The following is a 144,179-nucleotide window of genomic DNA, read 5'->3' on the forward strand; positions in this document are numbered from 1 at the left end:
CAGTCATTAACAGGAAAGAAAAAACCGAGTGTTTAAGTAGCAGCAAGAGTGAAAAACAAAGCTTGTTTTAGCAGCAATTTCAATGCCTATCAACTTTGACATTATATTAAAGTTCTAAATCTGAAACACTAGAGGTTGATCAGGACACTTTCTGGAAGTAATTTTTTCCAAACTTTATGTATCATGACAGACTTGACTGCTTATGCAAGTTGAAAGTCTATGCCTGAGTTTTAGAATTACAGAAATGTGTTTAAAGTAACTAGGAGCAGTTTGCTAACACACTCAGAACAGTATCTGTCACAGAGTAAGCTCTCTGTTAAATTTGTTAAATACATATACAAATTTGGCTATTGGCATGTTCAAAGTCATGGATAAATAAAAAGAAATCTTGATTTTGTTTCTGATATGTATTTTTCTTTTGTAGGAGATACTGGGGATTGAACCCAAGACCTCATGTATGCAGCACACACTCAGTCACTGAGCTTCACCCACCCCACTTCTGACTGCTGTTTTAGGAGCTTAAAGTTTATGCTGTTCATGGTGGATTTTAAAAATCTATCTAATTTGACCCTATCATTGCATGAGAAGATGAAATACAAAGAGGCTTAGAATGACCTCTCAAATTTATCTGAACCTAAATCCAGGGTTTTCTCCACTATTCCCAGCAGAACTTTATCAGGTCTTTTATTACCCCTCTTCAGTCTCTTAGGGAAAAAGAATGATGTAATCACTTCAGTAAAGATTAAAAAATCTCCTGGCATAAGTGTATTGCTTTGGTCTTTTCCGAATACTTTTGGAACACCATGCTATTGCCATGTGCCTCCTCTGCCACGTGTTTTATACTTTTCTTGAACAGTAGGACTTTTGCTCTAGTTCCAATAGTTTTTCTTACACTGTTCTCTAATAAAAAAGGTCTGCAAAGTTTAAATAATCTCAAACCCCAACCAAAAGTGATTACAACTAAATTGAAAACAGATACACTATGAATTCAGGAACACTCTATTTATTAGGTCAATAATTCATTTTTAGCAATACAAGTACAGAATATATCACATTGCTGGTTACAAACATACTTAGTATGGTTTAATGGTTACAAATAATGGTGGGCACTACAAGTCGGTGAGAATGACAGGAAAGGTCATTCTGACATACCTTAGATATTTCTATAGAAAGTACTGTGGCACTATTAATGGGGATTTTCACATAAAGAGTTGTTAATGATTGGCTTTTAATTGTTCCATTAAGACATTTTTACTTTAAGCCTATTAAACTAAAATCCCCTGTTGCTTAATGAAGTATAAAAATAGTACTGACCTGGTAATATTTGATAAAATGTAGCATTCATTCACATCATAAAAGAACTAAACTGAAAAATTTTAGTTACCATGGCAACATATCTTCCCATAATAAGAACATACAGAAATGAATAATGTTACACAAATGGTACCTGCAACAGTTATTTAGTGATCCAACACTTAACTTGTGCACCACAGACCAAGTTTTCTAAATATCCATATATATAGTAAATATTTTAAATCTTAAATTTTACTTTCGAAAAAGAATGTGCACTTCAACAATCTAAGGCCACTCATGCTACAGATACCTAGGATTGCGATTTAAGAATAGTATTATTTAATATATCCTAAAGCACACTCCTTCAGATCACCATTAGGATAAAACCAGTTTTCTGCCTAAAACATTCCTGAGATTTTGGGACAAAAGCACTATTAGTGTTCAAGCTGGAGATTAATACAGATAAAGAATTTCCTGGCAAGAATGGAGGTCCTCCAAAGCCAAGAGTGAAATGTGAATTGACTTTTAAAGCAAAAATAAACATCTAAAAAAAAAATTTGTACTTATGTAAATAAGCACTTTTCCAGTAGTAACTCTGCCATCCAGAATAGTTTGGAAGCAGTAAGGCTATGAACCCTGTGAAAAACAAAAACAACAATTGGTAGGATATAAAACTTGCTGCTCTTTCAGTGTGTAGAGTATCTGCCATTCTTTCAATGTGTAGAGTATTTGCCAAAAGTGTCAATGATGTTTTAGGCATTTGTTTACTGTTCAGCATTGTTTGTATTATAAGTAGCAGCCAACTGGCACCTTCAGTATTTATAAGATTGCAGCCTCTGTACTTAATTTTAAAAAAATTATGAACTCTTCCTAACAGTCTAGGAGCAAAGGTTTTTGTCAAATCCTTTATTTTTACAAATGAAAGCATACCTGGGTAAGGATTACTTCAAAGCTGGAGTGAATTCATTTCTAACTGAGCAGAGACACAAGATTTGATGGTAAAAAGTCTTAATGCTGTGGGCAAAGTCAGCTTTAGGGACCCATAAAGACTAAGGTTTAAGAGACCCTAATCACTCCATTAAACTGAATGCTGGAGTGACTGACCACCTGTGTGGCAAGTGTTGAGTGTTGACAGAGCTCCCTGATGCACCCAATTTGAGTAGCACCAAACTTTAGGAAAAAGACTGACCAGGAGAGAAGAAATTAAAGTCAGGGAAGAATGGGACTCAAGTCTCTTTAGCTGAACTCCAGAAAAATCTTCAAGTTGGTCTGGAATTCCTTACCATACAATCCTACCCTCTGTCAAAAGTTTGTGCAAGCTATAGGTTATTGTTGAGGTAAATTTTGTTTTCTTTGAGGTTTTGTTTTTTTTTTAACCTATAAATCATGGCAGCATTCTTCTCTAACTTTCTAAAGTATCCCTACTAGAAGGATAAATCCATCAACTAAAATTAGGGTATTATTCTTTGTTCAAACCAGAATAACAGCATAGTAAATCATATCACTAACAAACTGGTGATCTTTTTTCTCAAACTGTGTTTGCATTTAAAAGTGTATGGACTTACATTAAAGCGATAGTTGATAAGGGGAAATTGATAATAATGATGTTAAAAATAAAACAAACAAAACTGACTGCCACTTGACATTGTGACCCCGTGTCCTAAGCTTCTAAATATTTTGTTGCTTTATCACTGAGTGTCAGCTAAGTCAAGTTCAGATCAAATTAGGGAGGATGAAGCCTTAAGTCACTTGGTTGATTTTATCCTAGGAAGTGCTGTATGTGCACAAAACAAAAAAAAGTTATATATTTAAAAAAACACCAAAAAAAACTTCATATGGAAACAGAAGTTTCAAAATATTTATTAACAATTCACCATGACATTCCTATACCACAAACATACCACAGGACTCTAAATAACCAATGAAAGCAAACAAAGCCTATTCTGAAAATATCTTTGGATATATTAAATATATAGGCCCATGAGGATAGAGCTCAGTAATTTAAAAATGTTAGTCCTGGTCATACAGACTATTTGGTAATTGATAAAGAGGTGCCTCTTGGCATTAGGTAACTGGGAGGAGGACCAACTTTAACCACAGGCATGCCAATTTATTCTTTTCAGATTTTAGAAAGAAAGTAATTCAATTTAAGGAATAAACCCAGGTTTCTAAATCACAAAGCTATTATCTTAGGGTGTGGGCTTGCCTTACTTCTTTAGGTACATCCCCTAATCAAGTCCTTCCTGCAGACTTACAAGCATAGGCTCATAACTAACAAGACTGCAAATAACAGCTTTAAACAAGATTATAGTAGGGGAGTTTAAAAAAATGTTAAAACTCAAATTTATTTGAAATCTCCAGTTAATTTTTCGGTATACAATGTGGCAGATAGTTTAGATTTTTCCCCCTCCCACTAAACATGCTGCATGTTAAAAGAAAATCAAAGTTCAACACACATCCACTCACCCACAGACTACTCCAAGCTTTAGCCAGGAGCATCATCTCTGACAGCCGACCGTGAACCCCTGTAAAATAGGGGGGAAAACCCAGATTCTTAACTATAGAGGCACCAAATGGGTCACTATAATAAGAATTGAGGTAACAGCAAAAGACCTTTTAATTTCTTGGATTGCTACATGTCACAACATCTCCAATTTGAATATACCTCAACATTAAATAACCTAACTGGCTTAAAGGAAAAAAAAAAAAAAAGAAAATCAAAACCCCAATAAACAATTTTGTGAAACAGACATATCATTAGGGGATCTTTCCATTTGATTCCTAGATTTCAAATAAAACTACTTAGCTGTACATTATTATTTACCATAAAAATGAAGGATTTCCAAGACTTACTGTATTTTTTGGGCATTTGTTTTTCCATTAATCTGCACAAACTATATAGTAACCCGAAATCCACATCCACATATATGCATTATTTCATGACTCTTAGCCAATATATTTGTTAATTGCATTATTAGGGTAATATTTAAAATGAGGGGAATGGCTGCAGCAGATATTCAGAGACCTGTTAATGGCACTGTCATCTGTATACCTCGACTAAAGATACGCCATTGAAAATTTCCCAAATTGCCTAGTTTGGTATCTATTACATGGATGTAAATTTTGCATCATCACTTTTCATTATACATCTAAATGAAATCACTCTATTGATAAAAGTATATGCAAGGGCTAAAATAATATAAAGCCTCTGGTCCAAATAACCACCTTCTACATCAGGCTGGTCCTTTTTAGATACTCCTGGTCCTGTTAGCAAATGCTATCAGAACATCTTGCATTGTTGTACCAAAAACAAAAAAGTTAAAACTGCTGGTCTATCAGATCTTCTATTACTTACAATCAACACTGGTCCAGTTCAGATGAATCTGAAAGTCCTTCCCTTGTAATACAGCTCTGGAGTGGCTGTGTCCACTTCTCTGGGTAAGGTACCCAAACCTAAGTCAGGATGTCCCTGTTTTATTAGTACTTGTGTTAACTTTTCTATACTGCATATAAAGACAATCCCCATAAAATTTCTTTACAATACAGTATTGAATACCTTCACATGGAAGAATTATATGTTAAAAAGTTGTTAAAATCATCCTTACATAATAAGAATGCAACTCTTTTAAACTCTTAAATAGTTTTATTTAGGGGTTCTTTTTTTCTCTCAGGCTTTCTGAAAAATGAGTTATTTTTTAAAAGGGAAAAAAAAAAAGATTTTCTCTTGTTTGTTCTACTAGGTTGCAAAATGTGGGCCAGACTACTTATTATACATGCGGTACATGCTGAATATAACTGAATATATGCTTATTCCTACGGACACTCTGCAAGATAGGGATCACCCAAATAGGGTCTTCAATGGACTGGACCAGTGTTTCAATGCAAATTCCAGCCCCCAAAACAACATGGTTTTGATTTCACAGTATGAATTCCCTGGAATCTGGGAAAAGGTAAATTAAATTGGTTAACTGAGGTCCTTCCTCAGCAGCTCGGTCCCTCAACATTCTGAGAAATCAGGAAGGACTGCACCACTTCTTCAGTGGACTGGGGGCTGGTGTTGACATCTTCAAGAGCATCAGTGACTGAATACTGCCGATCTCGCAAACGGTTCCAGTTAGACAGAACATTGTGATATTCAAACACTTTCTCGTAATTTCCAATGGAGTTATAAAGCTTAATGAGACCTCGGTAATCATACTCTAGTCCACTGTAGCCTTCACCAAAGAGTTTCTTCCCTGAAAATAACACAAACATTTTTTTGAAAAAGAAAAGCTCAAATAATGAAATAACAAGAAGTTTCTGTAAGATGAGATACAAGTTCAATTCTTTAAGTAGGGAAGCTTGATTTTATTCCTTTGAAAAGTGCTCCCCTCCACAACCCTGTCAATTTTTCTTATCTAAAGCTGTTGTCCTCACTAGGAATTCAGAGACTGGAAGACACCTAAAAGTAAAGAATGGCAGAACCTCCAACAACAGGAACTATACATGCCCAAAGTTATTCACTGCAGCACCTTTTGTAACTATAAAATATTAGAAGCAAATGAGCATCCACAGGAGAATGAGTCAATCAACTCTGGTATGTACACTCAACAAAGTACTATGCAGTTTGGAATTAATGAGGAAGCTCTCTAAGAACAGACATGGAGTGATTTCCAGGATACTTTGTTAAGTTAAAAAAAAGGGGGAGTGGATGTGGCTTGAGCAGTTGAGCTCCCAGGTTTGGTTCCCAATGCCTCCTGAGAAAACAAAAATGAACAAGCAAAACGAATGAAAAATCAACTCAAGGAAGCCGATGTGGCTCAGTGGTTGAGCACCGGCTCCCTACATATGAGGTTGAACGTTCAATCCCCAGCTTCCTGTAACTCAAAAAAAAAAAGTATTAAGTGTGCTACCATTTGTGAAAGAAAGAAGAAAATAAGAATATATTCACATATGTGTTTACTTGTGCAAAAATATATATAGAAAGGATAAACCAGAAACTAATGAGATTGGTTATGTACAGGGAGGGGTTGGGAACTGGATAGAAGAAATTAGGGGAAATCATACTTCTCAAAGCATACATTTTGTGGAGGTCTGACTTCCGTAACCATGTTAATATTTTACATATTCAAGAAATTAATGAACAAAGATGGGGGATATTATAATATAAACATAAACAACTGACTGCTTTTAACTTATTTTTAAATTCTGCATATAAATTTAAATAATTTTTTAGATCTTATAAACATATATCGAAGATGAAATAGGCCATTTTAACAATTTTTAAGTGTGCAATTCAGTGGCATTATTAGATTTACAATGTTGTGCTATCATCACCACCATCCATTACCAAAACTTTTCCAGCATCCCGAACAGAAACTCTGTACCTAATTAAAGCAGTAACTGCCATTTCCTCCTTCCCCTAACCCCCGTTAACCTCTTATCCATCTGTATCTGTGAATTTGCCAATCTAGATATTTCATACAAGTGAAATCATATAATATTTATCTTTTTGTTTCTGGCTTATTTCACTCGGCATAACGGTTTCAAGGTTTATCCATGTATGTTGTGGCATGTATCAGAACGTCATTCCTTTTTATGGTTGAATAATATTCCTCTGTGAGTCTGTGTGTCTGTGTATGTTTGTGTAAACTACATTTTGTCTACCCATTCATCTGTTGATGGATACCTGGGATGTTCCTACCTTTTGGTTATTGTGAATAATGCTGCTATAAACACTGGTATACAAGTATTGATTCTAAATTTTGAACATAGTATTCTGAGTACATACCTCACTCAGGGTAGAGACAAAGAGAACTGTGAATAAATACTGAACTCTAGTTAGTAGTTTTATTTTGCTGTGGTATGGACTAGCAATTCTGAACCTTATGTACATTTTAGAATTGAGCAAGATAAAGATATCACAAGAAAAACTAAGTACAGACCAATAGATGCAAAAATCCTCAACAACATACTAGAAACTAATCCAACAGCACATTAAACAAATTATACACCAAGATAAGGTGGGATTTATCCCAGGTATGCAAGGGTGGTTCAACATAAGAAAATCAATGTAATATACCACATTAACAGAATGAAGAGAAAAAGCCACATTATCACTACAATTGGTGCAGAAAAGGCATTTGACAAAACAGCACCCTTTCTTTAATGGTGAAAGACTGAAAACTTTCCCTCTAAGATCAGGAATAAGACAAGGATGCCCAATGCCACCATTATTATTCAACATTGTAGGAAGGCTTAGCCAGAGCAATTAGACAAGGGAAAACAATAAAAGGCATCCAAATTGGAAAGGAAAAGGCAGATGACATGATCCCATATCATCAGCAAACGTTTCTGAAAAATCCACAACAAAGCTCTTAAAGCTAATAAATGAATCCAGCAAAGTGGTGGGGTACAAGATCAACACACAAAAATCAGTAGTGGGAAGCAGACATGGCTCAACTGATAAGAGTGTCCATCTACCATATGGAGGATCCAGGCTTTGATCCCTAGGGCCTCCTGACCTGTGTGGTAAGATGGCCCACGTGCCATGCTGCTGTACACAAGGAGTGCCGTGTCAAGCAGGGGCATCCCTGTGTAGGGGTGCCCCATGTGCAAGGAGTACGCCCCGCAAGGAGAGCTGCCCCGCGTGAAAAAAGTGGAGCCCGCCCAGGAGAGGCACCGCACACATGGAGAGCTGATACAACAAAAAAGAGACGCAGTTTCCCAGTGCTTGGATAATGCAGGTGGATGCAGAAGAATATTCAACGAATGGACACAGAGAGCAGACACAGGGGGGAAGGGGAGAGAAATAAATAAAAAATAAATCTTAAAAACAAAACAGTAGTGTTTCTATACACTAATAATGAACAATCTTAAGAAGAAAATTAATAAAAACATTCCATTTACAATAGGAACTAAAAGAATCAAATACCTAGGAATAAATCTAACCAAGGATGTGTGGGACTTGTACACAGAAAACTACAAATCAACCCTCATATTTATGGTCAACTGATTTTCAACAAGGGGGCAAAGACCATTCAATTGGTAAAGTACAGTCTCTTAAACAAATGGTGCTGGGAAAACTGAATATCCATTTGCAATATGACCTCAAGTCATATTAAAAAATCAACTCAATATGGATCAATGACCTAAATATTTAAGAGCCAAAACTATAAAAGTCCTAGGAAAAAAATGAAGGGAGGCATCTTTAGGACCTTGTGTTAGGCAAAGATTTCTCTTAGACTTTACACCCAAAGCAAAAGAAACAAAAGAAAAAATGCAAGGGTGTCCCCCGCGTGCGGGAGCCCCACGCGCAAGGAGTGCGCCCGTGAGGAAAGCCACCCAGCGTGAAAAGAAAGTGCAGCCTGCCCAGGAATGGCGCCGCCCACACTTCCCGTGCCGCTGACGACAACAGAAGCGGACAAAGAAACAAGACGCAGCAAATAGACACCAAGAACAGACAACCAGGGGAGGGGGGAAATTAAATAAATAAATAAATCTTTAAAAAAAAAAAAAAAAAAAAGATAATTGGGATTTCATAAAAATTACCAACTTTTATGTGTCAAAGGACTTTATCATGAAAGTAAAACAACAACCTACACAATAGGAGAAGCTATTTGGAAATCTTATTCAGTAAGAGTTAATTCTCAGAATATGTTAAGGAATCCTTTAACCCAACAACAAAAAGATAACCCAATTTTAAAATGGTCAAAAGAATAGACGCTTCTCCAAAGATATACAAATGGCCAAACAGCACATGAAGAGATGCTCAACTTCATTATTCATTAGGGATATGCAAATCAAAACCATAATGAGATATTATTTCGTATCCACTAAAAGGGCTACTATTAAAAAAAATGGAAAATAAAAAGTGTTGGAGACAATGTGTAGAAATAGGAACACTAATTCACTGCTGGTGAGAATGTAAAACAGTGCTGCCACTGTGGAATATGGTGTGGCAGCTCGTTAGAAAGTATAGAAATACTATGACTCAGCAATCCCACTTCTAGGTATATACTCCCAAAAATTGAAAGCCAAGGACTTGAATAAGTATTTTCACAATGATATTCACAGCAGCCTTATTCACAACTGCCAAAAATATGGAAGAAACCCAAGTGTCCATCAACAGACAAATGGATAAACAAAATGTGGTTTATTCATGCAATGGAATATTATTCAGCTATAAAAAGGAATGAATTTCTGATAACATGTGACAACATGCATGAATCTTGAAAATCAGGTTGAGTGAAATAAACCAGACGCAAAAGGAAAAATATTCATGATCAAATAACTGATATGTAATAAGTGGAATATGGAAACTCAGAGTCAGAATCTAGAATATAGGTTACTAGAAGATGGGGTAGAAGTAGGAAATCGAGAGTTAGGTCTTTAAATGTATAGAGTTTCTATTTGGGACAATGGAAAATTTTTGGTAATGGATGGTGGTGATGTAGCACAATACTGTCAATGTAATTAACAACAATGAATTATACATTTGAATGTGGTTAAAAGGAAAAATTTTACATTGTATATTACTAGAATAAAATTTTTTAAAAAATCCATTAAACTGCACAACACAGTGAACCCTAAGTTAAATCATGGGCTATAATTAATAGTACAATTATAAAAATATGCTTTTATCAATTGTAACAAATGTACCACACAAATCCAAGGTGTTAATAGCAGGGTGTTATATAGGAATCCTGCATTTAAGGCATGGTTATTCTGTAAACCCACCACTTCAATAAATAAATAAATAGGACATTATCTGGGGGTGGGGATCATCTTTAGGAAAAGCTGACATGCTGACCCAAAATCAGTTAACTAAAAAAATAAAATAAAGGGAAGTGGATTTGGCTGAACTGAAAAAGAGTGTCCGCCTACCACATGGGAGGTCCAGGGTTCAAACTCAGGGCCTCCTGGCCCGTGTGGTGAGCTGGCCCACATGCAGTGCTGATGCATGCCATGAGTGCTGTGCCATGCAGGGGTGTCACCCATGTAGGGGAGTCTCACGCGTAAGGAGTGTGCCCCGTAAAGAGAACCATCCCGTGTGAAAAAAGTGCGGGCTGCCCAGGAATGGCGCCGCACACACGGAGAGCTGACACAGCAAGATGATGCAACAAAACGAGACAAGAATATAAGTGGACACAGAAGATTACACAGCAAATAGACAGAAAGCAGACAATGGGGGGCAGGGGAATAAATTTTTTAAAAATCTAAAAAAATAAAAATAAAATATAAAGGCAACATACCTATTGCTATAGATCGCAAATAAAGTTTCTCAGCATTTTCATATTGATTCATGTCATAATTATATAAAGAAGCCAGATGTCCCACTGAAAGGGCTACTTCATAATCTTCCTGACCAAGAAGTTGCTCTTTAATCTGAATTGCTTTGATGTGCATTTCTTCAGCTTCCTAGAAAACAATTAAGCCTTATCAATCATTACATTACACTTCTTATCCAATGAGCAAAATTCTTCTAAATGCAAAGATATCTTACGGATGCCATAAGGTAATTAGTAACATATTATGTTATTTCAAAGGTTGCCTATGGGAAATATCACTGATTTTTGGAAACTATGCACATAAGCTGATAGTTATATTGTCTCATTCTAAAAGTGACAAGAGAAAATTTCTTCTAATAACTATTACCCCAGGACATGTTAACATTAAAACATTCTAATATAAAAAGTATTCTTTGAGTTAACATTTTCAAAAAACCTAAACCAAGGCTAATTGAAAGGCAGGTTGATTTTCAGATAAAATGAATGTCTTAGACAGTGATTTTTTTTTTTTTTTTTAAAAGGAATCGGGGACCAGGGATTGAACCTAGGACTTTGTATGTGGGAAGCCAGTGCTCAACCACTGAGCCACATTGGCTCCCCTGATTGGTTTTTGTGTTTGCTTGTTTTTTAGCAGGCACTGGGAACTGAACCCAGGACCTGCCAGATTCAGTTGTGGGAAGCAGACACCCAACCACTTGAGCTACATCTGCTCCCTTAGACAATAATTCTTGATCCTTTCATCTTACTACAACTCCTAAAATTGCCATTACAAATTCATAACCCAAAAACTTTTAAAGGGAACTAAAGTAAGTGAATTTTTGTTGCTATAATGAATAATAGTAACTATATCTGACCTTTATTGCATGCCTATCATGTGCCGAGCATTCTGCAAAGTGCTGTACTTAACTTAGCTAAGAGCTATGTTTGAAATCTAATAATACCAACTGTATTAGCCTTTTTGGTTTGATATATTTGTGTCTTATTTTTCCATGGTCCTGATTTTCTAATTTTATTTATATTTTGACTGTTGTTTTATACTAGCTGCTTCTGCAATTCCTTTTTCAATAAGGTAAGAATATAACGAATGTGTACTTTATTAAATAGATAAAAATGTAGTAAAAATGTTTCTACCTTAAATTTTCTCATTGACTGATAAAGTCTTCCAAGGTTTCCATAGTGTTTTGCAGTCTGTACATTAAATTCTCCAAAAGCTTTTTTAGCTAGTTGAAGTGAAGACAGGTGTAAATCATGAGCTTCTTGAAGCAGCCTCTGTTCAGTTTCCTTATTATGACAATCAATTGCAATCTCTTCTAAAATAAGCGCTGAATGAAGAAAGCAATAAAATTAGCACACTTCAAAACCAGAACTATTTATGAAAGTGATTCAGAGCACATAACTTAAAATTAAATCCTATAAATATTTATTGAATACATGTACATATGATTATGGTGTAGAACTGGTCGAGATGAAAGCATTCCACTTAAATATACTTTTGGGGGTCATTTTATTTTCACAGTTTAATAATGAATTCATTTAAGAAAAAGTGATATACATCAAATTATTTTGCAGAACTGGTTTCTATTTCATTAGATTGTTATAGTTTTGCTGATCAGAATTTGCTTTTTAAAGTAAATGGAAAGAAGGAAAAGGCAAATTTTTTAGTTATAAAATTGTTGTAAGGATCCTAAGAAGTACTATGGAAATTTTTGAAACACACACTCTGTAAAATATAACCTTTAACTTAATACAACTAAAAACTGGTTTTCTGGGAAGTGGATGTGGCTCAAGTGATTGAGCTCCTGCCTACCACAGGGGAGGTCCCAGGTTTGGTTCCCCATGCCTCCTGGAGAAGACAAGCAAGACAGCGAGCTGATGTGACAGGCAGGCACAGTGAGCTGATGCAACGAGATGACTCAACAAGGAGACACAAAGAGGAAACACAATGAGAGACACAACAAAACAGGGAGAGGAGGTGCTCAAGTCATTGAGCACCTCTCTCCCACATGGGAGGTCCCAGGTTCAGTTACGGGTGCCTCCTACGAAGAAGATGAGCAGACAGAGAGAGCACACAGCAAATGGACACAGAGAGCAGACAGCGAGCACAAACAAGGATGGAGGGGAATAAATAAAATAGATCTTAAAACACACACACACACACACACAAAAAAACCCTTAAAAAATAAAAATTAAAAAAACTGGTTTCCTCCTACTTATTTGACCAACCAAATCAGGCAAGATAGTTCAATTTCGAAATCCCATTTAAGATTTTCAAATCCCACCTAACTCTGTCAAATACACACATTCTTTTACTAGGCAATTCAATTTCTAGGAAAACGTGGCATGTGCACAAAGATAAGTAAAAGAGATTTGGGTTTATTGCAGCATTTTCAAGAAGAACAAGAGGTTGAAGATAATATAAAGGTCCAACAATAGGGGTGAACTTAAATAAATATATTGAAATGGAAAAATGTTCAGGATATAGAAAGTAAAAAAAAAAAAAAAAGCAGATTATAAAACTAAAAAAAAATTCATTTCATTATTTGAAGAAAGAAAAGTCTAAAAGGACATTCACCAAAATTTATTCTTTATTGGTAGAATTTCAGATGACTTTACTTTTTCTCTTTTTTATCTAGCTTTTAGTTTTTGACATTAATCATGTATTACTTGTGTAACTTTAAAAATGCAAACCTAGAGGGAAAAAAAAGAGACGAGCTCCAGACACTGTAAAAAATTATCACACATGCATGAAATAATCTTAAGGGTGACCCATTCATGTTCATGTTTTCAATTAAAGTGCCCTGTCGGTACTCAGAAGAAAGCTAAAATAAGAAAGAAAGAAAGTGGTATTTGGAAGAGCCTTGCATCATTAAGGGTAACCTGATATGAAGGTCAGTGTAAGAATTCTGCACAAGAAAGCTGAACAACCTGCCTTCAGTGTGCTATCCATATTACTATGAAATAATTTGCATTGTTCATCCATATCCCCTTCAAAAGAAATGAATGCTAAAGGAAGAGAAAAGAACGTAATTCTTGATTATCAATAGCAATGATAATCTGAGAGAGGTGAACAACCTTTCATATGAACCACTGGAAAATTTAATTAGAGTTGCAGGCAAACACTTTAAATAAGTGAACTGACCATCTTAGTAATATATAGATACAGTTCAACCATATGTTACTATCCCCTGATGAAACAAATACCATTATTTTATACCATATATCATCAATTTAAAAATCTGAGACTAGATTACAAAGGGTACCTTTCACCCTCTTTGAAGAAGCCAAAAGAAGATGATCTTCAGGTAGGATGTGGGTAATGATACCAATAGCTCTTTCTGCATGAAATCTGCAATACAGATAGATATAGTCTGGTAATTTCTTTTTAGTTGCAAAAGATTTAAGCATTTTCAAAATCACAACCAATTATACTGATAGAAAGTGCTTCTAAAACTACCTAGGTGGTAAAGGACCAGTTTGCTTTTTAAACAATTTTCAATATGTTGTAGTGGACTGAACTTTAGGTAAGGGGGAGAGAGAGAGAAAGATTATGGCACTTTAACCCTAGAGGGAAGATAAAGAGCAGCTTTATTCTTTCTGTTGTTCAGGCCTCTCTACTTGAGGAATTCATTCAAACTATCAACAAATCTGATCAATGTTTCCTTCAAAATTTATCCAGATTATCAATTTCTCCTAGATCTCTCACCTGAATCATTGCAATAGCTACCAGCTGCCATTTTCTACCTACAGCCTACTATTATTAGGACAGAATTATCCTTTCAAAACCTAAACTAGATTCTGTCACTCTTCTGTTCAAAACCTCTAATAGCTACTCAACTCCCTTAGAATAAACTGAAGTACTTATCATGGCCTATAAAGCTCAACATGATCTTTCAGTCTCTAACCTCCTGACTTCTTATTAGTATCTTACCATTCTTAGACCAACCTTCCCTGACCTGTCTCCAACCACACAAGCTTAGTGGTTTCCTGAACCTGAAAAGCATATTTTCACCTCAGGACCACTGCACTTGTTTTACTTTTTTTGGGATGTTCTTCTCTGATTATACACATGGCTCACTCCTCATTGAATAGTCCTTTCCAGATAAGCCCACATAAAAAATCCCTAAAAAGTCCACCATTACTCTCTAAACTCTAACCCTACTACTTTATTCTTCTTCACAGCATACGTTCTTACTTGACATGCTTAGTTATTTCTTTATGGCCTATCTCCCCAAAAAGAAAAAAAAAATTGTCTATTTTACTTGTCAGTTCCTTTCAACCATCTCCAAGCCTCCTACCCACTTCTTCCAAATAATCACTGATCTTCTCAGATGTTTCTTCCAACTCATGAATAGTTCCATCTAATCTTGTTTAATTTGTCCACTAACTTTTTAATTTCAATGACTATTTTCCAATTCTTGTTATTCATGTTTCATTTTTTATACTAGCTTTATTAAGATATAATTCACATCGCATACAGTTCACCCATTTAAGTGGTTTTTAGTATATTCAGGGTTGTGAAACCATTACTGCAATTTTAGATTATTTTCATCACCCCAAAAAGAAAGCCCATACCCATTAGGAGTCACTACCCATTCCCTCTCAACCCCTCAGTCCTTAGCAATGATCAATTTACTTTCTGTCTCTATGGATTTGCCTATTCTGAACATTTCATATAAATGGAATCATACAATACTGGTCTTTTGTGACTGGTTTCTTTTACTTTAAGCATAATGTTTTCCCAAAGTTCATCAATGTTGTTGCATGCATCAGTTGTTTAATTTCCAAATAGGCCTTTTATCTTTTTTCCCCTCTAAAATATTAGATTCCTTCTTTTAAACCAGTGTCAGCAAACTTTTTTTGTAAAGGACCAGACAGTAAATATTCTAGGCTTTGTGGGCCATATAGTCACTGCCACAACTACTCAACTCTGCTGTTGGAGCAATAGAAGTCAAATCCACATAGTACATGAATGACTGAGTGTGGCTATGTTCCAATAAAACTTTATTTCACCCACAGGCTGTAGTTTGCTTAACCTGTTTTATACTCTAATTTAATAAAGTATCAACTCAAAAGTCCTGTTAACTAAAGTTCTCAGGATTCTAATGCTGTTCATTATATCTGATGACTCTGACTCTCACTCAAGGGGTAATGTATCCTTACTTGTTTTCCAATTTCTAATTGTTGAGTTCATCCAAGGTACAGCTATCTATGGTGATTCTGCGTGGTTTGGGTTGAGGATTATTTACTCCCAAGAGGTTTCCATTTTCTTTGCAAGGTATCCCAGGAGACCTAGCCAATGAGTTTTTTAATGTTTTTCTCAATTTGGGAGCTCCTATATGCATTATCTCCAAACTCAATAGTGGTATAGGTCTGTAGTAACAAATTACCCTATAAGGCTCCTTTTTTTGGGTTCAACTCTGAGCCCAAGCTGGAATGGACATGTTTTCTTGTCTTCCCTCTGCTATCCTTTATTTGAGAGTACACCTTTGATCTTGGCTTCACGTGAGGAATTCAGTTCTAATTCACAGCCACCTGTAGGCTAGAAGCTTTGTCTCTTAAAGCCAGGATTGTTGTTCGACCAAGGTTATAGCCTTCCCAGCACCCCAGAGCAGTTATACTCAAGTTCATGTGTACTCCTTATGTACTACTGTCCATTATTGGTCTCTGGAGTTTTCGACTATCTCCCTTGCAAGCTTAGCTATACATTTAAAAACATGTTGTTACACATTTTATTCAATATTTCTAAGAGTTTTGTGTAAGAGGTTTTCAAATTAGTAAATCTGCTATGTACCCAGAAGCTACTGTATTACTCTGAGAAAAATTACTAAAGGAAATATTCAAAAGGTAAGTTATAATCTAAGTGAAGATAGGTGTCTCAAATATTAAACCACATAAAGTCTAAATGAATGGCTTATGAATTGATATGATTTTAAATGGCTTTAAGAACATTCTAGATATTCCGTTTAAGCTCATGGAAAGACAAATTTAATATGTAAGTACTATTGTATTAGGAGAAAAAAGCCAGCATTTAATCCTTCACTGAAAGGGAACAGGGAACTTACAGTGCATTGTCAAATTTCCCAGAGCTATACTGGTGAACATAAGAAGAATAAGCCAAGTCTTCATGAGCTGTTGCTACATGGATATTTTTGCCACCAAACACTGACTGCCGAATGTCAAGGGCTGCCTGAAATAATCATGAAAATATTTGATAATACTGTAAATCCTTAGAAAACATCACTTAAACAACCTAATAATTTAAACATACATTCTATATACACAATTCTGTAAATTTGGAAGCAAAAGTTCTGCTGTATTTAATTCACAACAGAACCTGAAGGTTCTCTTTTTTTGACATGTCTCACTTTCAATTTATTTTTTTTTTATTTTTTGTCTTTTTTTTAAAAATTTTTTAAATTAATAGATCACAAGGAATGTTACATTAAACCTGAAGGTTCTCTATGAGGCCTAATTTTCTGAAGATCAAGTCTGACTTAAAAGGCAATGGCTTAATATAGTAACTTGAAATAGGGTAATAAATTGAAGCATAGATGTGATTAGGAGAACCTACTTTAATGAACTGGTAAGAATATTTGTAATGATCATATTACTTATAAATAGGTATTTCTAAAATATTTGTAAGTCTTAAAATAGTTCAAGTATTTTAAATATTTATTTGGTAGTTCTGTTATTAATACCATCAGACTTTTAGCTTGTGTTTAGGTTTTTGTTAACTTTTGAATTAATGTTTTGCTCTACATTTTCTGTGAGTTCACAGTGGCTAAGGTCTATTAAACTTAAAAAAAAAAAAAAAAAGCAATGGTTTAATAAAAACCATTCACACGTCCTGGGAATCACATATTTTTCTCTGTCTCCTTTTTCAGAACTGAATTATATAATCAGATACCTTGTCTAGAATGATAGCATAGTTCACCATTTACCTGAGAATGACTAAGGTAAAGCCTAAATTGACATCTATCAGTCCTCCTTGCTGTTACAAAGGCATTTACAATGATACTTGCTAAATCAACAAGAACAAGTCATTATTTGGACAAATGAAAAACAGAAAAGTGCTGCTAAATATGGGTCCATAACCCAACAACTTGCTTCCTGGAAGAGTATCTTTAATTCCTAAAACATTAACTTTTAAGCCTCCTAGGTATTACTCAGTAAAATAATGCTATGTCCTATATGAGGGGGGATTAGAGAGACTTATTTTTAGAGTGTGGTTTAAATAATGCAAACAAATAAAGGTCACCCTGTCAATTTAGGCTGAAATAAAAAAACATGTAACCTTTAACATACCTGATAAATTGCAACAGACTGACAGATATTATCTACATTTAGTAAGTAGAATCCATAATCTAGCAGTGTATCAGAATATTTTGGGTGTTTGGATCCAAAATGATCCCTATTAAAAAAATAGAAAACTATTAGGACATAAAGTAGAAAGAGACTTTGAAACAGTATTTTTAATAACAAACACCTACCGTGCCAAATACACTGCATGTTTAATTAACTGTTCTGCCTTCTTAAATTCACGTTTTACTACACAAGCCTAAAATTAAAGCGAAAAATTGTTAAACAAGTCTCAAAACAGTTAAATAGTATGCTAAAATAAGTATAGTTTATATATTCAGGCTATAATGGTCAATAAGAAAAACACTTCTTCAAACATTCTAAAAACTTGAAAAGTCTATTATAAACATCTGTATATAGCCTGGTACAAATCATAAGCTTAAAATTTTGTCATGCCCAGTACAATACTGTTACAAGAAAGTTACCTTACAAAACTGGTATACTCCCATCCTTCCAGAGAATTAATATAAGAGTGTGTGTGTGGATAAGGTTTGCCACGTTATTTTCTAAGGTACTTATATCCCAGTTCTGGAGTGGCATGCAACAGTTTTCAGCAGTTTTTATCTAATAAAATATAATAATCTCAAGTTTTTCTATTATTTCGTAAAATATCTTGATACAAGGATGGTCAGTTTTTTTCTTTAAATTAAAGCAGTTGTAGGCTCAGGTTTAAAACAGAAAGCTCCCAAGTCCGCCCGGCCGTCAATAAATCATTTTTTCCCTCTCAAAAAATAAATAAAGCAGTTGTAGGTTTACTGAAAAATCATGCACAAAGTACAGAATTTCCATATTACCCGCCCCCTACATTTTTCCCTATTATTAACCTTTGTCTTAGTGTGGTATCATTGTTACAAAAAAAAAAAATTATAATTATACTATTAACTATACTCCATAGTTTAGAGTTCTCTCTTTTGTATTGTTCACTCTTGCATTATAGTTTTTAAAACTCTAAATATCACTTGTATATAGAAATATAAAGCTTACAAATACACTACACTATATGTCTTTATATAACATATATTCAATGTTTTGAATTCATTAAAATCATACTAATATTCCTTTTCTTGCTCTGATGGAAACCTGAATATTTACACTGTATGCCTGCTCTAAAATGACTGATTTAATTAACTTCAAAGTAATCTCGGACTCTTCTAAACCAACAATTTTGGAATCTTCCTTCTAAGTGAAATTTCTATAACTAAAACCAACTAAACTGAATTATTAAAAATTGAGAAACCCATGGGTAGAAAGAATATATTTGAAAAATACAGTAACTGCTTTAAGGCCTCAAAGAGTTAGTGTATTAATTTACAGAATAAGATAAAACTAGAGGGAAAAAAATCAAATATGGATTGTCTAGTAAGTCAAGTACAGAAAGCTATCATGTTGTGAGACTGCCATACAAACACTAGAGTATTTTATAGTAGGCTGTCCTTTAGGAGAAAAGAAATTAATCTTTAGCATAAGGAGTTCAGGTCACTATAAATATTTACAAAAAATAGAATTAAAAATAAAAATAAAAGCTCCAAGATAAAAAATTTTTTTCCAGGAAGATAAAAAATTTTTTAAATTTCCACCTATAGGAGGCTAAAGGTTGTACCACATTGCCTCCTTTGGGCATTTCACTTTAGTGATTGTCCTCTTAGCTGATAAATCATGGTATATACAAAAAAAAAAAAAAAAAAGTAAAAATACATACAGAAAAACAAACAAACAAAAAAAAGCCCTCATGTTGTGTTCATATTCTTGAATTAGTTTCTTTAACGTAGACTGATAGCAGAACAGAAAGAATACAGATACTGAACTTGATAAACAGCAGAGTTAACATTTTTTTCACTAAATGGATATATTCCAGGCAAAAGCATCATGGTCCTTAACACTAAGACAAGTAGGGCTTTTTTTTTCTTTATCATTAGTTGTAATATTTTAGACAGCTACATTGGGGATAATGTCGAATACTATTTTGATCTACTCTTCAGCTGAATTATCAAAATGAATTATTTCAAAGTTTTGTGGGTATAGAAAAATTATCTAAATTTTCCATATGAGCTAGTTTTAAAAACCAGATTTCTAAAACGCAACATAGAAATTTAGAAAATAGATCTTGTTAACACCTAACGTGCTAAACAATAGGTTAATTTAAAAAAAATTTAAAGTCTGATAAATACTGTAATTAATTTAATAATTTTAATATTATATTCACCTTAGAAGCTTGTCTTAAAACATCTACCACGACTTTGACTGGCAAGCCAGCTGTGATTTCTTTCATTGCCTCAATGCACCACTTGTATGCCTAAAAAAACAAAGATTTATAGAAGAGACAGAACTGTGATAAATAAAAATAAAATATTTTAACAAAATCAATGTGAATTTTTCCTATGAGCTGTCAAACACTTGAATAAGAGCACACACACAATATTTACACTTAAAAATCTCCCTGAGGCTGTTTTTTTGAAAGTACATTATGGAAAGCGGATGGAGCTCAAGTGACTGGACTCCTGTCTACCATATGGGAGGTTTAGGGTTTGATTTCCCAGGTTTCTTGAAGGTGAGCTGGCCCACAGAGCAAGCTGGCCCAGGTGATGAGCTGGCCTGTACAGATGAAATGGCTCATGCAGGACTGCTGGCCAGCAAAGCAAGCTGGCCTGAGTAGAAAGCTGGCACAGCAAGATGACACAACGAGGAGAGACAATAAGAGACATAGCAGACCAGGGAGCTGAGATGATGCAAGAGAACGAATACCTCTCTCCCACTCCAGAAGGTCCTAAGATCACTTCCTGGAGCAGCCTAAAGAGAAGACATGTAGACGCAGAAGAATGCACGCTAGTGGACAAAGAGCAGACAATGGGGGTGGGTGGGAGGTGGAAATAAATAAATAAATTTAAAAAGTATGTTCCTTTTTTAAATTTTATTATTTTCACTCCTAATGTCTGTATCACCCATGGAAATAGCCATATAGTCAGGAAATTAGAGGTATGTTCTTTCTTGCTCGGAAACCTTTGTATGTACTGTTCCCTCTACCTTAGACAAATTCCTCATTCCTCCAACCCCTTAAAACTCATCTAACTTGTCTTTTGGGTTTCAGGTCTAGACCATGTTTTCGGTATTTTTCTATACTTTTCTTCCCTTACTATAGCACTTATTACTTTATATTTTAATTTCCTGTTTAATTGAGGGTTTAGATTGTGCCAGCCACTGTTCATATTAAACATTTAACTGACACAACAAATCTATGAGACACATACTATTATTATGGGAAAGAGGTGTAGAGAGGTTAAGTACCAGACAGTGTACCAGCAAGGAAGAAGAGAAAATATCCTTTCTCTCACAGTGGAAGAAAGAAAGAAAGAAAAAATTAAAATAAATAATTTGGATAGTGATAACTGCAACAAACAAAAAAAGATATGAAGGGACCACAAGGAAGGGGGGACAGCTCATTAGGAAAAGTGGTTTACTTCCTACAATACCAGAAGGAGAATAAAAACAAGTACAAAAGAATAATTTAAGATCATGAGATGCCCTTAATTTGACTTCGCAAAGACTGTGAATATTTGACTTCATAAAGCGTATTTGTGAATGTCTGACTTCACAAAGAGTGTTTGTGAATGCAGGAATGTTTGGTACAGCAGAATGAGCATGTACTGTCAGGTCAGACACTGCTACATTGGAATCACACTCTTCTACTTACTTAACTACTAAGTTAGGCAAGTCACTTAAACTCTGGGCCTAAATTTCATTTATATAAGAACTTAGGAAAATTGTAAGCTTTATTAATATGTATCATAAAATTGATGCTTTTTTAAAAAAACCTAGTACATAAAAAGGTGCTCAATAAACATTTGTTCTCTTCTGCAAGCTTCCTTCTCTCCCACTCCACGAAAAGTTATAGCTATTCAACTTCTGCAAATGCAACAGGTGCAAATACTTGGTGTGGCAGTCTGAGATTATTTATGAACCCCCCAAAAAATAAGGATTATGTTTGTAAACTGTTCCTCTGGGCGTGACCCCCTTTGTTTGTATTAGATTCAACTGATGTCTTTGATTAAATTATGTTAAGAGTAGGGCTTTGAGTCGACCATGTCATCAGTGTGTAACTCAGGATTGATTCCCCATCCCCTTGGTGGGCTATATAAATGGACACTCATTCAAGAAGATACATGGAAGAAGACACAGAAGAGGAGAGAACTTGGTCATTTTGGTCCTGCCATGTGACAGAAAAGAGAAGGCTCGAACAGCTAAAGCCCTGGGAAAAGAGAAAAGCCTATGCCAGACTGTAGCTGAGCAAGAGGAAGGCTGAACCCTCACAGAGCTCAGTAACCATCTTGCTTCAACACGTGGCAACTGACTTTAGTGAGGAAAGGAACCTTGCGCTGGACTCTTCAGGGCCCTATAACTATAAGCTTCTATCCCAAATATCCTTTATAAAAGCTAACAGATTTCTGGTACTTTGCACCAGTATCCCTTTGCCCAACTAATACATTTGGTTTTCCTATGATTTGCAATTTTTTTTTTTGTTTTTGTTTTTTAAAAGATTTATTTATTTATTTGATCCTCCCCCCCCTCCCCGGGTTGTCTGTTCTCCGTGTATATTTGCTGCGTCTTGTTTCTTCGTCCGCTTCTGTTGTCATCAGCGGCACGGGAAGTGTGGGCGGTGCCATTCCTGGACAGGCTGCACTTTCTTTCGTGCTGGGCGGCTCTCCTTACGGGGCGCACTCCTTGCGTGTGGGGCTCCCCTATGCGGGGGACACCCCTGCGTGGCACGGCACTCCTTGCGCACATCAGCACTGCACATGGGCCAGCTCCACATGGGTCAAGGAGGCCGGAGGTATGAACCGCGGACCTCCCATGTGGTAAACGGATGCCCTAACCACTGGGCCAAGTCCGTTTCCCTATGATTTGCAATTTAAATAGTTCAAAGTTTCATTTAAAAAGTAGGAAAAAAAAAAACCCAACTGTGATGGTAAAGTTCATGTATCAACTTGAGTAGGTTATGGTGACCAGTTGTTTGGTCAAGCAAGCACTAGTCTGACACTAGCCCAATTGTTACTGTGAGAGTATTTCATGGATTAAAATCATCAATAAGTCAACTGCATCTATGGCTAACTCCATGTACAATTAACTAAGAAGAATGCCCTAAACAATGAGAAATCTCATCTACTCAGCTGAAGGTCTGAAAGGGAGAAGTATGATTTCGGTTGTCAGAAGGAAAAATTTTCATTTCTACTTCAGCCAGCTAGCTTCTCCTCAGCCAGCTAGCTTCTCCTGGGGAATTCATAGAAAACTTTCACCGGAGTTCCAAGCTGTGGTCTGCCCTACAGAACACAGACTTGCCCACCCCCACAAAAGTGGAGATTATTGGCTTTTTAGAGAGTAAACTGTCAGGCAGTGGTTTTTTTTTTAATCCTTAAATTTAAAAACATTTTTTACAAACATTCTCCCTTCTTCTCCCCCTCCCATGGTAACCTCTAATTTACTTTCTACCTCTGATAATCTGCTATTTCTAGTCATCCCTTTTAAGTAATACACAATTTTTGTCCTTATGTGTGTTGCTTATTTCACTGAGAATAGTGTTTTCAGAGTTTTTTCATGTTAAAGGTTTCATAACTTCAGTTTTCCTTGTGGCCAAGTAATGTTTCACTGTTTGTATGTACATTTTGTCGGTCCATTCGTTTGTTGATGGACACTTGGGTTGTTTCCAGCTTCTGGCTATTGTGAATAATACTGCTGTAAATACTGGTGTACAACTAGAAAAGAAAAGATGTAGCTATTTAGAAGCAATTTTGATTCATTAATGAAAACAACTTACTCCAACTCAAATTTAGACCAAAAAATAAGCTTTGCGCTTGTAAGACACTAAATAAGCTGATTTTGTTCAAAAGTGACAAAGTAAAATCTTTAGAATCATGGTAGACTGTAATATTGTTTTAAAGTATATACTCAGTCCTTCCTTGGGGAAGGATATACTTCCCTCTACTTTAAAGACAAGAATGGCTATGTGTCTACTTTTGGCCAGTTAAATATGATCAGAAGTGAAACGTGCAATTTCTGGGAGAAAGGTCTAAAAGCCAACAGTAGCTCTCCATTTTAAAGAAAAAAAAAAAAGATGTTTTTATCTCTGCTCCCAGGGTGGCAATGTTCCAGAGAGAGACTGCTCTATTACTACAAGGCTTCATCAAAGTACACACATAATGTAAAACATAGCCACAGCCATGCCAAGCTGGGGATGAAGCATGAGGTTCATGGCTATTTTGGGACTGATGTTACTTTAGCATAATCTAGCCTATCTTAACGAAAGAAGATAATGATAATGCACCAAACTACATCCTCATGGTGTATACTTTTCTGTAATTATTAATGAGAAGTTTCTTTATTTTTAAAAGAATAAAACTATCAAAATTATCTAAGAATTCTATAGATTTAAACACTGCTACAAGGGACCAATGTGTTAAGAGTTGCAAAGATCATGAATGAGGCATAGTACAGCCCCCAGCCCTCCAAACCAAATGTAGAAAGAAAATAACCACAAATTAGAATTGTAACCGTTACCAAAAGAAAGAAAGTGGTAATTGTTAAGTAAAAGACTCTCTTAACTAGCTTGGTGGGTCTGGAAATAGGAAGATGGGCCTGGAAATGAACACAGGAATAAAGAATATCAAGATATGAATAGCTTTATGTAACAGAGAGAAGAGTATGGAGTTACAAAAGGCAATATGGCAAATAAGGGATGAAAAAAAAAACCAAACAAATGAAGAAAGAGGAACCAGAAATGGCTAATATAAGTTCTTATGCAGAGACAGAAAAAAATGATGGGGGCACTGGAAGAACTTTTAATAAGAAACATAATACTAACATTTTCTAAGATGTTTAACCTCACTATCATTTTCAACATTCTGTTATCCATGCAAAGGCCTTCAGTGAATGGGGCTGTTTATTTTTGGTATATGAAAAACACAGAAAGTGACAAAGTAGGGAGTGGCTGTAGCTCAACTGGTTGAGCAATTGTAGCTCAAGTGGTTTGATTCCTGGTATCGCCTACAAACAAAACAAATAAAACAAATGAAAATACCAACTCTCACTGGGGACAGATGTAGCTCAGTGGATGAGTACCTGCTTCCCACATACGAGGACCTGGGTTCAATCCCTGGTACCGCCCCCCTAAAAGAAGTCACAAAGTCCTATATCTTTCAGTAGATAAACAGCAAACAGTCATTACACACAGAAGCAGAAAAATAATCCATCAATAGAACGAATTCAGCAGACATAGGAACTGAACATCAAAAATAACCCCAGGAGGGGAGGAGGTATAGCTCAGTGGTTGATGCCTGCTTCCCATGTACAAGGTCTCATGTTCAATCCCTGGTACCTCCTTAAAAAAAAAATAACCACAGGAGATGCTCAACATCATTAGTCACTAGGACAATGCAAAAATTCAAAATCAATGAGATATCACTTAGTGCCCACCAGAAAGGCTATAATTTAAAAAACAGAAAATAAGTGTTGGTCCTCACCAACACTATGGAGAAATAGGAAGCCTTGTGCATTGTTGGTGGGAATGTACAATGGTGCAGCCACTGTGGAAAACAGTTCGGCAATTCCTCAGCAAGTGAAGTACAGAATTACCATACCACCCAACAATCCCACTTCTAGGTATACAGCAAAAAGAATTGAAAGCAGGGAGCTGAATAGATATTGTATACCAAAGCCCACAGCATTATTATTTACAATAGCCAAAAGGTAAAAGTCACATAAGTTATCTATCATCAGATGAATGAATAAAATGTGTACATCCATACAATGTAATATTAATCAGCCATATAAAGGAAGTTCTGATATATGCTATAACATTAATGAACCTTGAAGGCATCATGTTGATGAAAGAAGCCAGAAACCAAGGAACACATATTGTATGAGCTCACTTATATGAAATAACTAGAATATGCAAATTCATATTTAGAAAGTAGACTATAGGGTACCAGGAGTGTAGGTAGACATGGGGGAATGGGGAATTAATGTTTAACAAGTACAGAGTTTGTTTGGGGTAATAGAAAAGTTTTAGTAATGGGATGGTGGGGATAGTAATAAAACACTGTGAACTGCAGTTACCACCACTGAATTGTATACTTAAAGAAGTTAACATGGGAAATGGTATGTTGTACATAAGTGACCACAATAACAAAACAAAACACAAGAACATACACAAACTTCCTGAGAAACTACAGACAAATGACAAGGGTTTTAAATTTGTACATGTGAGTTAGGTAAATTCTTACATACATATTAAAAGCAGGATGACCCTAGCATCTAAGTTCCATAAATACCATCTTATAAATATTCTAGAATTTTCTGGTTTCACTTCTAATTGCTATTTTCCTTTAATATGGAATGTGTGTGTATATGCAGATAGATCAAAAATCAAGATAGGCATAATGTTAAAATATGAAAGCTAAATGACAGCTTTCTGATAGCATGGAATAATTATGCAATTCTTGCATAAATAAAAGCAATCCAAGCAAAGAAGTGAAGCATCCATAAATCACTTCTCAACTACGTTTTTAATAGCAATGAAGCATTAATTTAATAGTACAAAGTCAGAAATGAAGCTTTTTTTTCATAAGGCAGTGAAAGGAACAAAGCAATGCAACAAGGCATAAATAAAAATTTAGCTTCACACTGAAATGAATGCTTTCAAGTTATGAGATTTCACTCAGAGCTACCTGTCATAAAAAGCATCTATTAAAAGGTTCATTTAACACAGCACACCCATCAAAACAATAGGTAGAGACCCATTTGGTGACGTTAAACAACAAAAAAGGCCCTAAGTCTTATACGTGTATGTTCAAAACCAATCTCACATAATTTTTTTTTTGCCTAATTTTAAATATTCCATTACAAATGTGTACTGTTTTAAGTAAACCTAATGTGTGAAAATCTAACATCCATAAGACAAATAAGAGATGATTATTTGATTTGTTCTTTTTTAGAAGTACTTACTGGTCATAAGGAAAAGCACTTCAAAACACTCACCTCATCATAGTGACTTTTTGCAAACAGTAATGCACACAGTTCTCCATAGAGTGCAGCTTTGTTTGCTTGCTGGCCATGTTTTGACAGTTTATCCATATATGTCTGAGCTAACTTGAATGTTTCTTCACCCAAATGATATTTGCAGTTTCCATTTCGCACATGAAGCAACCTGCAAAAATACAAATAACATTCCTCTATTTTTGATATTTCCAACATGTGGACCTGATAACTTTTACAGATCACTATGCAGTACCCAAAAGAGTTAAGGTAACCAGATGCAAGAAATGAGGCATATTGGAATACAACTGTCTGGCCTAAACTGGTGTTATTAAATGACAAAGGACTATATGCTCTTCCTAGAGAGTTTCCCATAATTAATCTCATGTAACTTTGATTCTTTATCCTCTTCTAAATACAAAGAAAAAAAAAAAAAAACTAACATGACATCCTATTTTTCATTAATATATGTTCGGATTTATTCTGTTTGGAAAACATTGTGCTTCTTGGATATACATACTTATATCTTTCATAAGCACTGGGAAATTTTCAGTAATTATTTTCTCAAATATTCTTTCTTTGCCTTTTCCCTTCTCTTCTCTTTCTGTAAGACCCATGACACATATTTTCTCTCTGTTCTTCTGTCTTTTCAATTTCAGCTACTCTGTCTTCTACTCTTTTTTGCAATATATCTGTACAATGCGTGGTCAGTTACTATTCATTTCATTCTCCTTTTTTTGCCTCATTTTTGTTTATCTTTCCAGGGAGGTAAGTTCACTTAAAACAGAGGTAGTATCAGCTCTTACTTTTCTAACCTTTATCCTTTACAGTGGAAAATACACAGCACTCCACAAACTGTACAACCATGCGGACTATAACTAATGAAAGGCAATAGTAAAATGCTCTAGGTCAGATTGGATTCTAGATATTAACAGACTGTACATCCACCCAAGCTACAGAACAGGATTACAACTAGACATATATTTATGTATGTATTATAGTAACACTGGCTAGAACACTATGTTCATGTATCAGGTCAACAAGATGTTCTAAAGATGCTCAAACCTGAGGGGAAACAAAGGTATAAAAGTCACTTAAAAAAAAAAATTGAGGGAATGTGGCTCAACTGACAGAGTATCCGCCTACCACATGGGAGGTCTACGGTTCAAACCCACGGCCTCCTGACCCATGTGGTGAGCTGGTTCACTCGCATGCTGATGTGCACAAGGAGTGCTGTGCCATGCAGGGGTGTCCCCTGCATAGAGGAGCCCCATGCACAAGGAGTGCACCCCTCAAGGAGAGCTGCCCTGTGCAAAAAAAGCACAGCCTGCCCAGGAGTGGCACCGAACACATGGAGAGCTGAGACAGCAAGGTGACGCAACAAAAAAGGGACACAGATTCCCAGTGCTACTGACATGAATGCAAGCAGACAAAGAAGAACACACAGCAAATGGACACAGAGAGCAGACAACTGGGGGGGGAGGGGCGGGGAAAGGGGAGAGAAGTAAATAAAAAACAAATTTAAAAAAATCAAGTATGGAGAGTCTGGGGAGAACTTTTCAGAAGTACAAATACAACAGATATTTAAAATTTATTTTCTTCCATCTATATAAAAAATAAATAGATCAATAACCCAAAATGAGAAAAATTTAAAAATCTTCTAACCTCTATCATTCCTTTGTATAGGTATGGAAAATAGTGGAGAAACTCCAAATGAATCAGGATTATTTAATAAGGTGGTGAGGTGAATACTATACAACGCCAGTGTGTATCCTCCTAATACTCATCACATTTATACAACAAATATGCTTTTAGAAAACTTAAAACCCTCAAGCAAAATAATATACTGAGGTTAATTTAAAATTCTGAATAGAGTATCTTTCATAATACTAAATTTCAAATGTAAAGCAGAAATAAATGTAATAATTTCTCAGGTCATTTGGAAATGGTGACGGAAACTATTTTTAAGCAGAAAGAAAAATTTTTGAATTACATGTTTTAGAATATAGACAGCTTCTCATTAACGACAGAGAATAAAGACTGTCAGACTGCTGATCTAGAGACCAAGTAGTAGTTTGCAAGGAACTGTTTCCTCGAAATGGAAAATGAACCATAAAGAGGAAAACAGAACTGAAATCTAGGAAACAGAGTAAAAAGAACAGCAGTTCAGATAATAAACTTTTAAAGACTTTCATAATCAAATATTAACTAAGGACCTATTCTGTGCCAGTCATTTTTCTAGGTGAAAGGAATAAAGTAATGAACAAGACAGAGTTGGTGACCATAAGGAGCTTATATTTTAGTGGGGAGAAGAGTGTTTGGGCAGATAAACTCACAAATATACAAGAATTTCACTTAAAGGCAAAATCACGAAGATGATGGAAAAAAAAGTTATTAAGAGCTTCTAAGGGAAGGTGCGTTGGGTAGATAGAACTCCCTTGAGGAAGTAAAATTTGAGTTAACACCTAAATGGTGAGAAGGGGAGAGCATGTGAAGATCTGGGAGAACCATTTCTAAACAGAAGGAACGGCAAGTGTAAAAGCCCTATGGAGGGGGAAATGATCTGCCATAGCAAAAACAGAAAGAAGATTAATGTGCCTGTAATGTAGTGATTAAAAGATTTAAGAGTGAATAAGGGGAGGTGGATTTGGCTCAACGGATAGGGTGTCCACCTACCACATGGGAGGTCCAAGGTTCAAACCCAGGGCCTCTGGACCCCTGTGGTGAAGATGGCCCACGTGCAGTGCTGATGTGCACAAGGAGTGCCGTGCCACGCAGGGGTGTCGCCCACGTAGGGGAGCCCCGTGCACAAGGAGTGCACCCCGTAAGGAGAGCCGCCCTGCGTGAAAAAAGTGCAGCCTGCCCAGGAATGGTGTCGCACACAGAGAGCTGACGCAGCAAGATGACTCAACAAAAAGAGACACGGATTCTGGGTGCTGTTGACAAGAATGCAGGCAGACACAGAACACACAGAACACGCAGCGAATGGACAAAGAGTAGACAACTGGAGGGGGGTGGCAGGGAAGGAGAGAGAAATTTAAAAGAAAAAAAGTCAATAAGGGAAGCAGATGTGGCTCAAGCAATTGGGCTTCCATCCAACATATGGAAGGTCATGGGTTTGGTTTCTGGAGCCTTCTGGTAAAGGCGAGATGGCCTGTGCAGAGAGCTGGTGCAACAAGATGATGCAACCAAAAAAGAGTCACAGAGCAAAGACAATGAAAGACAAATAAACCAGGAGCTGAGATGGCTCAAGCAATTGAGTGCCTCTCTCCCGTGTCAGAAGGTCCTGGAATCAGTTCCCAGTGCCTCCTAAAAAGAAGATGAGAAGAGGAAACAAGCAGACACAGAAGAAACGCAATGAATGGACAAAGAGCAGACAGCGAGCACAAGCTGCGAGTGGGAATAAATAAATAAAATCTTAAAAGCGCTTCCAGAAGATGATGGATGAGAAAGACACAGGGTTCTCCCCTCTTCCAGAAAAATAGCTAAAGGACAGCAGAAATGGCCTAGAAAAAAAATATTCTAGAGTTTAGGATACCAGGGGGAAAGGTGGCCATGATCCAGATGAGAGGAGGGCAAAGACAAAGAATCTTTTTTTTAAAAGATTTGTCTCATTTATTTCTCCCCTCCCCCTCGTTGTTTGTATTTGTTGTGTCTATTTGTTGTATGCTGCTCTTCTCTTTCTAGGAGGCACAGGGAACTGAATCCAGAGACCTCGCATGTGGGAGGGAGGCACCCAATCACCAGAGCCAGGGAAAAGAATCTTGATGGCAAAACTGAGTTAAAGTTATAGCTGTTGGCACCCTTCCCCACCCTATAGACAATTTTAAATTTTCAACCCTCAGACCCATGGCTACAGACAAAGAAGGTCACAGGAATCCTCAACGTAAAGGGGAGAGAGAGGGACACAGCCTAAGACTGACTCAGCTTTTGACCCACAGATTTGGTTTGCTGTGTCCCAGAGCCCTTCCAGGCCAGGAGGGACTGCGCCACTATTTGTCCTGGTAGGGAACTAAAGAGAGCCAACATTCTCAATAACCCTCCCTACTCACCAGGACAAGGTTACTCACTGTCACCCACTGTTATTGAACACTGTGCTAGAAGTTCCGGCTAGAGCAATTAGACAAGGGGGAAAAAAGGCATTCATATAGGAAAAGAAGAAGTAAAATTCTATTTGCAGATGACATGAACCTGTATTTAGAAAATTCTGAAATGTCTATAACAAAGCTACTTGAGCTAATAAATGAGTTCAGCAAGATGGCAGGTTACAAGATAAAAATGCGAAAATCAATCAAGTTTCTGTACACTAGTAATGAACAATCTGAGGAGGAAATCAGGGGGGAAATTCCATTTACAATAGCAACAAAAAGACTCAAGTATATAGGAATCAATTTAACCGAAGAAGTACGGGACCTACATGCAAAAAATTACAAAACAATGCTAAAAGAAAGTAAGAAAGACTTAAATGAATAGACATTCTGTGTTCATGGATTGGAAGACCAAATATCATGAAGATGTCAATCCTACCCAAACTGATTTATAGATTCAATGAAATACCAATCAAAATTCCTACAGCCTATTTTACAGAAATAGAAAATGCAACACAAAATTATTTGGAAGGGTAAGTGCACCTGAACAGCCAAAAGCATTCTAAAAAAGAATAATGTGGGAGGAATTTCACTGCCTGACCTTGAAACACATTACAAAGCTACAGACCTTAAAACATCATGGTATTGGCATAAATGGAGACATCAATAAGTGGAATACAATTAAGAGTCCAGAAATAAACCCTCACCTCTACGGCCAACTAGCTTTTGACAAATCTACCAAGTTCATGTTACCAGGAAAAAACAGTCTCTTCAACAAGTGGTACTGGGAGAACTGGATATCCACAACCAAAAGAATGAAAGAGGACCCCTATCTCACTTCCTATACAAGAATCAACTCAAAATGGATCAAATATAAAAGCCAGGATCATAAAACTACTAGAAGAAAATGTATGGAAACCTCTTAAAGATCTTGTAGTAGGTGGTGGTTTCTTGGATCTTATACGCAAAGCACGAACAACAACAAAAAAATACAAATAAATGGGACCTTGTCAAAGGGGTGAAAAGGCAGTCAATTCAATGGGAGAGAATATTTGGAAATCACATATCTGATAATGGCTTAACATCCATGATATATAAAGGGATGCTACAACTCAACAATAAAAAGACAAACAGGGGGAAGTGGATATGGCTCAAGTGACTGAGCTCCCGTCTACCACATGGGAGGTCACAGGTTCAATTCCTGGTGTCTCCTGGAGAAGGTGAGCTGGTGGAAGGGCAGGCATGGCGAGCTGATGCAACAAGATGATGCAACAAAGAAGCACAAAGAGGAAAGACAATGAGAGACACAACAAACCAGGGAGTTTAGGAGGCTCAAGTGACTGAGCACCTCTCTCCCACATGGGAGGTCCCAGGTTTGGTTCTTGGTGCTTCCTAAGGAGAAGAGCAGACACAGAGAGTACACATTAAATGGACAGAGAGAACAGACAGCAACCACAAACAACCTGGGGGTAGGGGTGAATAAGTAAAATAAATCTTAAAAAAAAAAAAAAGACAAACAGGGGGAACAGATGTGGCTCAAGCAGTTGAGCTTCTGGCTCCCACGTGGGAGGTCCCGGGTGCCTTCTGAAATAAGTAAAACAAACAAGCAAAACAAACAAAAAAACTCAACTCAGCTGATGTGGCTCAGTGGTTGAGTGATGGCTTCCCACATACAAGGCCCTGGGTTCAATCCCTGGCATCCAGTACCTCAAAAAAAAAAAAAAAGATAAACAACCCGATTTAAAAATGGGCAAAAGAGGCGGTGGACTTGGCCCAGTGGTTAGGGCGTCCGTCTACCACGTAGGAGGTCCACGGTTCAAACCCTGGGCCTCCTTGACCCGTGTGGAGCTGGCCCATGCGCAGTGCTGATGTGCGCAAGGAGTGCCGTGCCACGCAGGGATGTCCACCGCGTAGAGGGAGCCCCACGCGCAAGGAGTGCGCCCCGTAAGGAGAGCCGCCTAGTGCAAAAGGAAGTGCAGCCTGCCCAGGAATGGCGCCGCACATACGGAGAGCTTACTCAGCAAGATGACGGCAACAAAAAGAAACACAGATTCCTGTGCTGCTGACAACAAAAGTGGACAAAGAAGACACAGCAAATAGATACAGAGAACAGACAACCGGGGTGGGGGGCAGGGAAGGGAGATAGATAAATAAATAAATAAATCTTTTAAAAAAATGGTCAAAAGAATTGAATAGACATTTTTCTAAAGAAGAACTAGAAATGGGAAAAAAACACATGAAAAAACATTCGACATCACTAGTAATTGGGGAAATGCGGTCAAAGCTACAATGAAATATCATTTCACACCTATTAGAATGGCCATTATTAAAAAAACAGAAAACTACAAGGTGTTGGAGATGATGTGGAGAGATAACAACACTTATTCACTGTTGGTGGGAATGCAGAATGTACAGTTACTGTGTAGGACTGTTTGTAGTTCCTAAAAAAGTTGAATATAGATTTGCCATGTGACCTGGCAATACCACTACTGGGTATAAAACCAAAAGAACTGACATCTGCACATTGATATTCATAGTGGCATTATTTATGATTGCCAAAGATGGAAATAACCTAGGTGTCCATCAACCAAAAGCTAAACAAACTATGGTGTATAACATGATGGAGTAGTATGCAACTGTAATAATAAATGAAGTCCTGATGCAGGTGACAATATGGATTAACCTGGAGGACATTATGTTGTATGAAGCAAGGCAGACAAAGAATGACAAATACAGTATGACTGCCCTATTATGAACTAAATAATTGCATAATCTCATAGAGTTAATAACTTGAATATGGGACACCAGAAAATAGACTGAGGGTAGAGAATGGAAAGCTGAGGATTAACTCATTTGGAATTGGTAAAACAGATGTGTGCTAATCTCTGGAAATGAATAGAAAAGGTGGAAGTACAACATAATGTTTGTTTGTTTGTTTTGTTTTTTTTTTAAAGATTTATTTATTTATTTAATCCCCCCCCCTCCCCTGGTTGTCTGTTCTTGGTGTCTATTTGCTGCGTCTTGTTTCTTTGTCCGCTTCTGTTGTCGTCAGCGGCACGGGAAGTGTGGGCAGCGCCATTCCTGGGCAGGCTGCTCTTTCTTTTCACGCTGGGCGGCTTTTCCTCACGGGGGCACTCCTTGCGCGTGGGGCTCCACCCTTGCGTGGCACGGCACTCCTTGCGCGCATCAGCGCTGCGCATGGCCAGCTCCACACGGGTCAAGGAGGCCCGGGGTTTGAACCGCGGACCTCCCATATGGTAGACGGACGCCCTAACCACTGGGCCAAAGTCCGTTTCCCACAACATAATGTTTGTAACAAGCAGTGCTATTATATGGATGTGACAGTAGGTCAAAGTCTAAGGTCATGTATATTATTAAAAGGAAGGCTAGAAAGTGTAACACAGGACTGTATAGCACAGTAAAACCTAACGTAAAAAATGAATATTGGTAATTTTGCATAGATAAGACTACTTTTCTTGGAAATGGAACAAATATGTTATTGTTAGAAGATATTAATATCACACCAATAAAAATCATTATGCTAAGTGAAAGAAACCAGTCATAAAATACTACATATTATATGATTCCATTTATATAAAATATAAGTATTAATTTATAAAGATGAAATTAGATTCGTGGTTATGTAGGGCTGGAGAACAATAGAGAGATTGAGAGGAGACTGCCAAGGGGTGTGGAGTTTTTCTTTTTGGAGTAATGAAATTGTTCTAAAATTCATCCTTTGAGGTGATGAATGCACAAAAGTGTACTAAAAGCCACTGATGATACCCTTTGGATAGATTGTATGGTATGTGAATATATCTCAATAAAACTGCTTTTTTAAAAAAAAGACCATGGTGTTTTAAAAAGATGGATAGATAAAAAATAATGCTTAAATTTTTTAAAAAGTAAATAAAAGATTATGTAAAGCAAGATTTCAGGGCCTTGCAAGTAATGGTAAGAGGTTGGGTTGCAAAAGGGAGCAAGGGGATCTGATTCATGCTCTAGAACAGGGGTTCTTAACAAGGGGTCCGTGAGCTTGAACTTAAATTTAAAAAAAAATTATTCTTGTGGGGATGTGTTGGTGGGAGTATATTTATTAAATAATATACAGTATAGTGTGGACTTAGTAAGGGGTCTGCGGATTTCGCTTGATAGGCAAAGGGGTCCAAGGAACAAAAAAGGTTAAGAACCCGTGCTCTAGAATAATGCTGTTCAACAGAACTTTCTGAGATGATAGAAAGGCTCTGTATCTATATTTGATAGTGACTAGCCATACATAGCCACTGAGTATTTGAAATGTGGCTAGTGTGACTGAAGACTAATTTTGAATTTTAATTAAATTTCTATTTTAATTGATTAAATTTAAATAGTCATATGGTGAATGGCTATTGTACTGTATAGGGAACTCCAGAAGGGTTGTTCTGGCTCAAGTGTGGAGAATGGACTATAACAAAGACAAGAGTGGAAGCATGCCCATCAGGATGAAAGATATTACAACAGTCTCCAGAAAAAGTATCCTTAAGGAAAAAAAGGACTGATAGGGCGGCAGACTTGGCCCAGTGGTTAGGGTGTCTGTCTACCACATGGGAGGTCCGCAGTTCAAATCCTGGGCCTCCTTGACCCGTGTGGAGTTGGCCCATGGGCAGTGCTGATGTGCGCAGGGAGTGCCGTGCCATGCAGGGGTGTCCCCCGTGTAGCGGAGTCCCACACGCAAGGAGTGCACCCCATAAGGAGAGCTGCTCAGTGCAAGAGAAAGTTCAGCCTGGCCAGGAATGGTGCCGCACAAACAGAGAGCTGACAAAAGATGACACAATAAAAGAAACACAGATTCCTGTGCCGCTGACAACAACAGAAGTGGACAAAGAAGACGCAGCAAAGAGACACAGAGAACAGACAACCAGGATGGGGGGGGGGGGAGAGAAATAAATAAATAAATAAAATCTTAAAAAAAAAAAAGGACTGATATTAGCAATACAGGTTTGACAGTCATTCATATGAAAGGGAGTCAAAAGGTTGAATGAGAAAAAGACAAACCCAAGTAGGGGGTCTAAATTTAGAAAATGGAAAGAATGGCACTTACTTCTCAGTTTCACAAAGCTAAGAATTGCAATTTCCAACTACGTACATTTTTTTAGTGACCTTCACTGTAGGTACTCCCCCTACAATTTCTGGAAATTATTATCTAATAATTAGCATATGATGGGGTAGCAACCTAAACATTTTATGCAAGAAAGGCACAGTCTGATATTTACTCCAGTCTCTGGTGGCTCAAACAAAAGAGTAAACTGAACATATGAGACTCCTCAGGGTCTGTGTGTCCATGTGCGCTGACACTAAGTTGGAGGTAAGATCCAAGGAACTTTTGGCTCAACTGAAGGTCTAATTTTGCCTCGACACTCTGTCTAATGAAAAGGCTCTATCATCAAAGAATATTTTATTTTTATGGCAATATAAAATATGCCTACCTGGTCACACTTTTTGTCAAAAGCAAGCATTACTTAATTAGGTAAACTCATTGTATGAAATGAGAAATATACAAATTTAAGTCTTAAGTTTCTAAAAATTATATTTACTCAAGATTGAGCAAGATCACTAGTTAGATTTTTTCTCATGAGACAAACATGACAAAAACAAAATATACTGAGAATAAACCTAGAGGAAGATAACATTTCCTCTGCTACAAGTGTCTTTTCCAAGTACTAGTTAAGAATTTGGAAATAAATGACAGTTTTTGAAAGGGGAGAGGTGGACATTTAAAATAAAGATGGTATGAAATTCATTTTAAATGGGGAGGAAAGCATTGTGAGGTATAGCAGAAACTGAGGGCCAACAGCCATTCTCACATTTTCATGCTTGTTGGCAAAGCCCTGATTTTGTCGGCTTTGACCCCTTTTACATTTGACTCAGGAGTAAATCATGATTTATTTTAAACCAATTAGTGTAGTAAACCCATTCCCCTTGCCAGTGACTGATTCAGAGGTTTCACAGTTTCACAGTTCTGGCTAATAAGATTCAAAGATAGATCTGCTGAGTGGCCACTGGAAAAGATTCCCTTGTCATTAGAGGGAAAAAAAAGCTACTTAGAAAGGGAACCTTTCTACAGTTAGACAATGTGGAATCTGCACCTGATGCCTTAAACCATGGCACCAATCTTTCCTCTTTTTAAAAAATCAATTTTATTGAAACATACTCATAAACCATACACTTCATCTAAAGTGTACAATCAGTGGTATCTGATATAATCACAGAGTTGTATATTTATCACTTCAATCAGTATGAGCATTTTCACTACTAAAACACACTAAAAAGCACACAAAAAACCTACCCTTTAGTAGTCTCCTCTCACTCTATCCTTCTTCTGCCATACATAATTGCTAATCTATTTCTGTCTCTATAATTTATTTGTATTTACCTTTTGTACAGATGGAGTCAAACAATATGCAGTACTTAGTATCTAGTTTCTTTCACTTAGCATACTATCTTTTTCTTATTTTTGAAATCACTAATTGAAAGTTATTAATATATCACTATTCACTACGGTCCACAGTTTGCTTTGGTTGTATTTTTGCCCAAATATCACCCCAGCATTAACATCTTGTAACATTAACATACATCTGTTCTGTTTCAGAGAAAAACATTTATATATGCTCTATTAAACATACTCATTTTTCACGAGGATTCACTATGCTATAGAGTTCAATGTTTTTTTTAATACTTTCCTTCTAACAATATACATAACCTTGGACTTTCCATTTCAACCATAATCGTATCCACATTTTAGCACTGCTGATTACAAACACTGTGATGTGCATTCACCATTTCTACTCATTTCCAAACATTCAGAAACAACCTTTTTACCAGTTCTGCACAGATTAACCCTTGGCCTTCTACTCTATCCTCATTCTATTTTCTGGTGACTTATAGTCTAACTATTACCTCCATGAGTTTGCACATTAAATTCAGTTCATAATAGCAAAGTCATACAATATTTGCCCTTTTGTGTCTCGCCTGCTTCACTTTATTTCTTTTTATAGCTGAATAATATTCCATGGATATATATGTACACAATATGTTCATCCATTTGTCAGCTGATGGACAACTGGGTTGTTTCCATCTTTTGGCAATTGTGAATAATGCTGCTATTAACATTGATGAGCAGATGTCTGTTTGTACCACTGTTCTCAGTTCTTCTGGGTATATACCTAGTGGTGGTATTGCCAGGTCACATTGAAGATCGATATCTAACTTGCTTAGGAACTTCCAAACATATTTCCACAGTAACTGTAACATTCTGCATACCCACAAACATTGAATAATTGTTCTATTTCTTCACATCTTCTCCAACACCTGTAGTTTTCTGTTTTTGTTTTTTAATAGTGGCTATTCTAGTAGGTATGAAATGATATCTCATTGTAGCTTTTATTTGCATTTCCATAATAGCTAGCAATGCTGAACCACGTTCCACCATTAGTATTTCTTCATTAGAAAAAATGTCTATTAAAGCTTTCTGCCCATTCTTAAAAATTTGTCTTTTTATAATTGGGTTATAGGATCTCTTTATATATCATTCATATTAGAAATTTTATTCTGATTAGGCTTTTCCATTCCTCCTATAGTAAGTAGGTACCCATGATGATATGGGTTGTTTTACTCTAGAGAAAGAGTTTGAAGAAGGGCTGGGCGTATGCTTTCAAGCTGTCATCTTAAAAAAATGTAACAATGTATGAATCGTGGTTATTCCTAAGAAGAAGAGTTATAGGTAGTAATTATTTTCTTCTTCATAGTTTTCTGTATTTTCTGAATTTGTTCGGCAAAAGACTTTTTAAGCAGAAAAAGAGCTATTAAATAGAATTAAGTGTAAAGGGAAACAAGCAGAATACCTCAAACACACAAGGACTGAGAAATGGCACTAAGTGTAACTACAGAAAGGCCAAAAAGGTTCTCTGACATTTTGATTTCTCTTTAGCTTAACAAAAAATTCTTTCAAGAAATGCCAAATCATACTGGGGGACAGAGAGAAAACTTACATAAAACAGCTTAAATTAAATGTTACATTTGTAGAAAAAATAAAGACAGTTAAAGCAAATAGTTAATAACTACAGTTAGAAAAAAAAATTCAAAGGTATACAGTGCACTGAAGAACTCAAAAAGAGGGAAACGGACTTGGCCCAGTGGTTAGGGCATCCGTCTACCACATGGGAGGTCCGTGGTTCAAACCCTGGGCCTCCTTGACCCGTGTGGAGCTGGCCCACACGCAGTGCTGATGTGCGCAAGGAGTGCCCTGCCACGCAGGGGTGTCCCTGCATAGGGGAGCTCCACGTGCAAGGAGTGTGCACCGTAAAGAGAGCAGCCCAGCGCAAAAGAAAGTTCTGCCTGTCCGGGAATGGTGCCGCGCACACGGAGAGCTGACACAAGATGACGCAACAAAAAGAGACACAGATTCCTGTGCCACTGACAAAAACAGAAGCAGACAAAGAAACAAGATGCAGCAAATAGACACAGAGAACAGACAACTGGGATGGGGGGGGGAGGGGAGAGAAATAAATAAATAAATCTTAAAAAAAAAACTCAAAAAGAAAAACACGACGAAATGTATCAAAACAGGAGAGACATATCAAAATATTCCAGGTTTACGTCTAGATCTACTTGCCTTTAAGTGCATCTGTAAAAAATCTATTTTTTTCAGGGAGCAGCTGTGGCTTAAGCAATTGAGCACCTGCCTCCCACATGGGAGGTCCCAGGCTCAGTGCCCAGTGCCTAAGAAAAAAAGCAATGAGCAGATGAGAAAAACAAACAAACATGCAGACAATGAGGAAAAACAAACAAGCAGGGAAGAGATGTGGCTCAAGCAGTTGAGCACCCACCTCCCACATGGAGGTCCTAGGTTCAGTTCCTGGTGCCTCCTAAAGAAAAAACAGATAACGAGCAAAAAAACAATGAGCATAAACAATGAGCAAAAAAACAAACAAAAAACAAACAACAACAAGCAGACAAGGGAGCCATCTCAGAGAACGTAAAATACATATATATATTTTTCAAGGAGAACAGTATTTGTAAATAAAATAGTAATCTTGTGTACAATTCCAAGAATGCAAACAAACTACGGGTAAAACTAAAACCTAAGACAAAACTAGACTTCTTGAGTTTCCTTGCTTCTAATGCCTACCATAATTTCTGATACATAGTAAATAATAAATATTTGTTGAATAAATGAATAAACAAGCTCTATGACAAAGCTAAAGATATATAAGATACAGTCTGATGCAAAATACTAAAGTCCAAGTAAAGATATCAATACCACATTAACCATATTTTGGAGATAGGAGACAGGAGGCCAGATTAGTGAAACTGTGACATAAATGTCACCTTAGATGGTAATTTGAATGTTGGAGTACATGTAGAAGAATCAAAACTATAAAAATCATTAAGTACTATTAAAACTTATCAATCGGATCTGTCCCAACTTACCTCACACAACATTCTACTGCACGAAACCAGTGAAGCATCTCATCATGTAGAGTACACAACTGAAGGCAGGACAGAAAAACTTTCTCAGCATCACTGTACCAGCCTGCATCTGAAAGAAAGCCACCTAAATGGACAAGAAAAATAAGTAACTTTAGGTATTTAATAAGTCACTTGAAAAGGAAAATGACATGCTTACAGTGAATATTATCTAAGTTAGAAAAACGTAATTTAAAGCCCTCGTTTAGCCCAAAACCAAGATACTAATTGTGACATTAAAATTTTAAAAGTCCCAAACTAGGGAAATTAGAATCAATGTTGAGTAAGAATACTCTATGGCCTAAGAGTTGACATTTTGCAGCTAATTATGTACTATATTCTAATGATTCTCCTAATATTTTCATCTTGAAAGGTACATATAACTTTTCCCTCTACAAGGGAAAGATAGAATACCCAAACCCAAAGCGGATAAAGAAATTTAAATAAACAATCTTTTTTTTTTATTCTTTCCCTCTCCTTCCCCCACCCTGTTGTTTTTGCTGTGTCTATTTGGTATGTGATCTTCTGTATCTATTTCTCTTTTTGTCTTCTTTCCTTGTCTTTCTCCTCTAGGGTTTACCCGGATTCGATCCTGCGGACCTCAGATACGGAGAGAGGTTCCATGTCAACTGTGCCACCTTGGTTCTAGTCTCTGCTGTGCTTTGCCTTGACTCTCCCCTTTGTCTTTCGTTATGTCATCATCTTGCTGCGTGACTCACTTGCATGGGTAATGGCTCACAAGTGGGCACCTGGCTTGCTGTGTGGGCACTCAGTTCACCACATGGGCACTGGCTCACTGCGCAGGCACTCACATGGGTACTCGGCTCACCACGCGGACACTCACGTGGGTACTCGGCCCCTCATGCAGACACTTGTGTGGACACTCGGCTTGCCACACAGGCACTGGCTTGCTACACAGGCACACTTTCTCTTCTTTTTCACCAGAAGGTCCCAGGGATCAAAACCCAGGGATCCTCTCATATGGTAGGTAGAGGCCTTATCACTTGAGCCACATCTGCTTCCCTAAACTTAATCTTCTTAGTATAGCAGCATATTAGAGGATATATTTGCTCATCTCATTGCTGTCCTCCAGTATTCAAAAAGCATTGGGCATAATTTCCTCAGGTTATTGTCTATCTTTTTTGAAGATCATGACAACTAATGGTTAACATTTAATACACTTTTACTACATTGTGTAAACCACTTTGTGCTGTGGTAACTGCTTTATACAAATTATCTCATTTAGTTTTCACAACATACCTTCAACATAAATACTATTATTTGTCTTATTCAATAGATAAAAATGCTGAGACACAGAGAAACCAAAGTTTACAAGCTAGTTAAGTGGAAAGAATGGAATCCATACAATCTGACTTCAGGGCCTAAACCTAAAATTACTCTATTACTTTAGCTATTAGAAGAAATACTTTGATAATGTTCTTCAGCATTGGTTACAATAACCAGAAAACAGAAGTAAAATAGCATATTTATTCAATCTTAAAATACACATTTTTTTTTACCTTTTAAAATCTCAAATTTGAGTATCTTTAAAATATTATCATCTTACAATCAGGGTCAACAAAATATTGTATTCTGCTCAGATCCATGTTTCTGTTTAATTAACACTATATGTAGTCCAACAAATATTTTATCATTTGACAAAAACTGTACTTTAGAACATACTGGATCCCTCACTAAGGGACTAGAATAATGAAGTTATTATTATATTAATTCACCAGTATCCTTCTAGTCATCCCATCATATTGTGTGCTGTGCTGGTAATTAGGCAACTGCCTCTCAACTTCAAACCCACCCATCCAAAACTGTTTTACGATGTGGGGCTAGGGCACTACAAACCATATTTCCCCCTTGCCAGCTGGCTCCCAGGAAGGCTTTACCACTAGGTGGCACTAAAAGCAGTCTGTAAGCCTGGAGGAGCAATAAGACAACATTCCTTCTTTGCTTTCTATTTCTGTCAGCAAAGTCCTGCTGACAGAAACTCCTAAGGGTAAAAAGCTTCTCTAACCTGCCAGTAGTGGTTCATTCCAGTAAGCAATAGCCAATTCCAGTTGCAATTTTTCTAACACTGGGAAACAGTTCTAGAGCACCCACTCGAGACACCAGTGCCAACCAGGCGCTCCTCTCCAAGTGGTCTAGGTCCTAGACTCATGGGCCCCCTTCTCAGAACTCTGGAGGCACCAGTATCAACCTAGCGGCATCCCAGCTCCTTAAAGGATGTCCTGCAGCTTATAGATTTTAATAATTCCTTTAGTTCCCCAACCCTAGATGTGGTAGCTGCTGCTTAGAGCTGCTATGTCCATGATACCCTAATGTTCCCTTCTAGTCTTTTTAGTTCTCATTATAGACTAGTTGAAAGTTCTTTATATTAAATTCTATCTCTACAACATGGATGAACCCTTATGCTAAGGGAAAGAGACCAGTCACAAAGGCCATGTATCATATTATTCCATTTATATGAAATGTCCAGAATAAGCAAATCTAGAGAGACAGAAAGTAGACTGGTGGTTGCAATTGGGGTAAAATGGCAAGTGATGGCTAATGGACACAAGGAGTGACGATTAAGTTCTAAAATTGATGATTGCACAAGTCTGAATATATGAAAAACTATTGAATTACATACTTTTAAATGATGAATTATACAGTATGTAAATTAATAAAGCTGTGATGAGAAAAAATTATCTCTATTTGCCACATTCTTCTGGTATAACATTTTTACTATTTTCATCATTTTGGGATTAAGACTGATAAAATGAGTTTGTTAAGACTTAGTTCTATCTTCTTGCTTATTATAATGGCATTAATGAGTCATTTAATGGCTCATTAAATGGCCAACTTAAACTTGGTGTAATTTTTTTTTTTTTTAAGATTTTATTTCTTTACCCACCCCACCACTGTTTGCACTCACTGTCTGCTTTCTGTGTCCATTCACTGTACGCTCCCTGTGTCTGGTTGTCTTCTTTTTAGGAGGCACCGGGAACCGAACCTGGGACTTCTCATGTGGAACGGAGGCGTTCGATCACTTGAGCTACCTCAGCTCTCTGCTTTGTCATCTCTCTCATTGTGTTTCCTCTTTATGCTTCTTGTTGTGTTAGCTTGCTGCGCTAGCCCATTGCATCAGCTCGCTGTGTCTTGCTCATCTTCTCCAGGAGGCAATGGGAACTGAACCCAGGACCTCCCTGTGGTAGGCAGGAGCTCAACTGCTTGAGCCATATCCACTTTCCTGGTATAAGTTTTTGTGAAGATGGCAGAGGACCTTAGTGACTAGCCTTCTTGCCTGTCACCTTCCTTGATACTAAATTTCTCCTCCAGATTTTTACACAACCATCCAGTACTAAGGGGAGGTCATCATTAGCATTCATCAAGATCACACTCTATTGTTAAAGACATGCTTTGTTACAATTTATATTCCTTTTAGGGATAGCAAAGGATAAATGCTGAAGGTTTTTCTCAGAAAAGAATGTTCAGATGTTCCTCCTGCAAACTGCCTATGACTATTACAGTTAGTCTAAGATTGAAGAAAATCATGAAAAATTATGTGACAGAGAAAACACACACATATACATTAATGTGACAAGTTAAAGATGAAAGGTAGTCTGTGGTGACGGAACCGTCCTGTACCCTGATGGTGATAGTGATTTTAAGAATCTTTACAAGGAATGAACTGGGCAGCGGACTTGGCCCAGTGGTTAGGGCATCCGTCTACCACATGGGAGGTCCACGGTTCAAACCCTGGGCCTCCTTGACTTGTGTGGAGCTGGCCCATGCGCAGTGCTGATGCGCGCAAGGAGTGCGGTGCCACGCAGCAGTGTCCCCCGTGTAGGGGAGCCCCACGCGCAAGGAGTGCACCCTGTAAGGAGAGCCGCCCAGCGCCAAAGAAAGTGCAGCCTGTCCAGGAATGGTGCCATGCACATGGAGAGCTGACACAACAAGATGATGCAACAAAAAAGAAACACAGATTCCTGTGCCACTGCCAACAGCACAAGTGGACAAAGAAGACACAGCAAACAGACACAGAGAACAGACAACTGGGGTGGGGGAGAAGGGGAGAGAAATAAATAAAAAAATAAATCTTAAAAAAAAAAAAGGAATGAACTGCACAGAACCGCGCACACGCGTGCGCACATACACACACACAACTTAAATGAGTGCATGAAAAACTGTTGAAAACTAAATAAGGCCAGTAGTCTAGTTAATAATATTGTCCCAATGTCAATCTCCTGGTTTTGACATTGTCCTATAGTTACATAAGATTTCACCATTGGGGGAAGCTGAAGGAATGGTTCAAGGGGCTCTGTAATATTGTAACTTGCTATGAATTTATAATCTTTTCAAAAGAAAAAGTTTGAAAAAAATAGGTAATTGCTCAAAATATACTTTATATTTATGAAAATCATGTAAAATGTTAAACATTAAACCATTTTTTATGTATATAGCATATAAAACTTTTTCAGAATGCTTTTATATTTATATATACACATTATCATTATCTTCATAATATCACCAATGAAAAAAATTTAGATTTACCCTCCCATCTAAGAGATGGGAAAACTGAGGCTCCAAAAGGATTAAGTCCCATGTCAGAGCAGACAGTAAAGCTGGTGAGGGATAGACAGCAGCATGACATGGCAGAAAGACATGTGCTTTGGAATCACACAGACATAGGATTCTAAATTTGACTCCACTACTAGATATATGACTTGAGCAAGTTACTTAACTTTCTTGTATCTGTTTTCTCATCTGTAAAATATTATTAATAACATCACTTCACTGGAATGTCACAAGAATTTACAAGGAAAACATTCAAATGCATAACATATGTCTTGGGACAGAGTTAATGTTCAATATATCACAACTAGTAGTAGTATACCTAGCTTTCCTGATGTTTTTCTCATGACCTTCTTATATAGAGTTTGGGAAAGTCCTAGGAAAATCCATAATTGTTAGCAGGTTTAATTCTGAATTATGTCACAGGACAAAACACTCCTCTATTTTGCCATTACTTACCTAAAACAAAGCCAACTTGAATGGCTTTTTCTTTTACTGCAGCATCTGATTCTGCTATATAAGAGCACCGTCTACTGAATGAATAGGCCAACACTGAAGCAACTTTTACACCATGATCCATCAAAGCCTGGAAACAATGATGAAGCAAATGTCTAAAAGGAAAGAAAAAAGTTATTTTACAAGCAAAACATATTTGTTCTTTTTTAATTGTCTAGCTTGCCTTTTTAAAGAAAAATAATATTTACTCAATGGATCACTGAGTGATCATGTAATATTCATATTGGTGGCAATAGAGTAGTCTGATGGTGATAGAGCAAAGGAAATAGGGAGGGAAGATGAAGCTAACATTTAAAATCAACTTTAAAAATGAAGCTGTCTTAAAGACTCAACATAAAAAAGGTAAATAATCCAAAGTGAAACAGCCCAATTCAAAATGGGAAAAGGACTTGGAAGATAGATAAATGGCCAATAAGCACATGAAAAGATGTTCAATATGATTAGTCACTAGGGAAATGCAAATTAGTCACAATGAGATACAACTCACACCCATTAGATGCCTATCATTTTTTAGAAAAGAAAAATAAGTATTGACGAGATTGTAGAGAAACTGGAACTCCTGTGCATTGCTGGTGGGAATTTATAATAGTGCAGCCGCTCTGTAAAAGAATTTTGCATTTCCTCAAAAAGTTAAACACAGAATTACCATGTGACACGGCAATTTACTCCTAGATATATACCCAAATGAAATGAAAACAGGGACTTAGATACTTGTATAACAATGTTCACAGCAGCAGCATTCACAGTAGTGAAAAGAAGGAAGCAACCCAAGTATCCACTGACAGAATGGATAACAAAATATGGTATACAAGGAAATATTATTCAGCCATAAAAAGGAATGATGTTCTGATACATGCCACAACATGGATGAACCTGAAAACATTACACTAAGTGAATTAATTAAGCTAAACATAAAAGGACAAATATTTCCTGATTCCATGTATATTAAATATCTACAAAAAGCAAATTCATAGAGACAAAGTATTTTAGAGGTTGCTAGGGTCTGGGGGATGGGAAATGCAGAGTTGTTATTTAATGAAGTGTTGCTGTTTTGAGTGATGAAAACATTTTGGTAATAGACAGTGGAGATAGCTGTACATTTTAAATAGAATTAATGCCACTGAATCATATACTTAAAAATAGTTAAAATGGCAATTTTTATGATATATATATATATAGCCACACACACAAATAATCCAATTAAAAAATGGGCAATGGATATGAACAATTTTCCACAGAAAACATACAGTCAAAAAACATTTAAAAAGATGTTGAACATTATTAGTCATTAGGAAAACGTTTATCAGAACTACAATGAGATACCATTTTCTACCTACTAGGATAGCTATAATAAAAGAAAAAAGGAAAATAACAAGTTTTGGGGAGGTGTAGAAAAACTGGACCCCTGATAGTTTGCTGGTGGGTACGTGAAAGGGTGCAGCTGCCGTATAAACAATTCGGCAGGTACTCAAAAAGTTGAACATGGGGTTGCACTATGACTCAGCAATTCCACCCCTAGGTATATAACTGAAAAGACTGAAAACGTATGTCCACACAAAAACTCGTCCATGAATGTTCATAGCAGTATTGTGCATAATAGCCAAAGAGTAGAAGCAAGCCAAGATCCATCACCTGATGAGTGAATAAACAAAATGCAGCATATCCATATGACAAAAAATTATTCAGTCACAAAAAGGGAATGAACCTCAGATGCATGCCGAAAGAGGGGATGAACCTCGAAGATATTACAGTGAGTGAAATAAGCCAGATACAAAAGGACAAATAGTATGATCTCACTGATATGAAATAACAAGAACAAGCAAATTCATAGACTGAGAAACCAGAACACAGGTTACCAGGAGTCAAGGTGGAGATAGGGAATGGGGAGTTACTTCTTAAATTGTAGAGTTTTTACTTGTGGGTGATGGAAAAGTTTTAATAATGGATGGTGAAGATGGGAGCAAAACACCGTGAAAATAGTAGCACTGAAATATATATTTGAATGTAGTTAAAAGGGGAAATTTTAGGTATTGTTATATGTTACTAGAAAAAAAACCAAAACAAAACAGGACTGTATGACACAAACAGGGAACCCTAATATAAACAATTGACTATAGTTAATAGTATAATTATAATCTTTCATCACTTGTAACACATGTACCAAACTAATGCAAGATGTTAATAACAGGGGGGTATATGGGAACACTGTATTTTCTCCATGATTTTTCTATAAACCTGCAACTTTTCTAATAAAAAAGAATTTACCTTTTATCCAAAGCTCGCAATACTTTAGCAAAAACTTCTAATTCACAAAATTCACTGCCCAGTTGACATAAGCGTCCCTGTTGGTAAAGCTGAAATAAAAAAAGAAAAAGATTTTTAATTTTTAAAAATTTAATTTCTTCTTTATTATACCATAACATAATACTATTCGAAATCAGTATGATTACACAATTAAGTAGTATCAGGAAAGATGCTTATACTATCTAAGAGAAAAGTAACACTAAATTTAAAAATTTCAGTAATGCATATAAAAACTATGAATTAGGGAAGCGGACTTGGCCTAATGGATAGAGTGTTCGCCTACCACATGGGAGGCCCACGGTTCAAACCCTGGGCCTCCTTGACCCGTGTGGAGCTGGCTCATGTGCAGTGCTGATACGCGCAAGGAGTGCCATGCCACACAGGGGTGTCCCCCACGTAGGGGAGCCCCAAGCACAAGGAGTGTGCCCCATAAGGAGAGCCACCCAGCACAAAAAAAAAGTGCAGCCTGCCCAAGAATGGCGCCGCACACACGGAGAGCTGACACAAGATGACACAAAAAGAAACACAGATTCCCGGTGCTGCTGCTAAAGATAGAAGCGGTCACAGAAGAACACACAGCAAATGGACAAAGAGAGTAGACAACTGGGGGAGGGCGGGGGCAAGTTGGGGGGAGGGAAGAGAAATAAATAAAAACAAAAAACAAAAAACTATGAATTAGTATACATGCATTTTTATTCATAAAAATGAATTCCTGGGAGCCGATGTGGCTCAGTGGTTGAGTGCCGGCTTCCCAAACACGAGGTCCCAGGGTCAAAAAAAAAAAAAAAAAAAAAAGATTTCCTATAATTTGTTTTAATAGTTACATATAATTGTTAAGACTATTTATAAAATACTTAAAACAGTGCCTGGTGAGTGGTAGTGACAAACTGATATAATTATTTTTATAAGATTTATTATTTATTTATTTCTCTCCCTCCCCCCCAAGTTGTCTGCTCTCTAGTCTCTGTGTATTCTTCTGTGTCTACTTGTATTCTTGTCTGTGGCACTGCGAATCTGTGTCGTCTCTTTTTGTTGTATCATCTTGCTTCATCAGCTCTCCATGTGTGTGGTACCATTCCTGGGCAGGTTGCACTTTTTTTCACGCAGGGCAGCTCTCCTTACGGGGCGCACTCCTTGCACATGGGGCTCCCCTACGCAGGGGATAGCCCTGTGAGGCACGGCACTCCTTGAGCACATCAGCACTGTGAGTGGGTCAGCTCACCACACAGGTCAGGAGGTCCTGGGTTTGATGCTCTATCCGTTGAGCCAAATCCGCTTCCCTGATATATTTATTAAATAAAGCTATATTTTTAAAAAGTTTTCAAAATTGCTAAGTTTATTTCTTAAATAAAACTAGGTAGTAAATGTAAAATTATCAAAATAATAGCAAAGCTAACATTCAAAGGCCATGTGGCAGTTTGAAATTATTTTATGAATCCCAAAAAGAAAAATAGTATGTTTGTAAACTACTCTATTCCTCTGGGTGTGATACTTTATTTACTTATCTATTTATTTATTTCTCCCCACCCCCTCATTGTTTGCACTTGCTATGTCTTTAGTAGGCACCAGGAACTAAACCTGGGACCTCCAATGTGGGAGGGAGGCGCCTAATTGCTTGAGCCATCTCCCTTCCCTGCTTTGTTGTCTCTCCTGTTTTTCTTCTTGTGTCTCTTATTGTATCAGCTTGCTGTGCCTGCCTGTCACGTCAGCTCGCTGTCTTGCTTGTTTTCTTTAGGAGGCACCAGGAACCTCTGCTCCCTGTTTGAGTCTCTCATTATGTTTTACTTCTTGTGTCTCTTGTTGCATCATCTTGTTTTGTCAGTGTGTGGCACCTGCCCGTCACACCAGTTCACTGTCTTCTTTAGGAGGCACAGGGATCCAAACTATGGACCTCCCATGTGGAAGGCAAGAGCTCAGGCACCTGAGCCACATCCGCTTCCCTGTGATACTTCTTTAATTGCATTAAATTCAGCTGAGAGGCCTTTGATCAGATTAGGTGATAAGATCCCTTTGGAGCTTGAGATTGGGCTATCTCAGTGAGGCATGACTCAGTTTGAATGTCCACCCCCTTGCTGGGTCTGATATAAATGCAAACACAGAGAAATCACTCAGAGGAAAAGGAAGCCAGTATGTTTGATCCTGCCATGTAAGAGAGAGCACTACAGCATGAAGCCCCAAGGGGTTGTGCTCACAGAGGAGCTCCGGAGATCTTGGTGAGCCTGGGAGGGGAAGGCTAAGATCTCTGCAGAGTTCGGCAGCCATCTACTTCACCACATGGCAAAAAAAACAGGATTGATAGTTGCTGACTGGTGAGAAAGCATCCTTGCTGATGCCTCGCTTTGGACTTTTCATGGCCTTGGGACTTTTGAGTTTCCACGCCAAATAAATCACCTTTATAAAAGCCACCTCAGGGAAGTGGATGTGGCTCAAACAACTGAGCTCCTGCCTACCACATGGGAGGTCCTGGGTTCAGTTCCCAGTGCCTCCTAAAGAAGACAAGCAAGTCAGCAAGGTGACCCAACAAGATGATGCAACAAAAGACATGAGAAGGAAAATATAATGAGAAATACAACAAAGCAGGGAGAGGAGGTAGCTTAAGCAATTAGGTGCCTCCCTCCCACATGGGAGGTCCCAGGTTCGGGTTCTGGTACCTCCTAAAAAGAAAACCAGCACACAACAGACATAGCAAAATGCACACAATGAGGGGGTGGGAGAAATAAATAAAATCTTAAAAAAAAAAAAAAAAGCCACTCCATTTCTTGTACTTTGCATCAGCACCCCTTCTGCTTAGACTGGCAATCTAAAACAGACCAGAACTGGTCAACATGTGGCACTAAGGACTTTTCATATCACCACAAGGATCTCAGTTCAGTTCTGGGCACATCACTTCACAAGTTGACTAACAGTAGAACCTATCTACAGTCATCCAGGATGGCAGAATTTCTAATCATATCACAATCGTGTATTTATTTTGCCCAGTTTTTTATAACTGCTATTCTACTGTATTTTAAAAGTAAATATGTTAAATGTTTATCCTAACTAACACATGCACATGGTTAAAAACAAATACTATTGTCCTTTGCCTTCCTGCCGTAATTTCACCAAAAGCTTTTACATTTATGTATGCTATATAAATAATTCCTTACAAGGAAGGAATTTTGTTATATTAATTCCTTTTATATGATAGGGACTTAATACTTAGCTAGGCTGATGAGAACAAGGGCTTCAGAAAGAGAACAAGGGCTAATTAGAGTTTGTTCTCTAAATGGGTCAGTTAGTTTTACTTTGCACAAGGAAAACATAGTACAAATTCAGTCAGCACACTCTTGGGCTTAAATCACTGGTCACAACGGAGGCCAGGTAAAATTAGGCATATTAATGCAAGGCTATAATGACAGACCATATACTCAAAAAGGTCAGGCAGAAATGTTTATCTTCATATAATGGTTAATATTCATATTAACTTTAAAACCTTCATAAAGAGTGCCTTTCTGTAATGAATAAAGATTTGCCTCTATTAGAGATGATTCCATGTTTTCTGCTGTAGGAAAACAAGTGTTCCTGGGTAAATAAAACAAACCACTATTATCACTGTCAAATTTATTTTGACTAATAAAAACTAATTCATGAAATTAAAGAAAGAATTTATGATTAAACTGTGGGCTTAACAATGTGATAAATTTCTGATTTGGGGCAAAAGAGCAAAGAGAGTTATCAAAAGAAATGTATACACAAATACTCCAAAGAAACACTATAACATAAAAATCTTAGTTTCTTACCACAATGACTCACCATCAACAACTTAGGGTTAGAATTTTTTTTGTAAGACAGAAGACAAAAGGTTGTACAATTACTCTGTACTCACTAGTCAAATAAAGACAAATTCAATATTATGTATCCTACAACTTATAATATCTCTTAATGGTTGAAAATTGATACATACTACTAAACGGTGTTTGAAAACAGAATTTAGAAAAGTTACTGTTTTAGTTAGTTTTAAACTTACTAAAAATAAGCCGTAGGTAATAAAACCCTACATTTGTCTTTATTTAGCTGTTTAATATTTCTAATAAAAAATGTGTTCACATCTAAACTCATAAAGGAGTGAAATGATTTAATGGTTTCAATTCAATCTTACTATGTTTAACCAAAAAATGAAAATTAAATTATTTTATGAACTAATGGGATTATGGATACCAATTTGAAATAAAATACAATCTAATCCTTACAGAGATCTTTTATGTGCCAGGCTCTGCTCTAAAAGATTTTCATTAAGTAACTTATTCTATCCTTTATACATGAGGAACCTGACCCCAGTCTGTCCTTACATTCATATTCTTAACCACTTTACCACACTGCCTCTTTTAAAAATTTTTATTTTTAATTTTTTAAAAATTTCTCTCCCCATCCCCGCCACCCCCCCAGTTGTCTGCTCTCTGTGTCCATTTGCTGCGTGTTCTTCAGTGTCCGCCTGTATTCTTGTCAGCGGCACCCGGAATCCATGTCTCTTTTTGTTGCGTCATCTTGCTGCATCAGCTCTCCGTGTGTGCCGTGCCACTCTGGGCAGGCTGCACTTTATTTGCACTGGGCAGCTCTCCTTATGGGATGCACTCCTTCCGCATGGGGCTCCCCTATGCGGGGGGACACCCTTGCATGGCATGGTACTCCTTGCATTCATCAGCACTGTGCGTGGGCCAGCTCCTTACATGGGTCAGGAAGCCCTGGGTTTGAACCTTGGACTTCCCATGTGGTAGGCAGACGCCCTATTTGTTGGGCCAAATCCACTTCCCTAATATGTTTTTTATTTTTAAAGGGCACATAGATCAAACAAAATGTTACATCAAAAAAACATACTGTCTCTTGAAGATAAACTATTAGGAAATAAGAAAGAGTGAAAAATACAGTTATTTTTAATAGAAATAATAGTTAATATATGTCCACATAGTTAATAGTTAAACTATAATCCCTTCATAGATTCATACATGTTATGAAGTTGAACTCAGAACAAAGGAAACTGAGATTTTAGGTTCATTGGTAATGATTCTCCTATCAGACTTTTTTTTCTTTTTAGGAGGTATTGAGGATTGAACCCAGGACCTCATACATGGGAAGCATGTGCTCAACCACTTGAGCTACATCGGCTATCTCACATCAAACTTTTAAAATCTGACTTATTTTTAGTTTATTATCTCCATCTGTAGAGTAACAAGTCTATTAAAGAGCTATGTAGGGAAGCAGATGCGGCTCAAACAGCTAGGCACCTGCCTACTACATGGGAGGACCCAGGTTTGTTTCCTGATGCCTCTTAAAGACGACAAGCAAGAGCTGATGCAATGGGTTGGCCAGGAGCTGAGGCAACTAGATGACACAATTAGATGACACAACAAGACACACAACAATACACACAACAATCAGGGAATGGATATGGCTCAAGTGATTGGGTTCCTCCCTTCCACACAGGAGGTCCTGGGTTTGGTTTCCGGTGCCTCCAAAAAGAAGAGAAGCAGACAGAGAACACAAACAATGAGGAGGGAAAATAAATAAAAATAAACTTAAAAAAAAAAAAAAGAGCTATGTAGACAACTTTTGGCTGTTGTTACCTTAAGGAAAATAAGGAAAAGCAAGTTTATTTTTACAAGTACATAAATTACCTCTCACCAGATACAACAAAAACACATATAGGGAGCAGTTGTGGCTCAATCAGATGAGCTCCCGTCTACCATATGGGAGGCCCTCGGTTCATGTCCTGGGGCCTCCTTGTGAACGCAGGCTTGCCTGCACACTGCGAAGTGCCACCCAGCCAGCAGATGCTGCAGAGAGCTGACTCAGCAAAGGTGATGCAACGAAAGAAGGAAGGCAAGCAAGAAACACTGAAGAGCCCATAGCGACTGGACACAGAGAACAGACAGTAAGCAAGCCGAAAGGGGGAAGGGGAAAGAAATACAGACAGAGGAGAACATACAGCAAAAATGGACAGAGAGAGCAGACAGCATGCAATCTGTTGCAAGGCGGGGGATAAAAAAAACTATTAAAAAAAAAACCACATACAATATAATAAAAACACATAAAATAAAAACACAATTAAAATATATTTTACAGGTAGAAAGACAGACTAGACTAGATGTGGCTCAAGCATTTGAGCACCTGTTTCCCAAATGGGAAGTCCTAGGTTCAGTTCCCAGTGCCTCCTAAAACAAATAAACAAACAAAAAACAAACAGGGACATGGATTTGGCCCAATGGATAGGGTGTCTGCCCACCACATGGGAGGTCCAAGGTTCAAATGCAGGGCCTCCTGACCCGTGTAATGAGCCGGCCCAATGCAGCGCTGATATGCGCAAGGAGTATCATGCCATGCAGGGGTCTCCCCCGCATAGGGGAGCTCCACGCCAAGGAATGCACCCTGTAAGGAGAGTCGCCCAGCGCAAAAAAAACAGCCTGCCCAGGAATGGCACCACGTACACGGAAAGCTGACGCAGCAAGATGACACAACAAAAAAGAGACAGGTTCCAGGTGCCGCTGACAAAAATACAAGTGGACACAGAAGAACACACAGCAAATGGACAGAGAGAGCAGACAACTGGGGGCGGGAGAGAAATAAAAAATAAATCTTAAAAAAAAAGTAAAATAAACAAAACAAAACAAAAACAACTCAGGAGATGATGTAGCTCAGTGGACTTCTCACATACGAGGTCCTGGGTTCAACCCCGACCCCTGGTACCTCAAAAAAAAAAAAGTACACACCAATCAAAAAAAGGAGAACTCAGTATTTTCAAAGTTAACATATGATAAAGGTAATGTTAAGGAAAGAAAAGGAAAAAAGGGAAAAAAATCAAAGTACATTAAAACTGGGAAGGGGGTGGGGGGTATAAGGGGACCTCATACTTTTTCACTGTAATAATAAAAAAATGAATAAAGACAAAAAAAAAAAAGGGAAAAAAATCTGGGAAACAAGATGCCTACCTGATGAAAGATAACAAAAATAAATTCTAGAATTATCAGAATTTTAAAGGTTAAAAATGAAATCATAGCTGTAATAAAAGCTATTTAATATACTGCCTTTCTAAGCATTATATCACAGGCCAAAATTCATAAAGGAAACAATAAGCGATTATATAAAAACCTAGAATATACATGAACATAAAGTACTAAAAACAAAAATAAAAGGAATTCAATAAAACTGGATAAAATATTAGTAACATAAGTGTGGAAACAGTTAATAATCTAATACACAAAGAAGTCTTCTACATCAAAAATAAAGAGATGAACATCCTGGTAATGTTTGGAAACAAGGGCTTCTAAAACAAATAAACAAAAAACAACTAAAGTAAAAAAATTATAAGTAAAGTGAACACTACTGCCAGAATACTGCATGAAAGTCCCAAACCCAGAGAATTCTTTGGGGAAGAAAAATAGAAATGAAAGCCTTCCGTTACTCTCAGGGATTATGAATTGGCGTGACTGTTTTCCAAGCCAATTCAAAATTACTACAGGCTAAGAGTGAATAGCTTAGTCTTAACATCAAATTAGTATACAAAATAAACTAGTCTAATTTCCAACAACAAAAATTTAGGAAGATTTCAAAAATGAAAGAAAAGGAGTAAAAACTATAACCAAAAATAAATATGAAAACTAAAACATCAACTCATCCATCTGATACTTAGAATTGTTACCTGCTCTGTACAAATAAATCATCAGGCAGAAAGAAAAAAACCCTTCAGAAATGAAAAGGGATTACTGTCAAGGAAAAATGACCACATGAAGTGAACAAATTTCCAAAAAGTTTCGGTAATATGGCTTCACTTTTGTTTTTAAAGTATATACTTATATCATATGTGCTTAAAAATACATTTTAAAAATCTGGAATAGTAATGAATAAAATGCTTACATTTATGGATTTAAGATTTATTTTTTTGCTCTGACCTTTAATTTCAAATTTTTAAAGATCATGCATACCATACAAGATGGATATAGGATTCATATCTCAAATCTTTCAACTCCACTGCCATTATTTTCACCTGGTTTACTACAAAGGTCTAGTAGAACTGATTTCTCCATTGCTACTCTCATCCCCTCAATGCCTTTCCCAGTGGTGCACACAGCAGCCAGAATGGTCCTTTTTTTTTTTTTTTTTCATATAATAAGCTTTACTTTTAAAGAAGTCTTATATTACAGAAAAGTTACATTGAAAATATAAGGGAGGGAAGCAGATGTAGCTCAGTGCCTGAGCGCCTGCTTTCCATATATGAGGTCCTTGGTTCAATCCACAGTACCTCCTAAAATATATATGTAGAGAGAGATGGGATTTCCATATACCCTAGTGCCACCTCATATTTCCCCTACTCATTGACACTTTACATTAGTGTAAAATGCTACATTGATGACAAACATAGAAGCACTGCTACAAACCAAGGCCTGTAGTTTAAATTATGGTTTACACTATGCATTGTCCAGTGTTACAGATTTTGACAACATGTACAATGCCCTGTATATATCATTGCAATATTATGCAGAACAATTGCAATGCCCTAAAAATGCCTTATGTTCTAAACTATTTTTTCCTCCCATTCCCCTTAGTACCTGTGGTAACCACTATCGTTATATCAATGTTACAAGCTCTTCCATTACTATAATAATAAGTCTACTTGGGTCCCTAGTGGCATTCCCCGCTTACGTTTGTCCATTCCTCAATCTTGAGATTTTGGGATGGTAATGCCCACTCTGCTTTAGACTGAAAAAGGGGCTTAGATTTAATAAGTCAGATGGAAGGAACTGTTTTGCTTGCAGCTGTAGATACTGTTTTTTGGGGATAGGGGACAGTTCTCTATCATCATTTTGTTCATTGTCCTGAATGAGTGTGATGAACTAGAGAGTAGGTGTTGGTCACAACTCTGCTGAGATTCAGGGTTCAACCATTAAATGGACAGACTGATGATATAAGTCTCTGGGATGTATATTTAATGGGTATAATGCTATTTATAGTTTCAAATAAAGAGTGGAAGAACCATATGGTAGGGAAATTATACATGCGTCTAACTTTGTTACATTGGGGAAATAGATTTTATATTCCAAGGTAAGGCCCACTGATGCGGTGCTAATTTCATGGGGTTGTGTGCCTTCCCTATAGTGTCCAGATATCTCTAGAGCCCTCAGAAGCACCTGTTTGAGGCTTTGTTTACTGTGGCAATCAGTGAGACTGACCTGATGTGTAGAAGCCTAACCTCTGAAATGACCTTCCAACTCACTTTGAAATCTCTTAGCTGTAAAAATTCTTTTGTATTTAATGTTTCTCCCCCTTTTTGTCAAGGTCTTTTTCCAAATGCATTGCTGGTTAGAACTTAATATTAATCCCTCAGTGCCAGGGAGGCTCAACCCAGGGAATCAAGTCCCACAGTTGAGTGGGGGGAGCAAGGGGGAAGGTACTAAGTTTATTTGCTGACTTTGGCTTAGAGAGCGGCCACAAAGCTCAGTGGTAGAGCATTTGACTGCAGAATGATTTTTTTTTTTTTTTGAGGTACCAGGGCTGGAGACTGAACCCAGGACCTTGTATGTGGGAAGTTGGTGCTCAACCACTGAGTCACACTGGCTCCCAAGTTGTTTTTTTTTGTTGTTGTTTGCTTGTTATTTGTTTTTAGGAGGCACTGGGGATCGAACCTGGGACCTCCCATGTGAGAAGCAGGCACTCAACCATTTGAGCCACACTGGCTCCCCTTGGCTGATTAATTTGTAACTCAACTTAAAAGGCTCAATAAAGTCACTTCCTCATAGAGACCTGACTCCCCAATTTAAATTCTGTTCTTTGTTATACTTTCTTATGACACTCCATTTTTCCTCCACAGTAGCATCAAGACATGCATGCATACATTCCGCTAAATGATCATTTCGTAAATACATATCTCTCAATTACATTTTATACAGAGGCAACCATAATCACGACTACATCTCCAATACCTAGTATAGTGTCTAGCACTTGATAATACATTATTTTCTGCAGTAATAATACCAATTGGTAGTTAGTTATCTTGGATGGAATTATGAACCTTAAACAAAAGATTCAAGACACAGATCTACTTGGTAGCTGATAATTACAGAATCAAGTATCACTGTTATTTTATCATTATTTATTGAAACTTTCCAAATTTATCTGTTCAGTGATTTTAACACAGAAACACCAATTTCACAGTTCCTTACTGTCTCCCCAACTAGATCGCAAATGCCTACAGAGAAACATTTAGTAGGCAGTTGTATGTCCTTTCCTTGTATTACTCCGTATAGAATAGGCTCAAGCAATAAATTTTGACAACAAATTTGAATGTAAACTTTTAATGAGCTAGAATCATGAAGAGCAAAAAGTACCAGTACTACTGAACAGCTACCTTAAATGTTTACCTATAAGCATATAACAAAAAATGGAAAAAAATCAAGCACAAATTCTGAATACTTGCTGCTTGAATTTGTAGGCAAATATAGTGGTAGTAATCAGATCACGTTTTTTCATAATCTGTAATTACTGTTCCACAACAATGTAAGGTGTTGGTGAAGGGACGATATAACATACGGGAATTCTGCATATTATGCATGATTGTTTTGTAAACTCACAACTTCTCTAATAAAAAATAACTTTAATTAAAAAAATTAAAGGGCGGAGGACTTGGCCCAGTGGTTAGGGCATCCATCTACCACATGGGAGGTCCGCGGTTCAAACCCCGGGCCTCCTTGACCCGTGTGCAGCTGGCCCATGTGCAGCGCTGATGTGCGCAGAGTGTGCCCTGCAACACAGGGGTGTCCCCCACATAGGGGAGCCCCACGCACAAGGAGTGTGCCCCGTAAGGAGAGCAGCCCAGCGCGAAAGGAAGTGCAGCCTGCCCAGGAGTGGTGCCGCACACACGGAGAGCTGACACAAGATGACAAAAATCAGAAACACAGATTCCCGTGCCACTGACAACAACAGAAGCGGACAAAGAAACAAGACGCAGCAAGTGGACACAGAGAGCAGACAACGGGGGTGGGGGGGAAGGGGAGAGAAATAAATAAATCTTAAAAAAAAAAGTGAAAATTAAAAAAAAAAATTAAAAAAAATATACAGGTAAAATTAGGTGCTTCCCATTTTAATATCTGATTTTTTTTTTAAAGATTTATTTATTTATTTAATTTCCCCCCCTCCCCGGGTTGTCTGTTCTTGGTGTCTATTTGCTGCGTCTTGTTTCTTTGTCCGCTTCTGTTGTTGTCAGCGGCACGGGAAGTGTGGGCGGCGCCATTCCTAGGCAGGCTGCTCTTTCTTTTCACGCTGGGTGGCTTTCCTCACGGGTGCACTCCTTGCGCGTGGGGCTCCCCCACGCGGGGGACACCCTTGCGTGGCACGGCACTCCTTGCGCGCATCAGCACTGCGCATGGCCAGCTCCACACGGGTCAAGGAGGCCCGGGGTTTGAACCGCGGACCTCCCATATGGTAGACGGACGCCCTAACCACTGGGCCAAAGTCCGTTTCCCAATAGCTGATTTTTTTAACCAAACACCCTCAGTTACATGAAACTCTTAGCAAGTCTTAGCTTACTGAACTTGTTACGTCTTTGTGACTTTCATATCAAAGGCAAGAATATTATAACTAGGGACATTCTAATTATTTGTTTTTATTAACAATAAATATTTCCCAGGAATATTTATATGAAGCACTGTGCTAAGTATAGGAATACAAGTCAGTAAGAACTGTTCCCTGATCTCAAAAAATTTAGAATCTAACAGGACATAAAAACAAATGTTTACAGATGACATGATTGAGATAGGTAGAGTGCCTCAAGAAAACAAAATACCCACTCCAAGGAAGAACTTCAGTTGAGTTTGAAAAGGAATGGGGATCTTAAAGCTTCCAAAACACAGCATGCAGTGGTGACACAGATGAAAACCTATTAGCCTTTTCCAAACACAGGGAAATGTTGAAAAAATATCACAAAATAATTTTTGGATACATAGCCAAGTTTGAAATTAAGAACAGAAGTTCTACAGTTGCCAAAATTAAGAAGACACAAACTTAGAAACAGCTGGGAAGGAAGAAAAACAGAACTGTTTATATTCAATGGTTGGTTTCAGTAGCAAAGTAGGAGTCCAGCGAGTAGATTCTCATTGAGGGGAAGGTACCTGGAGTTCACTAAATAAGGTATTGACTCATTAACATTGAACTTAAAACCAATAGTTGTGTATCTAGAGCACATATTTTCTCTGTAAGGCACATCACCATCTTCTCGAACTTAGGAACACTAGACAGCACTTTGGCACTACACTTGGGGACCATTTTGAACAGCAAAAAGCACAAAAATGTGAAAACTTGGGACTAAGTACTTGTGAAAAGGATACTTATGAGAGCTGAAACAAGAACAGACCATTGCCTTGTTTGACCTTAGCTAGGAACATGTGCGAGGGTGACTCAAATTTTTCATTGCTCTGTGCGTGTCCTTTATTGACCACAAATGCTGGGAATGATCATTCCGGGGTTACAAATAAATTCAAGCAAGTAGGCAAAACTGTAAATACAGAATCCATGAATAATGAGGATCAATTGTGTATGTGTATATATATATATATTTATAAAAGACCATCAAAAATTTGAACGATGATGGATATTTAATAATATTATAGAATGACCTAATTTTTTTAGGTGTAATGATAGTATGGTAGCTACTAAAATATTTATGGATGAAATTTTATGTTGTCTAGATGTGCTCCAAATACTATGGAAAACGAAAAGTGGGTGGACAATAGATTCAGCAGCAAAACTCGCCAAGAATTGATAAATGTTGAAGCTGGATAATGGCCTATTCATCAACTCTGTCAACTTTTATATGTGTTTAATTTTTCCATAATAAAATGGTTTTCTAAAAAAAAGTTTTGCAAATGTATCCTTCACTTCTAAAATAAAAGTAGTAATGTTTTGTTTTAATACACATTTTCTTGTCTTCACTTACAAGATACATTTATTCTTGTCCTTTAACCCCAAAATTCATCTTAAATGTGGTGCTAAAAGAATTTATACTTAATTATAACTGGGTATTCCTTTATTTTGATTTCAGAATTGCATATTTATCTTCAGAAAATTTAGCAAAGAATTAAAAAAAAAAGACAAAGTCAATGTCACCATCTAGAGAAAATCACTGTCAGCATAAAGGCACATTTCTTTTCAGTCCTCTTTTTGTGGGAGTACTGAATTGAATATGTTTTATAAGCATTAATCCTTCATTATATAAGCTAAAAACTTTTTATCATTATAAATTTTTAAGCTTTTAAGCTTGATTCCCCAAAAAAACACATTTTTTGGGGGGAGAGATTTTGATTTAGAGTTAAGATTTAGGGTGAACTGGTATCTTTAAAATCCTGAATATTCCGATTAAGAGCAAATTATGTATGTCTCTTCTACATTTATTGAAGATTTTTCCAATTCCTTTAATGTCTGTTTTTGGATTTACTTTTTGGCATTGTTTTCTGTTACTACATTGAATAAGATGTATTTTTTCCTATACTGCATGTAGAAAAACTTTAATTTTAATTATTAAGCTACAGTTTTTCAGGTGATTTTCCTGGGCTTTTTATGTATTTATAATTATACCATCTGTTAAAAATATAATTCTTCATCCTTTCTAAAATTCACTATTACTTCTTTATTCTAATTGCATTGGTTAGCACTTCAAGAATGTCAAATACCTAGTGTGCAGTTCCAGAGATCAAAAATTTTTACTGGGAGCAGATGTAGCTCAAGTGTTTGAACACCTCCTTCCCATGTATGAGGTCCTGGGTTCATTTCCCAGTACCTCCTTAGTTTAAAAAAAAAAAAAGTTCTTAACTAAAAAAAATGAATTATACCGAGAAAAATAGCATTTCCTCTCTAAACATTTTTATTTGGATATGTAGATTATCTTTTGAGTAGATACAGGCATACATTTATCTGAATATTTATTAGAGAATGGAAGAGATGTTTGATTTATTACATTTCTGTTACCTATACAGATCATTAGTTGATAGGTTTCCCTGCCCTATTAATATGGTGAATTATATTAACAGACTTGATTTGGATTTGCTATAATTTTGTTTAGAATTTTTGCTTCAAAGACTCAAAAATAAGATTTAGTATTCTAAGGTCTTTTGTTACTACCTTAGGTTCTGATATCTGATATAGTTAGCCTCTTTATTTTTTTACCTGTAACAATTTATCAAAAGTGTCAAATGTTCTTTGAATTCACCTAAGAGTGTACCTGATATTGATGGAAGTTGTTTTATTTTGTTTCATTGCAGTGGGTGGAGCAGGGGTAGAGAGAGGGGCAAGTATAATTTCTCAGTTTATCTCGGTTTCTCATCTAGTAACCTCCCTCTTTGGTAATCTGTATTTTCTAGACACATAATTTCATATTTTTTCAGACTGATTAGCATAATTATACAACTTATTCTACATCTTAAAAAGCTATTTCACAATATAAAAAGCTAATTTTCTTCCTTTTCATTCCTTTTCTCAATTATACAACTTATTCTACATCTTAAAAAGCTATTTCACAATATAAAAAGCTAATTTTCTTCCTTTTCATTCCTTTTCTCAATCTTAATTTTGAGAATCTGAACTTTCTCCCATGTTTCTTGATTTGGCTAGTGAATTAACTAATTAGTTGAACTGTTTTTCTTTTAAAACAAACTCTTAGACTTATTTCTCAATCATACTGACAATGTTTCAGAGTATCTCTATTTAGGCTACTCTTCTCTTAGTTCAACTTTGTGTCCCAGATATCGTTTTCTTAAAAACTCAACTCTACTTTCTTAAAATATATATATTACTTCTGCTTATGAAAGTAATAGATGGTAATAAAAATCCAAATATTAAAGAAATACACAGGGTACAGAGTAAAAACTACTTTGAATGCAACCAGTGAGAAATCAGAGATAAGAGAGGGAAATCTCCAGGTGAAGGGACAGAGATACATCTCCAAGCCAAGGAACTTCAAAGACTGCCAGCAAGCCAGCACAAGAATATCTACAAACTCTGGGAGAAAGCCTGTCGATACCTTGATGGTGGGACTTCTTGCCTTCAACCTGTAAGCCAATCAAGTCCTGTTGTTTAAGCAAAACAACCTCATTCTGTGTTATATGTAATACTCTGTGTTATGTGCCAGTTGCCCTGGCAAACTAAAGCAGCAGTATTACAAGTAAAAGGGAATGTATCATTTAAAATTTTTTTAAACAAATCAATTTTATTGATACATATTAAGAAAGTATACAATTCATCCAAAGTGTACAATCAATGGTATTTGGTATAATCACAGTTGTGCATTCATCACATCAATCATTATTAGATGATGTAAATTTTTAAACTTTAATAATCTAATAGGTGAAGAATGATGTTATTCTTTAAAAGTTTTTATTGAAATATTCTATTATATACATACAGAAGACTGAACAACTCATAAACGCAAATAAAACTCAATATAGGTTCATAAAATGAACAAACATATGTAACTAGCATCCAGATCATGAAATGTAATATTTTCAGAATCCCAAAGCCTCATGCCCCTGCTCAGTCAACATCTTTCAAAGAGTACCACTCTTTACTTCCAACACACTAAATTTATTCTGCCTCTTTTTGACCTTTATATACTTGGAATCTTACAATATATATACTTGCAGTTTCTAAACTGCACTGAGGCACCATAGAGCAATAAAGGATATTTTAAACTTGCATTGGTGTGGTACATTTGTTACGATTAATAAAACACATTTTTATAAATGTACTATTAACTACAGTCCATGGGTTTGCTGTGTAATGCCCTAGGTTCTACGGACTTTTAAATTCAAATACCATATATACAACCTCCAACATTTCCCATTTTAACCACATTCAAATGTATAATTCAGTGCTGTTAACTACATTCACAATGTTATAATACCATCACTACCATCCACTACCAAAGAGGTTCCATCATCCCAAATAGAAACTTTCTACATTTGAAGACTTGGCTTCCAATTTCCTACCTCCACCCCATCCTGATCTATATTCTAGATTCTGTGTTTACTTATTTTAATTATTTCATATCAATGAGATCATACAATATTAGTCCTTTTATAACTGATTTATCTCACCCAACATGCTTACTTCAAGGTTCATCCATGTTGCCATCTGTACCAGAACTTTATTTCTTTTTATGGCTAATATTCCATTGCATGTTTATACATTTTGTTTATCCATTTATGGATTGATGGGCACTTGGGTTGGTATACACTCTTGTAAACTGGTTTCTCTCACTCAGTAGCATTTGTGAGATTCATCCACATTGTTTCGTGCAGTTGCAGTTTATTCATTCTTGTTGTATAATATTATACTGTGAGACCATTCCATAATTTATTAATTATCCTATTGATGGATATTCAGAGAGTTTCTACTTTTGGCTGTTATGAATAGTGTTGCTACGAACATTCTTAAGTGTATTCTTGGAGTCGAACTGCTATGTTATAAATATGTATCTCTGGCTTCAGTACATGTTAGTTTTCCAAAAAGGTATATCTATTTATACTCACACTTACAGCATATGAGAGTCTGGTTACTCTATATCCTTGTCAACACTTTTTTCCCCCTTCTTCCTTTAAGTCATTCTAATGTATGGGACAGCATTTTTTTTTAAAGACAAATGAGATTGGGTCCCTTTCCAAATGTTGATTGGTCCTTTGGATGCCTGCTCTTGGATATCTATTCAGGGTCCTTCCTCATTAAAAAAAAAAAACCAGGTTATTTTTCCTTTTCTTATTAATTTGTAGTTCTTTAGATGTAGGATATGAATCCCTTTGTAAGATTTAGGTACACGTCTTGCCTTTTCACTCTCTTATACTCCAATTTATCAAATTTTCTTTATATTTAGCTCATTTTGTATTCTATTTAATAAATTTCTGCTGACATAATGAAGACTTTTCCTAAAAGTGCATATGGATATCTAAGTGACCAGCATCATTTATTTGACTTTCCTTTTCCCACTGTCCTGTGTCACTTTAATAATAAACCAGGGGGGGAAACGGACTTTGGCCCAGTGGTTAGGGCGTCCGTCTACCACATGGGAGGTCCGCGGTTCAAACCCCGGGCCTCCTTGACCCGTGTGGAGCTGGCCCATGCGCAGTGCTGATGCGCGCAAGGAGTGCCGCGCCACGCAGGGGTGACCCCCGCGTAGGGGAGCCCCACGCGCAAGGAGTGCACCCATAAGGAGAGCCGCCCAGCGCGAAAGAAAGTGCAGCCTGCCCAGGAATGGCGCCGCCCACACTTCCCGTGACGCTGATGACAACAGAAGCGGACAAAGAAACAAGACGCAGCAAAAAGACACAGAAAACAGACAACCGGGGGAGGGGAATTAAATAAATAAAAATAAATCTTTAAAAAAAATAATAATAATAATAAACCAGGGGACAGTGTAGGTGTTAGTCTGTTTCTGAGCTCTTATTTTATTCCTTTGGTCTATTTATCTGTGTACCAAATACCACAGTATTGTAAATGTTACAACTTGATATTTTATGGAATAAATCCTCCAGATTTTCTTTCTTCCTCATGATTGCCTTGGCAAGATATCATATTTTTAAATGTAAATTTCAATTGAGCATCCTTTGATGTTTATTGGTCACTCACAATTTCTCTTCTCTGAGCTGGCTGTTTATAACCTCTGGACATGAGCTGGTTTTGCCTTTTTCATGACTGGTGCTAGACGTTTCTGTATTAAAGAACTTAGCCCTTTACCTGTCAAATGTTCTCAGTTGTACAGTCTTTTAAAAAATGTGCTTATTATCCCTATCCCACCTCCCACCCCCAATTGTGAAGTACTCCCTGGGTTTTGGCTTCATGCTTAGAAAAACTTTCTCTGTGCCAAGATGGCAATGCAATGTTGGCAAGAAAAGTGGCAGAGGATTTTATCTTTTACATCTATTTATTTTTATAACATTCGACACTTTTATAATTTGTAAATTACCTTTAAAAAAGACTTTCTTTACAGAAGAAATTTTATTTATTCTGATACTATCATGATTTGCCATATTTAAATCTTTACTCACCTGGAATTCATTCTGGTATATGGTATGAAGTAGAGGTCTAACTTTTTTTCCCCAAAGAGCCAGATAAATGTATGGCAGGTTACATATGTTCTTTTATGCCCCCTGCACCCCATAAAGTCTGAGCTCTCAACTTATTGATCATTAGAGGTCTTCATATGAAAAGAATATTAATTCTTTCAAATATATGGCAAAAACTTTTCCCAATTTGTTACCAGAAAATTTTAAAAGATTTTCAGAATATTGGATAAGGCTGTAGATAAATATACAACAGAAATATACAGAGAAAAAAGAAAAATTAACCCTAATCAGGCATTAATTTGTATGTTCTTTAGCATAAGACTTATAATAAGAAAAAAATACAATAATTTAAGTTTAAGACTATGAAAATAATAAATAGAATACATTACTGATGTATCACCTAGTTAAAACTTAACCCTATGGCAAACTTTTATCTCTGGAAAAGGACGCAAAATAGATCTAGCAGTTAAAATAAAAACAAAAGATCCTAAACTTCATTCTTTAAAAGAAACCAGATCATCAGTCTATTTACTTTCACTAAGTATACAATTTTACAATTACTCCAACCCTAGATAAGCCCCCAAATATACCTTATTCACTTCTATACCAAAGTGATTTTGTACCCTTAGGGAAAAAATATTAAGAAGCCATTATTTCGTAGGGTATAAAATTTTTATTGAACCATCTATACCTCTTGTCAATTCTTTTACATATTTTTAGTCAATTTCCCATCCCATATAACTTAGCAGCCATTTCAAACTTGTTTAGCCCTCCTACATCATATCTGAATATCATATATTGATAGTAATACATGCCTCAACTCTTTCCTTCTTGTACTAGAGGAAGTTGTATTCTTTTCCCAACTTCAATTTAAGACTAACACTTTAAGTAAAAGGAAAGGCCAAAAGGGGGCAAGACTTATTAATGCTCCTGCTCAGGGACTCTGCTCCATAATTATTTTCTGTCTCACTTGTATATTCAACCTCTCATTCTCTAGATTTCTGACATTCAGCCTATGAATATATTTTAATATATTCCATTCTATAATAACAATTTTTAAAACTTCACATTTTATTCTTTCTACATACTGATCCCTCTCTCATTTCCCTTCTTAGGGAGCAGTTAGATACCTATTCATCTACCATTCATCCCATAACCCCTTCTAATGCTTTATGATTATGCCTTTACTTGAAACTACCAAGACAAATTAACATAGTCTCATTGGACTATACCAATTAGGAAGAACAGGGGAGGTTTTGTTTCCACAAATACTCTAATTTTGTCTATGACTATACCTACTGATGGAAGTTGGGACTACTGGAGAGATCTGATTATGAGTTCATCCTTGGCTCTGAAGTGGAAAAAAATGCCCCTCAAAATTTTCACAAGTTACGCTAGGGATGAGTATCTTATATTTATATGTGTATTTATACAACTGTTGATTCTGTGTTTAAAAGGAAGAAAAACTTCCTTTGTATCTCTCCAATTAAAAACTGGCTTCCAGGGCTTGATTTTCACTCTCAGAGGCCTCTAATTATATAAGACTAATCAAAACTTAGTGCTATAATGTCTTATTGTAAAAATCTACTACTGGGGAGTAGGTTGAGCACCTCCTAAAAAACAAAATCTACTATGTCAAGATGCACAATCTTTCTAAGCAAAGAAGCAAGGTATGACAGAAAAGAATCAGATTGGCATTTGATTTGTAGCTTGGGAATTAAATACTAGGAATGAGACCTTGGCTAAATTATTTAACATTCTCACTTATAAACCAGGGTTATATATAGTTTAACTGTGAGGATTAATCACAGTATATGTAAAAATATTTAACACAGTTCCAGGTACATATCAAATACATTCCTTCACCTTATCACAGAGCATACTCCCAACAGACATACAATTATTAAGAAGTAAAAATACACCAAAAAGAAGTAATATAATTTCTTTGTGAACTATGTGAAACAGAAAATGTGACAAAAGCACCTTCTATTCATACTCACTAATAATTTTTAAATGAAAAGCTTCAATTAGACATGAAAATTACAGAAGGTATCCAAGTATTGTGAGAGAATCCAACTACTGAATATACTTTGATAGATTAAATTTCCAATAATTTAAGAGTGTAAAAGATTACAAACGATTCCAAAAAAATAATAAACAGAGCATACACAAAGCTGTACTTTCCCAGGCTGAGAAATATTTAATTTGGTCCTTCCTTAGGAGGAATAATACATCTTAAATATAAACATTTCCTTAGATATACACAAAAGTAAATTGACATATCTAGGAATTTGGAATATGGGGGGGTCGTTTTCTAAATAAAATAATATACAGGATCAAAATTAATCTCCAAATTTTTAGGGAAAAACATTTCAATTGTCATAATTGGTGCAAAGCAGCTGGATTTACCCATCAGCTGTTAATTCTGAAAAAATATTCTGGGGGTGGAGAAAGTGGGCAATCTTCCCAAAAACACAACTGCCAGAAAACACCAGCCATATAGAAGACTGTACACATCTGTTAAATATCAGTTTACACTGTTCCAGGCAACGTACAAATCAAGAAGATTCAAACATACAAAAGAAATCACACTCTACACCGCTCAAATTTTGCATGGCTCCTGAAGAACAGTTCTCCAGGCCGATTCAAGGCAAAGAGGACTGAATAATAAAACCAGTGTCCACATTCAAATGTGAGGAGAGGAAAAGGGAGGCTCCGAGTCCATAAAGCTCTCTTCCTCTTCAAAACACTGCAAAAACTGTCCACGTTTAAATACACTCACCCTTGAAACTCCTCGGAGAGTGACTTTGAGACTTTGTTCAGATATTTGAGGGGGAGAGATTTAGGAATGCTGCAAAATGGCAACTTTGAAACACACGTACATAATTTAAATTCTAAAGTTTGTTTTTTTTTCCCCCTAGGAAAGAGTCTTCCCTTCCTTTCAAACAATTGACCACCACTCCCATATTAATAAAATCCTCAATTCAACCCCCAATATAAACAAATCAAAGCGTTAAATAATCTTCAAAACAAAGTACACAACTTCCAATAATCCCTCAACTCCCTCTAGATTGGGAAGAGAAGGGAGGAACTAAGAAACATTAAGCAGAAAAAAACTTGGGGAAGGAGGGCAGGGAGAGGTGAAAGTAAGAAGGGGAGAAAAAGAATAGAGCAAAAAGTCCAGCTGATGCTGACACTTAATTGAGCAGAGAGCAGAAAATATCCCGAGGACATAAACTGGAAGGAAAGGACTGAGTGGGACTGGGGCGCAATACAGGAAGTCCATGCAAAAGACCTACCCACCGAGGGCCACGGAGGAGGGAAGATCAAAAGGGGCAAGCCTCATTAATGAGATACCATGGCCCAAGAGCTTGAGAGACAGAGAATGTAGAGGGGTGTTTTTTGTATTGGCAACCCGGACACCGCGCCACACATCTCCGGAGGCGATCCCAGCCACGAGGGGTGAGGGGTTAACTACTGGGGTTCGCAGACGTGGAAGGGGGTGCGGCCCCAGGGGTTGTGGCAGAAGAGCAGAGAACAGGCCCACGGTCCGTACCTTGTAGTAAACATCGAACTGGATGTTCTCGGGTAAGGAGCGGATATCTCGGCGGGAGCGGGTGTAGTTGTCCACGACAGCGGAGATGGCGGTGTTATACAGAGTCTCTGGGATCCACTCTAGTTCTACCGCCGCCATCTTCCTTCCCTCCTCCTCCGCCTCCTCCGCCTCCTCCTCCCGAAGGCCCCCACCTCCCTCCGTAGCGAACTCCTCCGCGGCCCTGAAGGATTCGGAGAGGCGGCGGCAGCCACGCCGGCACACGACAGAAGGGCACGGGCGCCCTGGCTACTCCAGGAGCGAGCAGGGGTAGCGGTAGCGGACACAGACTGGATTAAAGAGTGGGTCAGAGGGCAAGAGAGGACAGTCCAGGCCTCACATTCCGGGTTTGGGAGAAACCCAGGCTCCGTCCCTGCGCCGATCTCTGCAGGGGCGGGACTGCGTGTGTGGCGTCATGACGTCAAAGCACGCCGACACGCTGGAAGGAAAGGAATGCGGCAGGCGAGGATCTTCGAGCGAAAAGAGCAGCGGTCCCTCCCACCGAGAACGCGGTTTCTAACCCGGCGCCGACGTGGGAGATAGGGTTAGAGTTTTTACACAGACAAGTTAGCAAAGGTTTTTTTACTTGCCCGTCCTAACTCACTTAAGCAAATCAGTTCCTTCCGCAAATCCTACTTTTGCGAGTTCTTGACGGAGACCCTTTTGAGGCTCAGGTATGAATTTGGACCGTTTCCGCACCAAAAATGTACAGTTATCCGTTCATTGAAAAATATGTATGCAGAAAATTCGCGGTACTCCAGAAATCCTTCCTCAGAGTCCTGTCCCTAACCCAAGTAAAGAACCCCCGGTTAAAGAACTAGGTAGGTGTCAGGGTGGAAGGGAAACCTACTTTTCGTTGTATAACCATTTGCACTGTTTGAACTTTTACCACTTCTTTTTTCGAAATAAAATTTCAAAAAGTAGATGAAAAGCCCTGCTCTGGAAAAATTTGGTAGGAAGGTTAGCCTAATTATGGAATTCCAAACAGTAGTGAGAGGAAAAGTGCTTCATAATGGCTGTGATAGGACTTAATGGTAAGATGGAATTGAAGGTTTCCGTTTTCTGCCGTAGTTCTATTCCTGGCCTTAGGGGACCGTTGCATGATTGGGACTAATTGCTTCAACTCACTTCCTTCCTCAGTCTGAACATCTGCTATTTATGTAATGTAATTTTCTAAATCTACTATTTAAAGAATTTTGGTATAACATCTTTGTGTTCTAGGAATTTAACAAGGAAATTACTGGTCATAATTGTCGGTGGCACTGTCAGTATCATAGTCACTCTGTAACAGTGTAAGATCTGAAGATGACAGTAACGTCCTGATATTTAGAGCTAAAGGAATTGGAAGTGATTCTTTTAGTTCACCCTTCATCCTGGATAAATTTATGGTATTTCATCGATCAGTGATTAACTCAGTAAATACACACACACACACACAAACTTAGTCCTCTTCTCAGTCAATACCAACTCTTACTCTGTAATTCATGAACTTAGGAAAGCTGTGGTTGACCTCAAAGTGAATTTGAATTTCAGATAAACAGCAAATAATTTTTTTAATATGTGCATCCCATGCAATAGTTTTATCCTCTGATTCTGCGTCACTCAAGCACAGCAGTTCTTTCAGCAAATTTTGCATCCCCTTTTGTGGCCCATGTAAAAGTTTGGATCCTCTCCCTTCAAAAATGGCATAATTAGCCATGTATTACCTATACAAATATTCTATGAGATGTACTTATATGAACAAATTATTTGTTGTTTATCTGAAATTCACATTTAACTGAGCAACTGTATTTTATCTGGCATCACTACCTTAAGGGATCCATGAATTCTGAAATTTAATGCAGGTGTTCTAGGAAATCTTGGCTGAATTAGACCCTGTACACAAAATTTGTATCACACGTACTTATCTATTACTGTATGGACCTTATATGCAGAGTTAGACATCCAAAAATGCGTAAGACACAGGGTGGTCTCTCAGGAGGAAAGGGTCACTGATCCTTTACCTCTGCTTTGATTTTAAAAGTTACTGAAATACATGTGATGGGCTGGGAAGCCCCTACCAAGAACAAACACATTGCCCAAAAGGACAATACCCTTGAGAAACAGTTCACCATGAAGGCTGGAGGAGTCAAGACCCACAGTGGGCTGGCATAGTTACAAAGGGCTAAGGGTCAAAGGGGAGCATTGATTCTAAAACTAGAAGCCAGCTACAGGCTTGGGTCCCTAAGAATTGGTTGACTAGAGAAGCCAGTGGAAACTTGGGCCATTTTTGTTGTGGACTGCCCTCAACTGAGGAAGAGAATCCCTTTCTTGTACTCCAGAAAATCACTGAGGCCTGGCAGATCTGGGATTTTTTTTTTTTTAAAGATTTATTTATTTATTTATTTCTCTCCCCTCCCCCCCAACCCCACCCCACTGCTCCCCAGTTGTCTGCTCTCTGTGTCCATTCGCTGTGTGTTCTTCTGTGACTGCTTCTATCCTTATCAGTGGCACCGGGAATCTGTGTTTCTTTTTGTTGCATCATCTTGTGTCAGCTCTCTGTGTGTGCAGTGCCATTCTTGGGCAGGCTGCACTTTCTTTCGTGCTGGGCGGCTCTCCTTACAGGGTGCGCTCCTTGCGCGTGGGGCTCCCCTACGCGGGGTCACCCCTGCATGGCAGGGCACTCCTTGCGTGCATCAGCACTGCGCATGGGCCAGCTTCACAAGGGTCAAGGAGACCTGGGGTTTGAACTGCGGACCTCCCATGTGGTAGGCGGAAGCCCTATCCATTGAACCAAATCCGCTTCCCAGATCTGGGATTTTAACTCAGTAATCATACTATACTGTCTTTCATATTTTGCACTATAGCATAGAGTCTGAGTTTCCAGGGGTCAGAGCCTGATTATTAAGAATCTTATATGCGATGCTAAAGCATTGGACTTTATCTGGGTGATAATATAGATTCTTTAAAGGATTGCAAGCAGGGAAGTGAAGATCTGAGAAGTTTTGGATTTGTGTTGCCAATGCTGGCCCAATGTATGGAATAAAAAATCTAAGGATTGTTCTTGGAAAGAAGGCATGTAATCAATAATAGCTATACAGTGTGTGAAATACAGTGATAGTGTTTGCATAGGATATTATGGGAGAGCTGAAGAAAAGAAAATTAGGCAGTTTTGTTATTATAATGCTATAACAGCAGTATTGTAGGCCAATTCCATTATAGGCCAATTCTCAAAGTATTTTAGGTGCAGTGAAGTCATAGGAAAATAACTCTAGAACAGCTTCACTAGAACAATTATAACTGGGTACCACCTTGACACCACACTTCCAATTTCTGTGAAATTTTCTAATTATCAGAATGACAAAAAAAAAAAAATACATGAAAAATTATGAAACAAATTTATGGTTCTTTAGTTTTGATTATGAAAAATTATGAGTATTTCAATGTAATAGAAAATGTGAACAAGATAAATTACAGGCTATGTGATACAATTCTTGAACCATCTGATAGAGATACCATTGTCCTGTCTGTGACCCCATCCACATCGTAATCCCAACCCAACATTTTAGTTTAAGTATACAAATAGCACACTTTTAAAAAAAGTTTATTGTTATAACTTATTGTATTCGTTAGCCAAAGGGATGCTGATAAAAAGTACCAAAAATCTGTGGCTTTTATAAAGGATAGTTATTTGTGGTAGAAGCTTATCGTCACAAGGCCATAAAATATAAGTTACTTCCCTCACCAAAGTCAATTGCCATGTGTTGAAGCAAGATGGCTGCCAGTCTCTGCGAGGGTTCAGCCTTCCTCTTCCTCCTAAATGTCTCTCTCCCTGGGGCTCATTTCTTTCTGGGCTCAGCTGCTGCTCTGGTCTCTCCACAAGGTCAGCTGTAGACTCTCAGGCAATCTCTCTTCCTGGGGCCTCTGGTGTGTCTGTGGAGCCATCTGTATTCCTCTGTGTTCTGTGTGTTTACTTTCCAGGTTTCAGCATCCAAAACTACAAATTTCTTCCCTGCCGTGTTGTTTTCTCTGTGAGTCCCTGCCCACCAAGGGGACAGGAACTCAAAGTCCTACTGATGTGGCCAAGTCAAAGCCTTAAAATCATAACTTAATAAAGTAAAAGTGAAACCTCTGAATTTAATACTGTCTAATATGCCCAGAGAAATAGACCAGACTGCAAACACAATCCAATATCTATTTTTGGAATTCATAAACATTGGCAAAGCACTACACCTATACATAGCAAAACTTACTTTTTTTTTTTTTTTAACATTTTTAAGTATACAATTAAGTGATACTAATTAGATTCCCAATATTATTCTACCCTCAACACCATGTATTACCAAAACCCTTTCATCATGCTAAATAGAAACTCTGTACCCATTAAACGTTAACTCCCTCTTACACACACACACACACACACACACACACACACACCAGTCCCTGGTAAACTCTAATCTACTTTCTGCCTGTATGAATATGCTTACTCTAGGTATATAAATAGAATCACACATTATTTGTCCTTTTGTGTCTGGCTAATTTCACTCAGCATAATGTTTTCTGTGTTCATGTTGTAGCATATATCAGAATTTTTATTTCTTTTTACATCTGAATAATATTACATCTGAATAAAATTCCATTGCTTGTGTATGCTACATTTTATTATCCAGTCAACTGTTGATGGACATTTGGGTTGTTTCTACCTTTTTGCTGTTGTGAATAATGCTGCTTATGAACCTTGGTGTACAAGTACCTGTTTGAGTCCCTGTTTTCAATTTTTGGGGGTATATACCTGGACTGGTATTACCAGGTCATCTGGTAATTCTATGTTTAACTTTTTGAGGAAATGCTAAACTGTTTCTACAGTGGCACCATTTTACATGCCCATAACAATGTATAAGTATTCCAATTTCTGTGCATTCCCACCAATACTTATTTTCCTTTTTTTTGTTAGATAATAGGCATTCTAGTGGGTATGAAGTGACATAGGTATTAACTTACAAGTCAGGGTCTATGGTGAGGCCATTTACTGAGTTTAACATACTAAGGAGTTTGGGTTCGGTTTTGGATTTTTTAAGGAAGTTGGATCTATAAGATAGTATACAGGCTTGGGAAAGGATTTGAACCTGGAAGAAAAAATACTTTATAATTGTTGATGGTAGTTGAAAAAAGAGAGTATGTTAAAAGACAGGAAGTGTGTATTAATCAGAGAAAAAAAGCTGAGATCACATCATAAACTAACCTGTGACATCTACTATTGACAAAGTTTTAAAAATAATTTTTACTTCCACAGACTACTCTTTTTTATTGAAAGGAAACTAGACACAAATCTAGGGAATGTATAATATAGTAATTTTGGTGGTCGATGAAGATTGTGTTTAATACTATAAATATAAGAATGTTCTTCTTTTACAAAGTGCTAAGAATATGGTAATATATGGGAAAATTACAAGCAATGTAACTTATGGACGATAGTTAAAAGTAATATTGTAATATTTTGCAATAATGGCAAGAAGATATTTTTTCCAATACTAAACAGCAACAATAGGGGGTTATAGGAAGATATGGGATTTTTCCTTTTGGAGTAATGAAAGCGTTCTAAAATTGACTTGAGGTGATGACAGCACAACTCTGTGATAAAAATGAGCCACTGAGTGCCCACTCTGAATGGACTGTACAAAGCATGGAACTGTATAACATAGTGAATCCAGTGGTGAATGATGGACTGTGGATAACAAGACAAATATGAGAATATTTTCTTCTGAACAATAAAAATATGTAATCTTAATATAGGGTGTTAATAATTGGGTGAGTAGGGGGAAAATACACAAAATATAAGATATGGACTATAGTTAGTAATATTTTGAAGATGCTCTTTCATAGTTTGTAGCAAATGTTTCACAACAATGCAAGGTATTGGTGGTGGGGAGATATAGAGTTCCCTATTACCCTCCCTCCATTATTAACACTTTACATTAGTGTAATATTTTTGTTAAAAATGGTGAAAAAATATTATATTTATACTTATATATAATGATTATACTTATAACACTTTTGTGTTGTACAATCCTATGATTTTTTTTTTACTTTTATATGCATTTTATTTTATTTTTTTTAAATAATTATTTATTATTATTATTTTTTAATTACATTAAAAAAAATATATGAGGTCCCATTCAACCCCACCACCCCCGCCCCCCACTCCCCCCACAGCAACACTCTCTCCCATCATCGTGATACATCCATTGCACCTGGTAAGTTCATCTCTGAGCATCACTGCACCCCATAGTCAATGGTCCACATCATAGCCCAGACTCTCTCACGTTCCATCCAGTGGGCCCTGGGGGGATCTACAGTGTCCCGTAATTGTCCATGAAGCACTATCCAGGACAACTCCACGTCCCGAAAACGCCTCCACATCTCATCTCTTCCTCCCGTTCCCCACACCCAGCAGCCCCCATGGCTACCGTTCCCACACCCATTTCACATTGCCTCTGTGGACATTGGATTGGTTGTGTCCATTGCACACCTATGTCAAGTGAGGGCTTAGATTCCACATGGGTACTGGATGCACTCTTCCCGCTTCTAGTTGTAGACACTCTAGGCTCCATGTTGTGGTGGTTGACCTTCTTCAACTCTATGTTAGCTGAGTGGAGTAAGTCCAATAAGTCAAAGTGTAGGAGCTGAAGTCTGTTGAGGCTCTGGGCCTCTGTCATATTATCAGTCCAGAGATTCAAATCCCCTACATATATCTTAAACCCAGCACCAACTACAATTCCAATAAAGTAGCATGCAAGTCTTGTGAAAAGAGATCCCCTCTGAGTCCATTTCCATCACGCAGAAACACCAGCTCCAAAGAAGGGCCATCAGTCATGGCAGTGAACCCCTTCTGCCATGACCATAGAACCCGTGGGTCTCTTTATCCCTCAAAAGAACCAATACCTGGGGTTGTATCTACCTTATCTGTCTCTTAGACTCTGTTCAGTTGTACATAGGGGTATTCCTTCTGACAACCTCCAGACTCTTTTTTAGAGACTCACAGCCTTATAATCTCATTTCTCCTTTCCATTTCCCCCTTACATTAGGTCAAACCGCTTCCCGAAGTCATGTTATTATATGTAGACAGGTATATTCTGCTGTTCCGCATTGAATCTTTAATTCAAGGTCATTTTCTAGTTGCTTCTTCAGCTGGTATGTGGTAGTGATCCCTCGGTGCCAGGGAGGCTCATCCCCGGGTGTCGTGTCCCACGCTGGGGGGAATGCATCACATCTACACGCTGAGTTTGGCTGTGAGAGTGGCCACATTTGAGTAACATGAAGGCTGTCAGGAGGAAACCCCCAGGCACAATGCTACTCTAGGCCTTGTTCTTATTGCAGGTGCATAGGCTCAAAAGTGTAGCCATTAGTATCAAGAGCCCACTGTTGGGCCCTCCTTCCTTCCTGGTTCTTGCCGTTGCACCTGGAGGATTGCCGCTGCTCTCCCAGGGCCCACAACAGTGACCCCCCGGCCAGGAGCCCAGTACCCCCCCAGCTGTTGTTTTTAATTGTTTCCACTATGAGTATATATAGACATTACCATATACCCTGGGCATATGCCCTGTATAACTCCCTGTCAACCATATATATCCTGTCAATAACATCCCATATCAGTATTCCTCCGCTGCCATTGTTGAACCACTCTGTGATCCAAAACTTCCCGTAAAGTGAATCCCAACATAATGTCAGCTTCAGAAGAGTCTTAGATCACCAAAATTCATGTATACAATATACAGTATTTCCCCAGATCCACCATAAAACCTTTTCCCTTCCACAGCAATAATCTTTTAACTTATTCATATCATATTTCCTGAAACTGATGTACAGATTCCGAAACTATAGTTTTCAAACAAGGTAACATTTGTGCTTACTATGTGGTCCATACTTTAGGTTGTACAGTTTTCTAAATTTTTTAGTTATCCTATGTTTTGTCTTATGGTTTTCATTATTAGTCTGTCGTCCCCTATATGTTTTTGGTGTAATATTAGCTGTTTTATATTCATCCTCGTGTACTCTCACATAACTCCTCTTTTGCCCCCTTATTTACCTTTGTTCTATCCATTGCACGTCCATTTTCCCCTCCCCTTAGGGCCCACAACGCCTGCCAATCTAATGCCCTGGGAGCCGTCCTTTCTCACGAGAGATACAGTTCTCTCTATTCGACGGCATTAGTCTTCCCCAGGATATGGGTCCACCCCACCCAATGGTAGAACCCACCTTGGCAAAATGAGCCTTCAGCTATTCCCTCCGGAGTCCGTCCCGCATCAGACCATACCCCCTGAGCGTCCTAACCAGGTGATACGTTTATACTTTGATACGTTTTACTCAACATTTAGTTCTCAACGAACTTCTGGCACTCTCCCATGTTTGTATGTTGCCCCTCCCTCCCACCTATTTCTTGGACCATATTACCCCTCTTCCCATCCCCAGCCCCCCTCAAACCCAGAAAACCCCACCCGAAGGTAACCCCTTGCCCCCATTTTGTCCCTTCTTTGTGCTCATACTTACCCCCAGCTCATCACAGATTCCACCCCTACAGACGTTAACTCACATCCTTCCTCCACCCCCCGATTTCCAGTAAGCCACTTTTCCAGACTCTAGCTCTCTGAGGCAGTTAACTTATTTCATATCATTGAGGTCATATAGTATTTGTCCTTCAATGCCTGGGTTGCTTCACTTAACATAAGATTCTCAAGGTTCATCCATGTTGTCACGTGCGATTGTAGTGTATTGGTTCTTACAGCTGAGTAGTATTCCATTGTGTGTATATACCACATTTTATTGATCCACTCATCTGTTGATGGACTTTTGGATTGATTCCAACTTTTGGCGATGGTGAACAATGCTGCTATGAACATTGGTGTACATATATCGGTTTGTGTCCTTGTTTTCAGATCTGATGGGTATATACCCAGCAGTGGTATTGCTGGGTCATATGGCAAATCTATGGATAATTTTTTGAGAAACTGCCAAACTGTCCTCCAGAATGGTTGGATCCTTCTGCATTCCCACCAGCAATGGATGAGTGTTCCCCTTTCTTCACATCCTCTCCAGCATTTGTATTCTACTGTTTTTTTCATGGCTGCCAATCTTATGGGAGTAAGATGGTATCTCATTGTCGTTTTGATTTGCATTTCCCTGATAGCTAGGGATTTGGAGCATTTTTTCATGTGCTTTTTAGCCATTTGTATTTCTTCTTTGGAGAAGTGTCTGTTTAAATCTTTTTCCCATTTTTTAAATGGGTTGTTTATCTTTTTGTTTTCGAGATATATGAGTTCTTTATATATGCAAGTTATAAGTCTCTTATCAGATATATGGTTGCCAAATATTTTCTCCCATTGTGTGGGTTCCCTTTTTACTTTCTTGATAAACTCCTTTGAGGTGTAGAAGGCTTTAATTTTGAGGTAGTCCCATTTATCTATTTGTTCTTTTGCTGCTCGTGCTTTTGGTGTGATATTCATGAAGCCATTTCCTATTACAAGGTCCTGTAGATGTTTCCCTACACTGCTTTCTAAGGTCTTTATGGTCTTGGCTCTTATATTTAGGTCTTTGATCCATCTAGAGTTGATCTTTGTATAAGGTGTGAGATGGTAATCCTCTTTCATTCTTCTACATATGGCTATCCAGTTCTCCAGGCACCATTTGTTGAATAGGCCATTCTCTCCCAGTTGAGAGGGTTTGGTGGCTTTATCGAATATTATATGGCTATATACATGAGGTTCTATATCTGAACTTTCAATTCGATTCCATTGGTCTGTGTGTCTCTCCTTATGCCAGTACCATGCTGTTTTCACTACTGTAGCTTTGTAGTATGTTTTGAAGTCAGGAAGTGTGATTCCTCCTATTTCGTTTTTCTTTTTCAATATGTCTTTGGCTATTCGGGGCCTCTTTTTATTCCAAATAAATTTCATAGTTAGTTTTTCTAGTTCCTTAAAGAAGGCTGTGTTGATTTTTACTGGGATTGCATTGAATGTGTAGATCAGTTTTGGTAGGATAGACATCTTAATAATATTCAGTCTTCCTATCCATGAACAGGGAATATTCTTCCATTTATTTAGGTCTTCTTTGATTTCCTTGAACAATCTTGTATAGTTCTCGATGTATAAGTTTTTTACCTCTTTAGTTAAATTTATTCCTAAGTATTTGATTTTTTTATTTACTATTGTGAATGGTATTTGTTTCTTGATTTCCTCCTGATCTTGCTCATTATTGGTGTATAGAAATGCTACTGATTTTTGCGCATTGATCTTATAACCTGCGACTTTGCTAAACTCATTTATGAGTTCTAGGAGCTTTGTTGAAGATCTCTCAGGGTTTTCTATATATAGGATCATGTCATCTGCAAATAATGAAATTTTGACTTCTTCCCTTCCAATTTGAATGCCTTTTATATCTGGTTCTTGTCTCAGTGCTCGAGCCAGTACTTCCAAGACAATGTTAAATAGGAGCGGAGACAATGGGCATCCTTGTCTTGTTCCTGATTTTAGAGGGAAGGATTTCAGGACTTCGCCATTGTAAACAATGTTGGCTTTAGGTTTTTCATATATACTCTTTATCATGTTCAAAAAGTTTCCTTGAGGCTAAAGAGACCCATGAGAGTTATGGCCATGGCCGATGGGGTTAACTACCAGGGCAGATGGCCCCTCTTTGGAAATGGTGTTTATGTGTGATGAATCTGGACTCAGATGGGATCTCCCTTCATAAGACTTTCATGCTAATGTGCTGGAGGTGCAGTTAACGTTGGGATTTAAGATATATTTAGGGGATTTGAATCTCTGGACTGACAATGTGATAGCCAGGTCCTGAGCCTCAACAGACTCCAGCACCTACAATCTGATTTATTGGGCTTACCACACTCAGCTAAGATGGAGTTGAAGAAGGACAATCACCACACCATGGAGCCTAGAGTGATTACAACTAAAAATGGGAGGACTGCATCCAGCATCCATGTGGAATTTGAGCCTCCTCTTGACATAGAGGTGCAATGGACACAACCAATCCAATGTCTACATAGAAGAGGTGGTATTGGATTGAGAAAAGTGGACATGGTGGACGATGGGTATGGGGAAAGGCAGGAAGAGATGAGAGGTGGAGGTGTCTTTGGGACATGGAGCTGCCCTGGATGGTGCTTCAGAGGCAATCACCGGACATTGTAAATCCTCACAGGGCCCACTGGATGGAATGGAGGAGAGTATGGGCCATGATGTGGACCATTGACTATGAGGTGCAGAGGTGCCCAAAGATGTACTTACCAAATCCAATGGATGTGTCATGATGATGGGAACGAGTGTTGTTGGGGGGGGAAAGGGGGGGGGGGTGGGGGAGCGGGGTTGAATGGGACCTCACATATATATTTTTGATGTAATATTATTACAAAGTCAATAAAAAATAAATAAAAAAGTTTCCTTGTATTCCGATCTTTTGGAGTGTTTTTATCAGGAAGGGGTGCTGTATTTTGTCAAATGCCTTTTCTGCATCTATAGATATAATCATGTGGTTTTTTTCTCTCAATCTGTTTATATGGTGTATTACATTGATTGATTTTCTTATGTTGAACCATCCTTGCATACCTGGGATAAATCCCACTTGGTCATGGTGTATAATTCGTTTAATGTGTTGTTGAATACGATTAGCAAGTATTTTGTTAAGTATTTTTGCGTCTAGGTTCATTAGAGAAATTGGTGTGTAATTTTCCTTTCTTGTGGTGTCTTTGTTTGGCTTTGGTACTAGGGTAATGTTGGCATCATAGAAGGAATTAGGCAGTGTTCCTTCTGTTTCGATTTTTTGGAATAGTTTCAACAGGATTGGTGTTAGTTCTTTCCGGAATGTTTTGTAGAATTCACCTGTGAAGCCGTCTGGCCCTGGGCTCTTCTTAGTTGGGAGATTTTTAATGACTGATTCTATCTCTTTGCTTGTGATTGGTTTGTTAAGATCATCAATTTCTTCTTTCGTCAGTATGGGCTGCTTATGTATTTCTAGGAATTTGTCCATTTCCTCTAAATTGTCATTTTTGTTGGAATATAGTTTTTCAAAGTATCCTCTTATGATAGTCTTTATTTCTGTGGGGTCAGTGGTGATATCACCTTTCTCATTTCTTATTTTGTGTATTTGCATCTTTTCTCTTTTTTTCTTTGTTAGTCTTGCTAAAGGTTTGTCAATTTTGTTGATCTTCTCAAAAAACCAGCTCTTGGTCTTGTTTATTTTTTCAAGTGCTTTCTTATTTTCTATTTCATTTAGTTCTGCTCTTATCTTTGTTATTTCCTTCCTTCTTCTTCCTGTTGGGTTACTTTGTTGTTGTTTTTCTAATTCCTTCAAATGTGCAGTTAATTCTTCAATTTCTGCTCTTTCTTCTTTTTTGATATATGAATTTATGGCTATAAATTTCCCTCTCAGTACCGCTTTTGCTGCATCCCATAAATTTTGGTATGTTGTGTTATCATTATCATTTGTTTCAAGGTAGTCATTGATTTCTTTTGAGATTTCCTCTTTGACCCACTGTTTTTCTAAGAGTGTGCTGTTTAATTTCCAAATTGTCGTGTGAAGTCTGGGTCTCTGTCCCTTGCAAATTTCCAGCTTGACTCCACTGTGGTCAGAGATATTGTTTTGCATGATTTCGATCTTTCTGAATTCATTAAGCCTTTCTTTGTGGCCTAGCATATGATCAATCTTGGAGAATGTTCCATGTGCGCTTGAGAAAAATGAATATCCTGCTGTGTTTGGGTGTAATGATCTATATATGTCTATTAGATCCAGCTCTTCTAATATACTGTTCAAATGTTTTGTTTCTTTAGTGATTCTCTTTTGAGATGTTCTGTCCAGAGTTGATAGTGGTGTATTAAAATCCCCCACTATAATTGTAGATGCATCTATTCTTTCACTTAGTTTTTCCAGCGTTTGCCTCACATATTTAGAGGCGCCCTTGTTAGGAGCATAAATATTTATGATTGTTCAATCTTCTTAACAAATTTTCCCTTTCACTAAAATATAGTATCCTTCTTTGTCTCTCACAATTGTTTCGCATTTAAAGTCTATTTTGTCTGATATTAATATAGCTACTCCTGCCTTTTTTTGGTTGTTGTTTGCTTGTATGATTGTTTTCCAGCCATTCACTTTCAACCTCCATGAGTCTCTGGGTCTAAGATGTGTCTCTTGTAGGCAGCATATAGATGGGTCGTATTTCCTTATCCAGTGTCCCAGTCTGAATCTTTTGATAGGTGAGTTTAATCCATTGACATTCAGTGTTATTACGTTTAGAGAGTTATTTATGGTAGCCATATTTTGGTTGGATTTGTGTTTGTTATATTTTGTTTGTATTATTTTATTTTCCCCTTCTATTTTTGTCTTTCTTGTTGCTTTTACACTCTCCTCCATCTCTGACTGTCCTGTTTTTTCCTTTCTTCCTGCAGAATTCCCTTAAGAATTTCTTGAAGGGGAGGTTTCTTGTTGATATACTCTTTCAGTTTCTGTTTATCTGTGAATATTTTGAACTCTCCATCATTTTTGAATGCTAGTTTAGCTGGATAGAGTATTCTTGGTTGGAGATTTTTTTCCTTTAGTACCTTGACTATATCATACCACTGCCTTCTTGCCTCCATCGTTTCAGATGAGAAATCAGCACTTAATCTTATGGAGTTTCCCTTGTATGTGATGGTTTTCTTTTCTCTTGCTGCTTTTAGAATTTTTTCTTTGTCTTGAGCATTGGATAATTTGACAAGTATATGTCTTGGGGTGGGCCTGTTGGGGTTTATGACCAGTGGAGTGCGCTGTGCTTCTTGGATATGTACATCTGTCTCTTTCAGTAGATTTGGGAAGTTTTCATTCATTATTTCCTGCAACACTCCTTCTGACCCCTTTCCCTTCTCTTCTCCTTCTGGAATGCCTATAATACGTATGTTTGAGCGTTTTGCGTTATCATTCAGGTCCCTAAGTCCTATCTGGATTTTTTCTACCTTTTTATTGACCACTTCTACTATCTGTTTGATTTCCAATGCACTGTCTTCCACATCACTAATTCTCTGCTCTGCCTCTTCTAGTCTGCTGATATTTGCTGCAAGTGTATTTTTGATTTCTTGAATTGTGGTGTTCATTTCCATCATATCTGTTATTTTTTTACGCATGTCTGCAATTTCCCCTCCAAGTGTTGTCTTCACGCTGTTAACCTCTTTCATTACTTCATCAAATTTGTCGGTGATAAATGTTCTGAGATCTTTCATTGCTTGTGCGAAGTCCTGCCCCCCTTCCTGATTTTCAGTTTGTTGATTGGATTCAGCCATGTTTTCCTGATTGCTGGTTTGGTTTGTAGATTTTTGTTGCTGTCTTGTCAACATTTTTTCTTCACGGGTTTAATCAGTTCCTTAGCTTCTTTGTCTAGTCTTGGAGATTAATTAGCTGTTGTTTTTGCGTAAGTGTTATATCTTCCCTTTGTCACTTTGTTCTTCTTATTCCAATTTCTTATTGCTAGTTAAGCTCACTTTAAAGGAAAGTATTAGTGCTGGGGAAAGTCAATTGTGTAAGGAAGGAAAAAGTGTGAAGTAGTATTGGTGATATATGTTTACAAAGCAACAATATGAGTTCTGGGAGGATGGAGGTTAGATCATGTAAATTGTGTAGAGTTATAGTAGTAGGAAAGTACCTATAATGAGGTAGACGACTGAATATGGGAGGAATGTGGTACGTACTAAGAGGCTATTGTTTTCGTGAGAGAGGGAAAGAGAAAAGAAAGGTAATAGTTTCAGGGACGAATACCAGATGGAAAACTAAACAAAGGTATTAGAAATTAAGAGTTAGACACTTTGTGGATCAAAGAAAGGGAGATGGAATATAGGAGAGATAGCAGATGGTGGAGGATATCAAGTTGTAGGGGAAAGGGGATAGTGTAGATAGGCTAAATCTATTCACAGAGAAATGAGGCAGTGGAGGGTGAGGAAACCCAGCAAATGTGAGGTATTTCCTGTAGGGCCTATTGTATTGTTAAGGTAAAATAGTATAAGAAGAATATTGGGGACAAGAAAGAGAGGATTGAAAAAAAAAAAAGAACAACAAGAACAACAACAACAACAAAAAATAAAAAATAAAAAATAAAAATAAAAAAAATAAAAAAACAAAGAACAGAAACCCCGCCGCGGCTCGGCTGGGCTCAGCTGGGCTCGGCTTTCCCGCCCGCCGCCCGGCGCGGCGTGGCTGGGCTCGGCCCCCCCGCCCGCCACGGCTCAGCCTGGCTGGGCCGGACTCGGCTTCCCCGCCCACCGCCCGCCGCCGCTGCGCAGCACGGCTCGGCTCTCCCGCCCGCCGCCCGCCGCGGCACGGCTAGGCTCGGCTGGGCTTGTCTCCTTCGCCCGCCGCCTGCCGCGGCACAGCGCGGCTCGGCTCTCCCGCCCGCCACCCGCCGCGGTGCTAGCTGCCTCGGCTCCGCCTACCCAAGGAGGGAGTCCTCCACACATAGCTGGGATCTCCGTGTATATTTCACAGATGGATCCTCTCTGTTACCTTCCCTCCAAATTGATGTCCAGACACCTCCGGACCAGGAAAAATCCCGAAACAGCCGGTCCCAAAGAGTCTCCGACGCCTCCCAGCCGATTCCCCCCAGGAGCTAGTAACCAGGAAGTTCACTCAGCCGCCATCTTGCCTCCCCCTCCTGAAAAGTCCCAAATTATATCTTATAGACCAGTCCTTTCCGTTACCTTCCCACCAAATCGATGTCCAGACACTTCCTGCCCTGAAAAAATCCTGAAAAAGCCTGGTCCCGGAGAACCTCCAGCGGTGCCCAGCTGCCTCTTCCCAGGAGAGACGGCAAGGCAAGCTCACTCAGCCACCATCTTGCCGGAAGTCCTCCTATGATTTTTTAAACAAATTTTATTCTAACATACATACAATATCAAATTTTACCCCCAAACCACATTCAAATATATAATTCAGTGGTATTCATTACATTCACATTGTTGTGCTAGCATAACCACCATCCATTACTGAAACTTTTTGATCACCACAAACAGAAATTCTTTACCAGTTAAGAATTGGTAATTCTTAATTAGGTAATGGGAGTTCCCATTACCTAACCCAACCCCAGTCCCTGGTAACCTGTATTCTACTTTCTGCCTTTATGAATTTATTCTAATTATTTCATGTCAGTGAGATCATACAATATTTGTCCTTTTTTGTCTGTTTTGTTTTACATAACATAATGTCTTCAGGGTTCATCCATGTTGCAGCATATATCAAAACTTCAGGGAAACGGACTTTGGCCCAGTGGTTAGGGCGTCCGTCTACCATATGGGAGGTCCGCGGTTCAAACCCCGGGCCTCCTTGACCCGTGTGGAGCTGGCCATGCGCAGCGCTGATGCGCGCAAGGAGTGCCGTGCCACGCAAGGGTGTCCCCCGCATGCGGGAGCCCCACGCGCAAGGAGTGCGCCGGTGAGGAAAGCCGCCCAGCATGAAAAGAAAGTGCAGCCTGCCCAGGAATGGCGCCGCCCACACTTCCCGTGCCACTGACGACAACAGAAGCGGACAAAGAAACAAGACGCAGCAAATAGACACCAAGAACAGACAACCAGGGGAGGGGGGAAATTAAATAAATAAATAAATCTTAAAAAAAAAAAAAAACTTCATTCTTTTTCACAGCTAAATAATATTGTATTGTATGCATATACTACATTTTATTTATCCATTCTTCTATTCATGGACACTTGGGCTGCTTCCATCTTTTGGCTATTGTGAATAATAATGCTGTGGACTTTGGTATACAAATATCTGTTCAACTCCCTGCTTTCAATTATTTTGGATATATACCTAAGAGCAAGAGTACTGGTCATATGGTAATTCTATATTTAAATTTCTGAGAAACTGCCAAAATGTCGTCCACAAAGTTTGCATCATTTTACATTTCCACCAACAAGGAATGATCGTTCCTATTTCTGCATATCCTCTCTACACTTTCTTAAATTTACTCTTTTTAGTTGTAACCATTCCAGTGTGTGTGAAATGGTTTTGATTCTTATTTCCACAATAACCAATAATGTTGAGCATCTAGTCATGTGCTATTTGGCCACTTGTATATCTTCTTTGGAGAAATGTCTTTTCAAGTCTTTCGCCCATTTTTTAATCAGGTTGTCTATTGTTAAATTGAAGGATTTATTTATATATTCTAAATAAAAAACCATATTTGTGGTTTCCAAATATTTTCTTCCTTTGTGTGGGTTATCTTTTTTTTTTTTTTTAAGATTTATTTTGGGAAATGGACTTGGCTCAATGGAGAGGGCATCCGCCTACCACATGGAAGGTCCATGGTTCAAACCCAGGGCCTCCTTGACCTGTGTGGAGCTGGCCCATGTGCAGTGCTGATGTGCGCAAGGAGTACCCTGCCATGCAGGGGTGTCCCCGGCGTAGGGTAGCCCCACACCCAAGGAGGGTACCCCGTAAGGAGAGCCGCCCCACGCGAAAGAAAGTTCAGCCTGCCGAGGAGTGGTGCAGCACATATGGAGAGCTGACGCAGCAAGATAATGCAACAAAAAAGAGACACAGATTCCTGGTGCCACTGACAAGAATAGAAGTGGACACAGAAGAACACGCAGCAAATGGACACAGAGAACAGACAACTGGGATGGGGGGAAGGGGAGAGAAATAAAAATACATCTTAAAAAAAAAAAGATTTATTTTATTTATTTCTCTCCCCTTCCCCCCATTGTCTGCTCTCTGTGTCCATTCATTGCATGCTCTATGTCTCTTGCATTCTTATCAGGCGGCACCAAGAATCTCTCTTTTTTTGTTGTTGCGTCATCTTGCTGCATCAGCTGTCTGTGTATGCAGCACCACTCCTGGGCAGGCTGTGGTTTTTTGGAGCTGGGTGGCTCTCCTTGTGGGCTGTACTTCTTGTGTGTGGGGCACCCCTGTGAGGCATGGCACTCCTTGTACACGGCAGCACTGTGCATGTGCCAGCTCACCACATGGGCCAGGAGGCCCTGAGTATCAAACCCTGGGCCTTCCATATGGTAGGCGGACACTCTTTCAGTTGAGCCACATCCACTTCCCTGGGTTGACTTTTTATTTTCATGATGAAATCCTTTGAGTAACAAAAATTTTTAGTTTTGATGAACTCCACTTTATGTTTTTTCTTTTGTTGCTTATACTTTTGGTGTATAAGAAACCATTGCCTAACACAAGTTCCTGAAGATGCTTCCCTATGTTTCTTTAAAAAAAAAAAAAAAAGATTTATTTATCCTTCATTCCCACCTCCATTGTCTGCTCTCTGTGTCCATTTGCTGTGCATTCTTCTGTGTCTGCTTGTCTTCTCTTTAGGTGGCACTGGGAACCAATCCTAGGATCTTCTGTAGTGGGAGAGAGGTATTCAATCTCTTGTGCCACCTCAGCTCCCTGGTGTGCTGCATCTCTTATTGTCTCTCCTCTGTGTATCTTTTTGTGGTATCATCTTGCCACACCAGCATTCCTCTCTGCCCAGCTTGCCTTCACCAGGAGGCTGCAGGAATTGTAACCTGGACCTCCCGTATGGTAGGCAGAAGCCCAATAGCTTGAGCCACATCCGCTTCTCCCTGTGTTTTCTTATAGGAGTTTACATTTCTGGTTCTTATATTTAGGTCTGTCATCCATTTTGAGTTGTTGGTTTTTTTAATGTCATGTGAGATATCCTCTTTCATTCTTCTGCCTGTGGATATCCAGTTTTCCCAGAACTCTTTTTTGAAGAGCCTATTCTTACTGAATTGAATGAGCTTGACATCCTTGTCAAAAATAAATTGGGAGAAAAAATAAATTGGGGGGAATGATGAGGGGGATCAGAATATATAAGTAAATTAATAAGTCTTTAAAAATAATAATAATAAATTGTCCATAGATGTGAAGGTCTATTTCTGAACTCTTGGTGCAGTTACATTGGTCTACATGTCTGTTCTTGTGCCAGGATCATGCTGTTTGGATTACTATAGCTTTGTAATAAATTTTAAAATCAGGAAGTGGGGATCTCCAACTTGTTTTTCTTTTTCAAGATGTTTTGTAACCCTTCCATGCAAATTTGATGATCAGCTTTTCCATTTCTGCAAAGAAGGCTGTTTAAAATTCTGTTTGGAATTATTTGAATCTATAAATTGCTTTGCATAGAATTGACATCCTAACTGTATCTAGACTCCCAATCGATGAACATGAAATGTTCTTACATTTATTTTCTTTTACTTCTTTCAGCAGTGTTTTGTAATTTTTCATGTATATGTCCATTATATCTTTACTTGGATTGATTCCTAGATATTTGATTCTTTGGTTGCTATTGTAAATGGAATTTTTTTTCTTGACTTCTTTTTATTTAAAGTTTTTAAAAAATTTATTTCTCCCCACCCCCTCATTGTTTGCATTTGCTGTGTCTGTTTGTTGTGTGCTGGTCTTCTTTTTTTAGGAGGCACTGTGAACCAAACCTGGGGCCTCCCATGTGGAAGGGAGGTGCCTAATCATTTGAGCCACCTCTGCTCCCTGCTTTGTTGTATCTCTCATTATGTTTTCCATCATGTGTCTCTTGTTGCATCACCTTGTTGCATTAGCTCGCCACACCAGCCCATCACATCAGCTTGCTGTCTTGCTGTCTTGCTTGTCTTCTCTATGAGGCATCCGGAACCGAACCCAGACCTCCCATGTGGTAAGTGAGAGCTCAACTGCTTAAGCCATGTCTGCTTCCCTTGATTTCTTCTTCACATTGTTCATTACTGGTGTACAGAAACACTACTGATTTTTGCATGTTGATCTGGTACCCTGCCACCTTGCTGAATTCATTTATTAGCTCTACTAGCTTGGCTGTGCATTTGTCAGGATTTTCTGTATATGAGATCATGTCATCTGCAAATATAGGAAGTTTTATTTCTTCCTTTCCAATCTGGATGCCTTTTATGTCTTTCCCTTTCCTAATTGCTCTGGCTAGAACATCCAGAACAATGTTGAATAATAGTGGTAACAGTGGGCATCCTTGTCTTGTTCCTATTCTTAGAGGGGAGAGTTTCACCATTGAGTATGATGTTAGCTGTGGGTTTTTCACATATGTCCTTTATCATGTTGAGATTGTTTCCTTCATTCCTCATTTTCTAGGTATTTTTTTTAATCCGAAAGGGGTGTTAGCTGCATTTTCTGCACCAATTCAGATAACCATGTGGCTTTTCCCCTTTATTTATGTAGTATAGTACATTGACTTCCTCATGTTGGATCACCTTGCACTTGATAAATCCCACTTGATCATGGTGTATAATTCTTATAATGTTCTGTTGAATTCAGTTTACTAGTATTTTGTTGAGAAATTTTGTGTCTATTCATAAAGGATATTGGTCTGTAATTTTTTTTCTTGTGGTATCTTTATCTGGCTTTGCTATTGGGGTGAAATTTGCTTCATAGAATGAGGTCATGAGTGTTCCCTCCTTTTCAATTGTTTGGAAGAGTTTCAACAGGATACATATTAATTATTCTTGGAATGTTTGGCAAAATTCCCCCATAAAGCCATCTGGTCCTGGGCTTTTCTTTTTTGGGAGGTGTAGCAGTTTGATATAGTTCATGAATTCCAAAAATGGATATTGGATTATGTTTATAAACTGGTCTGTTCCTGGGCATGATTAAATTATGATTAGGGCTTTGATTAGGATACGTCAGTAGGGTGTTGAGTCTCTGCCCCTTTGTAGGTGGGGACTCACAGATAAAAGACATGGCAAAGGATAGAGTTAGAGTTTGATGCTGGAATCTTGAGCTGGAGTCCCAGGAAGTAAGTACACAGAGAAGCTTGGTCTCAAGGAAAGAGAGAAGGCCCCAGGAAAAGAAACAAGCCTTTTGCCTAATAGGTTACAGCTGGCCTTGTAGCAATACCAGAACAACTGAGCTTGGAGAGAGGCAAGCCCTGGGAAGAGAGGAACTCAGGAAGCCGAACCCTTACAGATGGCAAGAGCCATCTTGCTCCAACACATGGCAATAAACTTTGGTGAGGGAGGTACTTGTGCTTTATGGCCTGGTAACTGTAAGCTTCTACCCCAAATAAATTTCCTTTATAAAACCAACCAATTTCTGGTATTTTGCATCACCACCCCCTTGGCTGACTAATATAGGAGGGTTGTTTTTTTGCTTTGTTTTGTTTTTAATTTATTTTGTTTTTATTTTTTATGTCTTTATTAGAGAAGTTGTAGGTTTACAGAATAATTGTGCGTAAAATATAGGATTCCCATATACCACCCCAATACCAACCTGCACTGATGTGGAATGTTTGTTATGATAGCACATTTTTATAATTATACTATTAATTAAAACCCATGGTTTAATTAGGGTTCACTGTTTTGTGTAGTTCCATGGATTTTTTTAAAAAAAATTTTCTGTTACCATATATATAACCTAATATTTCCCCTTTTAATCATATTCAGATATGTATTTCAGTGCTGTTAATTATACTCACAATGTTGTCCTAACATCAGCACCACCCATTACCAAACATTTCCATCATTCCAAACAGGGACCCTGTATATATATCTATATACATACACACACACACACATGTATATATATATTATAGTTAGGCCAGTAAAAAGAATTTACTTGGAAATGGGGGAAATACACACCAAGATTTGGTGCAGGTTCCTCTAAGCAGAGAGAGTCCTTGTATATTTTAAACCTTAATTTCCCATTCCCTATCCCTACCCCATCCCCTAGTAATCTTGTCTAGATTCTGACTCTGAATTTGCTTATTGTAATTGTTTCAAGTCAATGAGATCATACAATATTTGTCCTTTTGCATCTGGATTATATCACTCAGCGTGTCTTCAGGCTCCATCCATGTTGTCACATGTATCATGACTTCATTCCTTTTTACAGGTGAATAATATTCTGTTGTATGTATACACCACATTTTATTTATCCATTCATCATTTGATGGACACTTGGGTTGCTTCCATTTTTTAACAATTGCAAATAATGCTGCTATGAACATCTTGTGCAAATATCTGAGTCCCTGCTTTCAAATCTTTTAGGTATGTACACAGTAGTGGGATTGCCAGGTCATATGGTAGTTTTATACTTAGCTTTCTGAGGAACCACCAAACTGTTTTCCACATTGACTGTACAATTTTACATTGCCACCAGCTAAGAACTAGTGTTCCTATTTTTCTCATTCCTCTCCAACACTTGTTATTTTCCATTTTTTAAAACAGCAGCTGGGAGAAGCGGATTTGGCTCAATGGATAGATCATCTGCCTACCACATGGGAGGTCCAGGGTTCAAATCCTGGACCTCCTTGACCCAGGTGGAGCTGGCGCATGTGCACTGCTGATGTGTGCAAGGAGTGCCGAACCACGCAGGGGTATCCGCCACTTAGGGGAGCCTCACGCACAAGGAGTGTGCCCCATAAGGAGAGTCACCCTGCGTGAAAAAAGTGCAGCCTGCCCAGGAGTGGCGCTGCATAAATGAGAGCTGACACAACAAGATGACACAACAAAAAGACACAGATTCCTGGTGCTGCTGACACAAATACAAGCGGACACAGAAGAACACACAGCGAATGGACACAGAGAGCAGACAATTGGGGGGGGGCGGGGAAGGGGAGAGAAATTTTTAAAAAACAAAAAAAAACAGCAGCTGGGGAAACAATGTGGCTCATGCTCCTACCTACCACATAGGAGGTCCTGGGTTCAGTTACCAGTGCCTCCTGGAGAAGACGAGCAAGACAATGAGCTGGCATGATGGACAGGTACAGCGAGCCGATGCAACAAGATGATGCAGCAAGGATACACATAGAGGAAAGATGATGAGAGAGGAAACAAAGCAGGGAGATCAGGTGGCTCAAGCGATTGAGTGCCTTTCTCCCACATGGAAGGTCCCAGGATCAGTTCCCAGTCCCTCCTAAAGAGAAGATGAACAGACACCGAGAGCACACAGCGAATGGACAGAGAGAGCAGACAGCAAGTGCGAACAATGGGGGGCAGGTAAATAAATAAAATAAATCTTAAAAAAAAAACAGCTGCCATCTAATGGGTGTGAAATGGTATCTCATTATGGTTTTGATCTGCATTTCTGTGATGGCTAATGATGTTGAACATTGTTGAACATATTTTCATATGCTTTCTGGCCATTTGTATATTTTCTTTGGAAGAATTTCTGTTAAAGTCTTTTGTCCATTTTTTATTTGGGTTGTTTATCTTTTTGTTGTTAAGTTGAAGTATTTCTTTATATATACATGATATTAATCCTTTATTGGATTTGTGGTTTCCAAATATTTTCTCCCATTTGGGTAGGTTGTCATTTTACTTTAATGATAAAGTCCTTCAAGAAATAAAAGTGTTTCATTTTGATGAGGTCCGTTTATCAGTTTGTTCTTTTGTTGCTTGTGCTGTGCGTATAAATTCTAAGAAACCATTGCTTAACACAAAGTCCTGAAGATGCTTCCCTATACTTTCTTATGGGAGTTTGATACTTCTAGCTCATTTATTAAGGTCTTTGATCCATTTTGAGTTGATTTTTGAGTGTGATGTGAGATAGAGCTCCTCCTATTTTTTTGCAAATGGAGATCCAGTTTTCCCAGCACCATTTATTGAAGAGATTATTCTTTCCCTGGTCTTTGCCACCTTGTCAAAAATCAGTTGGCCATATATTCGAAGGTTGATTTCTGAGCTTCCAATTTCATTCCATTGATCTATTATATGCCTGTTCTTGTGCCAGTACCATGCTACTTTGATTACTGTGGTTTTGTAGTAAGTTTTAAAATTGGGAAAGGTGAGTCCTCCAAATTCATTCTTCTTTCTCAATATGGCTTTAGTTATTCAGAGCCCCTTACCCTTCCATACAAATTTCATGATTGGGATTTCCATTTCTGCAAAGAAGGTTGTTGGAATTTTGATTGGATTGCATTGAATCTGTATATTGCTTTGGGTAGTATTGATATTGTTAAGATTTATTCTTCCAATCATGAACACAGAATATTCTTCCATTTATTTAGGACTTCTTTAATTTCTTTCAGCAATGTTTTTTGGTTTTCTATGTACAAGTCCTTACATCATTGGTTATATTTATTCCTAGATTCTTTTAGTTGCTATTATGAATGGATTTTTTTTCTTAATTTCTTCTTCCAACTAATTTTTGGGTGATGATCTTGAATCCCACCACTTTGCTGAGTTCATTTATTAGCTCTAGGAGCTTTATTGTGGATTTTTCAGGATTTTATGTATATAGGATCATATCATCTGCTAATAGGGAAAACTATAGACCAATATATCTTATGAATATAGATGGCACATATCCTCAAGAAACTACTAGCAAGCTAAATCAAACGGCATATTAAAAAAATTATACACCATGATCAAGTGGGATATATCCCTGGTATGCATGGTTGGTTCAACATAAGAAAATCAATTAATGTAAAACACCACATTAACAGAATGAAGGAAGAAGCCATGTTATTATCTCAATTGATGCAGAAAAGGCATTTGACAAAATACAGCACCATTTCTTGATAAAAACACATAGAATTCCAGGAATAGAAGGAAACTTCCTCAAAGTCATAAAGGACAGGAGTCAGACTTGGCTCAGTGGTAAGGGCATCCGTCTGCCACATGGGAGGTCCACGGTTCCAACCCGGGCCTCCTTGACCGTGTGGAGGTGGCTCATGTGCAGTACTGATGCACACAGGGAGTGCTGTGCCACGCAGGGGTGTCCCCCGCGTAGTGGAGCCCCACGCGCAAGGAGTGAGCCCCGTAAGGAGACCACCCAGCACGAAAGAAAGTGCAGCCTGCCCGGGGGTGGCACCACACACAAGGAGAGCTGACATCAACAGGGTGGCACACAAAGGGAAACACAGATTCCTGTGCTGCTGACAACAACAGAAGCGGATAAAGAAGACGCAGCATATAGACACAGAGAACAGACAACTGGGGCAGGGGTGGGGAGGAAGGGGAGAGAAATAAATAAATAAATCTTAAAAAAAAAAAGGTCTTAAAGGGCATATATGAAAAGCCCACAGCTAACATACTACTTAATGATGAAAGATGCAAATCTTTACCTCTAAGACAAGGATGCCCATTGTCACCACTGGTATTAAACATTGTATGGGAAGTGCTTGCCAGTGCAATTAGGCAAGGAAAATAAATAATAGGCATCTAAATTGGGAAGGAAGAAGTAAAACTTTCTCTATTAGTAAATATATCCTGTTTTGGTTCGTTGGAGTCTCTTTTTTTCGTTTAAAGATTTATTTATTTTCTGCTGTTCCCCTCCTCCTGCCCTGCTGTTTTTGCTGTCTGTGTTGTCTTCTCTTTTCATTTTCTTGCCTCTAGGATTCACTGGGATTCGATCCTGGAGACCTCTGATGGGGAGAGAGGTTCCCTGTCAATTATGCCACTTCAGTTCCTGGTTTCTGCTGCAATTCACCTTGACTCTCCCCTTGTCTCTCTTGTTGCATCATCATCTTGCTGCATGACTCACTTGAACAGGGCACAGGCTCACCACACGGGCACTCACTTGGGTACTTGTGCAGACACTGGCTCACTATGTGGGCACTGGCTTGCCACACAGGCACGCTTTCTCGTCTTCTTTTTTACCTGGAAGCCGTAGGGATCAAATCCAGGTCTTCCATATGGTAGGCGGAAGCTCTGTCAGTTGCGCCACATCCGCTCCCCCATGGATTCTTGACTGTCCATATTCATGTCATTTGTTAAATGTGGGATTTTTTTTTTTAGGAGGTATGGAGAATGAACCCAGGACCTCATACATGGGAAGTAGGTGGTCAACCACTGAGCTCCATCCACTTCCCAATGCAAGTTGTTTTTTTGTTTGTTTTGTTTTTAGGAGGTACTGGGGATTGAACCTGGGACCTTGTACATGGGAAGCAGGCTGTCAACCACTTGAGATGCATCCAATCCCCAAATTTGGCAAGTTTTCTCCCATATTTCTTTGACTATTCGTTATGTCCTTTATTCTCTTTCTGGGACTCCTATAATGTATAGGTTGGCATGCTTGGTAGTCTCCCAGAGGTCCGTCAAGTTCAATTAAAAATTTTTTTTTTCTTTCTGCTTCTCAGCCTCAATCATTTTAATTGTCTTATCTTCGAGTTCACTGATTCTTTCCTTTGCCAGGTCCAATCTGCTGTTCTTCATTGATGTCCTGTTCCTTTGGATGGGCTTTTATTTTCTGCTTCTTTTTTTGTCTTGTAAACTTTTGTTTCACACTGTAAATTTTAATATTTTAAAGCCCTATCTGGGATTTAGTTCTTGAGTTGTCTGTTCCTTAAATTTGTATCCAGCCGATAATATGACAGAAATCTCCTTGTGTGCTGGGAGCTAGTAAAAACATACAAACCAAACTATAAAACAAATTTTACTGTTTTTGAAAATATTGCATTGGTTGCTGTTCTCATTCAGGGTTTAGCCTTTCTGTCAAGAAGATCAGCCCAAGGCAAATGTGAAGTACAGGGTCCTCTCTGTTTTTTCTTGATCCTGTGTCTTGGACTTGTGGCTGCTTATGGCCTTAGTAATTTCTCCATTAACAGGAATTTGAATATCCCCTCTATTCCATATAAAATAGGCTTTCTTGACAACCAGCAAGATGATGATGGAATAAGGAGCTCCTAGAGTCAGCTCGTGCTACAGGGCAATTAGCAAACACCCAGAGCTATCTGGAGCTAGCTGAAGCACCTGTTTGGGGGCTCCAGGAGACCAGAAGAGCATCCAGCAACATCCTTGAAGGAATGGAAGGAGGAGACTGCAGAGAAGATTCTTAAGTAGAGTGCTCCCCGCCAGAGACTGGTACCCATCCTCCACTGGAGGCACAGGCCACCTCAGGAGCTATTCCATGGCTGGAATTGAAAGCTCCAGTTCCCAAAAATGGGGGAGGAAGAGACAGATGGGCACCAGCTTCAGCTACTGATGTATAAATTCAGAGGGCTAAAGTATAATCCTAAGAACAGCTAAAGTTTGAGCCTCTAAGTCAGAAAAAGGCTGGTAGCTGCCATCTTAACTTGCACCTGGTATGAGGGGGAAGCGGGATGGACTGAAAATCCCAGTGCTGATAGGGACCAGCATCTTTCCATACAGATCAGATTGCAGCTCCAGCCTAAGCCTCAACCGCGCCTCCAGCAGGGCAGACGGTGGGGGACCTGTGTCAGCCTTTCCGGGAAATTATTCTACTTTGGCAGTACAAGCTGCCCCAGGAGCTATTCTGTGGCTGGAATTGAAAGCTCCATTTCCCAAAAACAGAGGAGGAGGAGACAGTTGGCCACTGATTTCAGCTATTGATTAGTAGACTCGGTTGCCTAGGGTTATACCAGTGAGGAACAGTGAGGGTGTGAATCTGTCCAAGTTGGAAAGAGGCTGGTGGCCAACGTTTTGACTTTACACCCAGCATGAGGGGCTGTCTGACTGACTGAAAATCACAGTGACAGTAGGAACCAATCTCTTTCACCCAGATTGGACTGCAGCCCTAGCATAGACTTCAAGCCAACCTCTGTCAGGGAGGAGGCTTGCGGATCCTGCACCAGCCTATCCAGGTATATTAGTCAGTTAAAGGGGTGCTGATGCAAAATACCAGAAATTGGTTGGTTTTTATAAAGGGTATTTATTTAGGGTAGGAGCTTACAGATAACCAGGCCATACAGCATAAGTTACTTCCCTTACCAAAGTCTATTTTCACATGTTGGAGCAAGATGGCCGCCGACAGCTGTGAGGATTCAGGATTCCTGGGTTCCTCTTTTCCAGGGTCTTCCTGGGGCTGTCTTCTATTTCCTCTGTGAGCTTATTACTCCCCAGGGCTCCAGCTTAAAGCTTTAGTATCAAACTCCAACATCAAAATCCCCTCAACTCTGTCCTTTGCCATGCCTTTTATCCGTGAGTCTCTACCCACCAAGGGGTGGGAACTCAACGCCCTAATGACGTGGCCCCATCAAAAACCCTAATCATAACTTAATCATGTCCAGGTACAGACCAGATTACAAGCATAATCCAATATCTGTTTTTGGAATTCATAACCATATCAAACTGCTACACCCCTCAAATCTTTCTTCTTTGCTGATCACTTCATTATCTCACAGGCTCTTGCCATGAGGCAGTTTTCAGGAGCCCCAGGCTAACATAATATTTACGCTGAGCAATTCCAGTCAAGAAAGAGAGTTTCTCTATTCCAATAGTTTCAACCTAAGTCCCAGAATTAGCTTTGCCTGGGTTATGTGTCCAGTCTCTGACCAAACCAGGGTCATGTGCTTGTCTCTGGACTAAGGGGTGGAGTCAGTCCCATCTTAAACACATGACCTGAAAATGGGGGAGAGATAGTTCCCCAAAAGGAAATCAGGGTGTTGTTACCAGAAGAAGGGGAAATATATACTTCACAGGCAAAAATAAAAGTCAACTATAGTGTCTCTATTATTTGAAATGTTTACAAAAATTGTGCATAAATTTTATTAAAAATTTTTTATTTAATTACACAAGAAGTTTAAAAATAATAATAGTGGTATCTTTGCATGGTGGAATTAAAGGTAAGTTTTTTCCTAGTTTTCTATTTATTCTAAATTTTCTTTCATGTTTATGCATTACTTTTATAATCAGAAAATAACAGTAACTATTATTTTATAAAATGTAAAATTCACCACTGTAAGAATGGACATAGGATGCAGTACTTATAAAATAATAGTTCTTTAAAAATCTGTCTAGCCAAAGTCAGGGATGGGGGGAAAAAAAGAATATATAAGAACAGAAAATGTAAAATATGATGACTGGAGCAAAATTAGGTATATCAGTTATTCCACTGTGAAAGGAATCAATTTTTATTAAAAGGCAAAGACTATCAGATTTAGCATTTTTTAAAAAGGCAAATTCCAGCTACATACTATACTAATCACAAAAATAGCATGAATTGTTGAGAATAAAGAAATAGAAATCATATCTGTACAATACTGTGTTCAAAACCTCTTCTATATCCCCCTAAAATTTTATAGTTTTTCTCCCTTATGTCCTTCATATTTCTTGAGTTTATTTTTCAGTGTTTTATGTTTGTATTGCTATTATAAGTAGGATCTTTCCTTCTATTATATTTTCTTATTATCAGTAGTATACAAGAAAATTACTGCTATACTGTCAGGAATGTAAAGTACAACATACTCAGAAATAAATTTTGTTTAGAAAAAAATAGGTTGTATCTTTCCAGATACTCAAAGCTACAGGAAGGAATGTAAGCACCAGGAGTGTAAATAATCAGGTAAATATAAAAGACTGTTTTCTTTCTTCTTGTAATTTACTTAAAAGACAACAACTGTTTAAAGCAAAAATAATACTACAAGGAGGGGCTTATAATAAATGAAGAAAAAAGAATGACAACAGTCATATAAAGTACAAGAGGGCACGAAAATAAAATTATACTGTTGTAAAGTTATTTCACTTGTAAAGCAGCAAGTGTGAGATAAGTGGCAAGTAGGGCTAAGGGTTAAAGTACAAAGTGGGAAGTGTTAGTTCTTAAGTAAAAAGTGTGAGAAGGTACCCTAGGGACTCTAAAAAGACTCTGATTTGTTGAAGGATGCATATCATTAGCCCTAGAACAACCACTGAAAAAATAATAAAAAGAGGTACAGGTAAGAGGCTAATGGAATAAAATTGAATACTAAAAAATATTAGATTACTATTACATTTATATATAATTTTACACCAGGTAAAACTAATTGATAGTACTGGAAATCACATCCATAGCCTGGAATGGAGCAGTTAAGGGAGAATGACTGCAAAGGAACAACAGGGAACTTCTGGGGAGATGGAAATGTTGTACAACTTGATTGAGGTGGTGGTTACACATGTGTGCACATTTGTCAAAAGTCATCAATCTGTACACTTAAAATGTGTTACTTTTATTGTATGTAAATTATGCCTTAATAGTGTTGATTTTTAAAATTATTTTTAAAATTATTAGTATATCTTTGACCCAGTAAATCCACATGGTAGACATTTGTAGATATTTGTTTCCCAAACACCCCTGACCCCATCTTTTGGTAACATCACCTGATTTATTTTTCTTGGGGAACTACCCTTGTTCCACTTGATGTAGTCTTGGTGAATAGTCAATTATCTTGCTTTGTCCACCCTTGGCCAAAGGTGGACATGTGACCAAAGTTAACCAATCAGACTCTTCCTGTTATTTGAATCGTGGGTCATCTGACTCAAGAGCCAAAAATGGTTGGAGTTATTGCATCCTGCTAGTGATCAGCATCTTCGAAAGGACCAATATCCTGTTTTGCTGTTGCCATAGTACATGCCTATCACTGCTGTACTTTCTTCCTTTCTCATCACAGAGCTTCTTCAAAGACAGATTTTTCTCTCTCCTCTGAGAGCACTCTCTGGTATATGGAATTGCCAGACTCTCTGACAGGATGCCATTGGCCATCAATGGGAGGCTGGCTAAAGCTCTTGAGCATACAGAAACCATTCTGCTGTTCTGAGCATCTCTTGGACTGCCCAAACCCCATCACTGATGCTGGATACTCCCAGGTAATTCAAGGGAGTAATTTTATCTCTCTCTCTCTCTCTCTCTCTCTCTCTCTCTCTCTCTCTCTCTCTCTCTCTCTCTCTCTCTCCCCCCCCCCCCTCACCCCCATCTGTTCTCTGTGTCCATTCACTGTTTGTTCTTCTGTGTCCACTTGTATAAGAGAGTAATTTTACTACTCCAGTAACATGTGGGGGCTCTCTGATGTTGTCTAAGGCCTCTGTGCCTAGGATATGCCTAGTAGCTGATCCCAGTGTTATGTATATTCTTTGCCTTTCTGGACTCTACCCATGAAAGTAGAACCTCTGCATTCAGATCTCCCCAATCTATTTGGTTGTCTTGGTTTTGTTTCACTTTGTTTTTTTCAATTCTACTCTGGTGTCCACATCAGAGGGAGGGATAGGGTGCAGGGCTCTCCCTCCTATACTTTCTACTTTGGGTTTCTCCCTGTTTTTCTCCCTCCTATTGAAGGCAAGTGGTTGGTCTGAAGGATGGGGAAACTTGAATCATCAAGTCTCTCCTAAATCTTCTGTATTGTCTATTTACATGAGCTTTTTCAGTTTCCCTGAAGGGCCTAGACTTTTGAAATGTAAAATAAAGAAAATTGTCCTTTTTTTTTACTTTCTCTCTGAAAGCAAATGAGCCTAGAACTACTATGGCTGCTGCGTTGGTGGGAGGAAGGGTTACAGAGTAACATTAGTTCATATTTCAAAACTGATATTTTACCACATATATCTCTTTGCATATGTAAGAAAACATATTAAGTTGGAATTTGCGGGTCAAGAATTTGCACAATTTTGGATCTTGATATATATTTTCTAAACATATTTTCCAATATAACATTAGTAATATTGTATCTTCACATTTGTATTTCATATACTTTGCCTTGTTATTGGGCTAGCTTGTCACTGTATTGTGAATTGTGGCAAAATAAGAAAACATTTTGAAGTGTATGGTTTTGAAAGTTTGGGTTTTAAATTAAGTAAATATTTTGTGATATAGCAAACCATGAGTTTTTCTCTCTAAAGAGAGGCAGGAAGGCCTATTCATGTCTGTAACAGGCTGGGTACCTGAGAAGCATATTTATTGTCCTATTCTCAAGACACTTATGAGCCAATTGGGAAGATAAGATATCCATATGTGATATACTTAAGTTATCAGATAAAATACCAAAAAGAGCTTTAGGCCAATCAAGAAGGGACATGAAATATTCCAGGGGTTCCATTTTTCCACAGAATCTTTACAACTAGCAAAACTGGCAGAGCTATTTTTCTCAAAACTCCAGAAAACAAACAGCAATAACTGGGTAAGTGCCAAACCAAGACAATACAGCTTTAGAAGTGGTAGGAGAAGTCCCTGGCATCCTTCCTGAACCCTTCCAAACCCATTCCCAGTAAAGTGTGGAGCCAGCCTGCACTCCTATTGTGGATCCCTGGCTCTGGTCAGGCGAGAACAGAGGAACCTCTATGAGCACAATAGGGTGCATGTATGTCAATGCCAATCTATCTGGTATGAAAGTCTTAACCAGAAAATTTGTCACTGGCTTGCCCTCCCAGAACTTGTTCTGCAGGGAGAAATAGCATGTGAACAGCTAAAGCAGTGTAAGAAAAAATTAATTCAAAATGACCTGGGGCAAAGGATTACCTGCTTTAAGTCATACAATAGGAGAGAATAAAGTCTATTTTTTCTTAATTTATTGAAGTATATCACTCATACATAAATATACATAAACAATAAGTATATAGTAATAGTTGTGAACTTAAAAATAAACATATATAACATCATACAGGACTCATAACTCACCCTACCCTCAATATCTTATATTGTTGTTAAACATTTTTAACTAATAATTAGAAAGCATTGTCAAAATACTACTACCAACCAAAGTATTTTCCCCCAACCCACCCTATTATTATTTTTATATCATTTATATATGAACATACATAAACAATAAGTATATAGTAAGAGTTGTGAACTTACAAAGCAAGCATGCATAACATCATACAGGGGTCCCATACATTAACCCTCCACCAACACCTTGCATTGTCCTGAGACGTTTGTTACAAATTATGAAAGAATATTGTCAAAATCTTACTACTAATTATAGTCCTTATCTTATATTTGGTGTGTTTTTCCCTCAACCCACCCTATTATTATTTTTAAATAGATTTTTTTATGACAGGATTAGTAAACTTATACAACAATCATGCACATGTGCAGAATTCCCAAACAGCACACCTCTATCAACATACCACACTGTGCTGGAACATTCATTACAGATAATACCATCTGATTGTTACCACGTCCATAGTGTACATTTGGTACACATTTTCCATACTGCCCCATTATCAACACAGTACATCTTTGGCATAGATGCAAGATATTATATTATTACTGCTAACACAGTCCATAGGTCGCTCCAGCTGTATTTTTCCCATGCTTCTCCACATTCCCAACACCCTGCAGTAGTGATATACATTTACTCTAGCTCACAAAGGACACTCTTGCATCTGTACCATCAACCACAATTCTCACCCACCTCTTGGTTTACTGTGCTGTTCAGTTCCTAGATTATTCTCTAGCATTCTGTCAATTGGCATTAACATCCCTAGACTATGATTTTCAGCCACATCCCCATTTATAAACTAGCTGTTACTCACTATGTGTTACCATCCACTCTATACAATTCCATACTTTTGCAGTAAAACTAATTGAGACTTCTACATACATGAAATATCATTAGTCCTTCTCAGTCCTCCTCTTTTTTTTTTTTAAATCACATCTGCTTTATTATTTTTTTAAAAGATTTATTTATTTATTTTTAATCTCCCCCCCCCCCCCCCCCCAGTTTTCTGTTCTCTGTGTCTATTTGCTGCGTCTTGTTTCTTTGTCCGCTTCTGTTGTCGTACGCAGCTCGGGAAGTGTGGGCGGCGCCATTCCTGGGCAGGCTGCACTTTCTTTCGCGCTGGGCGGCTCTCCTTAAGGGTGCACTCCTTGCGCGTGGGGCTCCCCTCCGCGGGGGACACCCCTGCGTGGGGCGGCACTCCTTGCGCGCATCAGCACTGCACATGGGCCAGCTCCACACGGGTCAAGGAGGCCCAGGGTTTGAACCGCGGAATTCCCATGTGGTAGACGGACGCCCTAACCACTGGGCCAAGTCCGTTTCCCTCAGTCCTCCTCTTATCTCCTTTAAGAATCCACCACCTACCACTGGGTCTTGAAGATATCTTCCTACATTTTCTTCTAGAAGCTTTATGGTTCTTGCTTTCTTATTTAGGTTTTTGATTCATTTTTAGTTAACTTTTGTATAAGGTGTGAGATAGGGGTACTCTTTCCTTCTTTTGGCTATGGATATCCTGTTCTCTCAGTGCCATTTGTTGAAATGACTATTTTGCAAAAGCTGCATGGGTTTGACAGGCTAGTCAAAAATGACTTGAGGATGTGTGGGAGGGTTTGTTTTTGAACTATCAATTTGGTTCCATTGGCCTATATGTCTGTCTTTATGACAATACCATGCTGTTTTTTACCACTGTAGCTAGGTAATATGATTAAAAATATGGAAATATGGAAATGAGAGTCTTCCAACTTCCCTTTTCCTTTTTAAGATGTTTCTGGCAATCCAGGACCTTTACCTTCTAAATAAATTTGATAATCGTGTTTTCAATGGTAGAAATTTTATCAGGATTGCATTGAATCAGTATATCAGTTTGAGTAGAAATGACATCATAATGATGATTAGTCTTCCAGTCCATGAGCATGGAATGTTCTTACAGTTATTTAGGGCTTTTTTTATTTGTTTTAACAGTGAGTTACAGTTTTCTGAGTATAAGTACCTTACATCACTGGTTAAGTTTATTCCAGACTATTTGAGTTTTATCTGTCAAATTTCATTTTTACCACTCTTTTGACACTTTTAGTTACTTTTATTGATATAATCTTCATTTCTAGACTCTCTTCTAGGCCTCTTTCTCCCGTCTTGTCTTTTTAAGCTCTAGTACACACTTCAGTATTTCCTGAAAATCTGGTCTCTTGGTTAGAAATTCTCTGTTTCTGTTTATCTGTGAATATTCTAATCTCACCCTCATTTTTGAAAGACAATCTTGCTGGATATAAGATTCTTGGGTGGAAGTTTTTATCTTGCAGTATCTTAAATATATCATACCATTGTCTTCTTGTCTCCATAGTTTCTATGAGAAATCAGTACTCCATCTTATTGGGGATCCCTTATATGTTAAGCATTGCTTTTCTCTTGCTGCTTTCAGAATTCTCTCTTTGACTTTGGCATTTGACATTCTGATTACTATGTGTCTCTGAGTTGGTCTATTTGGACTTTTTTGGATGGGAGTACATTGTGCTTCCAGACATGGATATCTATGTCCTTCAATTGAGCTGGGAAATTTTTCTAGCATTATTTTTTCAAATATTCCTTCTGCCCCTTTTCCCTTCTCTTCTCCTTCTGGGACATCCATGACAAGTATATTTTCATGTCTTTTGCTGTTGTTTAGTTCCCTGAGAACTTGTTCAATTTTTTCCATTCTTTTCTTTTGTTCTTTTGTGTGTCCACTGTCAGAGGCCATTTCTTCATGCACACCAATCCCTTCTTCTGCCTCCTCAAATCTGCTATTATATGATTCCAGTATATTTTAATTTCATATATTGTGCCTTTCATTCCCATAAGATCTGCTATTTTTCTATGTATGCCTTCAAATTCTTCTTTGTGCTCATCCAATATCTTTTTCTTTTTTTCTCCCCTTCCCTCCCCCCCCCAGTTGTCTGCTTTCTGTGTCCATTCACTGTGTGTTCTTCTGTGTCTGCTTGTATTCTTTTCAGCGGCAACTGGAATCTGTGTCTCTTTTTGTTGCATCATCTTGTTGCATCAGGTCTCCGTGTGTGCCACGCCATTCCTGGGCAGATAGCACTTTTTTTTTTTTCCCCACACTGGGCGGCTCTCCACATGGGGTGCACTCCTTGCGTGTGAGACTCCCCTATGCGGTGGATACACCTGCATGGCATGGCACTCCTTGTGTGCATCAGCACTGCACATGGGCCAGCTCATCACACATATCAGGAGGTCCTGGGTTTGAACCTTGGACCTCCCATATGGTAGTCAGATGCCCTATCCGTTGGGCCAAATCTGCTTCCCCAATCAATATCTTCTTAATATCCTTAATCTCTTTAGCCATCTCATTGAATTTATTAAGGAGATTTGTTTGAACATCTATGATTAGTTGTCTCAACTCCTTTATATAATCTGGAGGCTTATCTTGTTCCTTCCTGTTTCTCATGTGGATTGTAATTTTTGGTTGGTGTCTTGGCATCTGGCTTACTAGAGTATTTATTCTGGGTGCAGTTATTCTCTTTAGTTTAGGGCTTCCTGCCCTTTCTCCCTTGCTAGTTGTACAGTTGGAGCCAAGGATGTAGTTGGTGCAATATGCTGTGGAGGCTCAAGCTGCCCTCATTTCCCCAGGGACTGATGAAGCGTCTCCCATCTTTCTCCTTTGCCAGGGGTAGGGACAGATCACAGTTGTGTGGAATAATCCAAGTTGTGCAGGCCTAGACTGTATTTGCCCAGAGAGACTGATGAAGCTTCCTGCTTCTTTCTCCCTGCCTGGGGCAGGGATGGAGCTGCAGGTGTGGGCAGCAATCTATTCAGTGCAGGTCCAAGATGATAGCAGTTGCCCCAGTAGACTTCTGATTATTCAGTCTGTGCCAGCCAAAGGTATCTGCATTTATCTGGTATATCAGTTTGATATGGTTATGAATTCCAAAAATAGATTTTGGATTGTGTTTGTAATCTGGTCTATACCTGGGTGTGATTGAGTTATGATTAAGGCTTTAATTGGGCCATGTCATTAGGGCGTTGAGTTCCCATGCCTTGATGGGTGGAGACTCACAGATAAAAGGCATGGCAAAGGACAGTGTTAGGAATTTTTGATGTTGGAGTTTTGATGTTGGAGTTTGATGCTAAAGCCTTAAGCTGGAGCCCTGGCCAGTAGGCTCACAGAGGAAACAGAATCCAGCCCCAGGAAGAGAGGAACCCTGAGCCAAGGGAGAAGCAAGCCCTGGGAAGAAAGGAACCTTGAATGCAGAGAGAATCAAGACTGTGGAAGGGAGAAACCCAGGAAGCCTGAACCCCTACGGCTGCCGGCAGCCATCTTGCTCCAACATGTGAAAATAGACTTTGGTGAGGGAAGTAACTTATACTGTATGGTCTAGTATCTGTAAGCTCCTACCCCAAATAAATACCCTTTATAAAAACCAATCAATTTCTGATATTTCACATCAGCACCCCTTTGGCTGACTAATACAAGGGCTGATCCTGGTCTGAAGCCTTGAAATTCACTCTATCCTAAGACTCTTAAATTTTGTGAGCCAACATTTTCTTCTTCTTCCTCTGTAGTTTGGAGACTAGTTCTGTCCTTTGCATATGCAAAATTTCTGACTAATAAGGGGACACCCAACTTACTAGAGAGAATTTTAGAAGGAAAACAGAGAAAATAGAGGGTAGGGAATTATAAAAGAATTCATTTTCCTAGGACTGAAGGATAGTATTGTGGTTTTCTAAGTTTAAAGTGCCACAAAGTGCCTAGCACTAGGAAGAAAAAGAAAAGACTCATAGAAAATGCATCATCAAAAACATTCATAATTAAGGATAAATAGTCCTAAACTTTCAGTGAGATAAACAGGTCATAAAAAAGAATCAGGGAAGTGGATTTGGCCCAAAAGACAGGGCTTCCGCCTATCACATGGGAGGTCCAAGGTTCAAACCCAGGGCCTCCTGACCCATGTGATGAGCTGGCCCACGCACAGTGCTGATGCGTGCAAGGAGTGCTGTGCCACACAGGGGTGTCCCCTGTGTAGGGGAGCCCCATGTGCAAGGAGCGCGCCCCATAAGAAGAGCCACCCAGCGCGAGAAAAGTGCAACCTGCCCAGGAATGGCACCACACGCATGGAGAACTGACACAGCAAGATAATGCAACAAAACAAGGCTCAGATTCCGGGTGCCCTTGACACAAGTGGACACAGAAGAACACATAGCAAATGGACACAGAGAGCAGACAACTGGGGTGGTGGGGAAGGGGAGAGAAATAAATAAATTTTCAGGAAAAAAAATAAAAAATCAGAATTACATCAAATACCACAGAGACATTGGTATCTAGAGAATAGGCCTTCAAACTTCGGCTAGAAATTATTTTCAATATCAAATTCTATCAGTCAAACTACAAATCAAGTGTAAGGATATAATAACAACATTTTCAGGTATATAATCTCAAAAACTTTACCTCTTGAACACGTTTTCTCAAGAAGCTCCTAGAGAATATGTCCCACTAAATCAAAGAAGTAAGCCAGGTTAAGATGACATGATAGCTGAAAAACAGGATTAGAAAGGAAGGAAGAGAGAGAAGGAGGGAAAAGAAAAGAAAGAAGAAAGAAAGAGAGAAAAAAAGTAAAGGAAAGAGAAGGAAAAAGAAAGGAGAAGGGAAGGGAAAGGAAAGAGAAGGAACAAGAAAGAAGCAAAAGGATTCTCTAAAATGAAAATGAACAGTAGTCCCAAGTTCATAGTTTATTGGACATAGAGAGCAACTAATTTATTAATAGTTTAGAATAAGTAATTATATGAGTATATAAGAGAGTTATGTCCTCATCTAATGAGAAGTCAAAAAGATAATGTTTAATATTGATGAATCAATAATATCAATATTTAGGAATTTAGGTATAATTTCCAGAAGAAACAGCTAAATGAATTTAAAGTGGTTGCATTTATAGTGTAGCTCTGGTAGTTAGGGAAGGTTGGGATTGTAATACTATTATTACTTTTAAACTTTTAAAACTATGTGCATGTATTGCTAAAAATGAAATTTAATTTTTATAAATGCAGTTTACATTATGTCTGTCCTTTGTTTAAAACCCTACTAGGTTTCCTATTGCCCTTTGAATAAATTCTGTCTCCTCTCTTATTCTCCAACCTAATCTGGTGTCCCCTCTCCTTCTTGCACACTGTCCTTCAGCCAAACTGGTCTTTTTTCAGTTCTGCTATGTCAAAATCTCTCCTGCTTCAGAGCCCGTGCTGAATCTCTGCCTGCTACACCCTTAACCTTTTGCGTAGCCCCTTCTCCTCATCCATTGCTTTTCATTTCAGTGTTACCTCCTCAAAAAGGCCTTCTCTGATGACTTGTCTAGAAGGGAGCCTCTATGTTGTTATCTACCTCAGCTCTGTTTTTGTTTGTTTCCAGCATAAAACATCATAATTTATAATAGTTTAAAAATAGATCTAATTGTTTATTTCACCATCTACTTGTTTACAAGATGTTCCCCCATGAGAATGTAAGCTCTAGGTAGGGATATTTCTGTTCTTATTCATTATCTTCCCAGTACTTGGAAAATGCTTACTATAATATGGAAGGTGCTCAGAGATATTTATTGAATAAATGAATACTCCCATGTTCAATTAATGAAAGTTCATGAGTGTTACATGTTGTTGGTGGATTGTACCTCCTATCACTATGAAAATCTTCCTATGCACAATTTTAATTGGACATTATGACTTAACTTCCCTACATCCATTCTACCCTTTCTCCATTTTCTAGTAGAAATGGATTCTGGGAACTAAGCACAAGATAAGGAATGGGCCCTTATTAGTTAAGCAAGTCATGATAGTCATATCCTGGCTGGTGATTTGTGGTGATTTTCAAATTCTTTGTCACTCCTCCCCTGTGGATCTTAATTCCCCTCCTCTTGAAAGGCATCACATTAAGTGACTTGCACCTAACAGAATTTGGCAGAATGTGACTTCCAAAGGTAGACCATAGGGAAACGGACTTGGCCCAGTGGATAGGGGCATCTGTCTACCACATGAGAGGTCCGGGGTTCAAACCCTGGGCCTCCTTGACCCATGTGGAGCTGGCCCATGCGCAGTGCTGATGCATGCAAGGAGTGCCCTGCCATGTAGGGGTGTCCCCCATGTAGGGGAGCCCCACGCGCAAGGAGTGCACCCCATAAGGAGAGCTGCCCAGCGTGAAAGAAGTTCAGCCTGCCCAGGAATGGTACCGCACACATGGAGAGCTGACGCAGCAAGATGATACAACAACAAAGAGACACAGATTCCCGTGCCGCTGATAACAACAGAAGCGGACAAATAAGAACATGCAGCAAATGAACACAGAGAACAGACAACTGGGGCAGGGGAGGGGGAGCAAAAGGGAGAGAAATAAATAAATAAATAAATAAATAAATAAATAAAAAACAAAAAACAAAGGTAGACCATAAAAAAAAGATATAGCTTCCACTTGGTGCTTTCTCTCTTGAATTGTTCACTCTAAGGAAGCCAGACACCATATTGTGAGGACTCTCAAGCAGTGTTGTGGGTGGGCCTCATACAGTCAGCTGAAGGCCTTAAGAGCAAAAACAGAAGTTTCCCAAGAAGAAGAAATTCTACCTCAAGACTACAGCATAAAAAGAACGGTGGGAAAATGGTGGAATAGGAAGCTCCAGGAGTTAGTCCATACCAAAACAACTGTTGAATTGGCAGGAACTGTCTGAATTAACTATTTTGAAACTCGGGAAGTGTAGTGGAATCAAGTGGAGCCTGTGTAGTATCCAGGGAAGAGCTGGAGGAAAAGGCTGGTAAATTATGGTAAATATTGGTGAATTGCACCTACCATGCCCCATCAACCACATGGCATGCAGCAGTGGAGATTATAACCCTGGTTCCTGGTGCCAGGGTGAGCTATAAGCGACCTAGTCTTCCAAAGTCTGGGGCGTGTATATGGTCTGATTGCTGATCCAGCTTTTGAGCAGCTACTTCATACTGCTAGGGGTGGGCTGGAGGGTACACATTGTTCTAACTCCCTATGAAAGTGGCAAAAGAGTATTAAAGAGGAAGTACCTACTTTTTTTCTCTTTCTCTTTCCATTCCCCAATTAAGAACAAAATAGTTTGGAAAAGTCACAAATTGATGGCTTCAGCCCTCAAAAGCAACAAGAGCAGCAGCAACAACAACAAAAACCCAGCAATCCCAGAGGAGTTGAAGAACTAGATTTCTACACTTATAACAAAATAATGCTGTTTTAGTGAGCCAAAGGGGTGCTGAAGCAAAATACCAGAAATTTGTTGGTTTTTATAAAGGGTATTTATTTGAGATAGGCGCTTACAGTTACTAGGCCATAAAGCTTAAGTTACTTCCCTCACCAAAGTCTTTTGCCATGTGTTGGAGAAAGATGGCTGCCAACGTCTGCGAACGTTCAGGCTTCCTGGGTTCCTCCCTTCCAGGATCTTGCTTCCTCTGGGTTCAAGGTTCCTTTCTTCCTAGGGCTGGCTTCTCTTTCCTCTGTGAGCTTACTTCACGGGACTCCAGCTTAAGGCTTCAGCATCAAACTCCAACATCAAAAACCCTTGACTCTGTCCTTTGCCATGCCTTTTATCTGTGAGTCCCCACCCTACTGGAACAAATTATATAATTTACATAATTACTTAATCAACTAAACATATGAATCCAATATAATCTAATATGTCCAGAGGAAAAGTTTACAAACAGTTTACAAACAATCCAATATTTCTTTTTGGAATTCATCAATAATACTAAACTGCTACAAATGCTTAGAATGTCCAGTTCTCAACAAAACAGTTCAACAGACACAAAGAAACAGAAATTATATGGCCCATTCACAGGAAAAAAAGAATTTGCCAGAAACCATTTTTGAGGAAGCTCGTTCATTGGAGCTATTGGTCAAAGATTTTAAATCAACTGTCTTAAATATGTTCAATGAGCTCAAAGAGACCATACTAAAAATAATAATAACTAAAGGAAATTAGGGAAACGTCTCAACAAGATAAAGAGATGGAAATTATAAAAAGAAACCGAACAGAAATATTGGAGCTGCAGAGTACAGATGAATGGATAAACAAAATGTGATATATCCGTACAATGGAATATTATATTATTCAGCTGTAGAACAAAGTGCTGGTACGTGCTTCACTGTGGATGAACCTTGAAGACATCACATTGAGTGAAACAAGCCAGACAAAAAAGGAAAAATATAACTTCTATTATATGAAATACATAGAACATGTAATTAATAGAGATAGAAAGCAGAATAACGGTTACTAGGTGTGGGGAGAGAGGGGAATAGGGAGTTATTACAAAATGAGTATTAGTTTTGGTTTGGGGTGGTAAAAACAGTCAAAGTAGATAGTGGTGAAAGTTGCATAAGTGATGTCAATGTACTCAGTATCAAAGAATTGTCCACTTAAAATGGTTAAAGTGATTTTTATGTTATGTATATTGCAGCACAATAAATAAATAAATGAATAAATAAATAAATTTTTGGGGTGCTGGGGTCAGGGGTTGAACCCAGGACCTTGTATGTGGGAGATGGGGCTCAAACACTAAGCTACACTAGTACTCAGAGTTGGTTTTGGTTTTGTTTTTTCAAAGATTTATTGATTTATTTCTCTCCCCTTCTCCTGCTGCCCCCACCCTGGTTGTCTGTTCTCTGTGTCTATTTGCTGTGTCTTCTTTGTCCACTTCTGTTGTTGTCAGTGGCATGGAAATCTGTTTCTGTGTTTCTTTTTATTGTGTCATCTTGTGTCAGCTTTCCATGTGGGCGGCACCATTCTTAGGCAGGCTGCACTTCCTTTCACAGTGGGTGGCTCTCCTTATGGGGCGCACTCCTTGCACGTGGGGCTCCCCTATGAGGGGGGTCACCCCTGTATGGCAGGGCACTCCTTGCGTGCATGAGCACTGCGCATGGGCCAGCTCCACACGGGTCAGGGAGGCCTAGGGTTTGAACTGCGGACCTCCCATGTGGTAGACGGACACCCTAACTACTGGGCCAAGTCTGCTTCCCCTGAATTGGTTTTTTGTTTTGTTTCATTTTTAGAAATTACCAGGGATTGTACATGGGAAACAGGCACTCAACCACTTGAGATATATCCACTCCCCATAAATAAAATTTTAAAAATATATATGGCAGAATAAAACTCCTCCTTGGGGGAAGCAGATGTGTCTTACACAGTTGAGCACTTGCCTCCCACATGGGAGGTCCCAAGTTTGGTTCCCAGTGCCTCCTAAAGAAGACAAAAACAAACAGCAAGCAGACAACAAGCAAAAAAAACCAACAAGCAGACAATGAGTGAAAACAATGAGCAAACAGATGAAGGAGCCATCTGGGGTAGGGGAAATAAGTAGAATTAAATTATAAAAACAAAACAAGCTAGCAGACAATGAGCAAAAACAAATGAGCATGGAGCAGATATGGCTCAAACAGTTGAGTATCTGCCTCCCACATGGGAAGTCCCAGGTTTGGTTCCTGGTGCCTCCTAAAGAAAAAAAAACAAGCAGACAATGAGCAAAAAAACCCACAAAAATGAGCAGATGAGTGAAAACAACAAGCAAACAGACAAGGGAGCCATCTGATGGAGCCTGGAGCAGATGTGGCTCAAGCAGTTGAGCACCTGCTTCACATATGTCCCTGGTACCTCCTAAAAAACAAAAAAACAAACAAGCAAACAAACGAAAAGGCCAACTCAGGCTGATGTGGCTCAGTGGTTGAGCTCCAGCTTCCCACATACAAGTCCTGGGTTCAGTCCCTAGCCCAGGTACCTTAAACAAACAACTCCTGCCTGAGTTTCCAGGCTGCCCTATGAATTTCACTTGCCAACCCCCACATTTGAATGAGTGAATTCCTTAAAATAAATCTCTCTCTATATATATTCTATTGGTTCTGTGGTATTTTTTTTCTAGAGGACCCTGACTATTACATTATACTCCCCTTTTTGTGCTTTTATTGTGATTTATTTTTCATTATACTACGGTACTAAGTTAAAAAAAAAATCTGTTGCTAGTTTATGCCCCCTCAAAATTATGTCAGTTGCTGAGCTGTTCAGTTTCTCCCTGAGCTGGGCCTCCCACACCAAGGCTGCAGAATTCTGCTGCAGGTTTCACCCTGATTGTGATGAGTGGGTGTGGAACAGGCCTGCAAGCTAAGATCTTAGAGAAAGAAAAGAGGGAGGTGGTGGAGGTTTAAGGGATTTCACTGATGTGATTCGATTGTTGGGTTGAGCCTTTTTTTTCTCCCTCTCTCCTTGTTTGTTGTGGTTGCTTGAAATTAGTTGGAAATCAGCCCCCTAATGTTTCTGACTGCCATGGTAAATTGCCACTTTAGTTTTAGAATCATGATTCTTTTCCCCTAAAACTCTAAGCGGTTTTGTTGTTTTGCATCTAGTATTGCACATAAGAAAGCGTAGAAACTTAATTTTCCTTTTTTTATCTTTGGAATACAAAAAGTCACCAAGTTCCACTTAGAATCATCTTTTTTAATTATTGTGGTAACATATATTCAACACAAACTTCACCATTTTAGCCATTTTCATGTGTACAACTCAGTGATATTAATTATATTCACAATTATGTTGCCATCATCACCAAGCATTACCAAAACTGCTTCATCACCCCAAACAAAAATTGAGCCCATTAAACGATTTCTCATTCTCCCCCTCACCCTCCCTACCACCCCAGCCTGTGATAGGATCTGGTCTACTTTTTGGCTCTATGAATTCTAGGCATTTCACATACATGAAGCCATATAATATTTGTCCTTTTATGTCTGGCTTATTTCACTGATTTTTTTAAGGATCATCCATGTTGTGGTGTGTATCAGAATTTCATTCTTTTTTATGGCTGAGTAAAATTCCATTGTATGTATATACAACATTTTGTTTATCCATTCATTTGTTGATGGACGCTTGAGTTGGTATATTTTTTAATGAAACATTGAAGTGTATCATTCATGTTATCGCCACTTTTGTTCCTCAGTTCAGATGCACTTCAAAATGAAGAACATGACCTCAGTACAGTGACCAGACGCTTATTTGGTTACAGCTCAGTGTTGTGGCTCAAGCCTGGTTGAGACGACGATGGAAGCACACCCAGGGCAAAGATGGAGGTGTGTATATCAGTGTTTCAGCTCGGCTCAATGTTGCAGCTCGGGTGTTAGTCTGGTCTGGTGGAGGATGGAAGCTGCTCTGGGTTTTGGGGCTGCGCTATATATAGGTTCACTGTTCAGCTGCCCTGGGGATGGAGCCTTAAATTGCCATACTCTAATTGCCTAGGGTTTGGAAACTAAATTAGCATTTTATGATAACGGGGTATGCTAACTGGGAAGCATTGATTGGCTGATTATTAATTAGGGTAAAGATTTTTATTGACTGAAAATTTCTTATCCTGTTGGCTAAAGATCTCCTATCCTATTGGTTGGTTCTTCCTCCCTCTGCCTAGGGGTCACAGTTTGGTTACCAGCCCACTCTTTTGATTCATACATGAACATACATAAGCAATAATTGTATAGTAAAATTGGTGAATTTACAAAAACATGCATGTCATCATACAAGGCTCCCATACATTTCCCCACCACCAACACTTTGCATTGTTGTGACACTTTTATTACAAACTATGAAAGAGTGTCAAAATATTACTACTGGCCGCGAACTTGGCCCAGTGGTTAGGGCGTCTGCCTACCACATGGGAGGTCCGGGATTCAAACCCCCCGGCCTCCTTGACCCTTGTGGAGCTGGCCCATGCGCAGTGCTGATGCGCACAAGGAGTACCCTGCCACACAGAGGTGTCCCCCGCGTAGGGAAGCCCCACGCGCAAGGAGTGCGCCCCTGTAAGGAGAGCCGCCCAGCGCGAAAGAAAGTGCAGCCTGCCCAGGAATGGTGCTGCACACACGGAGAGCTGACATAAGATGACGCAACAAAAAAAGAAACACAGATACCCGTGCCCCCTATGCCCTAACTACTGGGCCAAGTCCCCCGCCTCATCCGATTATTAACACCTGATATTAGTATAATATATTTGTTATCATTCAGGAGAAAACATTCTCATATTTGTCCTGTTAATCATAGTGCATCATCCACCACTGGATTCCATGTTATACAGTCCCATGCTTTATATGATCCATTCAGAGTATACACTCACTGGCTCTCATATTCATCACAGAACTGTGCTGTTATCACCTCAGTCAATTTTAGAACACTTTCATTACTCCAAAAGGAAAAATACCATAATCCCTTAAACACTCCTATTGTTGCCCCTTAGTACTGAAAAATTATCTTCTTGTCATTGCTGTTAAATATTACTGTATTACTGTTAACTCCTATCCACAAGTTAGATTAGTTGTAATTTTCCTGTGTATCACCATATTCTTAACACTTTGTAAAAGAAGAGCATTCTTATATTAATAGTATTAACTACAATTTTCATCAACCATTGAAACCATTTTGTTATATATCCCCTAGATTCTTCTCTAGTTTCCTTTCAATTTACTTCCACATACTACCCCTCCAGAGTGGAGTCCTTTATTCACAAATCTCCACTGCAGGTGGGCAGTCTCCTTCTCCCATTGTTTCAAAGATATTGCAGAATGCTCTTGTCTCCTGGGGCCCCCAAATAGATGATTTAGATAACTTTGGATGAGTACTAATTACCCTGTAGGACAAGCTGACTCTTGCAGCTCCTTTCTTTGCCACCATCTTGCCCCACCTCCCTTACCCTCATTTTTGAAAGAGAAGCTTACTAGATATAAACTTCTCCGCTGGCACTTTTTCTTTTACAATATCTTAAATATATCATACCACTGCCTTCTTGCCGCTATGGTGTCTGATGAGAAATCAGCACTTATTTTATTGGGCATCCCTTGTATGTGATACATTGCTTTTCTTTGCTGCTTTCAGGATTCTCTCTTTGTCTTTGGCATTTGACATTCTCATTAGCATTTGTCTTGGATTAGGTCTGTTGGGATTTATTTTGATGGGAGTACATTGTGCTTCTTGGACATAGATATCTATGTCCTTCAGTAGGGTTGGGGAATTTTCTACCATTATTTCTTAAAATATTCCTTTTTCCCCTTTTCCCTTCTCTCCTCCTTTGGGACACCCATGATATGTATAGCTCTTGTTTGTATATCTCTTGCTGTCATTTAGTTCCGAGACCTTGTTCATTTTTTTCCCATTCTGTTCTTTGTTCTTTTGTATGTTCGCTTTTGGAGGCCATGTCTTCAAGCTCCCTAATGCTTTTTTCTTCCTCTTCAAATCTGCTGTCATATGCCTCCAGTGTATTTTTTTTCTAGTGTATTTTTAATTTCATTTATTGTGCCTTTCATTTCCATAAGATCACTTTTTTTTCTGTGTAAAAATGTTTTCAAATTCTTCTTTGTGCTCACCCCATATCTTCTTACTATCCTTAATCTCTTTAACCATCACATTGAATTTATCAAGGATATTTGTTTGAACATCTATGATTAGTATTCTCAACTTCTTTATGTCTTCTGGAGGCTTAGCTTGTTCCTTTGACTGGACCATATCTTCCTGTTTCTTAGTAATTTTTTGTTGGCGTCTTGGCATCTGGCTTACTAGATGTATTTATTCCGGGCACAGTTTCTCTTTAGTCTAGGGCCTTCTATTTTATTGACTTTGTCCTCTTTTGCCAAAGTCCCTCTTTGATACATGGTTCAACTTAATTTGAAATTTATAATGGTTCATGTTTTGCCAATATGAAGTTTTTCATCTCTTTTTCATCTGTTTCTTTCCCATTTTCCCTTTCTGGTTGCATGATAGTAGCTGAGGATGCAGTTGATACTGTAAGCTATGGAGGCTGAAACTGCCTGCGTTGGCCCAATGTAGCAGTTTGATGTCATTTATGAATTCCAAAAAAAGATATTATGTTTGTAAACTGGTCTGTTCCTCTGGGCATAATACCCTTTGATTATATTAAATTCAAAGGATTTACATTTACTTGATTAAATCAAGATTAGGGCTTTGATTCAACCAAGTCAGTAGTGTGTAACTCAGTTTAAGTTCCCGCACCCTTGGTGAGCTATATAAATGGGTACACACTCAAGGAGATGCAGTAGAAGGCACTGGAAGAAAGAGAGCTCCATAGACATGGAAGAGGAGAGAACTTGGTAATTTCAGTCCTGCCTTGGTGACAGAAAAGAGAAGGCAAAAACACTAAAGCCTTGGAGAGAGCTGAGCCATTCACCTGACAGTTTGCAGATGAAGAGACCACAGCCTGAGAGCAGCTGTGAAGGCCCATAAAGAAATTAGGCTTCCAGCCTATAGCTAGGATCAGGAGAAGCTAGGCCAACAGAGCTTTAAGAGAAAGAGGAAGGCTGAACACACACAGAGATCGGCAACCATCTTGCTTCAACACATGGCACCAGACTTTGGTGAGGAAGTAACCTAGAGTTGGACTCTTTAAGCTTCTATCCCAAATAAATATCCTTTATAAAAGCCAACAGATTTCTTATACTTTGCATCAGCACCCCTCTTTGGCTAATACACACAGGAACCAATGAAACCTCTCCCACCTTTTTCCCCTGCCAGAGGTAGGGACAGAACCACAGTCTTGTGCAATAATCCAGACCATGCAGGCCAAGACCACCTGTAGTTGCCCTGAGAGACTAATGAAGCTCCACACCCCTTCCTCCCCTGCCTGGGGCGGGGACAGAGCCACAGGCATGGGCAGCAATCTAAGCTGTGCAGGTCAAATCTGACCATAGCTGCCCAGGTAGACTGATATAGCACCAGCCCCCTTCCCCGCCTGCCAGGGTAGGGGAAACTCAGGAGTGTCCACCATCTAGTCCATGGAGTCCAGAAGGGACTGCAGTTGCCTGGGGAGGGTGACAGAGCACTGTCCCTCCTCCTGCCCTGTCAGGGGTGGGGATGGCACCATTGGTGTGCCACTTATCTAGTCCATGTGCGCTGAAAGCAACTGCAGTTGCCTGGAGAGGCTGAGGGAACACTATCCTTTCTCCTCCCTGTGGGGGCAGAGATGGAGCCAGAGATGTGTCAAATAGTGTAGTCCATGTGGGCTGAAAGTGGCTGCAGTTGCCTGGAGAGGTTGAGGGAGCTCTGTCCATCTTGCCCTGTCAGGTGTGGGGATAGAACCACAGGAGTACCAAACAAATCTATTCTGTGTGAGTTGAAAGTGCCTGCAGTTGCCCAGAGCAGCTGAGGAAACACTTCCCCTCTCCTGACTTTTGGGAGGCTGGGATGGGGCCATAGGTGCTTAACAATCTAGTCCGTGTGGGCAGAAACCAATCCCAATTGCCTGGAAGGACTGGTGCAAGGCCTTGCCCACCTACCCTTCCTTCCTGCTGAGCCCATACTATGGCAGCAGTCTGACTTGGGTGGAAAGAAGCTGGTTGCTGCCATCACCATGATTTTCAATCAGGCCCATGTTATCTCATGCCTAGGGTGGAGTTAAAAATGGAGGCTACAGACATCTTCCTGACTTGGACAGCTTCAAACTTTATCTGTTCTTAGAATTAAATTTAGCCAACTGAATTTACTAATTAGTAACTGGAGTCGGTGTCTGACTATCTCTTCCTCCCCTGTTTTGGGGAAATGTAGCTTCCAACTCCAGCCAGGGAATAGCTTCCAAGGCAGCTTGTGCTGTCAGCAGGGGATGGGCACCAGCCTCCATGGCATGGAGTGCTCTATTCACAAATCTTCACTGCAGATGGACAGTCTTCTCCTTCCATTCTTCCAAGGATGTTGCAGGAAGCTCTTTTGGTCCCCTGGGCCCCCCAAACAGGCTCTTTAGATAGCTCTGAGTATTACTAACTACACTGTAGGATGAGCTGACTCTTGGAGCACTTTACTCTGCTGCCATTTTCCCTTCTCTTTCAGGTGCTTTTAATAAACACTAAATTTGAAAACCATCAGTCTAAATCATAGAGAAATGGCAAAAGAATTTTTTTCTTTACTCTGTTAAATAGGCAGTACATTCAACATGGCTCAATAATCAAACAGTACAAAAACATATACAGGGCAGCGGACTTGGCCCAGGGGTTAGGGCATCCGTCTACCACATGGGAGGTCCTTGGTTCAAACCCTGGGCCTCCTTGACCCGTGTGGAGCTGCCCTTGCGCAGTGCTGATGCACGCAAGGAATGCCATGCCAGGCAGGGGTGTCCCCTGCGTAGGGGAGCCCCACGCGCAAGGATTGTGCCCAGTAAGGAGAGCCGCCCGTACGAAAGAAAGTGCAGCCTGCCCAGGAATGGTGCTGCACACACAGAGAACTGACACAACAAGATGACACAACAAAAAGAAACACAGATTCCTGTGCCACTGATAACAACAGAAGCAGACAAAGAAGACGCAGCAAATAGACACAGAGAACAGACAACCGATGTGGGTGTGGGAGAAGGGGAGAGAAATAAATAAATAAATCTTTATATATATATATATATATATATATATATATATATATAGTGAAAAGCTTCCTTTCCTGCCTTGTCCCAAACCACCTCTTTCCCCTCCCAGGAGGCTATGTGTGGTAGATAGCCTCCAAGTTGGCTTCCAATGATCCCTGACTCCTGGCATTTTCTCTCCTGTGGGGTCCCCTCCTACCCTGTACCAGGTTGGTCTGTGTGACCAGTAGAATATTATTGTAGTGATAGTATGTCACTTCTGTAGCTAATGTACAAAAATACATTATATCGTTTGCCTTGTTCTCTATTGGATCACTCGTTGTGGGGGAAGCCAGCTGTCATGTTGTAAAGACACTCAGGCAGCCCTTTGGAGCATTCCATATATTGAGGAATTAGGTCCCCAGCCAACAGCTAGAGAGAAACTGAGGACTTCTGCAAATAGTCATGTGAGTGAGCAGTCTTGACAGTGGATTCTCTAGCCCCAGTCCAGTCTTAAAATGACTGCAGTTCCAGTTGACATCTAAATTGCAATCTCATGAGAGATACTGAGAAACCACTCAGCCAAGACCCTTCTGAATTCCTGACCTACAGAAACTGAAACAAATGTGTTTTTGTTTTTGTTTTTATTTCTCTCCCCTTCTCCCACATCCCAATTGTCTGCTCTCTGTGCCCTTTCATTGTGTGTTCTTCTGTGTCTGCTTGTATTCTTGTCAGCAGCACTGGGAATCTGTGTGTCTTTTTTGTTGTGTCAACTTGCTGAGTCAGCTCTCCGTGTATATGGTGTCACTCCTGAGTAGGCTGCACTTTTTTCACATGGGGCGGCTTTCCTTATGGGGCGCACTCCTTGTGCGTGGGGCTCCCCTACGCAGGGGACACCCCTGTGTGGCATGGACTCCTTGTGCGCATCAGCACTGCATATGGGCCAGCTTCACCACATGGGTCAGGAGGCCCTGGGTTTGAACCCTGGACCTCCTGTGTGGTAGTTGGATGCTCTATCTGTTGAGCCAAATCTGCTTCCCTGTTTGTTGTTTTAAGCCATGAAGTTTTGGGTAATATTGCTACAAAGCAAAGTTTACAACTATAAACGTGTCCTTCCTATTAGACACACACAGAGTACAGTTATATGAAGTAAATAGGACAACTCCCTCATTCTCTGAAACTGCCCTGATTCCTTACATTCCTGATTATTAATTCTTCAACTTTTCCTTCCTTTCCATGAAATACAGTATATTTCCAGTATATCCCCCCTTTCTTTTTGTCAAAACTGCTCAGACTCTTTCTCTTTAGCTTGCAATCAGAAGAATCTTAATAGTATAAGTTGGATGAACCATAATTTTACCAGTTTTCTCCTGATGAATATTTAAATCATTTCCAGTTTTTAGTATTAATAATATTCCAATAAAATTATCCCTATCTTTGCACATCTGTGTGTGTTATTGTAAGATAATTCCTAGAAGTGAAATTGCTAAGTGAAAGAGTGTGCACATTTAGAACATTGATAAATATTGCCAAATTTCCTTTCCAAAAATGTCATACAAATGTACCCCTTTGTGATGGTGTTGTTGGAGACTTTGGATGCTCCCATCCTCACTTCCCTTCCCATCTCCTCTCCAGTTCTGATAATGGAGCACTCCCCCAAAACCGATCAAGTAGAAACTGAATTTCAGTTCCATTATATGGACAAAACATAAGTACTCCAGTACTAAGTTATAGTTTAAGCTTAGATCTGAGGCCAAATTAGGGCCTATTATTTTCTGCCTGAATCCAGATCTTGTGGCCCATACACTTAGGCATTCTCACAGAGAAATCAATAAGTGAAATCTCTTCTTCTTATAAATTTAAGCCCCAAATTCTACCCTATTCCATTTCTATTAGTCTGGTATAGAAGAATCTATCATAGTTTCTAACTATAATAGATTGTCTTCTTGTTTTCTCTCCTTTGTTTACCGGGATTCAATCCTGGAAACCCCTAATGTGGAGAGAGGTTCCATGTCAATTGTGCCACCTCAGTTCCTGGTTTCTGCTGTGCTTCACCTTGACTCTACCCTTGTGTCTCTTTTGTTTTTTTGTTTTTTTGTTTTTTTTTAAAGATTTATTTATCTATTTAATTCCCCCCCTCCCCTGGTTGTCTGTTCTTGGTGTCTATTTGCTGTGTCTTGTTTCTTTGTCCGCTTCTGTTGTCCTCAGCGGCACGGGAAGTGTGGGCGGCGCCATTCCTTGGCAGGCTGCTCTTTCTTTTCACGCTGGGCGGCTTTCCTCACGGGCGCACTCCTTGCGCGTGGGGCTCCTGCACGCGGGGGACACCCTTGCGTGGCACGGCACTCCTTGCGCGCATCAGCACTGCGCGTGGCCAGCTCCACACGGGTCAAGGAGGCCCGGGGTTTGAACCGCGGTCCTCCCATATGGTAGATGGACGCCCTAACCACTGGGCCAAAGTCCGTTTCCCCCCTTGTGTCTCTTTTGATGTGTCATCATCTTGTTGTGTGACTTACTTGTGTGGACACTGGCTCGCTGCACGGGCACCCTTTCTCTTTTTCTTTTTCACCAGGAGGCCCCAGAGATCAAAGCTGTGTGGTAGGCAGAAGCTCTGTCATTTGAGCCACATTTGCTTCCCGACCATACTTTTAAAATACTGTTTTTGCTGGAGTTGGTAGGTGTATGTCCAACAGACTTGAATCTTTGGGCTGTCCATGTGCCAGCTGGGTCCTGAGCCTCAGCGGTGTTGCAACACCTATTCTCTAGTTCATGGGCCTCACCCAGGACAATTAACAAGGAGGTGATGATGGACAACCACCATACCAAGGAATAAAGAGAGTCTACAACTGCAAGTAAGAGAGTCCCATCCATCTGCCATATGGGATCAAAGCCCCCTCTCAATTAGAGGTGGAGTGGGCATTACCATACCAAAATCCTCAGGCTTGGGGAATAAAATATGGACTACAGTAGACTTACTAGTATTCTACTATAGACTTATTGTGATTCTAGCAGTGGAAGAAATTATATCATTGATCTGGAGACAGTGGCCACTAGGGGTGCTGAAGGCAGGGAGAGGGGAAAAGGTGTAATAGGGGGGTATTTTGGGGACTTGGAATTGTGCTGAATAACATTGCAACAACAGATACATGCCATTATATATCCTGCCATAACCTACAGAATTGAGTGGGAGAGAGTGTAAACTACAATGTAGACTATAATCCATGCTTAGTGGCAATGCTCCAAAATGTTCATCAGTTGCAACGACTGTACCACACTAATGAAAGAAATTGTTAATGTGGGGAAAAGTGGGAGATGGGGGGATTGGGGCATATGGGAATTCCTTTATATTTTTTATGTAACATTTTATGTAAACTATGTCTTAAAAAATAAATAATATATTTTAAAATATTACCTTTTTAAAAAGGAAATACATGCTGTTCTAAAAAAGGGGATAAATACTTCACTGTATAAGCTATACAGTCTCTATTCTTCCCTAATCCCATACCCTAGAAGTAGCTACTGTTAAGTTTAACATTTATCCTTGCAGACTTTTTGTGTAAGCAACGGAAACTCTCTTACACATACACACATCTCATTCTCATAGCTGGTGGGAATGTAAATTAGCACAACTATTTTGGAAAATTGTTTGGCATTATCTACTAAATCTGAATATATACATAGACTGTGACACAACAGTTTCATTCCTAGGTATATATCCAACAGAAATGTGGGCATATGTGAACTAAGAGATATGTAAAAGAAATGTTCATTAAGCATTGTTCATAATAGTGCAAATCTAGAAACAATACAGTTGAAGAATGGGTGAATAAATTGTGATGTATTCATAAAAATACTATGTAGCAATAAAAATTAACAAACTATAGCAAATTTAACCTAAATGTATCTCACAATGATAACCAAGGAAGCCAGACACAAAAGAAAATATAATGTATGATTATATTTACACAGGGTTCAAAAGAGGCAAAATAAATCTATGGTGATTAAAACCAGGAAGTGGTTACCTTTGGGGAGTGTAGTCCTGACTTGGAGGGGGCCTGAAGGTTATCTGAGCTGTTAATGGGTGTAGTTGCTTTGTGATAATTTATTAAGCTGAGCATTGAGGAATGTTGATCTCTGTTATTTTCCGCTTGAATCCATTTCTTGTGGCCCCTACATCTAGGTGTCCTTGTGAAGAAATCAAAGTCAACAAGTGAAATTCCTTTCCTTTTATTAATTATATTTTTATAATTCTTAATGGCTCAACAGTTTTCAATTTGGTGGATGTTTACTAATTGATTTAACCCTTTTGATTGGACATTGACATTGAACCTAGGTTTTTATTCCTATTGTAATATAATGCTGCAATGAACAACCTTGTACATGTATCTTTTTCCACTTGTATGAATATATCTGTATGATTTATTTCTAGTAGAGGATTGATGCTTTAAAAAGAATATACATTGTAAGCATTAATGAGCATTGTCATATGACCCTGGGAAAAAGTTTTATCAATTTACATTTTCATAACAGGACACAATTGCCTCATTTCCATTTCCTGGAAAGTCACTGGGTAGTATTGGTCTTTTACATTGTTGCCTTTCTATTAGATGAAAATGTTTTCTCACTGATGCATTGATTTGTATTTTTAAATTATTGGTGAAGTTGAAAAACTTTTCATGTTATTAGCCATTTGTATATTATTTTCTATAAACTGCCGATTTATGTTTTTGTTCATTTCTCCCACTAGGAAGTTGTTTGCTTTTAATATGTATTAAGAATATAAACTCTTTATCAAGTGGTACACAGCATTTTTCTTGATTTTTCATTTGTAATTTGTCTTCATTTAAGGTGAGTTTTGACCTGAGAAATAATTTAAATTTTCATGTTGTCTGTTTTTTGTGTTTAATGCTTTCTAGATACCTTGTCAGACTTGAAGTTCAGTAGGCAAGTTTTTCAAAATTTTTCTTGTGCTGACCACTTTGTATCAACTTTTCCTGGAACGAAGTGTACCCTTGGGATGTTCCATGGGAGAAGATCAAGGGAATATCAGACAAGTCCTGCCCACACATCCTGGACCAGCCTCCCAATGTCTGAGGCAAATAAGACTGGTGGTCAAAAAAAAAAAAACACAACAAACAAACAAAAAACGGAAGGGGGAAAAAAGTAAGACTGGCAGTCCAGCTGCCCAAGGTCTTTATGAATACCTCCTTGATACTGGTCTCTGAAGCCTTTGAAATGGTCAAGGCAGAACCTTAACTTTTTACCCACAGTCACATTATACACTATATGAGAAGTCACACTCTTTCCTGCTCAGTTATGCTTTCCAATCCCGTTTCTTAGATGACACCACCCAAATAACTCCATGCCAGCTATATTTCATATTTTTAATGTCGTTTTAAAAATAATTTCAAACTTACAGGAAAGTGGCAAAAACAATACAAAAAATAATACAGAAAACCCCAATATTCCCCCTACCCAGATATCTAGATTTACATTAACCAAATTTTAACTTTCTGTTACATTTGTTATATTGTTCTATCTAGTTTTCACCCTATTTTCTAAACACTTGCAAATAGGTTGCATATATCCTGCTCCTTTACTACTTAATATTTCCATAATGCAGCTATTTTTTAAAGTCATAACATTTCAAATTTAACAGTAAGATCCCTTTCCCTTATGTTTTAAGAAAAATTGATTTTCCCTAAATAAATCTCTCCTCCCTCACTCCCAAATAAGCATTAAAGTCCCTCAATTTCCATGTTACTATTCTCGTTCAGCACAGTGCCACCTTATAGCCTGGGTTGTTGTCAACTGCAGTTCTATCCATCTTCCACTAGACCCATTTTAACTCTTCCAGCTCCTCCCAGGATGCTCCAAACCAATTCTGTAGTTTCCCTGAGATTTAGAAGGACTCATGATGCCCTTGTCCACAAAACTTCATTTCCCAAGTGTATTAGTTAGCCAAAGGGGTGCTGATGCAAAATACCGGAAGTTGGTTGGCTTTTATAAAAGGCATTTATTTGGGGCAGGAGCTTACAGATACCAGGCCATAAAGCATAAGTTACTTCCCTCACCAAAGTCTATTTGGAGCAAGATGACTGCTGACATCTGCGAGGATTCAGGCTTCCTGGGTTCCTACATTCCTGGGGCTTGCTTTTCTCTGGGTTCAAGGTTTCTTCCTTTCTGGTGCTGGCTTCTCTTTCCTCTGGGTGCTGACTCTCAGGCCTTCAGCATCAAACTCTAACATCAGAAATCCCTGCATCAAAAGCTCCTGTACATGTGTAAGGGGCACAGACTCTGATACAGAGTACCAAGTAGAGGCAGAATTAGAAAGGGGGAGTAATATGCCAATTTAGCTTCAGCAAAGTCTTGAGCCAGTCTCTCTACTGCATTGGTGTATGCTCCCTTTCAGATGAACCAGGATCCCCATCTACTCTCTTCTCCACTCCATTGAACCATTCCCTTTTCTGTTCTGTTCACCTCTAGATTCTTTTCTCTTCCCTCTTATCTGTCTCTTTGCTGCAGTGTACTCCCATACTTATAATTTGTTCCCACATGCCCATAGTGATAGTTCTCTGGAGGGCCCACATGCCAAGATATCTAAGGCCCTTTACAGAGGATTCAAATACCAGTGATGACTATGGCCAGTAGAATGGCAAGGTATATGCACTAACATCCACATAACCCAGGAGTCCACTGGTTGAACCAATTCATTTCCAATACCAAAAGATGAATTCAAGAGGACTCCACCAGGCATGGACATCTGAACTACCCTGCTGAGCCCCCTTCACACACATGCATGCAAATATACATATGCTAGGTTCTTTGGCTAAAGACCAAGGAAAATTAGGGTGAATTTGATGTACAGTTGGCCTTTCCTTGGTGAAAATATCACCCCTGAACCTCTCAGCATTTTCTCTGGAGGATCAATTGTTCCCCACAAGCCAAAAGAAGGAATAAGTTTTGCATTGCAGTCCCAGAATCTCAGGGGCAAAAACAATTCATTCATATGGGGTGCTATTATTCAGATCCAGAAACCCATCAATGACACCCACATCAGTGCTCCTCCCCTGCCATAGTTGAACCCCTCTGTGATCCAAAACTTCTTAAAAAATGAAGTCTAATATATTGCCAAATTCAATTAAAAGGAAAATGAAATGGTAATGATAGGTTTAAGATTAGAAATAGAAAATATAATAGTAATTTAGAAAAACTAAAATAAAGTAAAAGATAAATTGAGGTATTAAAAAAGGAAAAATATAAATTTTTTTTGACATTTTGCCATTTAATCCCTGTAATAGATGTTGCCCTGTATGTACAGTTGGAAGGCAATCTCTTCCATTTCTTAGTGTCTACATCCATATATATACATATATGTATATACATATATATATACACACACATATATGTCTTCAAAAAAGTTTTAGGTCACAGTAAAGTCACGTATAGAATATAGGGAACTCCCATATACTCAACAGCAAACCCTTTTCCCCCTTCCCCAGCAATGATATTTTTGCATGTGGATGTTACATTTGTTGCAACTGATATATGGATATTGAAACATAGCTACTAACCATGGTTTGATTATGGTTTACAATATGGTTTACATTTTAGACTGTACACTTTTATAAATGTTTGGTTACATTATGGTTTACATTTTAGACTATACACCTTTATAAATATTTGGTGATATTTAACAAGGCCTGAATCCATCATTGCAGGATCATGCAGAACACTTCCATTGCCCCCCAGTTACCCCCCAGTTACCCCCTCTTCCAACTATTCTACTCCTTTCACCCCCTCCCCTCAGGGCCCACAGTGACAACCAAGCATCACTGCTTGAAGGACAAGGTTCATAGATACTTGCAGCAATGCTGAGGGCTTGACACACCAGTTTGTCCTCACCCTTTGGGAGCCAAGAATGCTCTCAAGAGACATCCTCTCCTCTGTTTGAGAACATCAGGCCTCCCCAGGATGGGGGCATAACACATTCCTGCTCATTGTATGGGTTTCTACCCACAGATATAACATACTATGACATGATGAGCACTCACACACTCCAGGTGCGCCCTGTGTCAGACGCCCCCCATCAAACACCATAAACCAGTAACCCTTCCTTGCATATTTTCTAGAGTTTTCTCAACATTATAGTTTCAACCACATACCTGACAATCTCCCATGTTCACTTGCTCCCCCACATGCCTCCCCTCAATTCCTTGGACTATGTGTCCCATTCTCCCAACCCTAGCCCCCCTCAAGTCTGCAAAGCCCAACCTAATAGTATCCCTATGCCCCCGTCTTATCCCTTCTCAGTACAATTACTCACCTCCACTTTATCATAGATTTTACCTGTGTGGGCGTTGGCTCACAACCTTCCGCTCCCCACCTATTTCCTGTAAGCCTATCTTCCTGTCTCTAACTCTCTGAGACAGCTTAATTTGCTTAATTCATATCAGAGAGGTCATGTAGTATTTGTCCAATATCTGGCTTGCTTCACTCAACATAAGATCCTCAAGATTCATCCATGTTATCCCATGTGTTAGTACTGTATTCCTTCTTACAGCTGAGTAGTTTTCCATTGTATGCATATGCCACATTTTGTTTATCTCTTCATCTGTTGATGGGCATTTGTGTTGATTCCAGCTTTTGGCAACAGTGAATATTGCTGCTATGAACATTGGTGTGTATATTTTGGTTCATGTCCTTGTTTTCTGTTCTTCTGGGTATAAACCCAGCAGTGGAATTGTTGGGTCATATGGCAAATCTATAGCTAGTTTTTTGAGGAACCAACAAACTGTCCTCCAGAATGGCTGGATCCTTCTACATTCCCACCAGCAGTGGATGAGGGTTCCTATTCCTCCACATCCTCTCCAACACTTGTAGTCTTCTATTTTTTTAATAGCTGCCAGTCTAATGGGTGTAAGATGGTATCTCATTGTAGTTTTTATTTACACTTCCCTAATAGCTAATGAAGTTGAGCCTTTTTTCATGTGCTTTTTTAAAAAAGATTTATTTTTATTTATTTCTCTCCCCTTATTCCCCCTGTTGTCTGCTCTCTGTGTCCATTTGCTGTGTGTTCTTCTGTGTCTGCTTGCATTCTTGTCAGGTGGCACTGGGAATCTGTGTCTTTTTTGTATCATCTTGCTGCATGGGCTCTGTGTGTGTGTGGTGCCACTCCTGGGTGGGCTGCACTTTTTTCATGCAGGGTGGCTCTCCTTGCAGGGCACACTCCTTCTGCATGGATCACCCCTATGTCGGGGATACCCCTATGGCACAGCACTCCTTGCACATGGCAGCACTGCTCATGGGCCAGCTCACCACACAGGCTAGGAAGCCCTGGGTGCTGAACCCTGGACCTCCTACGTGGTAGGTGAACACTCTATCAGTTGAGCCACATCTGCTTCCCTTTTCATGTACTTTTTAGCCATTTGTATTTCTTCTTTTGAGAAGCATCTGTTCAAATCTCTTGCCTATTTTTAAAATGGGTTGTCTTTTTATTTTTAAGATATAGGATTTCTTTATATATGCTGAATATTAATCTCCTATCAGATATGTGATTACCAAATATTTTCTCCCATTGAGTAGGCTCTCTTTTCACTTTCTTGATAAACTCCTTTGAAGTACAAAAGGTTTTAATTTTGAGGAGGTCCCATTTATCTATTTTTTCTTTCACTGTTCCTGCTTTGGGTGTGAAGTTCATGAAGCCATTTCCTATTACAAGTTCCTGTAAATGCTTCCCTACATTGTCTTCCAAGGCCTTTATGGTCTTGGCTCTTATATTTAGGTCTTTGATAAATCTTGAGTTGATTTTTCTACTATAAGGTGTGAGATGGTAATCCTCTTTCATTCTTTTGCATATGGATATCCAGTTCTCCAAGCACCATTTCTTGAAGAGGCCATTCTATCCCAGTTGAGTGGGCTTGGTGGCCTTGTTGAATATCAGATGACTGTATATGCAAGGATCTATATCAGAACTCTCAATTCAGTTCCATTGGTCAGTATGTCTATCCTTGTGCCATTTTGACCACTGTAGCTTTGTAGTTTGTTCTAAAGTCAGGTAATGTGATTCCTCCAATTTCATTTTTCTTTTTCAATATGTCTTTGGCTATTCAGGGACTCTTTCCCTTCCAGATAAATTTCACAGTTAGTTTTACCAGTTTGTTAAATAATGCTGGGTTGAGTTTTTATTGGGATTGCATTAAATCTGTAGATCAGTTTGGGTAGGATAGACGTTTAATGCTATTTAGTCTTCCTATCCATGAACAGGGGATATTCTTCCATTTATTTAAGTCTTCTTTGATTTCCTTTAACAGTGTTGTATAGTTTTCTGTGCATAAATCTTTTATATCTTTAGTTAAATTTATTCCTAGGTATTTGATTTTTTAATTTACTATAGTAAATGATATTTTTCTCTTGATCTCCTCCTCAGATTGCTCATTATTGGTGTACAGAAATGTTACTGATTTTTGTGCATTGATTTTATAACCAACTTCACTGAACTCATTTATAAGTTCTAGGAGCTTTGTTGTAGATTTCTCAGGGATTTCTATGTGTAGGATCATGTCATCTGCAAACAGTGAAATTTTGACTTCTTTCCAATTTGGATGCCTTTTATATCTGGTTCTTGCCTCAGGGCTCAAATAAGTACTTCTAACACAATGTTCAATAGGAGGGGTAATATTGGGAATCCTTGTCTTGTTCCTGATCTTAAAGGGAAAGATTTTAGGATTTACCATTGTAAATGTTGTTAGCTCTGGGTTTTTCATATATACATACCCCTTATCATGTTCAGAAAGTTTCCTTCTATTCCTATCTTTTGCAGTGTTTTTATCAGGAAAGGGTGCTGTATTTTGTCAAATGCTTTTTCTGCAATTATAGATAAAAATCATGTTTTTTTTTCTTTTGATCTATTTATGTTGTGTATTACATTGATTGATTTTCTTATGTTGAACCATCTTTGCATACCAGAGTTGAAACCCACTTGGTCATGGTGTATAATTTGTTTGATTTATTGTTGAATACAATTAACAAGTATTTTGTTGAGTATTTTCGCATCTAGGTTCATTAGAGAAATTGGTCTGTCATTTTCCTTGCTTTGGTGTCTTTGTTTGGCTTTGGAATTAGGGTAATGTTGGCAATGTTCCTTCTATTTCCATTTTTTGAAAGAGTTTAAGCAAGATTGGTGTTAGTTATTTCCGGAATGTTTGATAGAATTCACCTGTGAAGCCATCTGACCCAGGGTTCTTCTTCGTTGGGAGATTTTTAATGACTGATTCTATCTCTTTACTTGTGATTGGTTTGTTGAGATCATCAATTTCTTCTTTCATCAGTGTAGGCTGCTTATATATTTCTAGGAATTTGTCTATTTCCTCTAAATTGACCTTCTTGTTGGCATATAATTTTTAAAATTATCCTCTTATGATAGTCTTTATTTTTGTGGGGTCAGTGGTGGTATCCCCTTTCTCATTTCTTATTTTGTTTATTTGCATCTTCTCTCTTTTTCCTTGTTAGTCTAGCTAAGGGTTTGTCAATTTTATTGATCTTCTCAAAGAACCAGCTCTTTGTTTTGTTTATTTTTTCTAGTGCTTTCTTATTTTCTATTTCATTTAGTTCTGCTCTGATCTTTGTATTTCTTTCTTTCTTCTTCCTTTGGGGTTAGTTTGTTGTTGTTTTTTTAGTAATTCCTCCACATGTGCAGTTAGGTCTTCGATTTTAGCTCTTTCTTCTTTTTTGATGTATGAATTTATGGCTATGAATCTCCTTCTCAGTACAGCTTCTGCTGCAACCCATAAGTTTTGGTATGTTGTCTTGTCATTTTCATTATTTCCAACATAGTTACTCATTTCTTTTGAGACTTCCTCCTTGACCCATTGTTTGTCTAAGAGTGTGTTGCTTAACTTCTATATCTTTGTGCCTAATCTAGTTCTCTGGCCATTGCAGATTTCCAGCTTCATTCCACTGTGGTTAGAGAAATTATTTTGTATGATTTTAATCTTTCTGAATTCATTGAGACTTTCTCCGTGGCCTAGCATGTGGTCTACTTTGGTGAATGATCCATGTGCACTTGAGAAGAATGTATATCCTGCTGTATCTATTAGGTCCAGATCCTCTAATATATTATTCACAGTCTTTGTTTCTTTACTGATTCTCTTTTGAGATGTTCTGTCTAACGGTGATAATGGTGTATTAATAGCCTCACTATATTTGTAGAGGCATTTATTCCTCCACTTAGGTTTTCCAGTGTTTGCCTCACATATTTTGAGGCACCCTGGTTAGGTACATAAATGTTTATGATTGTTCTTTCTTCTTGAGAGATTACCACTTTTGCTATTATGTAGTGTCCATCTTTGTCTCTCACAATAGTTTTGCATTTAAAGTCTGTTTTGTCCGATATTAGTATAGCTACTCCTGCCCTTTTTTGGTTATTGTTTGCTTGTAAGATTGTTTTCTAGCCATTCACTTTCAACCTCCTTGAATCCGTGGGTCTAAGGTGGGTTTCTTGTAGACAGCATATAGATGGGTCATATTTCCTTATCCATTCCACCAATCTGTGTCTCTTGCCAGGTGAGTTTAATCCATTAACATTCAGTGTTATTACTCTCAAGGAATTACTTATATTAGCCATATTTTCTTTGGATTTGTGTATGTCATATGTTGTTTTTATTTCTTTTTGTCTTTTTATTTGTTATTACACTCTCCTCCAACTCTGTCTCTCCTGTTTTTTCTTTCCTCCTGTAGAACTCCCTTTAGTATTTCTAGAAGACCAGATTTCTTATTGGCATACTGTCTTAGTTTCTGTTTATCTGTGAATATTTTGAACTCTCCATCATTTTTGAATGCCAGCTTTGCTGGATAGAATATTCTTGGCTGAAATTTTTTTTTCCTTTTAGTACCTTGACTATATCAAACCACTGACTTCTTGCCTTCATGGTTTCAGATGAGAAATCAGCACTTCATCTTACTGAGATTCCCTTGTATTTGATGGTTCTCTTTTCTCTGGCTGTCTTCAGTATTTTCTCTTTGTCTTGAGCATTGGATAATTTGACAAGTGTATGTCTTGGGGTAGGCCTGTTGAGATTTATACTGTTTGGGATGCATTTTGCTTACTGGACATGTACATTCATCTCCCTCAATAGATTTGGAAAGTTTTCAGCCATTATTTCCTCCAACACCCCTTCTGTCCCCTTTCCCTTCTCTTCTACTTCTGGGATGCCTATAATGCATATGTTTGTGCGTTTTGAGTTGTCATTCAAATCCCTAAGTCCCTGCTGGATTTTTTCCACCTTTTTATCTATCAATTCTACTATCTGTTTGATTTCAGATGTACTGTCTTCCAGATCACTAATTCTTTCCTCTGCCTCTTGAAATCTGCTATTATTTACTGAGAGCGTGTTTTTGATTTCTTGGATTGTGCCATTCAGCACCACCATATCCATTATCTTTTTGTGTATGTTTATAATTTCTTCAGTATACTCTCCAAGTGTTTAATATCCTTAATCTCTTCCATCATTTCATTAAGTTGGTCCATGATATTTGTTTGGAGAGCTTTAATTAGTTGTTCTATGTTCTGCTCTTCTTGCTAGTTTCTAGTTTCTTCATTGGATTGGGCCATGTCTTCCTGATTATTGGTATGGTTTGTAATTTTTTTGTTGCTGTCTGGTCATCATTTTATCTTGATTGGTTTGTTCAGTTGATTGGTTTCTCCATCTAGTCTTGGGTTTTATTTAGGTCCTGCTTTTGTGTGTGTGTTAAGTTTTCTCTTTGACACTTTGTTCTTCTTATTCTGTTTCCTTGTTGTTGTCTAAGTTCGCTTCAAGGAGAAAGATTAGGGCCAGGGAAAGCCAAAGAGATAAGGAAAGAAAAAGTATAATAGTAATATTGATAGTAAATGTTAGCAGAAGAACCATATAAGACCTAGGAGAATGAATATTAAACTCATGTAAGCAGTGTAGAGTTATAGGAATAAAACAGTGGAGTACCTACAATCAAATGGGAACCCGAATATGGAGAAGAACATAGTATGAATTAAAAGGTCAGCATGATGAGGAGAGAGGGAAAGAGAATAGAGAGGATAATAACAAAGAGTTAATATAGAAAACAGAATAGAAGTGTTAGAAATAAAAAGCCAGAAAAATTAGGGGCTAAACAAAGAGTGGTGGAATGTAAGAGCAATAACAGAAGGTGGAAGATAGAAAGATGTAGGAAGGAAAAGAGATAGCATTGGTAACCAAAATCAATACATACAGAAAAGAGGTAATCAAGGATGTGGAAGCACAGCAAACAAGAAACAAGCCAGCAGTACCTAACAGAAAAAAAGAAAGAAAAAAGAAAAGAAAAGTATGGGGGGATAAAGAGGGAGGAAAGACAAGAAAACAAAACAAAACAAAACCAGACAAGTCCTCATGAAAGGAGTCAACCAAACCTTAAGACAAACCAGACTTTCCTCTTACACACACTGTGGAGTTTGTCAGGCTGCTGGTGTTTATCAATCAATTACCCTGCAGCTTTCTCCCTGCAGATTTTGAGGTGGGTTTTAGTGAGTAAACTTAGTTAAATCGTGTAACAGAAGTAATCCTTTTCTTTTTTTTTGAAAAATAAAGGACCGAAGGGAAGCTAATTCAAGGATAATGTCTTTTTTTGCACTGTCTCAAAGTACCAACTAGATGTTTAATATCCCAGTGGGTCACTACTCTAAGAGGAGCTGGGAAATGAACCAGAGACCTTTTACACATTCAAAGCTGAAACTACTCCACTGAATCAAACCTTCCTTCTGGGTCGACCAGCGTCTCAAAAAGAGTCCCCTTCCCAAGGCAGGATCGACTCTTTGCAATTGAATAAACTGATTAGGAATCTGTCCTTCCCCCTTTCTCCTTTCCTCACTTCCCTCTCTCCCAGGGCAGCAGGAAGCCCAAGATTCTAATGGGACCCTAGTGAACCAACTCACCATAGAAAATAATGACTCTCATCTCTATGAGAGAGAGCACCCACACCTTACCAGGAATCTTAAATATGCTCTTGGAAGCCTGCCAAGCACTTCCTACTGTCTCTCTCCCTTATGTGTGTTGCACAGGACTAGTTAATTGCCTGACTCCATCCAACTTCTCTCACACTAATTTTCCCTTATTTCAGGGAATTTGGGTAAATCAGGCTGCCTCAGCAGATTCACCTCTCACCTCTTGCCTCCATGGTTTCAGATGAGAAATCAGCACTTCATCTTATTCTCCTCAAGCCAGCTGGTATGCTCCTCAAAGCTCAAAAAGGGGCTCCAGAAAACTGAACCTTTACTCGTCTGACCCATCTGCACTGTTCACCAGAACCCTCCTACTCTCGGAGTTTGTCTGAGACTGGCCGGCTTCTGGGGACGCCAGGGTTCAGGGTTCAGGATTCAGAGTGCCGGGTTCGGGGAATGCTGGTTCAGGGAACACGGGTTTGGGGAATGCGGGTTCAGGGATCAGGGGTTTGGGGATCAGGGGTTCGGTGATCGTGGGTACAGGGTCTGTGAGATTCAGGGAATGCCATGGCTTCCTGCCCTAAGGGGAGGAGCTTAACCTTCCCACAGCTTCAGCCACAAGCTTCAGAAACCCAGTTTTACCTTGAGCAATCACTCTTTCTGTTGCATTCTCTCCAGATGGATGTCTAGAAGCCTCCTGTTTTGTGGGTTTCCAAAAACAGCTCACTTAGGCAGGATTTTTTCCCCACTCAGCCGTTTTTTTTGGAGGAGAGATAATATGGTTGCACTTACTCTGATACCATCCTGCCCCACCTCCCTTATTATTTCTTTTACTAGTTTTTAGTTACTTTCTTAATGGTTTCCCTGTGGAGTATATCATCTTGATTTAAAATAGTTCATGTCAGATTTATTTCTTAAGATTTATTTTATTTATTTCTCTCCCATCCCCCCCCCATTGTTGTCTGTTCTTCTGTGTCCACTTGTATTCTCGGTGGCACCAGGAATCTGTGTTTCTTTTTGGTTACATCATCTTGCTATGTCAGCTTCCTATGTGTGTGGCACCACTCCCATGTGGGCTGCACTTTTCTTGTGCCAGGTGGCTCAATGCAGGGTGCACTCCTTGAGCATGGGGCTCCCCTATGTGGGGAACACCCCTGCGTGGTACAGCACTCCTTGTTTATGGCAGGGCCATGCATGGGCCAGCTCACCACACAGGCCAGGAGGCCCTGGGTTTGAACCCTGGATCTCCCATATGGTAGGCAGATGCTCTACCAATTGAGCCACATCTGCTTCCCTCATTTCAGATTAATACCACCTGTGGCAGATTAAATAATGGCCCCCCAAAAGATATCTGCATCCTAATCCCTGGAACTTGTGAATGTTACCTCATATTATAAAAAGGACTTTGTAGGGAAGCAGCTGTGGCTCAATCAGTTGGGCTCCCATCTACCATATGGGGAGGCCCTGGGTTTGTGTCCCGGGGCCTCCTTGTGAAGGCAGGCTCACCTGCACGACATGGAGAGCCGCCAGCCAGCAAGCACGACATGGAGAGCCGCCGGCCAGCAAGCACGACATGGAGAGCCGCCGGCCAGCAAGCACCACAGAGTGCCGCCCAGCCCGCAAGTGCCACAGAGTGCCGCCCAGCCCACAAGTGCCACAGAGAGCTGACTCAGCAAGGTGATGCAACAAAAAGGGAGACAAGTGAAAAAAAAAACACACAGGAAATGGACTTTGGCCCAGTGGTTAGGGCGTCCGTCTACCACATGGGAGGTCCGCGGTTCAAGCCCCGGGCCTCCTTGACCCGTGTGGAGCTGGCCCATACGCAGTGCTGATGCGCGCAAGGAGTGCCGTGCTACACAGGGGTGTCCCCCGCGTAGGGGAGCCCCACGCGCAAGGAGTGCACCCATAAGGAGAGCCGCCCAGCGCGAAGGAGGGAGCAGCCTGCCAAGGAATGGCGCCGCCCACACTTCCCGTGCCGCTGACGACAACAGAAGCGGACAAAGAAACAAGACGCAGCAAAAAGACACAGAAAACAGACAACCTGGGGAGGGGAGGGGAATTAAATAAATAAAAATAAATCTTTAAAAAAAAGAAAAGCGTGCAGCAAATGGACATAGAGAGTAGACAATAAGCAAGCTGCTGGGGGTTGTGGTGGTGGTGATAAAAAAAACACAGACACACAGAAGAACACACAGCAAATGGACACAGAGCAGACAGCAAGCAAGCCACAAGGGGGGGAGGGATTTTTTTTTAAAAAGGACTTTGTAGATGTGATTAAGTTAAGGATCTTGATATGGGGAAATTAACCTGGATTATCCAGATGGGACCTAAACACTATTCCATATATCCTTATAAGAGGGAGACAGAGGGAGATATGACACAGACAGAAGAGGAAAAGTCAAAGTCACCATGGAAACAGAGAGTGGAGTGATGTGGCCACAAGCCAAGAAGTACCAGCAATTCCCAAAAGCTGGAAGAGACAAGGAATGTATTCTCCCCTAGAGCCTCTGTAGAGAGTACAGCCCTGCTGATACCTTAATTTCAGTCCAGTGAAGCTTATTTTAGACTTGTGCCCTCCCAAAGGAGAGAGAGAATAAATTTCTGTTGTTTTAAGCCACTAAGCTTGTGGTAGGTAGTTTGTTATATCAGCTATAGGAAACAAATACAGACTCTATTTCAATAGTATACAAAAAGTTTGCTCCTATATACTTCTCTTCCTCCCCCTTTCTTTGCACTATTATTGTCATAAAAATTATATCTTTATATGTTGTAAGTCTATTGACACAGTTTTATAATTATTGCCTTATATAGTTGTGTTTTTTAAAAACTAACAGGAAACAAAATAATTTAAAAAACAAAAACACAAAAAGTAAAAATAACTAATAGGAAAAGGGTTACAGACAAAAATATGCCTATACTGTCTTTTATATTTGCCTGTTTATTTTCCTTTACCAGTGTTCTTTATTTCTTCATTTGGATTTGAGTTACTGTATAATTTCTATTTTGAGTCAATTTCTATGTCCTCATTGATATTCTCTATTTGCTGAGATATTGTTGCCACACTTTCCTTTAGTTCTTAAGACATAGTTTCCTTTAGTTCTTTCAACATATTTATAATAGCAAATTTAAAGTTTTTGTCTAATAAGTCCAAAATCAGGAACATTTTCTTTCGGCTGCTTTTTCCCCTGTGGCATACTTTCCAGGGTTTGTTGTTAATTTTCTTGTTGCTGTTTATTTGTCAAGTGACTTTCTTGAACTAACTTTCTAGATTCTGTAGTCCCTGCAGTGTATGACCACCAGCTTTTAAAAGCTTTTTCAAAAAGATTTTTATTTTTAAGCCTGGATTACTAGGAGTGACCTCTGGGTCAGTATATCAGAGAGTGTTCTCTAGGAAAATAGAATCAACAAGAGATATCAGTCAATAGTATGCAATTTTATGAGTCTCACATGACTATTGGGATGCACAAATCCAGGTTCCACAGGCAGGCGCAACCAGGGGCTCTGATGAAAGTCCATCGAAGGTTCTTGACGAGTTCTGGGAAACGTTGGCTGTCCAAAGACAAGCTGGGAAATTCTTATTCAACGCTGGAATCACTTCCTCTTTTAAGGCATTCGACTGATTGAATAAAGCATCAGTTATTCCTTATGGCAGTCTCCCTGATTGATGAAATTGTAATCAGCTTTCTATGATTTACCACTGCAGTAAAGTCAATGGTGACTAAAGTCCATAAATGTTCTTGTATTACAGTTAGTCCAGTGCTTGCTTGACCAAACAGCTGGGCACAATTACCTGGCCGAGTTGACACATTAGCCTAACCATCACAGCTGTGGACTGGGAAAGAGAAGGTAAATGGCAGGGGTGATGACCATGAGTATTTGGGCTACTTCCTCATGTAACTTACTTGTGCCCTTCAGGACAAACTCAAGCCCTATCTCATATACACCACTTCCACTTTATTATGGAGTGCTGCTGTGCACACCCAACTTTATGGTTTGGTGGGTCAGACAATATCCAGCTCATGATGGGTGACTCAGGATTCATAGTAACTTGATGGCCCATAGTTAAGCATTCAGTCTCTACTAAGGCCTAGTAGCAGGGCAAAAGCTATCTCTAAAAAGGAGAGTAGTTATCTGCAGAGGATGGCAGAGGAGTTTTGATGTTGGGGTTTGATGCTGGAGCCCTGGGAAGTAAGCACACAGAGGAAAGAGAAGCAAGCCCCAGGAAGAAAGGAACCTAGGAAGCCTGAACCCTCACAGCTGTTGGCAGCCATCTTGTTCCAACATGTGAAAATAGACTTTGGTGGGGGAAGTAACTTATGCTTTATGACCTTTATATGTAAGCTCCTACCCCAAATAAATATCATTTATAAAAGCCAACAGACTTCTGGTATTTTGCATCAGCACCCCATTAGCTGACTAATACTAAATTTGGTGCTGAGGAGTGGGGAAGTGCTTTTGCAATTACCAAAAATGCTGGAATGATATTATAAATGGGTAAGGGATATTTCTTGGAAGAATTGCGAAATGCTTAATGGACGAGATCTAGATGGCTTTGAAGAGACTGTTGATAGCAATATGGATGCTAAAGAGACTTTTGTGATGTGAAATAAATGAAACTATTACTGGAAACTGGAGGAAACGTTATCCGTGTTTTAAAGTTGCAGAGAACTTAGCAAAATTAACTCCTTATGTTTTTTGGAAGGAAGAATTTGAAAATGGTAAGCCTGGTCATTTAGCCAAAGAACTTTCCAAAGTAAATCTGGAGAATGCAGCTTGGCTTCTCCTTCCAGCTTACTATAAAATGTTAGATGAGAGAAATATGCCGAGGACTGAACTGTTGGGCACAAAGAAAACAGAAACTGATTTCGGAAATTCCAAGCCTCTGGAAATCAAGTCCCCAGAAAAAAAGTGCTCTATTTGAGGACTTATCTAAACTTGGAACTTGTAAATCAAGATTGAAGAGGCAGTTATGTCAGAAAGACTTGTGGAAAGTCTTACTGTCTAATGGCTTGGACCCCTGCTTCATGCATGCTAAACCAACAGACTTTTTGAGAGAGCTGTTTGAACAAAACCACTGTCAGCCTGGAATAAAAGGGACATGGAAAGGAGAGACTGAAGGGGAAACAACTTCAAGAGGAAAACCATGGAAGCTGAGATCTAGAATTAAGACATCACCTTAGGCCAAGAGAGGAATCCCATCCATGTGTACAAAGAGTGTGAGTTTGCCCAAGCAGTTGAAGAAGGTGGGTGCTCCCACCTGATGTTCAGGGAGAGTTTTGCCACCCCAGGGTACAGAGAGGGTGAATCATATTCCTCAAGGATTAATGCAGTTGAGGTAAATGCCCCATAGGTCTGAGAGGGATGGGCCTGTCCCCCATGGATTAGGGAAGGCCAGGTGGAAAACTCTTTGCTCTAAGAGGGTTGAACATGTATGCCAAAGGTTAGGGAGGATGTTGCCTTCACCTCACTCTACTAGGGGGGTCAGTCTCTAACCCAAAGATTGGGTAAGGTGTGGCAATCACCCCAATGCTCTCAGAAGGTGAGGTCTGGAGCTTGGTTGACACCCAGATGCTTGACGAGGGTGGAACCAAGAAAATGGCTGTTGGGCAAGCCTGTGGAAAGGGTGGGTTCCCATAAGGCCCCAAGGAGAAGAAACCATTGTCTTAAGAATGACTCTCAGACTTTGAAATTGAATGGAGGGAGCCGATGTGGCTGAAGTGATAGAGCTTCCACCTAATATGGGAGGACCTATGTTCGATCCCTGGGACCTTCTGGTGAAAAAGAAGAAGAGAAATTGTGCCTGCGCAGCAAGCCAGTGCCTGCATGAGTTCCTGCATGGTGAGCCAGTGCCCACATGAGTGCCCACGCAAGTACCCGCGTGGTAAGCCAGTGCCCTGTGAGTCATGCAGCAAGATGATGATGCAACAAAAGAAAGACAAGGGGAGAGTCAAGGTGAAGTGCAGCAGAGACCAGGAACTGAGGTAGCACAATTGACAAGGAACCTCTCTCCCAATCAGAGGTCTCCAGGATTGAAACCTGGTGAATCCTAGAGCAAAGAAAATGAGAAGCAAAGACAACACAGAGAGCAAAAACAGCAGGGTGGGAGGAAGAGAAGGGGAGAAAATAAATAAAACAAATCTTAAAAAAAAAAGAAAAGAAATCGAATGGAGGGTGCCTTATAGGTTTACTGAACTGTAGAGGACCCATAACTCAGGTGTCTGTCCCAATTTCTCCTATTGTTATAAAAATGTTTATCTTTTATCTGTCCATTTGTGTATTGGAAGCAGATAAATGGTTTTTGTAAGTTTCAGAGATCTATAGGAGATGAGATTTTGCTCCAAGACAAACTGTATTTCTTTAAATTGATTTTGATATGATTTAGTATTTGCATTGTTACTGATTTAAGTTTTTTTTAAGTATAGTAATGCCATTTTGTAATTCAGAGGGTAGAGTGTAGCAGTTTGATATAATTATGATTCCAAAAATAGATATTGGATTATGCTTGTAAACTGGTCTATCTAAAGTTTCACATTTACTTAATTAAATTATGCTTAGGGCTTTGATTGGGTATGTCACTAGGGCATTGAGTCCCCACCCCCTTAGTGGGTAAGGACTCACAGATAAAAGACATAGCAAAAGAAGAGAGTTGGAATTTTGATGTTGGAGTTTTTGATGCAGGAGTCTTGAGTTTGAACCCCAGAAAGTAAGCATACAGAGGAGCTTGGTTGTGAGGAAAGAGAAGCAAGCCCCGGAAAATGAGGAATCCTGGAAGCCTGAACCCTGACAGACATCGGCAGACATCTTGCTCCAACACATGGCAGAACATTTTGGTGAGGGAAGTAACTTATGCTTTATGACCTGGTAACTGTAAGCTGCTACCCCAAATAAATGCCCTTTGTAAAAACCAACCAATTGCTGGTATTTTGCATTGGCACCCCTTTGGCTCACTAATACAGATCATAAGTAAAATTGAAGAATAAGAAAAGGGCATTACAACAGTATAGTAAATAAAAAGAAATACATATTATATCAGAAATCTGGATTAAGTGAAATATTTGGTAAAAATAGAAATGAGCAAAATTGATCAAGAAAGAAAATCTGTGCAAATGTAAAACATGAGATTTAAAAACTTGTCAAGATTATACCAAATACCATTGATTGTACACTTTAGATGAACTGTATACTTTATTAATATGTATCAATAAAAATTTTAAAAACCCACCTTGTCAAAAGTGAGCTTCATAGTGAATAGTTAATGGATTTGAGGGGCGCTTGAGGTGACCGGAATGGGCATGGTGGCAGAGGAGAATGAAGAGAGAGGAAGGAAGGGAGGAGACTAAGGAATAAGGTACTAGAGGTTCTGGGAGTCTCAGGGCCTGGAAATCCAGACATTTGTAACACCATATATCCTCAAAATTCCTCATCTTTCTTAGTATAGGGGCAGAGAAGACAGGCACAGGATTTATTCTTGGGGTGGGGTTTTGATGTCATATTGATAGAAAAATAAAGGGATGTGAGGGAGGTGAGAGTCTTCTGAAAGTGTAATTCAGGTGATAAACCTCCAGACCCTATGATGTCAGCCTAACTCAGAAAGAATAGTACCAGGACTTAGCACCCAAATCAGAAATAACAACCTTAACTCAGAAAGGATAGTACTAGGTGTAGGATTTTTGGCATAGGAGAAGAAGAGAAGAGAAGGGAAGATTATAAAAGAGAGGAGAATGTGGGAGAGTTTGTTTGTGGAAATGCATATCTAGAAGGCACAGAAGAAAAATTTTAGGGACAGGAACAGTGGGAAGCCGAGTCAGGAAAGAAAAAAGTGTCATAGATTTGGAAGTTCAGGAGAGGAAAGTGAACAGTGAGAGAAATAGAGGCTAAATGATGAAATACCCATATTTCAGCTGGCCTCTAGATGGAACTCTGGTGTCCTGTTCAGGTAGCCTCTTGCGATGGCTCTATTCAGACAAGGTCCATGGATTCTGTATCATGGTATCTGGCTGGAGAGTCTAGGGTAGCCATGTTGGAGCAGGTTTCAGTTGGCTCTCTCAGTCAATAACTTCCGAGCCATGGTATTAATGGTGTATACATGTGGTCATACAACTTATTTGACACATAAACTAAGTGAATTCATGGAACAGAGACCTGAAGATGCTATCCTGTGAGGTGACTGAGGATAGCCCTGGGGTTAGACTGTGTGGGTTCAAATTCTGTCTCTTATTTTCTGTGTGACTTTGAGCAAGTTATTTACTTTGTTCAAGTTCCAGTTTCCTTATCTACAAAATGGAGATAATTATAGTACCCACTTCATGAAGCTGTTGTTAGGATAGACTGAATTCATACATGTCAAATACTTAAAATAATGCTTAGCATACAGAAATGACTCAATAAATAGATGTTATTTATTATAACAACAATATTGTTACATTATTATGCTTGTAACTTCACACAAATGGCCACACACAGTTATGGATGAAGATGAATATGGCTTTAGAATCCATTTAAACCAACTCCCTCACATGACCTTTATGAAACTGAGACTCAAAGAGAGAAATTGGCTTCTGGTGACGCATTTTCTACAACAGGCACTGTGAAATCCTTACTACATTACCTCATTTAATTCTCCAAACAAGTCTATGAGGTAACTAGCATTTGTATCTCCATTTTACTGGTGAGAAACTGAGGCTTAGAGAGATTAACTTACTTGCCTAAAGTTTCACAGTGGTAAAGTATTGAGGCAGGATTAGAAACCAGAGCATCTTGTTCCAAAGCTTCCCCTACCCCTCATAAATTCTATGCCATTCTGCCTCTTAAAAATAACTGATTTTCTAAATTTCTACATCTAAGCCCACAGTCAACAAGACATGGGTTTGGAAATTTCCAAAGCAGATGTTTCCAGTTACCAGCCAAAGAAAAATCTTAGTAATCCTTCCACTGCACCACATAGTTTCCTGGTCAACTTGTGTGGATGAATTAATTGCAAAATGTTCCTTTAATATGTAACAAATTGACTTACTGTATGGTATTATTTGAACAGCTAATTAGAGGGTACAGAGCCTTCCCCTGTTTATAGTTCCTTATTCCATGCTCCTCCTCCTTGCTCTCAACTGGTGATTTCTCTCCTTTGTCACAGAAAAAATATAGGCCAATAGGCAATAAATTCTTCAGTTGCATACCTTCCTCCAAAACCTATAAACTTATTTATATCCATGTCAATCCTTGCCTTTTCCTTATCTTCTCAGTGGTGGGACTATATTCTTATAAATCAATTTCTTAAAGTGAGATCCCTTGACTAGTACCATTGTCATCACCTGTATCTTGTTAGAAATGTAGATTCTAGGTCCCATGCCAAACCTACTGAAACAGAATCTGCATTTAATATGATCACTAGATGATCTCAATATCCCCCAGTGATTCATATGCTTATTAAAGTTTAAGAAGCAGTGCTCTAAACAGCAGTCCCTTCCCAGGGATCTTCCTCATTATTCCTTCTATTTTTTACCTTTCCCTCTCTTTTGGATCTTTCCTGTCTGCATTTTAAAAATAATCATCTCTACAATATTAAAAAGAAAATTATTCTGTTGACTTTAAGACTCCTTTAGCTATTTCTCTCTCCTGCCATTCACAGACAAACTTCTCGAACAATTTCCCTATACTATAATCAGGATCACTTCATCATCAACTCTCATTCACTCTTCACTCTATATCAGCCAAACTTTTGTCCCTATCACCCTATTGAAACTTCTTGGATAAAGGTAACAAATTATTCCTTTGTGGATAAATCCAAAGGACACTTTTCAGTCATAACCTTACTTGACACCAATGAGTGTTTACCTTCTTAAAGTTCTCTTCCTTTGACTTTTAAACATCACATTTTTCTGTCTTCTTCTTCTTCTCTGTCTACTCATTATCAGTCTTTTTCCAATAGCTATCATCCCACACTGGCTTAGGTGCTTCACAGGAGTGGGCCTGCCTAGTTTAAAACAGGTTCCCCA

At 38.7% G+C, this 144,179-nt stretch overlaps 1 protein-coding gene across 1 annotated transcript; it reads right to left on the minus strand.

Annotated features, from left to right (window-relative positions):
* Positions 1–987: 987 nt before the first annotated feature.
* LOC131277677 (amyloid protein-binding protein 2) lies at positions 988–69,961 on the minus strand. Its single transcript, XM_058292769.2, has 13 exons — positions 69,548–69,961; positions 47,882–47,970; positions 45,560–45,711; positions 40,499–40,622; positions 26,946–27,114; positions 20,125–20,214; positions 18,053–18,120; positions 17,868–17,973; positions 16,625–16,749; positions 13,823–13,908; positions 11,694–11,884; positions 10,527–10,692; positions 988–5,528 (listed from the first exon to the last, which is right to left on the minus strand). Exons 1-13 carry the CDS (start codon positions 69,683–69,685, stop codon positions 5,275–5,277), a joined length of 1,758 nt encoding a protein of 585 aa, XP_058148752.1. The 5' UTR covers positions 69,686–69,961; the 3' UTR covers positions 988–5,274.
* Positions 69,962–144,179: the final 74,218 nt, after the last annotated feature.

The sequence above is a fragment of the Dasypus novemcinctus genome, unplaced genomic scaffold, assembly GCF_030445035.2.
Source record: "Dasypus novemcinctus isolate mDasNov1 unplaced genomic scaffold, mDasNov1.1.hap2 scaffold_282, whole genome shotgun sequence".
Classification (NCBI taxonomy): Eukaryota; Metazoa; Chordata; class Mammalia; order Cingulata; family Dasypodidae; genus Dasypus; species Dasypus novemcinctus.

What these genes read in the sequence shown, in the direction of transcription:
- LOC131277677 (XM_058292769.2), bottom strand. Translation starts at nt 69,685, where the DNA reads ATGGCGGCGGTAGAACTAGAGTGGATCCCAGAGACTCTGTATAACACC. An exon ending in TTGCGAGCTTTGGATAAAAG is followed by an intron (nt 45,712 to 47,881) that starts GTAAATTCTTTT and finishes CTTTCCTTTTAG; the next exon opens with ACATTTGCTTCATCATTGTT. An exon ending in TTTTAAGACAAGCTTCTAAG is followed by an intron (nt 18,121 to 20,124) that starts GTGAATATAATA and finishes CTTTAATTTTAG; the next exon opens with GCTTGTGTAGTAAAACGTGA.